Genomic DNA, 144,179 nt, shown 5'->3' on the forward strand with positions numbered 1-144,179 from the left:
GATAGCGGTCTTGTTATTTCACTCGATTTAAAGAAGCTGTTAAATTTGTCTTGATTTTGGTTATACATCCTGGACACCACACGTCTGGGTCATACTGCATTAACAGTGCATTAAAAACTAAACAAAACAAAACTCAGAACAGCTCTCGGAAGACCCTAGCGGTACTGACCGGTCGCCGTGTCATCCTCAGCCTCTAGGAGTCACTGGATGCGGATATGGAGGGGCATGTGGTCAACACACCGCTCTCCCGGCCGATGTCAGGTTTCGTGCCCGGAGCCGCTACTTCTCAATCAAGTATCTCCTCAATTTGCCTCACAATGGCTGAGTTCACCCCTCTTGCCAACAGCGCTCGACAGATCGGACGGTCACCCATACAAGTGCTAGCCAAGCCCTACAGCGCTTAACTTCGGTGATCTGATGGGAACCGGTGTTACCACTGCGGCAAGGCAGTTTGCTTAGTAATAAATTACTGCAAGCAAAAATATTTTTTAAACGAAAAGTTAAATGAAATGTCCTGTGGTGAGAGCCTTTCGTCGGGTAGACTAGTCGCCTGGCGCAAGATTTTGTGTCGATGATGATGATGATGATGACACAAAAGCCAGTCCACGAGCAGGGAAAATCTTCGACCCAGCCGGGAACAAACCTGGGCCACTTGCATTACATTCTGAAGCGCTGACTACTCAGCTATGGAGGCGAATGTAAACGAAAGAAACCAGAGTGCTTCAGTGTGTATGGCTGATCGTTTCTCGTAGGACAATAGACGGTCATTAGAGACATTGACTTCAACCAATTGCCCTTCATATATGAAGATGGTATCTGTTCATTCGGTCATTGACCTTCTTCTTCTGTGCTGGATGCACACGCATTGCCCGAACTCTTACGGGACTTGGTAAGAATGTCTTCCACGAGTAATGAGTGTGTTGGGTAGGGGCACTACGAATGTGGTGTGTGGACATTAAATTGGGAATGTGGGTCTCACGAGGAGTGTGCAATGGATAAATCCCTGCAGTCGCACTATGATCTGTGTTCTCGGTGGCTCAGATGGATAGAGCGTCTGCCATGTAAGCAGGAGATCCCGGGTCCGAGTCCCGGTCAGGACACACATTTTCAACTGTCCCCGTTGATATACCGGTTGATCAAAAAGTCAGTATAAATTTGAAAACTTAATAAACCACGAAATAATGTAGACAGACAGGTAAAAATTGACACACATGTTTGGAATGACGTGGGGTTTTATTAGAACCAAAAAAAAAAAAACAAAGTTCACAAAATGTCCGACAGATGGCGCTGAACATCAAAACGTCAGTGACTGCGCATGACAACCGTGTATAAAAGAAGCTGTAATGAGAGAGAAAATCAGATGTGTCAGCAGTCGCAGCATGTTGACGTTACCTCGAAAGGCGCTTTTAGTCAACTGTACTATCAGAATGGGGAATGTGCTAGTTCAGCGTAACGATCCTATCGCCATAGGAAGGGGATTCGAACGGGCAAATGCAGCTGTGGCGAGAATGATTTCGAAGTTCGAAGCCACGGGTTGTTTAGTCGATAGACCCCGTAGTGGCCGACCGAGCACAAGGCGTAATGCTGCTGAGACAGTTCAGGAAGAAATGGAGATTGTAGCGGGTTCGTCTACGCACGGGAAGTCAGCGCTCGTGCAGTCGCACGTCGCACCGGCATTCCATACAGTACTGTTTGGTTGGCACTTAGGCGTACCCTCCAATGCTATCCGTACAAAATCCATCGGCAGCATGAACTGTTACCTGGCGATTTAGTGAAGTGGAGGGTATTTGCGGTGTGGGCGTTTCAAAAGATGGCGGAAGATGACGATTGGTTGAGTAACGTGTTGTGGACCGACGAAGCTCATTTCACGCTCCGAGGGTCTGTCAACGCCCACAACTGCAGAATTTGGGCTACCGAAAATCCTAGAAGTGTCGTGGAAACTCCATTGCACGACGAGAAAGTCGCGGTATGGGTTGGATTTACCACATCTACCGTTATCGGGCCTCTTCGAGGAAATGCGTGATTCTGGTTTTGTAACCACTACCGTGACGGGTGAGAGGTACGCCGATATGTTACAGAATCGCATCATCCCCAGCCTGGCTGATAAACACCTGCTGGAACGTACGATGTTTATGCAGGATGGCGCTCCACCCCATATTGATAGACGCGTGAAAGATCTCTTGCGCGCGTCGTTTGGTGATGACCGTGTGCTCAGCCGCCACTTTCGTCATGCTTGGCCTTCCAAGTCTCCAGACCTCAGTCCGTGCGATTATTGGCTTTGGGGTTAAATGAAGTCGCAAGTGTATCGTGGTCGACCGACATCTCTAGGGATGCTGAAAAACAACATTCGACGCCAATGCCTCACCACAACTCCGGACATGCTTTACAGCGCCGTTCACAACATTATTCCTGGACTACAGTTATTGTTGAGGAATGATGGTGGACGTATTGAGCATTTCCTGTAATGAACATCAACTTTGCTTTGTCTTACTTGGTTATGCTAATTATTGCTGTTCTGATCAGATGAAGCGCCATCTGTCGGACATTTTTTAAACTTTTGTATTTTTTTTTTTTTTTTTTTGGTTCTAATAAAACCCCGTGTCATTCCAAGCATGTGTGTCAATTTGTACCACTCTATCTACATTATTCCATGATTTATTCAGTTTTCAAATTTATACTGACTTTTTCGACAGCTTAGGGTCTTGATTTAATTATCATTTCAATTGGCCTTCAAGTTTCGGACAGGTAGATGCCGCTGTAAGGAGGACACGCTGCAGTGGCAATGGTCGTTCTCACTCCTAGTACTCGTAAACAAACACAAACTCCAGTAAGCTCTTATTACCGCCGAAATATATATTTACAAAAGTAGTGTATCGTAGTAACTGAAGCATTAATGATCACTTTCGGAGGTGATAGAAACGACAGGTAATTAGCTATCTACCCATGGTATCTACAAGTGTTGGATGAGCACGTGGAAACACCGCAAGAAATTCAGACTTAAACATAGATGCAAATGCTAGCCAAGCCTACAGGTTGCGCTAGTGTATCTGATCACGAACGGCACCTGTACGATGTCCTCAATATGTTTCATGTGTCAAGCGCGGTCAGAAGAGTGTTCTGTGTAGTTATGAATGCATTATATCGGAGCTAAGTGACTTCGAACGAGGCCAACCTGGTGGTGGTCGTTTGGTGGTTGCCCTTGCAACCAAGATAGCAGAAGTGTTTGGTTTTTCCCGAGGCAGCGTATCAAAGATTTGTACTCCATACAGGGAAAACAGAACAACTTCTGGTAAATCACAATGCGGACGAAATTGTTTGTTGAGTAGTCTTGACGGAATGTCATTGAAGAGGACTGTGACGAGAAAGAAAAGAGGACGACAGCTGTAAAAGTGGCTGCAGAACCGAATGTAGCATTCACGAATGCTGTCAGTACCAAAACAACAGGAAGGGAACTCCAGAAGCAGGGAGTTCCAAGGCCCATCAGTGATGCAAGTGTCCTTAACAGGGAAACGAGGTGCCGAAGCCATTTGAGCTGGATCTGTGGAAGAATGTCATTTGATCGGAAGGGTCTGTTACGCACTGTTTCCAACTTCTGGCTGAGTTTCCGTCCCAAGAGTGAAACATGGCCGGGGTTCGGCGATGATTTGCGCATCCTTAGCGTGGTATTCCATGGGCCCCATGGCTCGCATGATCGCGTTTCTACCAAGGAGTATGTGACCATTTTGGGTGATCAGGTCCATCCCACGGTACAACGTTTGTTGCCCAATAGTGATACTGCGGTTCCAGGACGACAGGACACCTGCTCACACAGCGCGCAACGTCCAGGATTGGTTTTGTTGGCACAAGGATGAAATGTCACATCTCCCTGCACACCACGGACACCGGATCTCAGTAGCCTATGTAATCTACTTTGGAGAGAAGGGTGACTGATCGCTATCTATCTCCATCATCGTTACCTTACGTGAAATCGCCACTATTTTGCAGGAAGAATTGTACAGCCCTGAAACCAGATGTAAACTGTAATGAAATTCTAAACTCAGATTGGAATGTATACCGCAGAGACAGGCTGGACAGTGAAGGGGGAGGCGTGTTTATAGCGATAAAAAGTGCAATAGTATGGAAGGAAATTGACGGAGATCCGAAATGTAAAATAATTTGGGTGAAGGTCACGGTTAAAGCAGGCTCAAACATGGTAATTGGATGTCTCTATAGGCCCCCTGGCTCAACAGCTGTTGTGGCAGGGCACCTGAAGGAAAATTTGGAAAATTTGGAAAATATTTCGAGTAAATTTCCCGACTATGTTATAGTTGTGGGTGGAGATTTTAATTTACCAGATATAGACTGGGAGACTGAAACGTTTATAGCGGGTGGCAGGGACAAAGAATCCAGTGAAATTTTTTTAAGTCCATTATCTGAAAACTACCTTGACCAGTTAAACAGAAAACTGAATCGTGGCAATAACATATTAGACCTTCTGGTGACAAACAGATCTGAACTATTTGAAAGAGTGAACGCAGAACAGGGAATCAGCGATCATAAAGGGGTTACTGCATCGATGATTTCAGCCGTAAATAGAAATATTAAAAAAGGTAGGAAGATTTTTCTGTTTAGCAAAAGTGACAAAAAGCAGATTTCAGAGTACTTGACGACTCAACACAAAAGTTTTATCTCAAGTACAGATAGTGTTGAGGGTCAGTGGACAAAGTTCAAAACATCGTACAATATGCATTAGATAAGTATGTGCCAAGCAAGATCGTAAGAGATGGAAGAGAGCCACCGTGGTGCAACAACCGAGTTAGAAAACTGCTACAGAAGCAAAGGGAACTTCACATCAAACATAAACATAGCCAAAGGCTTGCAGACAAACAAAAATTACACGAAGCGAAATGTAGTGTGAGTAGGGCTATGCGAGAGGCGTTCAATGAATTCGAAACTAAATTTCTATGTACTGATTTGGCAGAAAATCCTAAGAAATGTTGGTCTAATGTCAAAGCGGTAGGTGGTTCAAAACAAAATCTTCACTCTGTGACCAAAATGGTACTGAAACAGAAGATGACAGACTAAAGGCCCAAATACTAAATGTCTTTTTCCAAAGCTGTTTCTCAGAGGAAGACTGCACTGTAGTTCCTTCTCTAGATTGTCGCACAGATTACAAAATGGTAGACATCGAAATAGATGACAGAGGGATACAAAAACAATTAAAATCGCTCAAAAGAGGAAAGGCCGCTGGACCTGATGGGATACCAGTTCGAGTACGCGCAGAAACTTGCCCCCGTTCTTGCAGCGGTATACCGTAGGTCTCTAGAGGAGTGTAGCATTCCAAAAGATTGGAAAAGGGCACAGGTCATTCCCATTTTCAAGAAGGGACGTCGAACAGATGTGTAGAACTATAGACCTATATCTCTAACGTCGATCAGTTGTAGAATTTTGGAAAACGTATTATGTTCGAGTATAATGACTTTTCTGGAGACTAGAAATCTACTCTGTAGGAATCAGCATGGGTTTCGAAAAAGACAATCGTGTGAAACGCAGCTCGCGCTATTCGTTCACGAGACTCAGAGGGCCATAGACACGGGTTCCCAGGTAGATGCCGTGTTCTTGACTTCCGCAAGGCGTTTCATACAGTTCCCCACAGTCGTTTAGTGAACAAAGTAAGAGCGAATGAACTATCAGACCAATTGTGTGATTGGATTGAAGAGTTCCTAGATAACAGAACGCAGCATGTCATTCTCAATGGAGAGAAGTCTTCCGAAGTAAGAGTGATTTCATGTGTGTCGCAGGGGAGTGTCGTAGAACCGTTGCTATTTACAATATATATAAATGACATTGTGGATAACATCGGAAGTTCACTGAGGCTTTTTGCGGATGATGCTGTAATGTATCGAGAGGTTGTAACAATGGAAAATTGTACTGAAATGCAGGAGGATCTGAACGAATTGACGCATGGTGCAGGGAATGGCAATTGAAACGCAATGTAGACAATTGTAATGTGTTGCGAATACACAGAAGGAAAGATCCTTTATCATTTAGCTACAATATAGCAGGTCAGACACTGGAAGCAGTTAATTCAATAAATTATCTGGGAGTAGGGATTATGAGTGATTTTAAATGGAATGACATATAAAATTAATCGTCGGTAAAGCAGATGCCAGACTGAGATTCATTGGAGGAATTCTAAGGAAATTCAGTCCGAAAACAAAGGAAGTAGGTTACTGTACACTTGTTCACCCACTGCTTGAATACTGCTCACCGGTGTGGGACCCGAACCAGATAGGGTTGATAGAAGAGATGGAGAAGATCCAACGGAGAGCAGCGCGCTTCGTTACAGGATCATTTAGTAATCGCGAAAGCGTTAAGGAGGTGATAGATAAACTCCAGTGGAAGACTCTGCAAGAGAGACGCTCAGTAGCTCGGTACGGGCTTTCGTTGAAGTTTCGAGAACATACCTTCATCGAGGAGTCAAGCAGTATATTGCTCTCGCGAAGAGACCATCAGGATAAAGTCAGAGAGATTAGAGACCACACAGAGGCATACCGACAGTCTTTCTTTCCACGAACAATACGAGACTGGAATAGAAGGGAGAACCGATAGAGGTACTCAAGCTACCCTCCGCCACACACCGTCAGGTGGCTTGCGGAGTATGGATGTAGATGTAGATGTATAACACTCACCTGAAAACCATGTAGGACCTGTATTTATCCACTACGAGACGACTGGGTCCTGTTTTGAAAGCCAACTGTTTTCCTATACATGATAATGTGTTACTTGTGTTTTCATATTCTTGTCCACCCCCTATATATAGGCTCGCTCACTGACGAAGAGATCGGGCGACAACGGTTTTGGCGTTTATGAAACTTATTTCGCTATTTTTGTATAGTTTGTCAATGATGCCCTCTATTGTCTTCTGTGAAGATACATGCAGTAAGTTTCGTTTGCAGCAGATCTTACGGTGACTTGTGTAGCTCAAGTACTGGAACTGATGTGATGTGAAGAGTGTCATTAAGGCAAAGAATATGCCAGCCTCGTAACGGGATGAAACCCGTGAACATACAGAGTATTCTCCACCGTACGGCTGCATTAATTTTATCACGTAGTGTACTTTCTGCGACGTTTTCCTTGGCTTCCTCGTAGCAATCCCTTGCAGTGGATCGGAGGTCACTTTCCTTGAAATCGAGAAAGAAGTTGTGCAGAGTGTGACCATGAGGCGTCTACGAGCTGTTTCAAGTACGAGCAACGAGATTTGTCTCTTCGCTTTTTTTAGTTTACTCATACTCGCACGTCACGCACACTAATGTCTTAACTAAGCGTCGTTCCCTGCTCAAGCTTTCAATGACGCAGCAGTTTCTTCCATGTCGTAGTTCGATGAGTAATTACTCGTTTTTTAGACGTCTGTCAAACCTGTTCAGTATTCATGAGCGATATCATTAATAATAAAATATATGCCGCGAATTACCCCATCGACGTGCTCCTTACTAATGTTAGTTTCTTTAATTTATTTTATTCTGTCCATACACTATCACAACCTTCATATTAACTGCGCGCTTAAACTACTACAGGCAGTAAGTGCCCACCCACGAAAACAATTCGCTGCAGGTACTATAGCGCGTATGTGAAACGCTTTTGAGATCCAGTCTACAAGAATTGCCGTTGAGAGAAAAATGTAAAGGGACATTTGTGAGTGTTGACTTTGCATAAAATAAGTAATAGGCAGGAAGCTTTTCTTTAGCGACTAGCGAAATTTCCCTAATTCTTCGATAACTTTTTTTTTGTAAAGAGTCTATTTTTATAACAAATCGAGCCGACAACATACCCTTTATTTTCAAATCTTGATGAATCGCAAATACCCAACACTCAGTGATATTTATCACTGTGACTTTTCACAAGTGTGCAGTACTTGTACTTGACACCCTACTGTCATTCCCTGTTAGTAGCTTCGCTACGCAGTGACACAGAGCTGACGTTTGCCGTAGTACAGTCAAACCTCAATATCAGCTTTGAACGTGCGAAAAAAACTACAGTTAACAGGCACTTGGCTTCAGATTCTTGTACCTTACGAAAGTAAGTAAACAACGTCGCAGATGAGGTATTGGACCTATCTGAAACACTTCACCGTTAAATTCATAATCGGTGGTTCTGGCAAACAGTTCAACCTTTCAACCCCACGATTTCTTTTTAGGTGTGGAGAGGACAGTTGGGGAAATCACGTAAAACGTGAAATAATAATCACGAGTTTATGATACACCCTTTTATATACATTTCCATGTCCCCAAAAATGTGTTTTGCATTCGGAATATTTGTACCTGTTCGAAAGACGGGTAGGGATCAAGGACTGTCAGAAGGGCCACACAATCCATAACTTTAACTCGACAAACATTTTCATTTACAGTAAGCACATTAGAGCGTAGTACCAATAAGTCAATCACAATTCAAGAAGGCAACGACAAATATATTCATTTTGAAAAGTCGACGTGTACAGTGAACAGAGATAATGGACTACCGCAGCGGTCATGTTTATTATATATTACAATTCTGTATACGAATTATCCAGTTAATAAGTACTTTAAAACAAACAAAATGGTATTTGCAGCAATATGATATGAGAAAGGAGTCCCTTATTCGTGAGTAATAACTTAGCTTCGTAAGATACAGGTGTGAAGCTGGGTGTCCATGATCCTCATGCCTATGATAGTTATGGGGCTCCTTTATATTAAAATTTTCCATAAATAGCAGGTTTTAGCGCAGAATCGGTTTTCAGAGTCAGGAGCCAGTTAAAATCCTTTCTAAGGAAACGTCATTCATCCCTGTACGATTAGCATGTGTCGAGAAAAGGGGATATTGACTTTAGAAATAATATGTATGGCCGGCCGTTGTGGCCGAGCGGTTCTAGGCGCTGGAACCGCGCTGCTGCAATGGTCGCAGGTTCGAATCCTACCTCGGGCATGGATGTGTGTGATGTCCTTAGGTCAGTTAGGTTTAAGTAGTTCTAAGTCTAGGGGGCTGATGACGTCAGATGTTAAGTCCCATAGTGCTCAGAGCTATTTGAACGATTTTAATATGTATGATTCCAAAGCAAATAGATTTAAATTACATATGTGTGTGTGCGCGCGTGCGCAATCGCAAGTGAAAGCGAAGGAGGAGATGAGTTTTGCATTTCACGTGTAATATTTTGTTATTTGGACAAACCACTTTCATGTACAAGAAATTTGTATCAATAATTCATTACATTAACATAAATATCGTATGTTCACTTTATTTTCAAGGACGTGAAATTTTAATTTGAATAAATACTATACATTCTGTGGTAGTCCTTGCAATTCTGCTCTTAAATTGCTCTAATTTATCGTTAAAACTAGTTCCAACAATATATCAACAGGCACAGATAAAATGATCTGCAATAAAAAGTAAAAATATAAAAACAATTCTTTGGAATGAAAATGTACACTGTTGTTGTCACCATAAATAAGTCAGTATAAATTTGAAAACTGAATAAATCACGGAATAATGTAGATAGAGAGGTACAAATTGACACACATGCTTGGAATGACATGGGGTTTTAGTAGAACCAAAAAAATACAAAAGTTCAAAAAGTGTCCGACAGATGGCGCTTCATCTGATCAGAATAGCAATAATTAGCATAACAAAGTAAGACAAAGCAAAGATGATGTTCTTTACAGGAAATGCTCAATATGTCCACCATCATTCCTCAACAATAGCTCTAGTCGAGGAATAATGTTGTGAACAGCACTGTGAAGCATGTCCGGAGTTATGGTGAGGCATTGGCGTCGGATGTTGTCTTCCAGCATCCCTAGAGATGTCGGTCGATCACGATACACTTGCGACTACAGGTAACCCCAAAGCCAATAATCGCACCGACTGAGGTCTGGGGACCTGGGAGGCCAAGTAAGACGAAAGTGGCGGTTGAGCACACGATCATCACCAAACGACGCGCACAAGAGATCTTTCACGCGTCTGTCGGACATTTCGTGAACTTTGTTTTCTTTTCGGCTCTAATAAAACCTCATGTCATTCCAAGCATGTGTGTCAATTTTTACCTCTATATCTACATTATTCCGTGGTTTATTACGTTTTCAAACTTATACTGACTTTTTGATCACCCAGTATATATGTTTGTTAAATTTCTTGCTTTGTGCAAATAATTTGAAGGACGTGTTGAGTTTCGCAGAAATATTTGCGCAGCTTTGTAGGTGACTATATTTTACAACATAAAAATTTATAGTGTTCGCCGCAACTGTGGCCGAAACATTGGTTTCTCAAGTAGTATAATTTTTTACATTATGCAGTTCGATGCTCAGAAAACTTTTATGTCAATTGAATCTGGCCGCAGAAGCCTACGCTATTATAAAAGCATTTTATTTAAAACAAGTAGCACAGTGAAGCTATGAGAACGGGGCATTAGTTGTGCATGGACAGCTCAGTCATTAAGAGCACTTCCCGCCGGAACATAAAGTTCCACGTTCGAGCTATGGTCCGTAACACAGTTGTGACATGACAGGAAATACAAAATGTGTAAATATTTCCGTGTTTTTTTTTTTTTTTTTAGTCAGATTACATCCAAAACCAGTTTTGTGTTTGTTGTAGGTACTCCCGATTTCTGAACAACAAAATAATTTACGTTAGTGTTACGTTTACGTGAAGAGAAGTGCCATACGTCACACCTGTTCCGCTGCGTAAAGTGCGTGTGGCGCGACGAGACGTGGCCAGCGCAGGGTCACGTCCCTAAAGGCCCCCCTGCCTTACGCGGGACGTTCGTGTTCGTCAGCGGGTGGAAGGGAATTCCGGCGCTGTGTGCAGCAGCCGCAGCCGGTTCCCCCACTCCTGCTACCGGGGGCAGGGCGCCTGCGCGCCGAGACACTCTATAGGCGGCGCCGCGGCGGCAGGCGGGTTAGTCTGTCGCCGGATCTCGTACCAAGAGGACGCAGCAGTAGCAGCCGCCATGACAGGTACTGCATCCGATGCCGCTAGCACGCGCTCGCTGGTAGTCGCCCACTGGCCGTAACTAGTTCAACAGCCTGTGCTGCAACGAACAGAACAAGCTGTAGTTAATGGCTCGGTCCGGTAGCGTTGCTAGCAGTTGTACTGGTCCCGCCATCTCCTGGTAAACAACCAGCTGGAGCCCTGCAGCTCGCTCGGAAAATTTGACTGCCCAGCCATGTTCACTGCTTCTCTTTGGAGATTGTGAATGGTTCTGTCAAAATTGAAGTCTTGTGTTTAACTTTCATTTAATTTTGTACACTCGCGTTCTCCATTCAGATCATCTGAGCCTCGTACGACTTGAGCATGATTAGTGTCTTAATTTCGGTAACGTGGTATCTTGCTTCTCCTCTCTAAGAGAATCGTTCCGTGCTTTATTCGTAGTACAAACAATGAGTAGTCTGCTATTAACGGTAAATTTCATCAAACCCCCAAGTAATTGAGCGGCTTAGCTTGAAAGCCGCTGAATGCACTTTGAGAACGATTTCGCGTCGTCGCATAGTTGCTGTTTAATTTATAGTGACTGCCCAGTCTTCGTATCGGCGTTCGTTACGACATTGACACCTATGCACGACTTTTCAATCAATGTTCAGTTAACGGTATAAATCTTCGAAATAATGTGATCAGGCTGAAAGGGTGGTTAGGTAAAATCAAGCATTTCATGACTTTATTTATAAGACTTCAGTTACAGGAAATCTCGAAAGGCTCACTTTTAATCAGTTACATTTGCAGACAAACATTTGTCAATTGTCGTGACGGGAGTGACTTCAGGTTCATGTTCAGAAGAGAACTGCGCAAGTCTGCCATAATTGCTTTTAGAGTGAAGCACAATTTTTCAAAACTAAGCATTCTGAATGTGTCATATGCAGCTGAGCTTTGATAGAAACAGGCAAAAACAAACATTTTGGCTGACTGCAAGTTTTTCTAGCCATCATTAAATATACTGTCATAGTGTTTAAGAAATGCGCATAGTGTATAAGCATAATTTAACGTATTGTTTACCTTTATCCGCTCTTATTTGCTGTTCTTTGTTTGAACTTGTGGTAAATATGGAGAAAGTGTAATTTGCGACAGTGTAGTGACGTGGCGGTCCTGTGCAGATTCTACTGACAGGATTATCTATTAAAATATCACCACTTTTATAATAGTCCATTCGCCGTTACACGACCGATGCTGATGACGGCAGGAAAGCTGATTTGGACAATATAATGAAAGTATCTAGGTTTCTTGTAAATTTCTTTCCTAGCTTATCTCCTTGCCAATCAAACTAGATTTGGAGTTAATAAAGTAACGAAAGACCTAAAGGAAAGGAGGCTTGAAGTTGCAGTACGTATAGAAGGAACAAGCGGACGGAAACTGAAATAAAAGGCATATGAGTATTCCATCCTCCCTGGATACACCCGCTTAGGCCACTGAACCTCGCACACACCATTTTCCGGATCAGTAATGCAAACCAAATGTCATTCGAATAAACACAGATAATAGGACGCATATCAGTCTTGAGAACGTACATACGAATGCGGCAAGAGTGAAGAGAGATGGGCCAATAATCGTAGAGTAAGCTCCGTACCACATAGTGAAGGTACTGCGAGAAATTAAATGTTAAACAGAAAGTTCTCTTATTTCGATACGTGTCCCATTATGCAGCCCACAATTGGTGTACTAAGGACACCAATTTTACAAAATAGCTTCGATGGTCGAAATGCTTAAGTTATAGCTCATAACTGCGAGCAAGTAGCATGTGATGGACCACAATTTCATGCGGTCGCTCGCGACCTCCTGGGACCTCCATTGTTCATACGACAGCCATTGTTCCTGTTTCCACGGTCATTCTCTCGCGTGTTTACAAACGTGACTATGACTGTGCTAACCCGATTTTGTGTATCATTGGATTGCGTCACAGTAAATGTAGCCTTTCAGCTGACTGTTCTTAGATCTGTGTTTTAGTCCGCTGAGTTTCATTTTCCGTCACGCGCAGCCTAGATTCTTTTAACGAAAATAAGTTTTTCCAGTTTTTCCGTTGATGTATTTTCAGACGATATTGTGGGAAGTTTCCAGGAATAGAGTTTTGCGAGTAGCCACACTAGGAGTATAACAATGTGCAGGAGCTCGAACTTCCCGATGGCAGTGGCTCGCGATTGTAAAATGTACTTCGTAGTTGTACATGCCGTTGTCAGAGCGCAGCGTCCAAGTCATGATGAAAGTAACGGCTGAGAGGAAACTTTGTGTGCACATTGTCATTTAGGAGGACTGCTTTTGATCAAGCAACTAGGGCAGCTTTTTCTGTAACATGAGCGACCACAGTAAGTGGCGCGGTGGCTCTTAGAACGTGAAGGAAAGACAAAAAGGTATAGTTTCGCTAAGGCTATGATTTGCAGTTACTAGAAATTCTTGAAAAATCGTAGTTTGCTCACTGCTGTACAGTCACTTTACTACACAACGATTTGTCATTAACAGACCATCTTCAGGTATATTGCGGCATCATCATCAGATGTATTACGACCTATAATCACTACCACAAAAACCCACGTAGAAGGTATGGATTGTCATACATCTCACTGTCACAATATACCGGAGAATCGCCTGTTTATGAATGAGACTGCTTGTGTAATAAAGTGACAGAATAGCCGTGTGCAAACGGTGATTTTTCAACATAGGTATAAGTTTTATAGCAGTACATATTTGGCATTAATTTTGTTTATAAAAGATAAGGCGATGTTGGAAGTTCTTATGATGCTGCAGTGGGTATGAGACAACAAATGCAAATATTCGGTTCGAAACGCAATTTAGCATATTATTCCTGCACTGTATTTCACCAACTGGCAATGCTTCGAACACGTGAAAAACGAATACCCACATTTCGTATATAGGTTGTTGGTAATTACGTGTAAGATACTTTATTCCATTTCAGTTCCTCATGATTATGTGAACATCCTAATGCCATGTACGGTCTGTCATTGTGATTTGCAGTGACGCCAAACTTACGGGCATACTTCACAGTAACAAAGTGTTAAAAATTGGCCGATAGTAGGTATGACAGGGATTAAGGTATTTCATTCTTAACAACAAATTATGGAAGAAAAACGTATTCTGTAAGTTTTATCATGGCTGTGGACGAGAAGTTGGGGGAAAGTACTACGCCAGGGATGCGAAGTTGTACCAAGCTTGCGATTCCACGATTCCTGTTTGGCTTCCTCTGTAACCAACCGGTTCTTATCCTGGTGTAGGTAACAGCACACCAACTCGAGTTAGATCATTCCGTCTAAGCCAGGCTAATGTAAAAAGCCAATTTCCTTTCAGTTGGCTGATTTACATTGACATGTTTCACATCTATTATCTCTAACTCCATGTTCGTATTTTGGACGTCTAATGTTTATCCGTGCGTCTAACTTAGAAGTGGAGAACGCGTTCTAGTCATAAAAACTGGATAAGTACAGTCAAACCCAAAAGTCTCTTTATTTCTCCTTAGTTATAACCGGCCATCAAAAATGTCGCTTTCGGAGGCCGCACAGCCCAAACACGGTTTTCCAACCAGGCAGAACAACAGTGAGCAGTCAGGTAATGATCCCATCGACGCACCAGGTTCAAGGTCCTTTTTAAGACACCGAAGGCGCGATAATCGCGTGAGATGAGAAACATAGGTCGGGTGCTAGAATATCTCCCTCTTAAGTTGGCGTAACTTCTGCGATATGGGGACGTCTGTTGTCACGAAGCATCCCGCAGTGGTGGTTTTCCGTCGGACACGCTGCCCCACACAAATTCTTCGTTCTCCTATCGATGTCTACCTGTGCTGGTTATTCCCCGGCCAAGAAACGAATAACAGCACGCTGGTCCTGTCTGGGCGCATTTGGTAATAATGTCGCCATATTTCACGTTCCCACATTTACCGCACGCACTACGGAAATACACGAATGCCACACTAATCCCTTGCGTACATGTCGATGCTTGTATACACGCACGAGAGTCACGTTACGTTGTATACACGCTGTAGCAGCGTCCTCAAACGGAAACTTTTCGATCACCCCTCATAGTTACATATCGAGACTTCTGTTTCGATGAGCCTTGCCTATTACTATTAACGCCGGTTCTGAGTGCAACACGAATAGCAAAGCTTGTGTAAGACTCATTAAAAGTTGTTCGGTAGATGGCAAAGTAAATGGAAATGCCGTGTGGGTAGGGCCTCCCGTCGGGTAGACCGTTCGGCTGGTGCAAGTCTTTCGAGTTGACGCCACTTCGGCGACTTGCGTGTCGTTGGGGATGAAATGATGATAAGGACAACACAACACCCAGTCCTTAAGCGGAGAAAATCTCAGACCCAGCCGGGAATCGAACCCGGACCGTTAGGTATGACATTCCGTCGCATTGACCACTCATCTACCAGGGGAGGACATGCCAAAGTAGACTGATCATTACAGTTACACCATGTTCTGCATTTCTGACGTTCGCGAGGTATTTTGTATATGTACAACGCGTGTGGAGAAACCGTATCTCACTTAAGCTGTGAATGAAGTCGTGAGGTGGAAAATTATTCCCAGTTCATGAGGAAAAACATTACTAATTTCTGGCTTGAAATAAATCCAGGAAATGTGTAAAACTCCACCAGGGTTGTTGCTAAGAAATGATTTAATTTCTATTACGGCTTTCGTTCACTGAACCCCCTCGGATGACGGATGTCGAAGACCTTGTTGAGTGATTCGGTAGACATGAAAACATTTCCAGTAGCATGTGGTTTATGCCAAGCCTTTTGAAAGAAAGTACAAACACTACTGCAACGTGAGTGAAAATTAAAGCATTTCTTAAAATTCCATACGTTGCTTAGGGTATTAACAGGTGTGGCAGCCAATGCAGAACCTGCATAAAATTATTTTATAATTTAACTGTAGCCTCCAGTGGGCATCTTGCTGTTTCTGATGTAACTGAAAAGTCAGTGCCTCAGCAGTGCCATTAAAGGAGGAACGTTTTGTCGGTATATCACATATTTAATAGGGTGTAACATACGTACAACCCTCACACAAAGAGGAGGTTGGTATGTCGCTCTGATAAGGTAGCTCTCTAACCACATGGTTTCATTCAAATCATGATCATGAAAGAAATTTCAAATGCGGAATTTAATCGACTTTAGGGAAAGCTAAGTTTCGTAAATAGTGGCACGAAAGCCATGAGTGACTAGACGAGGATCATAATTTGTGTAGATCGTTTTCCTGACAGCAAGACCCAAGACACTACCCCCCCCCCCACCTCTTTCCTCCCTGGAGCACACGCTGTCAGCTTTCGTCACAGCAGCCGTCGCTCATTAGGGATGTCTAACAGTGATTGCTGTTTTAATGGACCTATTGTGTTTGCTTGGACCCGGCAAGCATCTGTACTGAGCATAGGAATAACTGCCGCGTGGAGTATTCCGACACGTCTACTTGGGAACTAGCAGCAGTGCCTGGAAGACACGGTCTGTTTCCAGTTCCTTCAAGCTGGAGCACCTAGCGGAGTGCCGTTCTGAGTTCTCTCTTCGTGTCGCAATTGTCCTTACACGCCAACACTGGCATTTACGAGTCACATATCTGACGGTAAAGAGGTGGGAAGATTGCACTTCAGGGGTGAAGAACCCTTATGTGTTATGAGGTAATGCCGGAAGTACTCCACACAGCTACAGCAGCTTAAGTAACATCAGCAACTGTTATCCAGAGTAATCGTCAAAGATGTTTGACAACAACATAAGAGAGTGACACCATCCATTTCCACTTGTAATATGTCCCTCATAAATAGAGCAACGGTGCTGTAGCAGAGTGGATGTTTTCCGTCACTAAGAAAGTGGAATGTTTTGAAGTTACTTATTGTGCTGCCTAGTTGGGATAGAAGCTATTGAAGAAAAACGATGTTGATGGAGAAAGGAAGAAGGTTGGAACGAAAGATGTTAAATTACACCATTATCAACCAGGTAAATTTAGGTTAAAAAGGTGTAAAACAACAAAAACACATGACGCTGGAACAGTGTCAATATAGACCGCTGAGGAGCAGAATGTGACTCGCTCAAGACATGGATGCAACTAAACAGTACTTCAGTGCGAGAGGATGTATTAACCGATCTCTTTCTGGTTAATCAGCAGGCTGGGAGCAGGTGTTGACGACTCGTTCGTATTGTCTTACTAAGTTTCAGAGTCACAGGTAAGTTAAGAGCTTATACGATTCTTGCAGGAAAGCTGGCAATATTGGGGCACCTTGCGCGCGCGTATCGCTAAGCAGTAATTCCGTATCGTAACAAGGTGCGACCTCACCAGGGTAGTCAGTAAGTGTCACCACGCTCGATGTCCCCTCTAAAAGACCAAACGCAACAAATATGCTGTTGTCACGACAGCGCTGTCAGATAACTGAAAGAAAATACGCTGGCATCCTTATGGTTACCAAAAAGCTATATTTCTAATTCAGTCTAAATCAAAGGCGGTATATCTATCACAAACAGATGTTTTTGGCACAATAGACTCGATGTTATATCCAGGAAGATTGTCTATGCAGTTCAGAAATCTGTTTCCGTCCTTTCCATCTTGCCAGAGTATTACCCGTAATTTGTAATTTATTTTCCCTTTCCAAAAACAGTTAAAGTTTGGGCAAATTTCCTCTTTATGTTCACTTCTTACGAAATTTTAACGCCCAGCAGACGCAATAATCGTAGTTTTGAGAGCTGTGTGGTGCACATGGCGTATATTTTTAAATTTGCTGAAGTCTGCTGTTCAGCTATGTAATAAAAAATGAATATACTGATGATGCAAGGCAGTGTAACGTCTGTGCATACATGCAAGAAGTGCTGTGAAGTAAAATGTGTCTGCAACAAGCGGTTGTTAGGTTATATAAAAAAAAAACTATGTTGAAATTCGTTGTGATAAGCGTGTACAGATGCACTATTTTCGTAACTGTAAGTTCAGCCTACGTGTGGCAGTTTTTATCTTCATGGATATGGCAGTTGCAAGAGCGACGAGTTTCGTAAGGTATGTGGTAGCATTTTGTAACGGATACTGTGGTATGAAACCACAAAGTAGCTTAGTTTCTACATTTGCAGCGATTGAATTAAATCACCGACATTAGTTCAGCCATAAAAATTCCACGCGCCGAGGTGAAAAGTTGCTGAACGTTGTGTAGTTCATTTGGAAAAACTACGAACAGCTGATGCAATAAGAAGTGCATTTTGTTTGTAGATCAACTTTCCGATGGTACTGTTTCCAACGAGATAACAATTCTCTGCTACTAGTTTCGGTGCTGGTTGCTGTCCTGAATGTCTTACAAGCCTAAAAAATGATTAGAAACTGATCCTAATCTAACTCGTCCTAAATTTTCTTTTCCATTTTTCTGCATTTTATTCTTGTCAGTAAGCTGGATGCGTGAACTGTTCCGTTGATTGTACGATGGTTTTAGCACTTACCTGTCTCTGTTATCTTCCGAACTGTGTGGATGATGTTTTTCCGAAAGTGGAGTGGTACGTCGCCAGTCTCATAGATTCTACACGTCATATTGAGTAGCCGTTTGGTTCCCATTTCCTCCAATAATTTTAGAAATTACGATGGAGTATTACGTATCCATATTGTGTCATTTGATGTCCAGTCTCGAGTGCTCTCTTACTGGATCCTCTGTCATCCCTATCGAACCCATTTGTTCTTCCATCACGTTATGAGAGGCGTCCTCCCCCTCATAGAAGCATTCACTGTTATCTTCCCATGTAATTACTCTCATCTTCTCTTACAGTAGACTTCCCACTGCATTCGTAATATTGCCACACTTGCTTTTAATTTCACCGAGGGCTGTTTTGACTTTCCTATATTTTGAGTCAGTCCTTCCGACCATCACCTCTTCGTCGATTTCTCGCATCTTTCCTGCAGTCATTTCGTCTTTACTGCTCTGAACTTCCTACACATTTCATTCCTAAGGGGTTTACAATACAGTATTCCTGTTTTTCTCCTAAATATTTTTGTACTTCCTTCTTTCGTCAATCGATTGAAGCATTTCATGTCATCCAAAGTTTCTTACCAGTATCTTCCTTGTACCTATGTTCGACTGTGCTCTTTTTAGAGATGTTCAGGCATCTTCAGCTGAACTGCATTATCGCGGTATCAATATCCTTAACAAAGTTCAAACATGTCTCATCTTTCCTCAGTACTTGAGTATCCCACTTTCTTCGGCACTGATCTTTACACTTCAGTCTACTCTCCATCATTGAGTCTACATCTGCACGTGGGTACGCCTTACAGTCCAGTTTCTTGTTTCGGAATCTGGCTGAGCGTGACATCTGGGAACTTTCGTGTCACCATATACTTATATGGATATGTCCGAAAGAACAGACACCATATCCATATAAGTATATAGTTCTGGCAACACCGGCCGTGACCTTCCATGTGTGCGGATGCACACATAATCCCCGAACTCTTACGGGACTTGGTAATAATATCTTCCACGAGTAATAAGTGGGTTGGGGTGGGACACTACGAATGTAGTTTGTGGACATACAAGGTGAGAATGTGGGTCTCGCGGGAGGCGTGCGCGAAGTATTCCCCGCAGTAGTACTATCCTCTGTGCCCTCGGTGGCTCATATGGATAGAGCGTCTGCCATATGAAGAGGAGATCCAGCGTTCGAGTTCCGGTTGGAGCACACATTTTCACCTGTCCCCGTTGATGTATACCAAAGCCCGTCAGCAGCTGAAGGTATTAATATAATTCTAATTCCGTGTCACCAGGTGTTTTCCTGTTGTGAGTCTTACAGAGTATTCGTCATTACCATCTGAAATTTATTGCAGAACTGTCTTTGTCCTATGTCATTCCTACTGCCATGCCCAAATTCTTCCATAACTTTTCTTCTATTCCTCCCCCATGGTTATCATATTTTCGTCTCCCTTAAAATATTGAAATACCTGTTAAATATCCTCGTCTACTTTCTTTATCACTTCTACTGCTGCTCGCGATTTTGGTATATACTCGTGTACCGGAACTGTCGTTCTGGCGTTGGCTTGTTGTCGAATCTGATTCACAGTAGTTCACCCTCTGCCATACCTTTCTATTCATAATGAATTCCACCCCCATTATACCATTTTCTACTGCTATTGGTGGTACCCTACATTATTCTGACCTATAATCCTTCTTTCCATTTCATTTCACTGACTCCTGCTAAATCTAGACTGAGCCTTTTCCCTTTGCAGGTCTTCTACCTTTGCTGCTGCGAGCATACTTGTGACATTCCATGCTCCGATTTGTACAATGTTATCCCGTCGTTGGCCATTAATTTTCTTCACATGGTCACCTCCCCTTGGTAGTCCCCTCCCAGAGACCCGAATGGGGACTAATCCGGAATCTTTTACAATTGGAGAATTCATTGGCATTACAGGTAACATGTACTATTGATGAACTTTGAGTCTTTAATGCAGTGGTTTCTATTGCCTTGTGCATTGTAATGGCGTTGATCATTGCCTTTAGTGGCAGTTTCCCCACCCCAAAGGGCAAGAGAGGGCCCTGGATACTGTCCGCTCCTCCGCGCTCTTTGACAAAACCTTGGACAGAAAAAGTGTGACTTCTTCTGCCGTAAGTCTTTTTCCGCCGCTGCTGATGGCCGTTTTGATAGTAGTCACAGATGCTGCCCCCTAGACCAAGAGTGAACTAAAATCTCTAAATAAATACCTTAAGAAAGAACATCCTAACTGCTGCTTAAATGACGACTCGGACTCGACATTTATTTCTGGAGACCAATAAATGTCCATTCACTGTGCAGAACGACGAACAATGCGGTAACTTCAGATTCTGTGAGCAAAATCGAACGGCGCACTTCATATCCAGATGACGTTCTGTATTTTCAGCTGGGAGACTATTCATCCATATTCATAACTTAACGTGTCCTTAAAAGGTGGTTCAAAATGATTATGTCCTCGAAGATTGTATATCTTCAAACACACCAGATTTTTCCGTAAAAATGCAGTTAAGTGTAGTCATATCACTAAATCATACGTTTTTTGATATGCGATGTTCTCTCGGCCTGATTGCCGCCTTTGTGTAATGAAGTGACCACCCTAACTGATGCTTTTGTTTCTGTGAACAACATTTTGACGAATGCCGTAACCTGTATTACTAAATCGCTACCGAGCGAGGTGGCGCAGTGGTTAGCACACTGGACTCGCATTCGGGAGGACGACGGTTCAATCCCGCGTCCGGCCATCCTGATTTAAGTTTTCTGTGATTTCCCTAGATCACTCCAGGCAAATGCCGGGATGGTTCCTTTGAAAGGGCACGGCCGACTTCCTTCCCCATCCTTCCCTAATCCGAGCTTGTGCTCCGTCTCTAATGACCTCGTTGTCGACGGGACGTTAAACACCAATATCCCCCTCCACTAAATCGCTATCCCAGAACCCCATACCACTTGTTGGTTGCCTATCTAACGGCTTTCAGAGGCAACAAGAGTTTGGTTTACCATATTTCGGGTAATTATTTATCGAATTTAAAAATTTAACAGGCTGCCATAATCTACTCATTAAGAGGTACAATCTTATATTAAGGCTTAACACAAAAAGACAGATATTACAGTTAGAGAGTATGCTTTCGTCTTGAGGCAGCGTAATTTGATGGCTCACAAATACCAGGATTAAATTAATCCAGTATTTGAGAATGAGAGCACTTACCGACTTCCAACAAACTTTAAGCATAATTTCATATACTTCGTAAACTTTTCTTGTTTACGTGCTTAGTGTCAAATGTTTAACACATCAACTGATTTGAAAAGTAATCGGACGTTTGAATCTGTTTTAAATATGAGAATTCCTGTAAAGAATCAGCGTTTACTGGTATGCCAGGTTCTGCGGACATTGGTCTTGCATACATGGTCGCTGCTTCGACCGAAAAGGTTGTGCGGATGCACCTAAGCCCATCACTAGCAGCATCTAGTAAAAAGAAAAAGCGAGACTTCGTGGTGCCACGTATGCAAATAGAAAAGTCAGATTATGTAGACACCTGGAAACGCATAAGCTACCGAAATTTTAAAAAAAAAATCTTCGCCCAGTTCTTCACTGCAGGCGAAAATACATACTGCGCTACGTAGTGAAAAACACGCAAAGAAGCGATACACGTATTCAATTGATGTGTAGTGTCTAGTATAAATCATTCCGTTATCTTAAGTACTCACCTCTGTCCCGTTCACGACTCCCGTATTGAGGCCTTGGGTCATGAAAATCGCAACATTTCACCTGGAACTTTTCCTTTATTAGTGAACCATGCAATATTATCGACATGATTATCTCCCTTACCTGCCACCGGATTTTATTTAAACCATTCGTAATTCATATCTGGAAAAACACTGAGTGCGGTAGACTGCGTGCATTGAAACTGCAGCTGTATGAATTCGGGGAAGTGCGTGTCTAAAGATACTCATTTCACTATGGTACACACAGACAGGCAAACATTACAAGACCAAAGAGGAGTTCTGCGACTTCAATGAAAGTTAGTAGGCGTATTTCTAAATTTGACAGACATCAGTTCAAATTTTGCGCCAGTCGCATAGCAATGGCGCTAGTGGCGACCGAACTCTGGTCTGTTACGTGGCACTACCGAGAGGGTAGACCATAGAGTTCGGCGTAAGGCCCCGGAGCATCGTGCTGCATCTGCAGCAGGTATTTGAGCAGCAGTTGCCACCACAGTGACACAACGAACTGTTGCAAATCAGTTACTTCAAGGACAGCTCAGAGCCAGACGCCTATACATTCCACTGACCCCAAAACTACCGCCATTTGCAACTAAAGTGACATCAGGCGAGACCTCATGGGCATGGTGGAGGTCTGTTGTGTTTTTAATGAATATTTGTTCTGCCTCGGTGCCAGCGATGGTTGTGCGTCGTTTGGAAGGAGGCCACTGGAGGACCGGCAACCAAACTGTTTGCATGCTAATCAAATTGGACCAGTACCTGCAAGTACGGTCCAGGGTGCGATTTCTTATCACAGAAGGGGCACTCTCGTGGTTCTCATGCAACCTGACTGCAAAAATGTTCATCAACAAATAATGAAGAAATTGAGAGAAGTTCGGAAGCAGAATTAGGACAAATTACACTGGGAGAAATGGAAATAGCTGTGAAGAAGATGAATGTGGGGAAAGCCCCAGGACCCGATGAAGTATCAGTGGACATGATAAGAGCAGCAGGTCCAGTGGGAATGAAGTGGTTGTATAGAGTACTATCAAGTGTGTGGAGAAATAGTACAATACCTCACGATTGTAGAGACGGAGACATTGTCCCCATCTTCAAAAAAGGCAATAAAAGACTTTGCAGTTTTTACAAAGGAATAAGCCTCATGAATCATACAGCTTAGATTTTTGAAAGAATTTTACTGAATCGAATAAATGAAAAGATAGAAAAGGAGACGAGTAAAGAACAGAATGGGTTTAGGAAAAGAAGAAGCACGATCGACTTGATACTTTCCATCCGTCAACTGATGAAAAAAGTTGGGTGTATAACAGGGTGATTATGGTTTTTATAGACATAGAAAAGGCATATGACTCAGTTAACAGGGAAAGACTCTGGGAAGAAATGAAGAAGATAGATATAGAAGGTGGATACATTAATGTAATAAAGACAATGTACAGAGGACACAATTGTAGAATTAGAACACCATTGGGGAACTCTGAATACTTTGAAATAAGACAAGGACTTACGCAAGGAAGTATTCTATATCCTGCACCTTTTAATGTTGTGATGGAGAGAATGAATAGGTCAGTTAAAGATATAGTAAAAGAAAAAGACAAAAAGACGATTTTTGCAGATGATACGGTAATATGGAGTGGTAGAGGTAGATGTACAGTTTCAGCTTGATGCGTGGAAGGACATAATGGAAAGGTATGGATTAAAAATAAATAAAGATAAGAGTGAAGTAATGGTATTTGGAAGAGAGAAAGGGATCAATGGAAATATTACCTTGAATGGAGAACCCCTCAAAGTGGTAGAAAGTGTGGTGTCACCGCCAGACACCACACTTGCTAGGTGGTAGCCTTTAAATCGGCCGCGGTCCGTTAGTATACGTCTGACCCGCGTGTTGCCACTATCAGCGATTGCAGACCGAGCGCCGCCACACGGCAGGTCTAGTCTAGGTCCCTAGCACTCGCCCCAGTTGTACAGCCGACTTTCCTAGCGATGGTTCACTGTCTACATACGCTCTCATTTGCAGAGACGACAGTTTAGCATAGCCTTCAGCTACGTCATTTGCTACGACCTAGAAAGGCGCCATATTCAGTTACTATATGTCTTCTGAATAGATAATATTGTGAATCATGTACCGTCAAGAGCGACGTTCATCATTAATGGATTAAAGATAAGTATCAAACTAATTACGTCCGCTTTCTGAATTCTAATTCCTTGTCATGTTCCAGACCTCACGTCAGTATAGTCCTTCCCTCCTCACGCCAGCCTGCGTGAGCTAAAACGCGTGCATTTCGGCCTCCTCTAGTAACACGGTGTTGGCTCTTCTGCCAACACAACAGAAAGTTTCACTTATTTAGGGAGTGCAATATCTAGGGATGGAAGAATAACCAACGAAATTAATAGGTTACAGAAGGGAGGCAATTTCTACCATACAATAAAACACCTGATTTGGAATAAGGAAGTTTCAGAAAAAGGAAAACTCTTTATGTATAGTAATTATTACTTTCCTATTGTCACATATGGTGGGGAAACATGGACAATGACAGAAAGGGACTGGAGCAGACTGCAAGCAGGGAAAATGAAATTTCTCAGAGCAGTTAAGGGAAGAACAAGAATGGACAGAGTAAGGAATGTAGAGATTAGAAAGGACCTTAAACAAGCAAGTAAGAGAGAAGAAATTGAAAAACAGAGATTAATATGGTACGGGCATGTTAAGAGGATGGTCCGCAGCTCGTGGTCGTGCGGTAGCGTTCTCGCTTCCCACGCGGGTTCCCGGGTTCGATTCCCGGCGGGGTCAGGGATTTTCTCTGCCTCGTGATGACTGGGTGTTGTGTGATGTCCTTAGGTTAGTTAGGTTTAAGTAGTTCTAAGTTCTAGGGGACTGATGACCATAGATGACCATAGATGTTCAGTCCCATAGTGCTCAGAGCCATTTGAACCATTTTTTGTTAAGAGGATGCATGGGCATAGACTCCGCAGAATTAAGGAAGAACTAAAGATGGATGGAAAAGACCTAGAGGGCGCCCTAGAACACGATGGAAAATGGGAGTGAGAATATCTGTGGAAAGGAGAGGTGTGAGCTGGCAGGAAGTGGAGGAAGAATAGTGGTGGGAGGACCGAGCCAAATGGAGAAGACTCGTCAGCACCCAGACGCGGCAGTAGCTGGGGTCGGGATCCGGATATAGATAGATAGTCTGGTGATTCTACATGCTGTACTGCCATTCATGAACAGCATTCCACGGGGTGTTTTCAACCAGAATAACGCTCGCCCACATAACTCTGTTGTATCCGATCATCATCTGCATTGTATCGACGTGTTGTGTTCGCCTGCTCGATCACCAGATTTGACTCCAATGGAGCACATATGGAACATCATCGGACGACAGCTCCAGCGTCATCCATGAACAACACTAACCGTCCATGTATTGACCGACCAAGTGCAACAGGTTTGGAGCTCCATCCCACAAAGTGACATCCGGCAGCTGTACAACGCAATGCATACACGTTTGCATTCAACATTCTGGAGGCTACACTCGTTACTGATGTACCAGCATTTCACATTTGCAATTTTTATCTCTCGCTTACATTAACTTGGGGGTCTTGAATGTCAACCACTTAAATACTTACCTAGATAAATATGTTCCCGAAATTTTATTACTCTACATTATTTTTTGGTGTTGCAACTTTTGCATCAATGTATTTGTGACTGATGCTTAACAGTCGGTAAAATCTCTGAGGGTCTACTAACATTTCTGGTCTGATTCTTGGTTACTGCAGTTCGCTGGATGAATGAACCCGGAAGAGTTGTAACTTTTCCCATTACCGACAAGTTTCAAAACAAGACAGCTCTGGCTGTGACACCATTTCCTGCAAAACACAGGGCATGCCACCGTCAATTACGGGCCGAACAGTCGTAAATTGAAGAGTCAACTAATGACAAACTAGTTAATTACAGAACGCATAAATTTCTTCAGGTCGGCACTCTTTCTAAAGAATTGTGGAATGTAATTAAGTGTTAACACTGCTACCGTGCCCCTGGGTTGCCCAAGACGGTGCATTTTCTCTGAATTAACGCCGGCTGAGTTTTGTTCAGAGACTAGACTACTGGTTCCGTTAACAGAAGAAAAGGACCGTGGTGAAGTAGCTAGTCTTTAGGATTTGAGTAAACGACCAGATTTGAGAAAAAATACAACAAAATGTCAGTTCGTATCGTAGAAAACTGAGACATGGAGTAATATGATCATAAAAGAGGACTAAGGTGAGAGGGCTTTCACCGTAGCATGAATTGTACACGGTAGGCTTCTATGCAATATCTAAACAATATCTGATACGAAATCGAATGGTCTTTTGGATGGTTATCATTGTACGTAACGGCCGGCCGCTGTGTGGCTGAGCGGTTCTTGGCGCTTCAGTCTGGAACCGCGCGACCGCTAGGGTCGCAGGTTCGAATCCTGCCTCGGACATGGATGTGTGTGATGTCCTTAGGTTAGTTGGGTTTAAGTAGTTCTAAGTCTAGGGGACTGATGACCTCAGATGTTAAGTCCCATAGTGCTTAGAGCCATTTGAAAGCTGCATGCTTCAGAGATAAAAGCCTAAAGACACGCGTTGTCAATTGATACTGACTATTTACTTAAACAAAACCAACCGAAATGTATGGGTCACTTTCCGAATAGAGGAGGGAATATGAAAGACATGAGCAGTTTAGAGATGTCCTTGAATATAATCATCTGTCTTTCTAACACTGACATCAGAGGAAGAGACATAGGTAGGTGTAATGCCATATCAGTTCCATCCGTATCTACATCCCAATTTGTCACGTTCCAGACACGAAGTGCTCAAAAATACAGCGTCCCTTTATGAACGTTTCCCAGAATAGGGAAGCCGATGTCCTAAACAGGTAAATAAAGTACGTAGTCGTAGCTTCAGTAAGAGGATCCTTTACGAAGAGAAATATAAGCGCAATTACTTAAGTTAACAGCCTCCGACACTGAGACAACATTGTACTGTTTTCCTTATTCATTTTTTTTCTCTCTTCTCGAGACCCTAAAATCTCATAAAATGCCTCTGTGACTTAGAATGAATATCGGTTGCAACCATCTGGTCATCATCAAAAGTATTACACGAACATGATGATTGCGTCATGGAAGAAGAGTATTGTATAACAAACTTTATAAATTTTCTTGTCGAAAGTGCTTTACATGCTATGTGGAAAAAAATAGATATGTGGGTGACATGAGGTACAAGCCATGAAGAACCATTGCTGGACGTAAAACAAACCAGTAGCGGACATGCATGGACGACAGTTGGAGCTGCGGGTACAAGGTACCACATCCGGGAAGAGATAAAGCATCTTCGCTGTGGTAGCCTTAACGACAGCACGTGAGGCAAAAGCATTTAGCCCTAACGACCTGTCTTTAAAATACAAATTGCTCTCTCCTGGCGCCGTTGAAGAAAACTATGAAAACTTCCTGTAAAACAAGTACATGATATAATTCAGGAAAAAACAGTTACTTTTTTCTTTCGTGTGAATGATAGACATGGGATCGCGCCTTACGCTTTCATCTTGCATTACCGTGCTGAGAATGTTACCGCCTTAACAGTGTGTAGGCACAGTCCGGCAACGTTGAGCTCTTGCCATGACTGTGGTTCAGATATTGACACGTGGTTAGAGGGATATCCTTTTTATTGTGATAACGCTCCTTTCAAGTCTGCTGGTTACAGCTACAATAAATCACCTTAAGTATATTACTGTGTTGTGGATTGGCAGGAGACAACCCACGGGGTTTGGAGGAAGCCGAAAGGCACGCGTTTAAGCTCACGCAGGCTGGCGTGAGGTCTGGAACATGACAAGGTATTTAGACTTCAGAAAAAAGGTGGTACTTGGTGGAATACTTAACTTTAATCCATTAATGTTGAACGTAGCTCTTGTGTGTACATTATTTACAATATCCATAGCAACTGATAATGGCGCCTTGCTAGGTCGTAGCAAATGACGTAGCTGAAGGCTATGCTAACTATCGTCTCGGCAAATGAGAGCGTATTTTGTCAGTGAACCATCGCTAGCAAAGTCGGTTGTACAACTGGGGCGAGTGCTAGGAAGTCTTTCTAGACCTGCCGTGTGGTGGCGCTCGGTCTGCAATCACTGATAGTGGCGACACGCGGGTCCGACGTATACTAACGGACCGCGGCCGATTTAAAGGCTACCACCTAGCAAGTGTGGTGTCTGGCGGGGACACCACAACTGTGTCGACAAAATGTTCCTTTTCTGTTGGTGTAGCTGAGTAGCAAGATCTTAATGATTTGCACACGGAAGGATATTGTTATAATATATCTGAAGCAAAGATTCAGTAAGTTTAGTCCTCGGCTTATGAGCATTATTTCCCACCTCATAACCGCAGATCACTTGACGCAAGAGTTTCCTATTTAACTTACTTTACATACTCCAAGCACGAAAATTGCCGTATCTGCTGTTATGAAATTTTTTCTTAATGATACACTTGGCGTTGGCAATCTGTTTATGAACTTGGTGACGAGGTGGCGTAATGGTAAAGAAACTATATTCTTATTCGAGAGAGGTATTATTCAAATACACATAACACGATTGTTATTAAAGAGTTTTCGATAACAAATGGTTTTGGGCGAGTGCCAGGATTGTTATTTCAGAATTACAATGGCTCATTTACTGTCATGAAATCTCAGCACGTGCTTCGTCTGTAATGAACTCGACGAAGGAAGAAACTTTAAAGGCTAGAACTTGACTGGAACTATGTTTGCACGTGGGACCTTGGCTTACTGTCCAGCATCCATGGCCGGATGGTCAGAATGGGGGACTGGAGTAGTGGAGTGTTACCCACATGCCCTTCCAAAATTGCGTCCTCTCAGTGACGACTGACTACCGTATCAGCTCGGCAATCAGAGCACAACATTGAGAGCGGAACAAACAGGCGGTAGAGATTGCGCCTTGTAATAGTGTTGCCGGAAGCTGCCACGAGGAAGAATAGATAAGTGTAGCGCCGCACAGATAAAAATTGTTCTTTAAAGTCTTACATATTGCCATAACAGTAGTTTGCGACCTTATAAATGTTAACATAGTTTCTTACGTCCAGTACTGCTTTAAAATTACGCTGTTCACATTAGGGTTTCAGCACCTGCCTCCCATCTTCAGAAGAGATGAATCTGCCAACAGCTTCTTCAAGACATTACAGTTCCAGCTAAGCATTCTCAACATCATAAAATCATTATAAGGTATCTAAATGAATACATCACATCGTCACAATTAAGTTTCTTTTAATACGTGACTATATGATGTATTCATTGACAGATCTAGTGACTTCATGATGTTCAGAATGTTTAACTGCAATTATTTTTTGACGAAGCAGTTAGCATATTAATCATAAAAGAAGATGACAATCGAATGCTGAAACTGATAATGTGAATATTATAATTTTTAAGCTATCTTTGACGTAATAAATGACTATACGGAAATTGTTCGTTCAAGTGGCACCTGTAAGTTTACTCTTGCAACTTTGGTAGCTTTCTGCTGTTGTCAGTTTGCTGGCAGCTGCGTCGGCGATTTCTTTAAACACTCTTAACTACGCAAAATATGGTAGAATAAGTAATGATCGACGGATGGCTGTGTCAAAAATCTACGGATACTGGGCACTGAATGCCGGCCGCTGTTTTGACCAGACCAGACGTGGGATTCTTCCTACACTTCGGTCAGGGCCCCTGAAGATGGCCTAATGCAGCGCCGAAACGGGTTTGCTTAAACAAGATAACAACTGGAAACTTAGATGACTGAAAGATGTTTTGATTCGGCAGTTCATATTTAATTCAATTAATTTTCACAGCGAATGACAAATTAGTTTGGAGGTTTCACGACAAATAGCTCTGAGTGTACTTGCTTATCGTCAATATCCCTAATAATAATCCTTCAAAATATATATCGAATTTATAAGTCTCTTTTTCTCGCTGGATACGCCCATGGCCGTCGTAAATTATCACCGGCAAGCCGCAACTGGAGTTACGGTCGTCTGAGCCATGAAACTGTACTGTTGGAAGTATTTCGTAACACAGCCCTTGAAGGATGTGGAACCTCTCACGGAGACCGGCAGCTTGCGCCAAAGGTAGTATGTGTGGCGTGCAGCACGTTGTACTGAAGTTGACGGGGTCGAGGTCTGGGGACGTAGAACTCCGAAACAGCAGCCTGCGCTATACGAAGCGAAACTCTATTGCGTTATGCAATATCTAACCCTCAGCGAAGCGTGTCATATGCTCGGTACAGTGAAAAAGGCATATATGTGGGCAGCATGACAAGCTAATTGGGTTTCACTGGGGAATTTCTAACCTGAAAACCGTGGTTCCAGTGTTGCGGAGTATCGAATTCGGTCGTCTTGATGAATGCATGCCTGTTGTTCTTAATATGAAATGAAACAAGAGAAGCCCATTCTGCAGCAAATTCCTTTGGAGCGTATCTGCGTTGCGGACGTACACAAGATGCCAATTTGTGAGATTTTTCATCCTCTGCATGGATTCGTACGATATGTTCCTTGTCTTACGTTACTGGGGTAGCACCAGATTCTTCATACACCGCAGTAGGTGACCGCATGTAAAAAGTAGAGACCATGTTCCCTGTGGAACACTAGATCATCAAATGAAAATTTGAAGTATCGCTGTAGCAGTGAAACTATCACAGACTTTTCTTTTCCAGCAGCTTCTTGTATGACACTTTCTCTTGAAGAATCCCATTTAACTGGAATTCTTGTACATACCATTTAGTTGAGTCAAGGATCGAGTGTTGTACGTTTGAAGTCGCTTTCTTTATAGACCATTGCTCTTCTATAACGGTTCCATTAATTCGACTAATATTCAACAATGAAGCGTACGAATGTTTTGAATGCCGTTCCTTTCACGGAAGAACTATATTTATACAATCACTACAGCGAAACAGTTTCTTTATTTTAGATAATATCTGGTGATTGATTCTCGTAGATGTAGTATTGGGTCTTGTATATGAGCATTCTCGTCGCATATGCGAACCACCCCTAAGTCTTATGTAATAATAGGGTTTTCCAATAAGCAGGTTCACGCACCATTTCGTTCACGCTCTTTAGAAGTTAATACAGTGAGTTGTTTTTTCATTCATGTATACATAATGCATAACCCAATAATGTAAGTATCCCAAACTTTGTATCTACAAACTTACAACAACAATACTTCTGTAAATATCTGACCACCGATGTCGCGACGTTAAAGCCTTTCAAATTTTGTTTCACAAAATGTTTCTCACGAGGGAAAGTCATTCCTGTATCTGGTTGTGGGTGCATGAATACGAGTTTCTCTTGTGTGCAAATTACCTGGTGATATATGCCTATGCACTCAAATACTCTGCAAACACACGACAGACCGTGTTCCTGTGAGACAAGCAAACATGTTACCTGTACTTATTATTCTGAGAAGCTGGTAGCGGAAAGCGTTGCGTTTTTCTGTTAGTGTGTGCTTCCGAGAACATCAGCGGCAGCAAGAAACAGTGAAGTAAGATGTGCGAAAGAAGTTAAAGAAACTGAATGACAACTGCAAAGCCATCTCGTTTAATGTTTGTTTGTCATGAACCCCTCGATATGTGCAATACATTAACGATCCTGGACTGGAACAACTTATCGATAAATTTATTCTATTTAGGTCGTAAAACAAATGAGTTGCGAATTCGTGTTTCACGTATTTTTGACACAACGGACTGCCAACTTATTTCTGCTTCGGGTGGCAGCCTATATGTCTTTTCTGGTGGCTGATGCGGCGTTTGTCAAGATTTATGTATAAGATGCGGTTCTCAAACTTAAAATTAGAATCCTGTTACCATGAAGTTCCGACGGTAAAAGGCTTGTGGCTAATGTAGCCCGAAAGCAACCTTCTTTGGATTCGAGTTCTTATCTAAATGAGACAAAGTTGCATTGAATGGCTGGAGGGTGAGGGGATGAGGATGTAACAGAATGTTCACAGCGCACATATAAACAAAATATTGCCTCTGCCTCCTTTAAAATAGCACAGTTATCGCTTTGCAGCGCCACAGATAGTGTTGAACAAGTACGAAGGGAAAATGTTTTCCAACACATGGCAGGGTGGTATAGCAATCGGTAATATACGATGAAGAAAGAAACAGGTAGTCGTGGCTGCAGGGGTGTATTAATTATTTATTTACCATTGACGGTTTTCGTCTGGTTCAGGCATTTTCAGAGTGGCTGGATATTAGATGATGTTAGGGACATGGGATATCGAGCATACAGAACGTCCCAGCGTATAAATGTCCTCGTCAAATATTTTGATAGCTCGGTGTCCTTGTTGAGGCATGCGACGTAGTCCAACGAATGCGAAACACGGTCAAGCCTACATAGATCTGTCATCATATACTCGGCTCACTCCTCGTTGTCTTCCCCTGTCCAGTACTAAGTGCATATCGCGGATATGGGCAACTACACCTCCGACATGGCTGCGTGATTACAAGTCTATGTAGGCCTGAGCCGGCTGTGGTGGCCGAGCGGTTCTAGGCGCTTCAGTCTGGAACCGCGCGACCGCTACTGTCGCAGGTTCGAATCCTGGCTCGGGCATGGATGTGTGTGATGCCCTTAGGTTAGTTAGGTTTAAGTAGTTCTAGGGGCTGATGACCTCAGAAGTTGAGTCCCATAGTGCTCAGAGCCATTTGAACCATTTTATGTAGGCCTGATCCTTTTCTGTACTCGTTGGCCAACGTCGCATGCCTCAACAAAGACACAGCGCAATGTTTCCAAGTATTTGACGGGAGAAATTATTTGCTGAGACGTTCTGTATGCTCGGTACCCTATGTACCTGAAAAAATCTGATATCCAGCCTGTGTGAAGATGCCTGCATCGGACGCGTCATTGGTAAGTAAATAATGGAAGACATCCCTGCAATCAAACTGTCTGTTTCTTCAAAGTACCTTGGCGTATGGAATCACTGCAGTAAGACATTTTGCCCTGTAGACGCCACATAATGGCAGAAAGAAGGTACTGTGTTCGGACGTGTCCACGACACGGAGAATCAAACAGCCTATAATGTTGATCAGCGCGGGCTGGTCAACGTGTCTGCAAGCAGTGCACAAGAACAGTGGGCGTAAGACAATCCAAGGCGACATTGGCCGCAAACGGGTCTCACGTCTAGCCTGTGACAGTCGCTTTCAAACCAGACAGGAACGGCTGTTGTCAGAGAATAAGGGTCCACTTCAAGCAGTTTCGAGCGAACATGCGAACATTGCGAAGTGACCTGCATGCATTGGACGTATGGAGTCGGACACCTTGCAAACTGTCTTTCCTCTGGTCAGCACATAAAGCAGCAGGTCTCCAGTGAGTCAGAGACAGGCCTGGACAATAGATGCCTGGAAGCGTACAGTTCAGTCTGACAAGTCGTGGTTCTAAGTTTTTAAATTCTGCAAGAGGTAAAGAGCTCCGGCGTTTAACCGGCTGCAGGTAGTTCTGGGACGGTTTCAGGGTACTTTTCCTAACACCGGGGTCAACTCAATCAAGCGAACATCAACCAAGATATTAATTTCTCATACTCGAGTTCAGTCATACATAATTTTTTGAGAGAAATCATGGTCACCGTTGACTGTGGAAAAATTACGTATTTCACTTTTTTGTGTGCCGGTCTTTGGGACTTAATCATGTGGTACTGCAAGAGATTTTGCTTCAGCACATGTCAGACTTCATAAATCTTGCGACATACATACATGTAAGACTTCGCTTTGACGAAGCATGTATACGAGGTGTGTTCAAAAAGTATCGGGAATTCTGTAATTTTCACGTGGTGTATTAGTCAATTCGCGCGATTTTTCATTGTTATGTTGGTAAAAATGTCCGAAACGTATATGTGAAATGGTAGCCGTATTGGATATTTACTCTGTCGTCAGCTGTCAAGAAGGTTACATATTAGTTTACGATTGACGATTAATAATTTGTTTTTAAAAATGGATCAGAGAATTTTCGCTACATTTTGCTACAAAAATGGAATAAAATGTAATTATGATTTAGAAATGTTGAATAGTGCTTTTGGTGAGTCTGCTGTGAGCAAAACAATGGATTACGAGTGTTGTAAGCGTTTCCAAGGCGGCTATGAAGCAGTTGAAGATAACTAACGTTCACGTCCCAGCACATAAACAAGCGATGAAAACGCGAGGGAAATGTTCATGAACCATCGCCGAAGCACAATTGAAGAGGTTGATGATACTGGCATATCAATTGGCTCATGCCATGAAATCTTTTCGGATGTTTTTGGTATGAAAAACGAGTGACAGCAAAATTTTTGCCGAAGGTGATGAATTTCGAGCAAAAACAGCGGCGAATGGAAATTGCTCAGGAGTAGTTAAATGAAGTAAACAACGATGCAGACCTACTGGAAAGTGTCGTAACAGATGAAGAAGCACAAGTGTGTGGTTCAAATGACTCAAATGGCTCTGAGCACTATGGGACTTAACATCTGTGGTCATCAGTCCCCTAGAACTTAGAACCTCTTAAACCTAACTAACCTAAGGACATCACAGACATCACAGACATCAATGCCCGAGGCAGGATTCGAACCTGCGACCGTAGCGGTCACGCGGTTCCAAACTGAAGCGCTTAGAACCGCACGGCCACACCGGCCGGCCACAAGTGTGTGGCGTTGACGTTAAAACAAAGGTTCGGTCGTCCTAGTAGAGGCAGTCTGGATCGCCAAAACCGAAAAAAGATCGGCAAAAACGATGTGAAAGCTCTTCCCGCTGTTTTATTCGATTTTAATGGAGTAGTGCATTATGAGTTCTTGAAAAAAGTTCAATCTGTCAGTGAGTACTGCCTAAAAGTTCTTCCCCTTTCGGAAAGCAAAAAACGCCCGATTTGTAGCGGAAGAATCCATAGCTGTTCACCACTTGCTCACACTTCATTGCTTTTTCGTTAATTTTTGGCGAAAAACAACGCTATAATGATAACGCAGTCTCCGTATGCGCCAGATATGGTGGGCCGATGTGACTTTTTTTCTGTTTCCAAAAATAAAAAGAACCTGAAAGATTCATCGCTTTACAAGCTTAGAAGAGATAAAAAGCACATACCTGAAAGAGCTAAGCACTGCCCCAAAGAGCTCCAGAAGTGTTTCTGGAATTGGAAGAAATGCTGGCATAAGTGTAAATTATCGAATGGGGAAAACTCTGAAAGAGGTAACATTAAGATAGACGAATAAAGAAAATTGTTTTAAAAAATGAAAATTCGCAATACTTTCTGAACACACCTCGTAGAAGTCGGAAAATTTTAAAAGTATGACATGTGATGAAGCAAGATCTTTCTCATTGTCTTTCGAAAATGAACCAAGATGTTTTTCAGCATTTTCGGAGTCTGAGTATTGTCCATCCTTCCGTCTACATCATATGCTGTGGACACTCCTAAGATGAGAACAGTCACGTTGCACGCATACGTTTCTCGTTTGACCAACATCTTGGCTTGGCACTTCGACTGGCCCACCAAATCACCCGACACTAATTCCGTAGAAACAGACATCAACAGTTTTCACCGACCCGATATGTCGTGCAGGTGTACTGATATCGCAACTATTCCCGTACTGATCGGAAGGTCATCCATGACGCTGTTTATAAACATACACACAATTAAAACGAGTGTTACCTGTGGGTAAGATACCAGTCTTGTATGGACTCCAGAATTTCAGTTGAAAGTAAAGCATTAGACTCTTCGGCGTAACAGGAGAGTTAACATCCAACATGTCACGAAGGAAAATCTCGACACATCACCACGCTACCCCACAAGAGGTTTGTCAATCGAAGGTGTTCGACGAATGTACTAAATCCAAAGTGACATGATGCGGACATGGAATCGATTCCAGTTGACAGGTAGTGTCGAGGAATTAACCGGACAGGCCAACCACGTCAGACAGCTGCACAGATTGATCGATATCTGCGACTTTTGAGTCAAAGCAACTGTGGGCTGCAGGCTCCAGAAACGATTTCGGCTTGCGAAGAGGCTATTGGATGTCGTGTACCGCAGCAAACGGTTAGGAGACGATTACATGACGCTAATCTCCATTCTCAACGACCATGGCGAGCATCACGGCGTACACACCACCATTATGGACTCTGTTACAGCTCTTTGTACGCTGATAATTGCAGACAATGTGCTTGTGACCGAGCGAGGTGGCGCATGGTTAGCACACTGGAATCGCATTCGGGAGGATGACGGTTCAATCCCGCGTCCGGCCATACTGATTTAGGTTTTCCGTGGTTTTCCTAAATCGCTCCAGGTAAATGCCGGGATGGGTACTTTGAAAGAGCACGGCCGACTTCCTTTCCCGACCTTCCCTAATCCAATGAGACCGATGACCTAGCTGTCTGGTATCATCCCCCAAACAACCCAACCCAACCCGATGCGCTTGGAGGCAACCTTATAATTTCAGAAGCGTCCAACACTGTGTCCCTTAAGTGCAACAAGGTGGAAGTAAGGATGGGTTGATGCTCTGGGGTGGCGTTATAAGGGGTCTCTCGTGGTTGATGAGAGCAATTCTCACTGCCTTACGGCACAGCCATCAGTGTCTACAAACAATAGTGGGACCGTATCGCCGACATTCTGGTGACAATTTCATTTTGATGGCTGATAACTCATGTGCTCGTCGTGCTGTTCTCCTAAACTCGTTCGTCCATCATGCTAGGACCACCAGAATGGAGTGGGATGCCTGTTCCCTGGTCGTGAGCCCATTCCAGCATGTGTGGTGTAGACTGAAACGAGCTGTTTTTGGACTTAGACATTGACAACGACCACGCACTCTGTCCGACTTACGCATAATCGACATTGAAGAATGGCACAGTTTGGACCAGGGCTCGCTTGATGATCCCATCGGAGGAAGGGGACGTTCAAGCACCATTTGACGTTGCCCAGAATCACTGGGCATCGCTGTTCATTCCGTCCACCAGTCCTGCAATTGTTGTTCACTTCACCGACGAAAGCAATGTCGCCAGCGAATCTAATCATTGATATCGTTTCACCTTGAATTTTAATTCCACTCTTGAACCTTTCTTTTATTTCCGTAATTGCTTCTTCGATGTACAGATTTAACAGTAGGGGCGGAAAACTACGCCATGTCTTACCCCATTTTTAGTCCGGGCAATATGATCGGATTTTACAGCATTGAATACTGTGTGCAGTGGAGGAACAGTTCCAAGACGTTGATTGTATCAGCATGACGATGCACCCTGTCAAAGGAGCATCTAAAACGCAACGCTTTGTGGACAGTAATATTCTAGAAATGGTATTTCATTCATAGTTGTTATTTTCCAGCAACTGTAGCATATATTTCAGGATAAAATTCAGTCGTCAGTTGTAAATGTATTCTTATTAAGCTTTACAGTTTTCGACAAATTAATTTGTCATATTCAGAAGCTTAGTGTTGGTTTATCATATGTCAGTATCCTCTTCACAGAAGCATAACGCCCGATATATTCCTTGCTGCTGGCACAGCTGCTTGATGTGTGCATGTATGCGATTCAGTTACTGTAAATTATCAGTCTGTGTTTATAATGATCGCGCACAATACGTTCATGTTTCTCGGATATCATGGCGTTGTGCTTCCATGAAGAAAATACTTAAGCGCACTTCAGCAGTACTATGCTTTTGAAGATGAAACTTTATGGAAAGTGGTAAACTGAAATGACAATAAATCTGCAGTTGATGAGTCAATTTTGTTCTGAAATTCTTAAAATGGAGTGAATTGCCCAGTCTCAACCAGAACTCAATGGAAAATCTTTGGGATGAGGTAGAACGACGAATTCGCCCCAAACCTCAGCGCTCAGCATCCCTGCCTAATCTGATTTCTGCTGTCGAGGAATAAGGAACTACCCTCCCTCCACATTCAGATACCACATTGACAGTATCACCAGCAGAGATCAAGCCCTCATAAAGACGAAATGTGGACATGCCCCCTATTAAGAACCAATAGTAGCTGTCCGGATACGATGGATCAGATAGTGTTTTATGTCAGAATGCCAGATATCTCCTAATGTTGTTGTGGTTCGATAAAGGGCTCTCTGACGTACTGACAAGGGAACCTCCCCATCGCACCCCTATCAGATTTAGTTATAAGTTGGCACAGTGGATAGGCCTTGAAAAACTGAACACAGATCACTCGAGAAAACAGGAAGAAGTTGTGTGGAACTATGAAAAAAATAAGCAAAATATACAAACTGAGTAGTCCATGATTATCAAAGTTCAGGCACTCACACATAATCAACTTCGCTCTCCAAAATTCTAGGACATGTTCAGATTTGCTTGGACATATGCAGGATTTGACGGTCTACACACGGAAAAATTTGAAAACGTTAAAGCATATGTTTTGACAGAGCACAGGGAATACTGTGCGACTGTGAAACTGTTGCATTCATTTGTTGCAGTTTATGTGACAAACTCTCATGTTTTCATCACTTTTTTGGGAGTGATTATCACATCCACAAGAAAACCTAAATCGGGCAAGGTAGAAGAATCTTTTTACCCATTCGCCAAGTGTACAAGTTAGGTGGGTCGACAATATATTCCTGTCATGTGACGCACATGCCGTCACCAGTGTCGTATAGAATATATCAGACGTGTTTTCCTGTGGAGGAATCGGTTGACCTACGACCTTGCGATCAAATGTTTTCGGTTCCCATTGGAGAGGCACGTCCTTTCGTGTACCAATCGCACAGTTTTGCAGTGCGGTCGCAAAACACAAGACACTAAACTTATTACGGTGAACAGAGACGTCAATGAACGAACGGACAGATCATAACTATGCGAAAATAAAGAAAGTAAATTTTCACTCCAGGGAAGAGTTGAACCAAGGACACCTCGTTCCACAGCTGCTCACGGGACCACGGCGCTCCTGAGCTCACACGATATTGCCTATCTTGCGCATAGACTACTCAGTTTGTATATTTTGGTTATTTTTTTCATGTTGTTGTTGTTGTTGTCTTCAGACTGGTTTGATGCAGCTCTCCATGCTACTCTATCCTGTGCAAGCTTCATCATCTCCCAGTACTTACTGCAACCTACATCCTTCTGAATCTGCTTAGTGTCTTCATCTCTTGGTCTCCCTCTACGATTTTTACCCTCCACGCTGCCCTCCAACGCTAAATTTGTGATCCCGTGATGCCTCAGAAGATGTCCTACCAACCGGTCCCTTCTTCTTGTCAAGTTGTGCCACAAACTCCTCTTCTCCCCAATTCTATTCAATACCTCCTCATTAGTTATGTGATCTACCCAGCTAATTTTCAGCATTCTTCTGCAGCACCACATTTCGAAAGCTTCTATTCTCTTCTTGTCCAAACTATTTATCGTCCATGTTTCACTTCCATACATGGCTACACCCCATACAAATACTTTCAGAAGTGACTTCCTGACACTTAAATCTATACTCAATGTTAACAAATTTCTCTTCTTCAGAAACGCTTTCCTTGCCATTGCCAGTCTACATTTTATATCCTCTCTACTTCTACCATCATCAGTTATTTTACTCCCCAAATAGCAAAACTCCTTTACTACTTTCAGTGTCTCATTTCCTAATTTAATTCATTTCTTAGTTCCACACAACTTCTTCCTGTTTTCTCGATTGATCTGTGTTCAGTTTTTCAAGGCCCATCCACTGTGCCAGCTTATAACTAAATCTGAGGGGGGTGCGACGGGGAGGTTCCCTTGTGAGAAACGCCCCTGTAGACCCACCCTGCCTCACTGGTAGCGGTGAGCGGCCGTCACGGCAGAGGAGTCCCGGCCCAGCTGCGCCACGTGTGCGCCACGCTGGTGGGCTGTCACGCCCGCAGTGGCCAGACGCGGCGACTCGCATGACAGCAGCTGGTGGTCACGTGGCGGCTGAGCCACGGAGGACGCCGGCGAAAGAGAAAGTGTCGGCCACGGGGCCAGCGCCGCACTGCCCTCACTGTGTCGAGGTCGCGCCGCAGCCGCTCCTCCCTACACCTGCCTAGGCGGCCGTCTGGAGACCAGCCGATCTACAGGTCACCAGCACCAGCAGCGCTCTAGATGAAGTAAAGGAGCCATCTACTGCTGCCGACACCTACCACAAGATTTGTAGTTGGTTTTCGTTTGCTACTAGTTAAGTGGACTGATAAGGAACTACATTTTCCAGTCACCTTAATTTGACCACTTGCCAAAAGCCTGAAGAACCAACGTTCGCGGCGCTGACCACTGCGAGTCGTGCAGAAAGACAGTCCATTAAGTTCTACATCTACATCCATACTCCGCAAGCCACCTGACGGTGTGTGACGGAGGGTACCTTGAGTACCTCTATCGGTTCTCCCTTCTATTCCAGTCTCGTATTGTTCGTGGAAAGAAGGATTGTCGGTATGCCTCTGTGTGGGCTCTAATCTCTCTGATTTTATCCTCATGGTCTCCTCGGCGAAGGTATGTTCTCGAAACTTCAACAAAAGCCCGTACCGAGCTACTGAGCGTTTCTCCTGCAGAGTCTTCCACTGTAGTTTATCTATCACCTCCGTAACGCTTTCGCGATTACTAAATGATCCTGTAACGAAGCGCGCTGCTCTCCGTTGGATCTTCTCTATCTCTTGTATCAACCCTATCTGGTACGGATCCCACACCAGTGAGCAGTATTCAAGCAGTGGACGAACAAGTGTACTGTAACCTACTTCCTTTGTTTTCGGATTGCATTTCCTTAGGACTCTTCCAATGAATCTGTCTGGATTGTGCTTTACCGACGATCAACTTTATATGATCATTCCATTTTACATCACTCCTATTGCGTACTCCCAGATAATTTATGGAATTAACTGCTTCCAGTTGCTGACCTGCTATATTGTAGCTAAATGATTAAGGATCTTTCTTTCTATGTATTCGCAGCACATTACACTTGTCTACATTGAGATTCAATTGACATTCCCTGCAACATGCGTCAATTCGCTGCAGATCCTCCTGCATTTCAGTACAATTTTCCATTGTTACAACCTCTCGATATACCAACGCATCATCCGCAAAAAGCCTCAGTGAACTTCCGATGTCGTCCACAAGGTCATTTATGTATATTGTGAATAGCAACGGTCCTACGCCACTCCCCCGCGGCACACCTGAAATCACTCTTACTTCGGAAGACTTCTCTCCATTGAGAATGACATGCTGCGTCCTGTTATCTAGGAACTCTTCAATCCAATCACACAATTGGTATGATAGTTCATATGCTCTTACTTTGTTCATTAAATGACTGTGGGGAACTGTATCGAACACCTTGCGGAAGTCAAGAAACACAGCATCTACCAGCGAACCCGTGTCTATGGCCCTCTGAGTCTCGTGGACGAACAGCGCGAGCTGGGTTTCACACGATCGTCTTTTTCGAAACCCATGCTGATTCCTACAGAGTAGATTTCTAGTCTGCAGAAAAGTCGTTATACTCGAACATAATATGTCTTCAAAAATTCTACAACTGATCGACGTTAGAGATATAGGTCTATAGTTCTGCACATCTGTTCGGCGTCCCTTCTTGAAAACGGGGATGACCTGTGCCCTTTTCCAATCCTTTGGAACGCTACGCTCTTCTAGAGACCTACGGTACACCGCTGCAAGAAGGGGGGCAAGTTCCTTCGCGTACTCTGTGTAAAATCGAACTGGTATCACATCAGGTCCAGCGGCCTTTCCTCTTTTGAGCGATTTTTGTAATATATCGACAGGGATGTGGAACCATGCCGACTTCAGTGCCCTGGCCAGATGCGCCAGGTTTCTCGGTTGAAGATTCGTAGCGCGTACAGCAAGATCGGGGTGGTCTCATAGCTTCTCGATTGGGTTTAAATCCGGGGAGTGCAGTGGCCAGAGGAGTACAGTTCACATACCACCGTGTCCTTCAAACAGTGCGAGCGCGCTGCGAGTTGTGAGATACATTGCATTGTCCTGTTGTTATATGCCATCATGCTGAGAAATGTCCGCCCCCGGTAGCTGAATGGCCAGCGTGACGGATTGTCAATCCGCTGGGCCCGGGTTCGTTTCCTGGATGGGTCGGGGAATTTTCTCCGCCCAGGGACTGGGTGTTGTGATGTCCTCATTATCACCCTATCATCCTCATCGATTGCAGGTCGCCGAAGTGACGTCAAATTGAAAGACCCAGCAAATGGTCTGCCCGACTTAGGGGCCCTAGCCATACGATTGAATAAATAAATGTTGAGGAAAAGCAGAATGCATGTTGGGGGAAACATGGTCCTCAAGGATAGATGCTTGCTTGTGTTTATCCATGTACCTTCCACAACACGAGATCACCCACGAATTGCCATGAAAATGTTCCCCAGACCATAAGTCTTTCTCTTCCGACCTGGACCCTTCCGACGTTTCTTGCAGCGTGTTTGCTTTCAGACGTGTCATGTCGTGCAAGCCAACGGCCATCTGTCCAATTGAGCATAAAATGTGATTCACCTGAAAATGCCACCCGTCCCCACTCACTGGACGTCCAGTTGACGGTATTGGCATGCAGATTCCAGCCTTCGTCGCCAACGGCTATCAATCGCCATGGGTGCATGAAACAGGCTCCTGCTACGGAGGCCTAAACGCAGCAACGTTCGTTGCCCCTTGGTTCATCTGGACGGTCAATTTCTCAACAGTTGCGCGTTTATTCACCCGTACACGTCTTCCCTTCCGTCGTTCACCCTGTCATCTATGGCTCTTGGTGTCCACACTTGCCTCGGCGCAGATTTGGATAGCGCCATTTTGCTATGCACAGAATAGCCACGGCGACACGCGCAGTTCACAAACTTAGCCTTTTAGGAAATGCTTAGACCCTTGGCCCAAAAGCCAAGCCTTCTAGACGTCAGATAAGTCACTATAGTGCAGGAAGTGCAGCCCTGAGGCAACGACTGCCCGGTTTTTTGCATCCCCGACACGCTTCATATACCCTCCGGTGCTAGTGCTGCCACCAACCGTCTGTGCGTGGTTATTGCAAGTTGTCGTCGAACATGGGTAGTGGTCACATTAATATGATTAGACAGCGTAGATCCTTCGCAGAATCGTAGAGGACCGGAGTATGTCGATAACGGTAGAAGGAGCAGGCTGATGGCATATGTTTCGAGACAACAGGGAAAACTTTAACGGTACGTGTTGAAAACTACAGGGAAGGTAGAGATTGAAATATATACAACACATTATCCAGAGTGTTGGGTGCTGAGAGTGACAACTTGCTTCTAATGTGAAAAAATGTGAATTATTGCAAATCAGCAAGAAAATTCCTATAAGGGATCACAGTACCACATTAGTGGTCTTCTGCTTGACACAGTCACATCCATTAAATACTGAGGCGTAACTTTTCTAAAACATGAAATGGTACAAGCACATAATGTCAACTGAAGGGGAGGCGAATGTCTGACTTTGGTTTATTGGGAGAATTCTAGAAAAGTGGTCAACTGCAAAAGAGGCGGCGCATAGAACACTTGCGCGATTCGTCTTGGGTATTGCTCGAGGGTTTCGGATCCCCTCCTGGTTTAAAGGAAGACATTAAAACACTTTGGGGCCATGCTGCTTGATTTGTAAAGGGTAGATCCTAGAATATTACGGAAATCCCAGGAGGCAGCACGACGCCTTTCTCATTGAGTGTGAACCCTTTACTACCTTGGCTTCGTGTGGCCTTCATTCGCTTTCTTAAGACACTACTCCAGCCTCTCTCTATCGCCGTACGTTTCACAATCTTCGCACACAACTTGCCGATAGTACATTTGTGTATAATGATGGCTCTCGGACTGACCGTCGTATAGCTTGTGACTTCGTCATTCGCACCGACGATTTTCGGCATCGGCTTTCGGAACGCTGCTCGTTATTTACGGCAGAGCTACTCTTCCTGTACCAGGTCACGCAGTACATCCGGAGACAAGCTTTTCAATTGCGTCAGCTGCTCCGATTCCCTCAATGCCCTTCAGAGCGTCTGTGTGCTGTACACCGTCCATTCCGTAGTGCAAAGGGTCAAGGAAAGGTTCCACTTGCTCGATCATGATGGAGCCACTGTGTTTATGTACGTTCCTGGTCACGTCGGTCTGGCGGGAAAACTAGGCCGCTGACGCTGCTGCAAAGGCTGCAGTCCTCGTATCTCGGCCCGCTAGTTCTTACATTCTCCCCGATGATCTCTGTGTTGCCGTGTGTCAGAAGGTGGTGTCACTTTGGCAACACCACTGGTCCTCCGTTCATCGGAACAGCTGCGGGGAATTGAGCCTCTCCCAGCGGCTTGGACGACCTCCTCTCTGCCCTCTCGCCGCGAGACCATTTTAACTAGTTTGAGTATTGCACACAGTCTTTTTAGCCGTCGCTGCTTGTTAAATGGTGCTCCCCCACCACTTTGTGCTCATTGCGCTCAACCTTTGACGGTCCGGCATTTGCTGACGGAATGCCATTTTTAACTACTTACGTCCTCATCTATGTTTGCCGTGTGAGTTATCGGCCGTTTTAGCTAACGACGCGCGAGCTTTAGGATAAGTAAAGGCATCAGAGAGGCAGTTCTGACCAAGAAAGAAATGATCTTATTAAAAATGGTGTAAGACAGGCCTACATTCTTTCTCCCCTTCAGTCTGTACATCGAAGAACAAACGCCACAAATAAAAGAAAGTTTAAAGAGAGGGATTAAAATTCAGGTGAAAGCATATCAATGATAAGATTTGTTGACAACATTGCTGTCCTCACTTAAGGTGAAGATATACAGAATCGAAATAAATGGTTGTAGCTCCGTCGTAAGTTCGTTTGAGAACTAGCTCTTTTATTTCTTAGGAACGGCCTTGCCGCAGTGGATACGCCGGTTCCTGTCACATCACCGAAGTAGAGCGCTGTCGGGCGTGGCCGGCACTTGGATGGGTGACCACCCGGGCTGCCATGCGCTGTTGCCATTTCTCGGGGTGCACTCAGCCTCGTGATGCCAATTGAGGAGTTACTCGACCGAATAGTAGCGGCTCCGGTCAAATAAAACCACCATAGCGACCGGGAGATCTGAGGAGTTGAGGATGACACGGCGGTCGGATGGTCCCGATGGGCCACTTGTGGCCTGAAGACGGAGTGCTGCTGTGTCTTATTTCTTCACGGTGACTAGTTTCGGACACCTAAGTCCATTTTCAAACCATCTGTATCGTGTGAGAATACAGGCGAGGGCCTATGTACAAAAGCTGCCCCTGCAACGACGATCAAAGCGGTCGCAGGTTTTGAACATAGGCTTTCGCCTGCGTTGTCGCACAATAGGGATGGTTTGAAAATGGATATAGCTGTCCGAAACTAGTCACCATGAAGAAAAAAAAGATACTTCTTAATTGAAGTTATGACGGAGCTATAACCATTAATATCAATTAAAAAACAAATTGCGGATCTATTTTTTACCTGCAGCATTCTGTAGATTTGTAAATTACAGGAAAGGTCAAATGAGTACAGAATATGGCTTCAGAGTAAACCGAAGAAAGACGAAAGTGATGAGAAGTAGCAGAAATGAGAACAGCGAGACATTTAGCATCAGAATAGTGGATCACGAAGTAGACGCAGTTCCAGAATTCTGCTGTGTAGGTAGCCAAATAACCAGTGTTGGAGGGAGGAAGGAGCACATAAAAAGCAAATCAGCACTGGCAAAAAGAACATTTCTGGCCAAGCAAAGTCTGCTAGTATCAGACATAGACCTTGATTTGAGGAAAAAATTTCTGAGAACACGTTTGGAGCGCAGCAAAGTATGTTAGTGATACGTGGGCTGTGGGTAAAACCGGTGCACTATGCGATCGAAGCATTTGAGAGGTGCTGTGTCCACCAAACAAGACACAGCCAGGGCAAAAGCACCCATAGGCGAAATGGCGCCAGTGCCATAGAGACTCGCCACTTGCGCGAGTTCCACCGGCGCCACGGGCGGCGCTGAGGATGAAGATATCGACTTCGCCTCGGCCAATTGCCGGTCGAGTACAATCCGCCGATTACCGGACAACGGACGGAAGCCCATTCGGAAGATATAAGAGCAGCTCTCGCCCATTTGGTTATAGATAATCGTTCAGGGCTAACTTAGTGAACTCTTAGATGTATAGATGTGACTAGTTTCGGACACCTACGTCCATTTTCAAACCAATCCTATCAGTTGTAAATTACATTTGTTATGTACTGTGTTTACCTACGATTATTTGCGCTTAGCCATTGAGGGCCTTTTTTGTTATATATTAAAAGCAGTGTTGCAGACTTACAATTCAACAAGTCACAAAGATAAGTAAACCTTGTCAAGGCATTTGTGTGAGTTTGTTGGAGTGTTGTAGAACTTTCGCCCTCCTATCCTGTTTCTTGACCCCGGGACGAAGGTGTGTAATAGTGGCAAGGAGATATTATCTTAGAGGTGAACTGCACCAGAAGCCTTTTTACGAACTCAGAAACTCGACCTAACGTTAACTACAGTGGCAACTCGGTCTTCACAGCAGTAGCGACGAGGCCATTACAAAACTGGTGACAAGGGCTTACAAAATGATGTCGCAGAAGACTGTTGAAAGTAAGGTAGACTGATAAGGTAAGGAGTAAGATGATTCTCTTCAGAATCATCGAGGAAAGGAATATATGAAAAACACTGACAAGAAGGGACAGGATGATGGAACATCTCTTAAGATACCAGGGAATAACTACCATGGTAGTAGAGGAAGCTGTAGAGGATAAGAACTGCAGAGGAAGGGAGATACCGGAATACATCCAGCAAATAATTGAGGGAATAGGTTCTAATTCCTACTGTGAGATGAAAAGGTTGCCACGGGAGAGGAATTCGTGGCAGGTCGCAACAGCCCATTCAGAAGATCGAGGACTCAAAAACTTATGTTAAGAATAATCCACAGCTTTTTTCTTTTTTTTTTTACGATGAATGGTGAGCAAGCAGTAAAGGAAACAAAAGAAAAATTCGGAGTATGTATTAAAACCCATGTAGAAGAAATAAAAAGTTTGAGGTTCGCCGATGACATTGTAATTCTGTCAGAGACAGCAAAGGACTTTGAAGAGCAGTTGAACGAAATGGACAGTGTCTTGAAACGAGGATATAAGATGAACATCAACAAAAGCAAAACGAGGATAATAGAATGTAGTCGAATTAAGTCGGGTGATGCTGAGGGAATTAGATTAGGAAATGAGACACTTAAAGTAGTAAAGCAGTTCTGCAATTTGGGGAGCAAAATAACTGATGATGGTCGAAGTAGAGAGGATTTAAAATGTAGACTGGCAATGGCAAGGAAAGCGTTTCTGAAGAAGAGAAATTTGTTAACATCGAGTATAGATTTAAGTGTCAGGAAGTCGTTTCAGAAAGTATTTGAATGGAGTGTAGCCATGTATGGAAGTGAATCATGGACGATAAATAGTTTGGACAAGAAGAGAATACAAGCTTTCGAAATGTGGTGCTACAGAAGAATGCTGAAGATTAGATGGGTAGATCACATAACTAATGAGGGGGTATTGAATAGGATTGGGGCGAAGAGGAGTTTGTGGGACCACTTGACTAGAAGAAGGGACCGGTTGGTGGGACATGTTCTGAGGCATCAAGGTATCAAAAAATTTAGTATTGGAGGGCAGCGTGGAGGGTAAAAATCGTAGAGGGAGACCAAGAGATGAATACACTAAGCAGATTCAGAAGGATGTAGGTAATGGTTAGAGTTGTCGACTGCACTCTGGAGCCCTGGATCGCGCTCTGCAGAGGTTGGTGCGGCGCTAATCTGCAATGCTGCTGCGGAGACACGAGGCGAGTTGCCTCACGCTGGCGCGGCCCCCTGGCACGTGTTCGGGTTGGGAGAGTGCGCGCGCCACGGCTGCGAGGTAGCTGGCTGGCTAGCACCTTGAGGACCGGCGCGACCGCTCTCGAGCCGCGCGTGCCCGTGGGGCAGCCGCTCCTGCCAGAGGTTGCCGTCTCCAGCGGCAGTTACAACCTGCCGGGGACACGTTCTTACCAAGAAATGATGCAGGTGTACCCAGCAGCCGACTAGTGCCCATAGAATTTTCTTCGTTATACACTGCCCGAAAAAAAAAACTCTTTTACTGGTTTCCAGTTAAATCAAAATTCATTTTTTCAACAGCTGATATGGAGTACATGAAACGATTACATTTACATATCAATTGCACAAGCGATTCTGTGGTACCACGTAAATACCCATGCTTAAACACCCACATTAGTATTTGGTGTAGCCTCCACAGGCGGCAATGCACGCGGTGCCTCTGACATCCAGTCAGTCGTATAGAGGGCGATACTGTCCTGGGATACGTCATCCCTCGCCTGCTCGACCTGTTCACGTAGTCCTGTAAGAGTTTTTGGCTGACCCAGTCACACCAGTCACACTAGTCACTTCTCGTCTAATCATATCCCACACGTGCTTCATAGGAGAAACGTCGGGAGATCATGCTGGCCAGGGAAGTTGCTGCACGTAGAGTTGGAACAATGCATCACCTTCTGTAGCAAGAACGGCAAAGGAACGGGTCTAACAAGTTTCTGCACATACCGATTGCTGGTTAGCGTCCCCTACAGACACACGGAAGGTGAACTAGAGTTGTAGCTTATCGCACCTCAGACAAAAGGCAGTTCGTGTTGACATGTCTGGGAATACAAGCCCTTTTACCTGTCCTGTGGCAGCTGTACGATCTGCCACTGCTGCCCTTACAATACGACGACAGCAAGGCCAACGTGTATGGAAATTCTCCGAAAGGACCATCCAACCACTAGGAAAGCCAGAGTTTGACTCCTTTCAAACTCGCTCAGTTGGCTATAGGAAGCACGAGTGCGTCTCGGAGGCATGCATCACAGGTTTGCACCACGCTGAGCCTTCTGGCTGTGAGCATTCCCCAATAAACGAACGACACAGACGGCGTTCTGGTAGCTATGCCACTATGCTATCTGTTGGCAGACGACGTTGAAACTATTATCAGTACACGTACTGTCCCCCGGGCGTATGCCGTCATAGAATTAAAATCGACGTCTTCTTTCCAGGTGCACTAATATCTTTTTTTTCCAATAGTGTAGAATGACGTGAAAGACGTAGCACGTATCCAATAAGTTGCAACCTAAGGGTAAGTACTTCCTCTTGTACACTCCTAAACTACAATGAATTTCTTGCTACAAGGTACTTCGCATAGAACCGTATACTAGTATAAGGATTCCCTCGGGTCTGGGGTGCGGGAATAGTTGAAAAGGGGCAGCTAGTGGGGATCTGGAAGCGGTAAGGTGCAGGAAGTAAAAATTGGCATGTGCACCAGAAAAGATATTTATCTGAAGACGTAAGTTAAAATTACTTAACATAAAAATTCAGATGTACAACTTCGTTTCATATTACAAAAGGCTTGCTTACGGCAGCAGGATGAATGACTCTTACAGCTCAAACAATAAAAAAGCCTGAAAGATTGATAATGATAGTTAGTGAGTAATAATAATTTAGCAAGAAGACGTCTCTATTGAAACAGTATTTAAGCAAATAACAATTTTAAAAAATTTAAATATCAAGGCCATAATGACAGGGTCCGCCCCGATAGCTGAGTGGTCAGCGCGGCGGTCCGTCACGCCAAGGAGCCCGGGTTCGATTCCCGGCTGGGTCGGAGATTTTCTCCGCTCAGGGACTGGGTGTTGTGTTGTCCTCATTGTGATTTCATCATCATCAGTGGAAAGCCACGGGAAACCTCCACTGGAATCACTTCGCTAGACGCTCATGTAGTGTCCTATAATGAAATTCTGACGCAAGCTCGTTATGTACTCGCTTTCAGGTAGGATATATCGTCGTTTATTAATGGGATAATTATCCACCATATCGACACCTACTGCACTTGAAAATAGCCTGTAAGGCCGAAATTGCTCAATCGTGCATGATGTAATAAATTGAGTACTTGTGATAAACAGCCGAGAAGATTCCGGAATAGTCCCCCATTCGGATCTCCGGGAGGGGACTGCCAAGGGGGAGGTTACCATGAGGAAAAGATTGAATAATCAACGAAAGTATAACGTTCTACGAGTCGGGGCGTGGAATGTCATAAGCTTGAACGTGGTAGGGAAACTAGAAAATCTGAAACGGGAAATGCAAAGGCTCAATCTAGATATAGTAGGGGTCAGTGAAGTGAAGTGGAAGGAAGACAAGAATTTCTGGTCAGATGAGTATCGGGTAATATCAACAGCAGCAGAAAGTGGTATAACAGGTGTAGGATTCGTTATGAATAGGAAGGCAGGGCAGAGGGTGTGTTACATCTTTCCAATAATGATAAACGTCAAGCAAATGCCCATATTACACCAAACAAAATTTTTAAAATTGAAATTATTGGGGAAATAAAATTTACGCTGAAGAGTGTGCTTTTTCAGTTTAAACTATTTTGAAAATGTACAAAAGACTTTTTTTAAAAAAAGGCATCAATGACTTACAGCATGAAAAACACAACTGGATCATGCTTAACAAAACCACTTCACTTTGTCAGCACGCTTAAATATGACCAACACAGACCATTTCAGCGAGCTCAAAAATAAAAAAAATTCGGAAACTTGAGCTCACCATGCACTAAACAATGCGACACACTTGTTAAACACATACGCCCCAAAAGGAAAGTGTTGCACATTGCACGTCGACAGAGTACCCAATAACACCGCTACCAGTCCACCTCCACAAGCACGCTACAGGACTAGCAAGACGCTCGTCAAAATATTTATGCGTCCGCTGCTCCGCGCTGTCCTTACACCCACAGACCAAGCAGAAAATGTGAACCAAGGCCTTTTTGGAACTAGTGGCTCGTGTTTCTCAAAGAAGTGGGCTTAGCAATCGAAGACCGGCTTACAAGACAACACAATGCAGAGACATGATCCCTTGTTTACAGCCAACCCCTCGGAACGACCAATTATGGCTGCTTAGTAACTTCCTTCTCCAGCTAGCGGCCAGATAGAATTTACCAAGAGCCAAAGCAGTTCGGTGTGAAGTCACCCTAGGCCAGTCGTGAGCGCGTGCTCTTGCGAGACGTCAGGAAGAAGGTTGCTTAGCAACCGCTGAAGATGTAGCCTCGCGCTATCGATGAGGAATCTGTAGTGCCCACGGTTCAATAGGAACTGCTTAAATGCGTCTGTGTAGGGTGTAATTAGTCCAAACTTGGTTTCATATTCCTTAAGGAAGCGATAAGTAGGAGGCCGAAGCACATTCCTAAAGTCAACACTTAATACTGGTGCTTGAAACTCTATAATTAGACCTTTTTTTTTGGGGGGGGGGTGTATTTGGCGTGTATGAAGCTCCGCCAGTTCATAGTTTTACATATTACACCCATAAATGAAAATAAGCAAATTCAACAAGCTTTGTCATACGCCTCACTATCTGAGGCAAAATTTCAGTTGCCTAAATGCGTTCTTTGAAACTCTGATAGACGATGCCATCGTTAATAACACAATGTTCTAAGAACTGTAGATCTCACAGTAATGACAAGACGCCCTACAACGAGAAGATTGGAACACATGAGTCCTTGTCCCCTTCGGCGGGCTACTTTCTCCAGTCGTTGACCATGGGAGCCGCTCGCATCGTTTCGGCCTGCGTTGCTGTGGGGTCAAGTATGAGTCAGTGGTTAATTACGAGGTCATGTCAGCATTGTAGCGGCAGACTTTTGACGATGGTATTAACAGTGGAAGACCGAGAGAAAAAAGACGTAAATTTGGGAGGCCATCTTCATCTCCTACTGTTGAACAAGTGTATAAGAAGCAACGACGCAAATAAAATAAAGACTGGGGATAAGGATTGAAATTCAGAGCGAAATGATATCGATGATAAAATTCGCCGATGACATTGCTAACTCCTGTGAAAGTGAAGAATTTCAGGACCTATTCAACGGAAAGGAGTCGACAGTAAATCGGAGTGACTAGTAGCAGAAAAGAGATACGTAACTTAAGACTAAATTTAAGGACCACAAAGAGGAGATCGGTTACCACGGAAGCAAAATTGCGTATGACAGACGAAGAAAAGATACACGGAGCAGACCACTAGTGGCAAAGACTACATTCCTCGTTAAAAGAACTAGTATCAAATGTATGTCGTAATGTGAGGATTCTGAGTTCCGTCTTGAGCACAGCTAAGCATCATATGGGAAGGAAATCTGGGCTGTGAGGAAATGGGAAGATCATTGGTGCCCAAAGGCATGCTGAAAATTAAGTGCACTGATAAGGCAAGAAATATTATGGCTGTCCGCAGAAGCGGTGAGTATGTGTGAAAAACATCGAGGAGGAGGAGGACAGGATAGTAGGAAATGTGTTGAGATATCCGGAGTTACTTCATGGCACCGAGGGCAAAAATGTGGAGTAGGACAGTTTGGAATATATTCAACAAATGATTTTTGAGGACGTTGAGTAGAAGTGATGGTCTCAGATGGAGAAGTTGCAGTGGGTCTCTTCAAGGCAATCACCAGACTGGTGACTAAAAATTGTAGCTATGTTATCTTCTTGCAGTTGTAAATGGATGTTATTCAGAACGGATGGCACTCCAGTAGTGCCTTTTGCACCTTTAATGGTATTGTCGTTGGTCAATAATTTACAGTTTTCAGACCTACCTCCCCTACCCTTACCTTGAGCCACTAATGCCTTTCCTTTCACCAAAATATATTTAGGAATTGCGTTTGTCTGTACTTCTGTAACGGTTTAATACACAGCTTTCGCTCTTTAATAGACTCAATGTCATACTACGAAATTCCACAACTGCGACGGTTAAAAGCCGTTGAGAAAATGTTGCTGGTAAAAGCTTCGTGTTCGCAGCTCTAGCGGCCACGCGAGAGTTTAAGGAATTAAAAACTCGTCAGTGCCGATGGTTGCAGCGGTTCATAACATCAGTCTGAATTTCACAAAGTGTTGTTTGGACGACTGCATTTGATAAGCACTTCAAAAATACGTATTTTGAGCATAATACTTCGTGCGTCACATAATACTTACTTTCGAACCAAGTCAACAGTTCAACGTATAAGAGAGTAACCGTAAATCCGTAGGCGAGAACGCTGTGATAAGTTCAGATTAAACATAAATACTCTCGGTACACTATGGGGGCTAACGAATGTTTATTAAACTAGTAGTGTGTGTTCCTTCTCCGCACATAACAAGTTGGCCGCTAGCAGCGGCAGAGTAGACCTACGAAAACCGTCCTACTCCAGATCAGCTGACATGGTGTTTTCGCAGATGCACGTAAATGCAATTTACGAAATTCCCTTAAACATGAAAGTGGATAACCACTGACGTAAAACCACAATTTGTGTCTTACCCTGTTACGTCAAGTGGACTGCTCGGTTTGGAAATACTCGTACTAAATCATTTTCGTTATAACAGTTACTAAAAAGTCGGTGAAGTATGGATGTAAGCTTTAATATAGATTCAACAAAAGTGGGCGAAAAACATACGCTGTAAAAAAAGTGAGACGAGAAAATATTTGATGCGATGATTAAAAATCTTACTTCAATTTACGTGCAAACAGGTAATCTAGCCTAGAAGAGCAAGAAGTTTCTTGTTACGCTACGTCAAAGCACTTATAGATAGCCATCAGAGATGAGATACATAAAAACCATGTTAGACTACGTTTGTTGAAAGCAATTATATATCAGACTTTTTTTTTGCATGAAAATTTACCGTTGCGTGATGAAGGCGAAGATGTTAAGACAGAGAGAACTACAAAACGTGTAAATTGCCCTACGCGTTCGCCAGTAGCGGGAATAAACATTACTCTAGCGGTGACTTCTCGACAAACCAGTTTACTCATCTTCTGGCTGTTATATTCCGTGAAACTCTGCTCCTTATACTTTACTAAGGGCGAATAGAACTCATTAGCAAGGAACGTGTAATTTAATCACGAAAGTGACGGTAACACTTTTTTTTAACATTTCATATAATATACGTGATCGCTACTGAATATCGATTTCGTACTGGATTACTAAAGATAACGTAAAGTACCTTAGTGATCGTCTCAGTTCAATGTTATATTTGCACTACATTGTTAAAGACCTCTGTCCTGACATCAACAATTATTTTCGGATATTATTATTATTATTATGCAGCAAAAGCTCCATAACAAGTCCTCAGCTCTACGTGATCATACATCGAAGCGTTGTCATTTTGAAAGTTACGTGCGAAGTGAAATTTCTGTTACGAACGCATCTAGAATTGTTTGTACCTTATTTTCAAATAATTCTTTCGACCGTTGCCGGGTACTAATGGTATACTTAGTCAGATCTTACATCACTTAAAATTTAATATAAAAAGGAATTTTAATTCTTGCTCCGTTCTGTCCATTTTCCTTCAAAGCCATAAGTTATCAGAATAATTCAGTGGTAAGTATTGCTTCTTCAGAGTATTTTAACTGGCGCATATTCCATTCTCGGAAGCTCTTGTAGGCTTCAGTAATTTATGAATATAATAATAGTATTATTTTCATGTTGGTCAGGAACCTGGTGCAAGTCTTTAGATTGGACGCCACTTCGGCGACTTGAGTGCCCCTAATTAACCCCATTTACCTAACTGGGAAAAGGGGAACTACACTTTAAGGTGGAATGTAAACCATGTGCCGTACCTGGCGACTTATCACATCGTTGAAAGGTGAAGGCCGGCTTAAAGATAGGTTAAAATTTTCCGGGATTCGATCCCGCGACTTCGTTTGTCAGGCAAGCGATTTTCAACTAGATCCCTTGGCCCGACATGTCTGAATGTCCACTAGTGAGAAAAGGAAAGACGTTCAGGAAATGGATTCTTATCGTCGTTAAAGGAACCTCTTCAACATTCGTCTAGTTATCTTCAGAAATCGTGCAGTAAGTCAATCAAAAGGCTCAATACTGGATGTAAAACCAGTTTTCCCAAAAAGGAGTTTCATTGGGGGCGAACAGAACGACTTCCATAAGTCTCTGCAAACATAATCAAAACACCAGTCAGGAAAACACGGAGAGTAACCGTTAATATAATGTCGAACAGTATTCTGTACCTCGATTTTGAATTCCTTGTTTTCCCTTAGTGATATATAAGCCAAAGGTACACGCCAGTGCGTAGTAGACGGCTAGAGACCTGGTGGTGGATGTAACTTATCAAGTGAAAGCGCCGAACAGTGTTTTAGTTTCATGATGGGAAGTAAGGTATAGGTTAAGGAAATAAGTTCCGTCGGTTAATCTATGCTTTTGGTTAATGGAACATATTGTAATATGTCCTTCAAGCTCCAACGACACCAGAAACGGGGAACACTTTAAGCTGACAACACTTCTACGATGTTCAGAAACACGTATGATGCTTCTTGCATTCCCTCCTTAAGTGATCCCTAGAGACAAGGGACCGATGACCATAGCAGTCTGGTCCCTTCAATCCCACAAACCAACCAACCTAGAGGCATAACTTGGTTATGAATTGCACAATAGTCGACTTGTCCCTGTCACAACATATTTTAACCTCCAGAAGAACGAGAAAAATAAATACCAGATCCGACAACTCAAAAACCTGAAGGACGAGAAGTGAGAATTTGATATCACGGACAGGGTCTCCATTAATCATGAATTTGACTCTGAGGCTGTGCTGGCGCTGCGCCACTACTAGTTCTCACTCCACCACTTATCCTTGTCTCGAGCACACAAACACAGCACTCCCTACGAACACAGTGTTGCCGTGAGTTCTTACCGCGGAGTCACTGAAATTATTCAACGGTCGGAGCTGAATGGTGACAATGTACGTGATTTAAGAAAATCTTTTCGTTTACATGCTTGCATCATATCGCGTGATGTCCCACACGTTCATATTTTTACTCAGCTCATTTTAATTTTAACTCTAGACTTCAGAACGTAATGCATTAAAATGTGACACTGTAAACGTAGCTCAATTCAACACCAGTCGTTGACTGAGAACTGCTTCTCTTTACTGCTATATTGCATCGAACATTTGCACTGGCAGTTTTCCGCTTTATTCGGTGCATATCTTCGCTTCTCAAAAGTAACATAAACTAGCAGAAAAATACTACTCTCGCAGCACAATAATGGTAATATGCTCCTGTTTTAAGAGACTGAAAACTAAGATACCAGCTGCCTCATTCTGCCTTCCTCAGAACCTTCAAATGTTTTCCCAAAAATTTTGGGGGGTGAACAAATTCGCACTCTAATTGTAATTCGCTCACGTCAACTAGTCCATCGTCGTAAGTTACTCATATCCACATCTACTGCCACTTGCCAATTCTCACGCACTTGCCGCGCGGGGTAGCCATGCGGTGTAGCCGTCATGTCACGGTTCGCGCGGTCCCCCCCCCCCCCCCCCCCCCCCCGTCGGGGGCCCGAGTCCTCCCTCGGGCATGGGCGTGTGTGTTGTCATTAATGTAAGTTAGTTTAAGTTAGATTAAGTTGTGCGTAAGCCTAGGGACCGAAGACCTCAGTAGTTTGATCCCATAGCCCTTACCTCAAATATCCAATTTTTCTCACGCACACATTCAGCACAACTCATTCTCATTATATTTATTTATCTCTCCGTTACTATCTCCTGTGTCACAGCCAGAGTCTCTTCCATTCTTTCCTACTACTACAGTCTCCTCTCACTTCACTGTCTCGCTCTTGCACTCTCATTCATTCATCACCACTAACACTCACTCTCTCTCTCTCTCTCTCTCTCTCTCTCTCTCTCTCTCTCTCTTTCTTTCCTCGTTCTCCTTGTCACAGACTCTGTCTCTCATTATCACTGGCTCTTACCCACTCCCACTTTCTCCCTTTGTTTTTATTCCTCTTCAATTAGCACTGTCTCCTTCCCTATTTTCCTGGCACTGCTCTGTCACTGTCAACTACGTTCCCCTGCCACTGTGTTCATCATTTTCCGTCTCTTGCCCACTGCCACTCTCTCCTCTCTGCGTAAAAAGCCCGAATTTGTTCGCATGGCTAAATTTTTGTGAAAATTTTTGAATGTGCTGAGGAAGGGAGAAAGAGGCAGCTGATATCCCACCATTACGTCAGTGTGTTTAAACAGGAGCATATTCACCTTTTTTGTGCTCTGAAGAAGGGATCGTTTGGTAGGACACGATCTGAGGCAACATACCAATTCGGTAATGGAGAGAGGCGTAGAGGGTAAAATTTGTAGAGGGAGACATAAGCAAATTGAAATGGAAGTAGGTTGCAGTAGTTACACGGAGATGGAGGCTTGCACAGGTTAGAGTAGCATGGAGAGCTGCATCAAATCAGTTTCTGGACGGAAGACCACAACGCAACAAGAGCGTTTCCCCGTTGGTTCCCTTTTTCTTGCCACAGTAGAACGTGTCACTCACATCAAAAGAACTTTACGGGTCACTATAACTGTTATAATGCAGTTACGTCAAACTGAAATAACGTAAAATTAAGTTTACACCTCAGGCCGGGTATTATGTACACAAAAAACTTGCATTTGTTTCAGTACAACATAGGGTTCCTAGAACCATTCTAATGATAACTAAGGCAGTAGTATATTTCTCCGTGGTACTTCACTTTGTGTACTACGTTTTCGCCTCACACTGGATTTTACGTGTACAAGCTACCTGGGGGCGGTAGGGAAGCCGTTCTGTGTACAGTGTTCACTGACTTCAGTATTTATTCCGCAGGCCAGGAGGACAAGATGCTGAAGCTGGCCAAGGAGCCGCACCCCACGGTGATGCGCGGCTCCTTCGCGGTGGGCCTCGAGTTCAGCCAGGAGCTGTCGCCGCAGATCCAGGAGGTGGCCCGCACCGAGCTGCGGGAGAACCCCGACCAGATACGGGAGTCACTGGCCGCCTTCCGGGACATCCTCAGGGGTGAGTAGCGGCCGCAGGGCCATCGACACAAAGCTGCACGGGCCGCCGCCGCCGCCGTCACTTTTGCTGAAAGAAATTCCGCGTAGCCTCAGTGAGGCAGAGCAACACAACTCGCGTATTTCGCGAGTGAACACTCGCGCCTTCTTACGCTCTTGCCTGCGAGCAGAACAACTACGGCACAGAATGGGCCAACGGGCCTCAAAACCTGCACGTAATAGAAAAACGGATATAAAATTCTACAAAACTATGTTCTTTGGGATGGTAATTGGGAATCTGATGTTGGAATTAGAATATTCAGAACGGCGGACCCAATTACGTAGGTCAAAAATTGAGTAAAGCATGGGGTATAAAGGAATGAGAGGGTTCTGATAACGAATTAAGTCGGAATCGCCGTACTAAAAAGTTTTATTCGATATTTTAAATTTTTAAATCGAAATCAGTCACATTTTTGTCAGTAAAAAACGCCTCCTCTTGCTGCAATGTATTTTATAACTCCCGCACGCGTTTCGCCTTTTTTCACTTTGACTTCATCCCACTGATTTAAAGTGGAAAAAAAGGCGAAAAGCGTCTGGGACAAATAAAATACACTGCAGCAAAAGGACCCGCTTTTTATTGACAAAAATATTTCTGTGCTTGCTGCGGAGGTGCAAATGACTCTAAGCACTATGAGACTCAACATCTGAAGCCATCAGTCCCCTAGACTTAGAACTACTTAAACCTAACTGACCTAAAGACATCACACACATCCATTCCCGTGGCAGGATTCGAACCTGCGAGCCGGCCGGAGTGGCCGAGCTGTTCTAGGCGCTCCAGTCTGGAACCGCGCGACCGCTACGGTCGCAGGTTCGAATCCTGCCTCAGTCTTGGATATGTGTGATGTCCTTAGGTTAGTTAGGTTTAAGTAGTTCTAAGTTCTAGGGGACTGATGACCTTAGCAGTTAAGTCCCATAGTGCTCAGAGCCATTTGAACCATTTTTCGAACCTGCGACCGTAGCAGCAGCGCAGCTCTGAGCTGAAGTGTCTAGAACCGCGCGGCCATGCTATGGAGGATGGCCGCGCAAATCAAATAGAAATGAGTCACACTTGTCTCTTGTATCATTGCCTTCAGAAGGATCGCTGTGGCGCTGTCCACTGGAAGATGGTTCTAAAAGCAAATCTTTCACCTCGTATGGGACCCGTTTATCTTTAGTTGTCATTTTCTGGAATCTCGAGATGGATGAATCAGCAAGCGCCAGAAGCCGATTCAACACGACATGCATCGTTATCTTACTGGAATATTTGCGTGTAAATTCCTCTCGGTATACTTATTCCGATCTTCTTTCATCTTTATCTTCCTTCAACTTCAGATAGCCGACCAGTCGGCAACGGAGAAGTTTCGATTATGCCATATCCTTGCATCAAAACGACGCGAACTGATGTCAGCATCGGACATTGTTGCAAATATTGGCAGTCCGCTGAAACTGGCGCCCGACTTTCGAGAAACGTGCATTTTATCAGAGCTCTTGATAGGTATGTTTTAGTTTTAGACTGCTTTGCAAAAAGTTTGAATGGTTCTCCAGCATTTCGCAAGAAAAGGAAAAAGTTATTCGCCAATTTGAGAAAAAAACTAGGATCAAAAGGTAGCGTTATAGGCCCTTTGCTGTTCCTTATCTATATTAACGATTTGGGAGACAATCTGAGCAGCCGTCTTCGGTTGTTTGCAGTTGACGCTGTCGTTTATCGACTAATAAAGTCATCAGAAGGTCAAAACAAACAGCAAAAGGATTTAGAAAAGATATCTGAATGGTGCGGAAAGTGGCAGTTGACCCTAAATAGCGAAAAGTGTGAGGGCATCCACATGAGTGCTAAAAGGATCTCGACAACTTCGGTTACACGATAAATCAGTCTAATCTAAATGCCGCAAATTCAACTAAATACCTAGGTTTTGCAATTCAAAAAGTTCAAAGAAAGGCAGCACATTTTGTATTTTCGCGAAATATGGGGGAGAGTGTCACGGAAATGATACACGATTTGGGCTAGACATCATTAAAAGAAAGATGTTTTTCGTTGCGAAGGAATGTTCTCACGTAATTCCGATCACCAGCTTTCTCCTCCGAATGCGAAAATATTTTGTTGACCCCGACCTACAGAGGGAGGAACAATCACCACGATGAAATAAGAGAAATCAGAGGTCGTACGGAAAGATATAGGTGTTCGTTTCTTTCCGCGCACTATACGAGATTTCAGTAATATAGAATTGAGAAGGTGGTTCGAAGAACCCTGTGCCAGGCACTTAAATGTGATTTGCAGAGTATCCATGTAGATGTAGAAAATTCCGAACAGCTCTCCAACAATTCTACAGAAAACCCTAATGATACTTTTTGTTCAGATAATAGTTGGAGAAGTTCAATAATGAGGGACCCATTTTTACCGTGTGGCAGAAAAATGAGCTTTCACTAAAAATGTGCAATTATCTCCAGTCAAATACTTTCGAACTCGTTAAGTATACTGTCAAGTTAGTATGAGAGCTGCTTACAAAAGTGGAGCCACGCAGCCGAAATTTTGCACCTAACCGGTTTCGAGTAATACCGGTAGTATTAAAGTCGATACACGTCATTATGCGGGTTGAAAATGTCACAAACCCTCCTTCTGGAGTGCTACCAGTCTTATTTTATTCTGTCAATTAATCGCCACACACACACACACACACACACACACACACACACACACACACACTATCTGAAAAATGTGTCATTGCCCGATTCACTGTTTACCGTCAAGTCTCACGGCACATATCGTACCGACTTGAGCCGGGATGACACTGCACATTGCGCACGTATACGAAAGTGCAAACTCAAAAGATTTTCCTGTTTTGTCCAGGTTTTCAAGCGAGCTAGCCCAATGTGCGGTGTGGTATGGAGTGAGGATAATGGATGTGCACCATGTGGTCGCGAATACACGTGAGAAGCGCCAACTCTGAAATAAGGGAGGGCCAGTTTTGACAGCGGTACCATCTAATAGTATCATTAGTGTAGACATTCTGAAACACCGGCAATGTCTTTGCATTTCAATCCACAGTGCGAGGAAAGATGAGTTCGAAAAATCTTTAGTGTATCATAAGACACTCAGCACTTTCAGGAAGATCAGTTTACGAGGGCACTAAGTCTTAACACGTCAAATAATACAGAAACCGAAAATGTGAAAGACTTAAGCTTGTAAAAGAGGTTTTAAAACTTAGAAGCAGGTCACTGAAGAGGGTGGAGGAGAGGAGGAAAAATCATGTGAGTACGCTGTTCGGAACATATACATCTACATTTATACTCCGCAAGCCACCCAACGGTGTGTGGCGGAGGGCACTTTACGTGCCACTGTCATTACCTCCCTTTCCTGTTCCAGTCGCGTATCGTTCGCGGAGAGAACGACTGCCGGAAAGCCTCCGTGCGCCCTCGAATCTCTCTGATTTTACATTCGTGATCTCCTCGGGAGGTATAAGTAGGGGGAAGCAATATATTCGATACCTCATCCAGAAACGCACCCTCTCGAAACCTGGACAGCAAGCTACACCGCGATGCAGAGCGCCTCTCTGGCAGTCTGCCACTTGAGTTTGCTAAACATCTCCGTAACGCTATCACGGTTACCAAATAGCCCTGTGACGAAACGCGCCGCTCTTCTTTGGATCTTCTCTATCTCCTCCGTCAACCCGATGTGGTACGGATCCCGCACTGATGAGCAATACTCAAGTATAGGTCGAACGAGTGTTTTGTAAGCCACCTCCTTTGTTGACAGACTACATTTTCTAAGGACTCTCCCAATGAATCTCAACCTGGCACCCGCCTGACCAACAATTTTGTATGATCATTCCACTTCACATCGTTCCGTACGCATACTCCCAGATATTTTACAGAAGTAGCTGCAACCAGTGTTTGTTCTGCTATCATATAATCATACAATAAAGGATCCTTCTTTCTAAGTATTCGCAATACATTTGTCTATGTTAAGATTCAATTGACTCTGAGCACTATGGGATTAAACATCTGAGGTCATCAGTCCCCTGGAACTTAGAACTACTTAAACCTAACTAACCTAAGGACATCACACACATCCATGCCCGAGGCAGGAACCTGCGACCGTAGCGGTCGCGCGGTTCCAGGCTGATGCGCCTAGAACCGCTCGGCCACCCCCGCCGGCCTATGTTAAGGGTCAGTTGCCATTCCCTGCACCAAGTGCCTTTCCGCTGCAGATCTTCCTGCACAGTTACAAAATTGCAGTACTTTTAGCATGGATGTTGATTTAATGAAAGAATACTCGGTAGCTGCAGCTGAACATTTGCGTCCACTTCAGGATGAACACTGTCGCGTAGTGATGTTATGAAACATGACAATCACGCGTTGCACATATGTTATAATAGAAGACGTTCACAGCTACCTTGCATAATCTTTGTAAAGAGTTCGTTGCATATTCTTTACCGCTCGATGAAAGTGTAGGCACACAGTTGGATGTAACATTCTTAACAGCATACAAGAAAGTGTAAAAGATGTAGGTTTGACGTGGAATTTAGTAGTTTATGCGTCTACAGTCGGAGTATGTTGGGAAATGAATCAGGATCCTTAGCGCAACTGAAAATAAGAGCTTCCAGTACCCCAATCGCGATGATCTGCAGCTTACATTGCAATACGGAACGTAGTTCATATTTCTTCAAGAATATCTATCAGAATTGCTTTCCACTTCTATTAAGTCTCCAAAGGGTTCCTTATTTTGTCGCTGCTTGCAGGCCTGCTTTTACTATCCCCTTGCGGAGCACGCTTGCTGTGAAGCCATGCAGTAAGGGCATAACTGTAGGCAATGTCTGTATTGTGCTGTCAGAGCTAGTAACACTTCATAGTGTACAATGTGATTCAGAATTATGTTACCACTCATGTTTTAGGTACGTTCCTGGTCATTAAAGGTGTGTTTCAATGAACTAAATTTATTCGATTTGTAATTTACCTACTCGTCTCGACTTAATCGCCACCAGAAGCTATGCTATGCTATGCTATTGTATGCTAAAGATGAGTAACGTTTGGTCCGTGGTTACCAGTTATATACTTGAGTTGGAACGTTCGTAGCTTTGAAACACCCTGTATGTAAAACACCACCTTAGTTGTTCTTAATGCTTTAATTTACACTAGAAGTTATGTTCAAAGGAGGTTGTAGAGTGCTTTGCCACACATGAAATCGGTTTCAGTGGCGTGTGACAAGTGAGAGAAGTTAGTCTCCGTGTATGTAGCGGAGTTTTCCGCTACGTACACGAACATGAAGTGTTTTTTGTCGTTGTTTGTGGACAGTAAAGATGCACAGATGGCTCACTTCAGCTTGGCACATCCTCGTTACGGTGAAGTAACGTTTGCACTTGTTACTGTGCTGTCATAAGAACTGGCACAAAACAGCATGCTACGGGAAGTGTTTTCGTGTGTATCAAGGCACTCGACGAGGTCATAGGCACCTGTCATTTGAGTGTGTTCAGTGAGCGAAACAGTAGTGAAAATTAATCTAAAATATTTTTGCTGTATTATTTCATTTTCGAGTAGTGATCATTAATCAGTAGTCGTTTTCAAATTACTGTATCTGTGTTGATACATGCACTGCGTTCCATCTCAAGCTACACAACGCCGAAGAACTGGTTAAGAGATTCAGTACACAGGTTTCAAACATTCTTCAGCGATGCGGTGCTTCATTAATGTTATAGTACACTGCAGAAATAGACGTACAAAATGTTCGAATACCATCTGGACGACGTCTCATTAATCTAGCAGCAATCTGATTTTGAACGCAGAGTGCTATTATATTGGCGCTGAATTGTCTGACTAGTCTACGCGTTGATCACTAATGCCCAGATCATGTTTTTGACGTTATGGTTCAAATGGCTGCCGGCCGCGGTGGTCTCGCGGTTCTAGGCGCGCAGTCCGAAACCGTGCGACTGCTACGGTCGCAGGTTCGAATCCTGCCTCGGGCATGGATGTGTGTGATGTCCTTAGGTTAGTTAGGTTTAAGTAGTTCTAAGTTCTAGGGGACTGATGACCACAGCAGTTGAGTCCCATAGTGCTCAGAGCAATTTGAACCATTCAAATGGCTCTGAGCACTATGGGACTCAACATCTATGGTCATCAGTCCCCTAGAACTTAGAACTACTTAAACCTAACTAACCTAAGGACAGCACACAACACCCAGCCATCACGAGGCAGAGAAAATCCCTGACCCCGCCGGGAATCGAACCCGGGAACCCGGGCGTGGGAAGCGAGAACGCTACCGCACGACCACGAGATGCGGGCTTTGACGTTATGGAGAGTCAGATCAAACATCTTGTATACATGCACAAAGATGCTGTAATTGAAAAATCGTCTTGTATCCGATGACTTAGTAAAATCGAAAGTGGTAGCAATAACACCTTCATAGTAACTGTGTAAAACAAGGTTAGGTGATGCTTGAAGGCGGAAGTAAGAATAGTAAACTAGTGATGTGCAAACATGTTCACCACAGTATCGTCTGTCCGCACGTCTAGACAAAAAAAAAAAAAAAATATTAGTTCCCAGGGATCCGTACTGGACTACTGTTTGAACGTGTGGCAAACAAAGCCACGTGGTACTAAGAGCCGGCACCGAAAAGAGGCATCGGTGGGGCATATGGTCAAAGATATTCAGCGAGTGTGATATACGAACACTGGAAAAGTTAAAACGGGAAGGCGCTTATTATCATACTAAAATCCTCTCCAGGTGATAAAAGTCGTTTCGTGAATAATGAAATAATATTCAACAACTCCTTGAACGTCACTCTGTAGGGATAATGAATGTGAGATTAAACTCAACGCAGACCATTGCTCGCATTCCTGCTGTCGTGATTCGCATGGCGTCATCAGAGGATGGACGTGCCAGGACGTCGAATTTAGACATAAACAGCATCCATTTGTTTCCAGTAGCGCCGCTGTCGTTGCCGTACATCAGCGAAGGTACTGCTAGTTGTACTTCAGATACGGGAAGTACTCCTTTCCCGGCGAAAAAACCTAAACTTTGGTGTACTGGAGGTCGGCAACTGTGCAACCTGCTAAGTTTTGTGGACGTGAAGGGCAAGCGCGGCTGCCCTTGCGACATTGCGAAGGTTGCTTAGCCGTCTCAGGTTGTCAAGTCGCAGGACCGGTCTGCGTGCAAGCTCGTTCCGTCCTTGTTGGTGGCAGGTCGCGTACTCTGTGCTATCAAGATCGAAGGCGGGTACTTTCTACTATGAAAGAGACCACGGTCTGATGGCAATGCCCGTAGGGAGAGTTTAACGTATACTAGAAAAGTATATTCGCCTTTTAAGCCTGCTTCTCTCTTTTTATATTAAGATTAAATATAAATATGTATCCTGAAACCTTCCCTCAATAAAATACCCTTTTCTGTACACGGTTTACGCCAATCTACATCTAAAAAAAATAAACTCCTCCTGAGCAGGCCATGAAGGCCCAAAGGTACCGACCGGTCGCCCTGTCATTCTCAGCCCACTGACGTCACTGGATACGGATATGGAGGGGCAAGTGGTCAGCACACCGCACTCCCAGCCGTTTGTCAGTTTCCGAGACCGGAGCCGCTACTTCTCAATCAAGTAGCTCCTCAGTTTGCAGCACAAGGGCTGAGTGCCTGGTCAGCCATCCAGCTTCTAGCCCAGCCCGACAGCGCTTAACTTCGGTGATCTGACGGGAACTGGTGTTACCACTGCGTCAAGGCCGTTGGCCATCTACATCTGCATAGACACCCCGCAAGCCACCATGGGTGCCTGGTGGAGGGTACCCTGTACCACAACTTGTCATTTCCCATCCCGGTGGACTCGCAAAACAGAGCGAGTTGGTTCAAATGGCTCTAAGCATTATGGGACTTAACATCTATGGTCATCAGTCCCCTAGAACTTAGAACTACTTAAACCTAACGAACCTAAGGACAGCACACAACACCCAGTCATCACGAGGCAGAGAAAACCCCTGACCGCGCCGGGAATCGAACCCGGGCGTGGGAAGCGAGAACGCTGCCGCACGACCACGAGCTGCGGACACAGAGCGAGTGAAAAACGACCGTCGGTACCCCTCAGTTTCTCTTATCTTCGTGATCCTTAGGCATAATGTATGTTGGCGGCAATATAATCGTTCGGCCGTCACCTTCGAATCCCGGTCTTCTAAATTTTTCGCCTTCCCTCCAGGGATTTCCATTTGAGTAGCCGAAGCATCTCTGTAACACCTGTTGTTTGAACATACAGGTAACAAATCTAGCAGCCCACCTCTGAATTGCTTCGATGTCTTCCTTCAGTCCGGCCTGGTACGGATCCCGAATACTCGAGCAGTACACAAGAATATGTCGCACCAGCGCCCTATATGCGGTCTCCTTTACATGTGAAGCACTCTTTCCTAAAATTCTCCCAATAAACCGAAGTTGACCATTTGCTTTCTCTGCCACAGTTCTCGCATGCTCGTTCCACCCCATTTCGCTTTGCAACGCTACGCCCACACATTTCAACGACTTGACTGTGTCAAGCAGGACAGTAAATATCAGCCGCGCGGGATTAGCCGAGCGGTCTTAGGCGCTGCAGTTATGGACTGTGCGGCTGGTCCCGGCGGAGGTTAGTCCTCCCTCGGGCATGGGTGTGTGTATTTGTCCTCAGGATATTTTAGGTTAAGTAGTGTGTAAGCTTACGGACTGATGACCTTAGCAGTTAAGTCACATAAGATTTCACACACATTTGAACATTTTTAGTAAAGAGCACGTGACAACGCTGACTGCTGTTTCTTAAGGGAACAGAACAAGAACTGGAGTACTTACTTTTCGAAACATAGCAGTAATGAGCATAAATAAAGACTTACTGAATATATGAACGTACTAAGCTGCAATAAGCTCGTGTCCTGGCATCAGTAATGTGTAAGTAACCGAGCTCACAATGAAGCTATGTGCAGTGAATACGCTTGGCTCTATCTTATTAATCCTATTGCCGGTACAGTCTTGTTCTCTGCATTCCATGCTGAGGGCGGCTTTTACTATGGCTGTACTGCTCGCCAAATGATGGTGGCTGTGCTGAGAGACTTATCACGGGATTTTTCGAAAACCCTTAAATGAAAAATCTGATTTTTTGCACATCTTAAAGTTTATCTGCAATCGATAAAGAACTGAACGCCCTTCCGTTATGTCATACTTATTACACTGCAGCAAATTAAATGAAACCTGCATGAAATTTTAAAGCGTTTGCAGATGTAAAAACGCATTGTGCAAGCAATGTATATGATTGATTTTTAGCTCGTATATTGCAGTGAATAAAATGTAGAAAAGATAATGAATCTTATTTACAATTGAAAGCAGAACGATATCTCATTGCGTTCTCGAGTTATTGGATTTTACATCCGACGGACTGTCGGGCGCGACTTGTTCATTCAAGCCCTTGCGCAACGTTAATCGTGTGGCCATAACAATCGTCATATATCCTAAACGACTCAAGATAACGAACCGAGTGTTTTTTGTAAATGATAGCATGCAATGAGCAGAAGAAAAATGAAATTTGAAAGTTGTAACTGTGAGACACGTTTCAGCCTGTTGTGTATAGCACTGCCTGGCTTTAATGACAGTCCTCACATAAAGAACTCCTGCAGCCACTACTTTTCTAAGTGAGAATTGCTTACACAGTGGTCTTTCCCATGCTCCCTTCATAGCAAGTGTCGTCTGCTGCTGAGATGCAGTATTGCGGGCTACGTGCGAAACTCGCGGTGAGACAAAGCTAAGGACCTTACTGAGTTTGTTTCTTATGGGACTTTTGAACAAGTTTTGCAAGAACTGGAAAAAATGCGTTTTCGTTGGACAGCAGGTGACTGTCTAATTGCCTTATATTTTCTTGCTTCCTTTTCTTGTAGCGTCAACGTAAGTATGCTGACAACCCAAAGGGAACATTACGTCACCTCTTTCAGCACATACTGGCTGATCGAAACCGGTATCTGTATTTTGAGACTCTTTTGTGATAACTGTTGCAAGAGAAGAAAAGAGATTTGCAACGTGTTTCACGCCTCACTTTTGCCGAACAAAGTGGTGGGATAAGCAAAACACCATTTTAACTATAGTTTAAATGTTCCTTTTGGAAGCAGCGTAGGCTCGTTGTCATGACGTAATCTATGTGAACGTGTCGGTGTGATATACGAGGTGTGTGATAAAACTAATGATACTGATCTTTCATATACCAAAGTTTTTATTCTTTTCAAACAGTATTGTCTGTTTCAAAGTAGTTCCCATCGGCAGCTATACACCAGCGGAGTCGTTGTTCACTCTTGGCAGCCACACTGAAAGGCTCCAGCTGGTATGGCCTTTCACACGTCAGTCAAATTCATTTGAATGTTCTCCAAAGTCCCAAAATGACGTCCTTTTACGAATTTTTCAATTTCGGGAAAAGAAAAACGTTACAAGGATTCAGATCAGGGCCGGCCACTGGCCGAGCGGTTCTATGCGTTTCAGTCCGGAACCGCGCGACTGCTACAGTCGCAGGTTCGAATCCTGCCTCGGGCATGGACGTGTGTGATGTCCTTAGGTTAGTTAGGTTTAAGTAGTTCCTAGTTCTAGGGGACTGATGACCACAGATGTTAAGTCCCATAGTGCTCAGAGCCATTCAAATCAGGTGAATAGGAGGGCTGTGAAGCAGCGGGAATGCCTTTTGAAGAGAGAAATTCCCTGATGGAAGGGGCCGTGTGACATTGGGTGTTGTCATGATGCAGAATCCAATTGTATGCAATGTCCAGTCTCACTGAATTCACCCTTTTCCTGAGCCTTCCAAGGATATCTTTGTAAAGCACTTGGTTGCCAGTTTGTCCTGGAGCAATAAATTCTTTATGCATGACACCGCTGCTGTCAAAAGAGCATTGTTTTTGTGGTGTCACCGCCAGACACCACACTTGCTAGGTGGTAGCCTTTAAATCGGGCGCGGTCCGGTAGTATACGTCGGACCCGCGTGTCGCCACTATCAGTGATTGCAGACCGAGCGCCGCCACACGGCAGGTCTAGAGAGACTTCCTAGCACTCGCCCCAGTGGTACAACCGACTTTGCTAGCGATGGTTCACTGACAAAATACGCTCTCATTTGCCGAGACGATAGTTAGCATAGCCTTCAGCTACGTCATTTGCTACGACCTAGCAAGGCGCCATTATCATTTGCTATTTATCTTGTGATGCATGTACCGTCAGACCGATGTTCACCAATTATGGATTAAAGTTAAGTATTCCAGAAGCTACGTACTTTATTTGCTAGTCTCCATTACTTGTCCTATTCGAGACCTCACGCCATCCTGCGTGAGCTTAAACGCGTGCCTTTCGGCTTCCTCTCATTGTGGGTTGGCGCTCTGGCCAATCCACAACAGTTTTCATCTTCGATCTACTCATTTGAGCTTTTTTCGGTCGAGGAGATGTCACAGTGTGCCACTTCTGGCTACTCCGCTTTGTCTCAGGATCGTACTCAACAATCCACAATTCGTCACCTGCGATCACGCGACTAAACCGTTCATGGGCGTTGGCAACCCTCTCAAGCCCAACGCACATGTTTTTTTCGATTGGCCTCCTGCTCAGTTGTGAGGATTTTCGGCACTATTTTGGCATGTGCAAAATTGCGGTCAAAAATGTACGGTGACAGTGTTTAACAGATCATGTATCGTTCTTTTTGTTAAACGTCGGTCTTATCTCACAAAAGCACGCATACGTTCGACGTAACCTTCGGTTTTTGAAGTTGAAGGTCACCGTGATTGAAGTTCATCTTCAGCGTGTTTTCTGCTTTCCAAAAACGATTCCTGCCAGCAAGAAACTTGTGCTCTGGATAAGGAATGTTGTCCACTGGCCTATTGCAGTTGGTAAGAGGTCCATGACTAAGGAATTTTTTGCTAGCGCACTCGAGCAGATGTAATTTCGATGGATTGCTCACGCGCTGCCTGCGATACGTAAGCTAAAAGAGAATCTCAGACCAGAGAGCAGTGTTGACTGCAGTAGGAACTGTGTAGCTGTAGCAGTAAGTAGCAGCTAGAGTCTGGTGTATGGAGTTGGCTGGGCCGGTCGTGGGGAGCGTTGGCGGTGCCTGAGCGATGTAGTATAAGGTAAAAGGAGCCTCGCGCATATGTACTGTTGTTATATCAAGTCCCATGTAAATGTTTTAAAAATCTCTTAATAATAATCTTTCATATAAAAATTAACTTTTGACAAGCATTCATCTCAATTTAAAGAATTTATTAATTTCTCCAATCCATAGTCATCCCGACTATTGTAAAGAAAAATCAGTTGTTTGTTTTATGCATGACAAATCTATCGGCCAGCATTGCACTGGGCTGTGCCAGAAAAAAAATTCTTATAGGAGCAGATATATACGCGTTATCCGGCGACTTCATTGAGGTAACAATTTTCAATTTATTCAGAATGAACTTTCAGGGCCATGGCGCAGCACTGCTGACGTCCAAATTTACCAGTTTAAATTCACAGTCAATTACTGAAAGGTTATAAGGAAGCCACAATTTTATTGAGAGGTTAGTCACATTTTATTATTCCAAGGTTACGGAAGTAAACTGTTGGTAGGTTACGCTGAATGTGAATGTTATATATACACTCCTGGAAATGGAAAAAAGAACACATTGACACCGGTGTATCAGACCCACCATACTTGCTCCGGACACTGCGAGAGGGCTGTACAAGCAATGATCACACGCACGGCACAGCGGTCACACCAGGAACCGCGGTGTTGGCCGTCGAATGGCGCTAGCTGCGCAGCATTTGTGCACCGCCGCCGTCAGTGTCAGCCAGTTTGCCGTGGCATACGGAGCTCCATCGCAGTCTTTAACACTGGTAGCATGCCGCGACAGCGTGGACGTGAACCGTATGTGCAGTTGACGGACTTTGAGCGAGGGCGTATAGTGGGCATGCGGGAGGCCGGGTGGACGTACCGCCGAATTGCTCAACACGTGGGGCGTGAGGTCTCCACAGTACATCGATGTTGTCGCCAGTGGTCGGCGGAAGGTGCACGTGCCCGTCGACCTGGGACCGGACCGCAGCGACGCACGGATGCACGCCAAGACCGTAGGATCCTACGCAGTGCCGTAGGGGACCGCACCGCCACTTCCCAGCAAATTAGGGACACTGTTGCTCCTGGGGTATCGGCGAGGACCATTCGCAACCGTCTCCATGAAGCTGGGCTACGGTCCCGCACACCGTTAGGCCGTCTTCCGCTCACGCCCCAACATCGTGCAGCCCGCCTCCAGTGGTGTCGCGACAGGCGTGAATGGAGGGACGAATGGAGACGTGTCGTCTTCAGCGATGAGAGTCGCTTCTGCCTTGGTGCCAATGATGGTCGTATGCGTGTTTGGCGCCGTGCAGGTGAGCGCCACAATCAGGACTGCATACGACCGAGGCACACAGGGCCAACACCCGGCATCATGGTGTGGGGAGCGATCTCCTACACTGGCCGTACACCACTGGTGATCGTCGAGGGGACACTGAATAGTGCACGGTACATCCAAACCGTCATCGAACCCATCGTTCTACCATTCCTAGACCGGCAAGGGAACTTGCTGTTTCAACAGGACAATGCACGTCCGCATGTATCCCGTGCCACCCAACGTGCTCTAGAAGGTGTAAGTCAACTACCCTGGCCAGCAAGATCTCCGGATCTGTCCCCCATTGAGCATGTTTGGGACTGGATGAAGCGTCGTCTCACGCGATCTGCACGTCCAGCACGAACGCTGGTCCAACTGAGGCGCCAGGTGGAAATGGCATGGCAAGCCGTTCCACAGGACTACATCCAGCATCTCTACGATCGTCTCCATGGGAGAATAGCAGCCTGCATTGCTGCGAAAGGTGGATATACACTGTACTAGTGCCGACATTGTGCATGCTCTGTTGCCTGTGTCTATGTGCCTGTGGTTCTGTCAGTGTGATCATGTGATGTATCTGACCCCAGGAATGTGTCAATAAAGTTTCCCCTTCCTGGGACAATGAATTCACGGTGTTCTTATTTCAATTTCCAGGAGTGTATTTTTGTGTTGGGCGGTTACAAGCTTTTCCAAGATCATACTGGCTGGTTCTCCAAGCGTAACACAAAATCTGCCGGCATAACGTTGCTTTAAATTTCGCTGCTCCATTTTCGTGACACACTACAAAAACACAGCTTCACTGATGGCGCTCTCAAAAATCACGTGTTGGCTGTACGGAGCTGAAACTCGGACTGGGTATCTGGAAGGGACGAACACGCCGGTCAACACAAGTAGAACAACACAGCGTTGTCAGTCTCATTACCTTCCTCACACGCCTCTTAGTATTAAATCACCGGATGTGCAGAGCTGTATAGCACATGATATGAATAACTCTTTTTCTCGTAATAAGAAATGATGATGATGATGATGATGATGATGATGATGATGATGATGATGATGATAATCATCATCAGACTTCTCGAACAGTTACTTGTAATTATGGACTGGTATAAGTATATTCATATAAGTTTTCACTATATTGCAAAATATGCGAAAAATTGATGTGATCAGCAATAACAGTGTAATTGTATTTCAGCCTGGACAGTCAGTCATTGCAATTCTTTCACTTTGTGTGTATTTGTATAGACAATGAATCACGTAGCTGTCATATTATTGTGTGTCCAGGCTAAAGTTTGAAGTGTGATAAAAAGAAGCGGGCGGGAACTTGAAGTAGCTGACGGCGTTTACGGCAGCACGTAGCCGTCCAGTGCACTGCGGCGCGGGTGCGTCACGCAGTGCGTAGCAAGGCCACGTAGCCGGAACGCTGAGCCGGCGCTCACGCGGTGTTTTTCCTTTCCAGAGGAGACCGACTTCAAGCTGCCCCTGGACGACGACGCCTGGTGCATCCGCTTCCTCAGGCCCTGCAAGTACTACCCGGAGTCCGCAGCAGCACTGGTGAGTGCGCACGTGTTCGCCTCCCTTTAAAAGGTTCTGTCCACACGTGATGTGATATCAGTTGACCTTCAGCAAGTAAGGTGAGCCCTGGAAAAAGTCATGACGAGACATAACATTTTTTTGTAATTTCTTGTTCACACTATGTGCAAAGATTTTATTAACCACCGTCACCAACTCTAAAGTACGACAAATGCGAAGACTACACTTTCACGTAGTAAAGATATCCCTAAGGGGACCAAACTCTGCCTATCTAACCCATGTTAATTGAGGCAAGTATTTGACCCATTTCTGAAAAAAACTATTTGATGCTGGATCTTAATGTTTATACTGTATGTTACATGATGCTAATAGTCAACTGTACTAAAATCTACTTTATCCATTTTACAGTTTTTAACAAATACTTTTTTAAATTTCTTAACAAAAAATTTTAAGTTTTTTCTGGAGAAAATATTTTTTGTGAACTTCCTAATGGGGATATATCAATGAATGTAGTACCAGACGTGGCTTTTTATGTTATGCAGAGTCTCTGAAAATTTCATTAATTTATCTATGATAGTTTCTGATACAATGGGGCATATTTAATTAACTTTCAAATTCTGAAGGTGGCAGGGGTAAAATACAGGGAGTGAAAAGCTATTTACAATTTCTACAGAAAGCAGATGGCAGTTACAAGAGTCGAGGGACATCAAAGGGAAGCAGTGGTTGGGAAGGGAGTGAGACAGGGTTGTAGCCTCTCCCCGATGTTATTCAATCTCTATATTGAGCAAGCAGTGAAGGAAATAAAAGAAAAATTCGGAGTAGGTATTAAAATGCATGGAGAAAAAATAAAAACTTTGAGGTTCACCGATGACATTGTAATTCTGTCAGAGACAGCAAAGGACTTGGAAGAGCAGTTGAACGGAATGGACAGTGTCTTGAAAGGAGGATATAAGATGAACATCAACAAAAGCAAAACGAGGATAATGGAATGTAGTCGAATTAAATCGGGCGATGCTGCGGGAATTAGATTAGGAAATGAGACGCTTAAAGTAGTAAAGGAGTTTTGCTATTTGGGGAGCAAAATAACTGATGATGGTCGAAGTAGAGGATATAAAATGTAGACTGGCAATGGCAAGGAAAGCGTTTCTGAAGAAGAAAAATTTGTTAACATCGAGTATAGATTTAAGTGTCAGGAAGTCGTTTCTGAAAGTATTTGTATGGAGTGTAGCCATGTATGGAAGTGAAACATGGACGATGAATATTTTGGACAAGAAGAGAATAGAATCTGTCGAAATGTGGTGGTACACAAGAATGCTGAAGACTAAATGGATAGATCACATAACTAATGAGGAAGTATTGAATAGGATTGGGGAGAAGAGAAGTTTGTTGCACAACTTGACTAGAAGAAGGGATCGGTTGGTAGGACATGTTTTGAGGCATCGAGGGATCACCAATTTAGTATTGGAGGGCAGCGTGGAGGGTAAAAATCGTAGAGTGAAACCAAGAGATGAATACACTAAGCAGATTCAGAAGGATGTAGGTTGCAGTAGGTACTGGGAGATGAAGAAGCTTGCACAGGATAGAGTAGCATGGAGAGCTGAATCAAAGCAGTCTCAGGACTGAAGACCACAACAACAACATGTAATGAAAATTTTAGTTTGCGAGAATTGACTTTACAGAAAAAACTTTTGAAATTTGGTAGTTACAGTTAATTAAAACTGTTCCGCTACATATGATGGCCCTTCTTTGGCCTCTAGCAGGTCTTCCAGCCTCTTTTTCACTTTCCTGGAAGTTTGTCTTGCGTTCTTGGCCATATTAGATGCAGACCTGTCTGCATCGTCTATCTTCATTTTATCGCAATGTTGCAGCCCAGTGATCATATTTTCACCAGGATTAATTCCCAGCTTTTTCAGTACCCAACACTTTCAAATATTACCACAATTGAATGTAATAACAGCATCATGAACTCCTAGTTTCATTGTGTGCATGCCTACAAATACAGTTTTAGGAAGGTGGTTCCAAATTATGCTGTTGAAACATTCATTTGGGTTTTGTGTCTGCCCATGCAGACAGTTCCTTAGAACATCAGGATGAGCCAAATCTCTGAAAATAGGTTTAATTGCTGTAATAACAGCAGGAGGAAGAGAATGCTGGTAAGAATAAGATTCTCCGGTTCTATTTGCACCACGAATTTTCTCCTGATGGACACAATCCATGACATGGCTTATCATCAGTAGAGGATTTACGGAAGAATAGGGCCCAAACATCTCTCTTCATTGCCTCCAGATTTTCTTTTTCTCCTGATTGCCGACCCCATCGTATACTTGCACGTTTTCTATAACAACTACTCGAAATCACACCTGAACAAAACTAACCGCTTGTTTGAAAGCGTGTTGTTTACAAACAGCAGAAACAAAAGCATACCGACCGTTGCATTCCAAGGATAGCCAACACACTCGGGAGTAAAAAAGAATCCCTAACGTGCAAAGTAGGGGTTATAAAGATCTAAAATCTATGCAGAAAAGTGGGTGACAGAAAAGTGGTCGTGGCACATAAACACACGTGGCAAGAAAATGCTCTTTAAATGCTCGAAAAAATTTTCTTTCATCAAAATCCTTTTCAGAGTACTTAAATAAAACCTTAATTATCGAAATACGATGAAAAGCGAAAATTTAATTTTTTCGACCTGAACCAAGGTGTGGTCCCCTTCAACAGTCAAGACTGATCTACTTTAGCCCTGGTTCAGTGTCTAGAACTTACATTCAGAGGCACCTGTTTGTAATGGAAAATTTTTGCTTGATTTTGTAACTTTTAGGAACCTATTCCGTTACATTTTTCGGCGTATTTATATCGTTTCATCAATAATATCGCTAAATTACATTTCCACTTGTTCAACAATAAAAGGCCGACCGGTGTGGCCTTGCGGTTCTAGGCGCTTCAGTCTGGAACCGCGTGACCGCTACGGTCGCAGGTTCGAATCCTGCCTCGGGCATGGATGTGTGTGATGTCCTTAGGTTAGTTAGGTTTAAGTAGTTCTAAGTTCTAGGGGACCGATGACCACAGATGTTAAGTCCCATAGTGCTCAGAGCCATTTGAACCATTCAACAATAAAAGCTAAAGCAAAAATCATTCATTGCATATTATCAGTGAAACAGTTTTTTGTTTTTATATAATGAAAATGGTGCACTTAACGAAAACGCATACATCAAAGCATGCATGTTTCGAAATTATTTATCCCATCACTTTAATAAGTATGTCCTAGCCTATTTGAACAGTGTACAAATAAGTTTGAGGGAAACAGGGATACCATGACTTCCACGACTCTGGGAGTCAGAGCTTTCCTTCTGTCAGACATATTGTAATATCTTGAAAATGACCTCTCACTATCAACATTACTGACTAGGATCCACAAAGCCTTCACTGTAACTTCCACAAAATTCTAGTACTTCGATTTCAGGAAAACAAGAATAGCAATCACATAAATATCTTTACCTCCTCCTAAAACGACTAGCAACTAAATCCCTCTGCCTTCACGTCTGGGAGAGTATCTTGTCTTTAGACACCTGTTGTCGTTAGCGCATACTTCTTAAAGGAAGAACAGCTATCAATACAATAATTTAAAAAATCGCAGAACCAAAACATAACGTAGAGCAATGAAATTTCTGGAATACATTTGTCTACATATTTAAGTGATTAATATTTCAAGATCACAGGTCAATTGCAAATGCGAAATGCTTGTACACTAATCACCTGTGTAACCGCCAGAATGTTGAATGCAAGCAAAGCAAACGCACATGTATTGTGCTGTACACGTGCCGGATGCTAGTTTGTGGATGCATTTCCATGCCCGTTGCCTTTGGTCGGCCAATACATGGACACTTGCTGCAGTTTTCGGATGACGCTGGAGTTTTCATCCAATGAAGTCCCATATGTGCTCGATTGGAGTCGGATGTAGTTATCGAGCAGGCCAAGCCAACATATCGACACTCTGGTAGAGCATGTTGCGTTACAACAGCGTATGAGAGCGAATGTTACCCTGTTGGAAACACCCACTGGAATACTATTCACGAATGACAGCGCAAGAGGTCGAATCGTCAGATTAACGCACAAATTTGCAGTCAGGGTGCGTGGGGTAACCACGAGAGTGCTCTTGGTGTAATACGAAATCTCGCCACAGATCATAGCAACAGGTTCAGTCCTGAGTGTCTAGCACGCAGGTCGGTTGGCTTCAGAGCCTCAGCTGGCCTTATAACCAACACACGCCCATTGTAGCACCGAGGCAGAACCATATTTCATTACAAAACACAACAGACCTTCACCCTGTCCTCCAATGAACTCTTCATCCTTTCACGAAATTGGCGAGATTGGACTGATCAAAGGTTGGGATTTTGTACGGGTGCTGATCACCGCGTAGTTGAGCGCCCCACAAACCAGTCCATCATCATCATCCAATAAACTCTCGCTTGACATAGCTGAAGTCGCAACTGGCGGTGGTTTCTTGTCAGTGGAATGCACGCTGCAGGACGTCTGGTTCGGAGAATTCCTTGAAGTAAAAGATTTGTAACAGTTCGCTGTGTCACTGGTGACAAATGCTGTTCAAATCACTGCTGCAGATGCAGTATGATCCGGCAGAGCAATACGGCGAACACGATGGTCTTCCCCCTCGGTAGTGCCACGTGGCCGTCCGGAGCCTAGTATTTTTGCCACCGTACATTCTCATGACCACGGCTACCCGCAACCATGTGCAGCCGTACATTCCTGCCAAGTCTTTCTACAGTATGGCAGAAAGAACACCAGCATCTCGTAGCACTATTAAACGAGGTCGTTCAAAAACAGTTAAGAGTTAATAGTGGCGTCTTTGTCACCTTAGACGCATTCTTGACTAACATCAACTCACCATGGTGAATCTCAATGCTAACCAACGCTCACGACCGTTACGGCGCGTATTTAAAGCAAACCTGATCTGCATCCTATAGTGGCTCTTCTAGCGGCACACTCTTGCGACTGGCAGGAAATTTGAACAGACATAATCTTTCAGACGTAGAAACACCCATACCAACTTCAGTTTATGTCGCACAACTCTTTCTTGGTGTTGGGTTTTAGGCACGTCTCCTGTCTCTGCCAATCAATTCGCACGTCTTAGTATTTGTGCGTAAATATCTTTCTAGTTTTGTCAAATACGTAAAATCCTTTTGATGAAAATAATTTTTCTCGAGCAAAAACTTTCACTAACACATTAATAAAATACAAGACAAGAGCAAATCACAGAAAACACTACTGGCCATTAAAATTGCTACACTACGAAGATGATGTGCTCCAGACGCGAAATTTCACCGACAGGAAGAAGATGCTGGGATATGCAAATGATTAGCTTCTTACAGCATTCACACAAGGTTGGCGCCGGTGGAGACACCTACAACGTGCTGACATGAGGAAAGTTTCCAACCGATTTCTCATACACAAACAGCAGTTGTCTGGCGCTGCCTGGTGAAACGTCGTTGTGATGCCTCGTGTAAGGAAGAGAAATGCGTACCATCACGTTTCCGACTTTGATAAAGGTCGGATTGTAGCCTATCGTGATTGCGGTTTATCGTATCGCCACATTGCTCCTCATGTTGGTCTAGATCCAATGGCTGTTAGCAGAATATGGAATCGGTGGGTTCAGGATGGTAATACGGAACGCCGTACTGGATCCCAACGGCCTCGTATTACTAGCAGTCGAGATGACAGCCATCTTATCCGTATGGCTGTAACCGGTAGTGCAGCCACGTCTCGGTCCCTGAGTCAACAGATGGGGACGTTTGCAAGACAACAACCATCTGCACGAACAGTTCGACGGCGTTTGCAGCAGCATGGACTATCAGCTCGGAGACCATGGCTGCGGTTACCCTTGACGCTGCATCGCAGACAGGAGCGCCTGCGTTCGTGTACTCAACGACGAACCTGGGTGCACGAATGGAAAAACGTCATTTTTTCGGATCAATCCAGGTTCTGTTCACAGCATCATGATGGACGCATTCGTGTTTGGCGACATCGCGCTGAACGCACATTGGAAGCGTGTATTCGTCATCGTCATACTGGCGTATCACTCGGCGTGATGGTATGGGGTGCCATTGTTTACACGTCTCGGTCACCTCTTGTTCACATTGACGGCACTTTGAACAGTGGACGTTACATTTCAGATGTGTTACGACCCGTGGCTCTACCCTTCATTCGACCCCTGCGAAACCCTACATTTAAGCAGGATAATGCACGACCGCATGTTGCAGGTCCTGTACGGGTCTTTCTGGATACAGAAAATGTTCGACTGCTGCCCTGGCCAGCACATTCTCCAGATCTCTCACCAATTGAAAACGTCTGATCAATGGTGGCCCAGCAACTGGGTCGTCACAATATGCCAGTCACTACTCTTGATGAACTGTGGTATCGTGTTGAAGCTGCATGGGCAGGTGTACCTGTACACACCATCCAAGCTCTGCTTGACTCAATGTCCAGGCGTATCAAGCCCGTTATTACGGCCAGAGGTGATTGTTGTGGTTACTGATTTCTCAGGATCTATGCACCCAAATTGCGTGAAAATGTAATCACATGTCAGTTCTAGTATAATATATTTGTCCAATGAATACCCATTTATCATCTGTATTTGTTCTTGGTGTAGCAATTTTAATAGCCAGTAGTGTATAAAGCTGAATACACCGGCGATCAAGCAACAATTTCCAACACGCAATGCACCGCAAGACCAAAGAACGCGCCGCACTTTGTTGAATGCCTTACTTCCCTGTGCAGGAACCTGAAGTTAGTAATACTCGATACGATTTAAATCGATATGTATCAAAGGGAAGTGAAATCGAATGTCATAGATATCCTGATTTCATTTCCATAACTCGAATCGAATTTCTCCTGTAAGTTCAAGTTATGTAATTCCACACATTTTCGTCGATGATTTCGCAATTTTGCTTAAAAGTGAAAGAGTTTTGCGTAAACTTTCGTAAAAATTTAGCGATTTCGAGGTTCGTGAAAAAAACAGGTGCCTCCACTTATATCAACGCCAAGAGGGCAAATGCATAGAACTCCACAAAACTATCCTGTTTGTCGCATGCGTCAGAAGTACTGCTGTCAATAATTAAACAAAGCATTACAACAAATGTATTAGAATTCACCCAAACAGCAGTTTGGTTTCATATGAGGGAAATGAACGAGGGAAGCAAGACTGATACTAGGAACCGAGCGAGGTGGCGCAGTGGTAAGATACTGGACTCGCATTCGGGAGGACGACGGTTCAATCCCGCGTCCGGCCATCCTGATTTAGGTTTTCCGTGATTTCCCTAAATCACTCCAGGCAAATGCCGGGATGGTTCCTCTGAAAGGGCACGGCCGACTTCCTTCCCCATCCTTCCGTAATCCGATGAGACCGATGACCACGCTGTCTGGTCTCCTTCCCCAAAACCAACCAACCAACCAACTGATACTAGGTCACGTTTTGGAAAGAAAATTAGCAATACACGGAACAACATAATAAAACTTTTATTTACTTAGAAAAGGCATTTGATACGGTTGATTACAAATTATTACTTGAAGCAGGGCGCGAAGTAGGACTTCTCTGGAAGAGTAGGAAACTAATTTTGATTACATACATTACCGAATTGGATATTAATGGTAGCAAGAAAGAAGCAAAAATCAGAAGGGAAGTGTGACGCGTTACTTATTTAACATGCTCATAGAGGAGGCAATAACAACAATGAACGAAAAAACGACTGGGATCAAAATTAATGGTATGATTTTTGAAACCCCCAACTGATTTGTCGATGACGTTGTAATAGTCACAGAGCCAGAGAAGGAAATAAAATAATTAAGGTCAATAAATAACAAAACTAAAACTAAAAATAAATACCGAGAAGGCTGTAGTCATGGTTACAGACAAGAAAGGGGGTGAAGGAAAGACTGACATAGAAATAAGGCAGGAAGTAACCGGATTTAACCATCTCGGTAGCATTGTGAAGGAAAACAATACACGTCTAAGGAAAAAAAAAAAAAGAGAAGAATGGGACTGGCTAAGAGCGCTTGTCGGTTGAAAATGAACGTAGCACTTAACAAGTACATTAGCTTCCTCAACAAGAAAGATTTGTAAAGACCGTCGTATGGAGTGCCCTGCCGTATGGATGTGAAACCTGGACGCTTGAAAAGGAGAAAACTCGCCTCGAAACTGCGAAAGGTGGTTCCCGAGGAGAATAGCTAGAAGCAGCTGGGCTGAAAGAAAGACTAATGTGGTTTTAAGAGTGAAGAAAGAATTACTGAAACCTATTATCTAGCGTGAGACAAAACTCTTTAGACCCCTAATTAGACAGCTAAGGAGAGGCATCTGGAGTGTAGAGACAAGGCTTAGCATTTTGAAAGGAGAAGAATTATCGCCATGTCTTCGTAACAAGTAACACATTGACACTACAAATTCTCTGGTAATGTAACTCCTTTAAAAGTGCCGCAGCGCAGTTCTATTTGTTGACGTGACAGTCGCTTTTTTTCGTTGAAAGTTCCTAAAACAAATGCCACTGTACGAGTAGTGGTATCGGCAATTCAGAGGGAGCGGGGTTAGTATTCGTCCGGCCGCCCCGATACAGCTGCCCTTTCTTTTTCTAAGCCTATTGAGACAAATCCTAGTATGGTGTCTTTGAAAAGTAATAGATCTATTCCAATGTTTTCTATCCGCACTTATATTCTGTTTGTGGTGACATAGTTGTTGAGACGATAAGCCCTAAGCTTACTTCCATCCCCCCTTCCTTTTACAAACTGATAAGAAATTATCTACAGATAAGAAAATTCCAGAATCCGGGGGGAGCTTACGGCTGTGAGTGAGTGGTGCCGGTAGAGTCTGCTGAGCGTTATTTAAAGGCACTATCACCTTGCGCAGTTCTACAGTACAATCACTTGGCGCCTATCCCTATTATTTCGTTGTTGCGTCCTAGATCACAGACGATCTGTCTTACATAGTCATAGCTAGGTCCGCCACTGCGATTCTTTCATCATCCATAAAAATACATTTTTCAGTAGGAGCTCACGTATTAATATGCACCCAACATTCTCAATGCTCTATTTATCATTATCTTGCAGACATTCCTTCTCGTTCACTCGTTGCTTCATTGCCAACTCTGTCATCTAACATTTACATATCCAACATCATATGACGATAGCAGCTGTTGGTTTTTACAGAAAGCACTTCGTTCCGTACAAAACATTCTCGGACTTCTCGCCGCGTCAGTTCAGAGTAAAACCTCGAGCTTTCCCCCCATCGTCTTCGACAGTGGCGACTGACTGTAAGAACTGCTGCTCTAGTGGCCTTATACAGGCCAAAGAAGGCTTTCGATTGTTCGGTATTGCATAATGCTGTCGCAGGTTGTATCAACGTCTGTGCCAGTAGCAGCCCCGCTCCCATCGTAGCGTAAACATGGCGATGAGTATCTCTGGCTCTTTTCTGCGTCGAGAGCTCGCCTCCGTGCACCACTAAGATTACATCAGCTGTCACGGGGAACATTCTCTCTCTCACATTCTTATTTCTACAGCCTCTTTAATTATGGAATCCCAGTATGTAGCAGCCTGGGACAAAACATTCGTTCGTCAAGCAGTATTTTGTGAGGCTGTGCTCAGCGGCTGCGAATTTCCCTACTTCTCGATTTTTAATATGCCGTTGATGTTCTGTGCAGCGGTCGGATACTATGCGGATGGACTGACCGACTGGCGCGGCAGGTTGTCCGAGAATGTTTTAGACCACAGTGCCGTCGCGAAAGACCTCGTCCTCAATTCGTTCTGTGCAATTCATGCTACTATGCCTTGCCTGAATTTTCTCTCTGTATACTTTCTACCTTTAATGCATAAGAATTCATCCATTTCTTTTCCAAAGTCACCATTTAGCCACCCACCATGTCCATATGATGAGCAGATCACGATCCCAGTTGTCTTTCAGTTTGTGCATAGTACATCCGACAGATAGATAGTGTTATGTGTCAGCAGGGACCCGACTCCATTTCTGTCCACTTTGTGACCACTGCTGCGTCCTGTATTCTCACTGACAACCTTAGACATTGATAGGCCTGTGCTCCCCTGGTTGTCTCTTCAATAGACGATTCAAATATCGGTGATGATACCTGACCTTTTCCGTCCCCTCTTGTAATATTCAGTAATTTCTGACTATTCCAAGCTACTCCACATAATGGTAATCGATCGATCTCTACAGCGCTGCGCTGCCTAAGCATGTAAAGCGCAAAATTCCGTTCTTCTCAAAACCTACAAATTCATTCTCTGTATCGTTGTTTTTCATAAATCTACCTCTATTCTTAGGCACAGTCCTAAAATTGCTGCTTGAATGTCACTGCTTCTTCAAAAATGAAACTGACTTCGGTAAAGCACTCGTACTTTTAACGCATGTGATGCATTGATTGTGCCGTTATTTCCGTATCTATCCGCTCCTGCTTTTTAGAAGAATTTAACAGCATAAATTTGCTTGTCTTGAGCTTTATGATACACTGCTCTTGTCTTACGAAGGCTATAATTAAAGATTTAAGAAAAAAATAGTGATGTGGAAGGGAAGGTACCGTTAGGAGCTATAGTCATGAAACGACAACCAACCAATGATGAGCAGCGGGAGTTTGTGCATTCAAACTGCCTTGCTCCAGATAACATCTGTTGCGTTAAAGAGCGCAGCTATTGATTAAATTAGCTCAAGAGAATGGTTCCAACTGAACAAGGAAAGCTGGAAAAATTTGAAATACCTGTCCATGCTTGGTTGAGTTAGACGCGAATTTCCTGAGATATCTAGGGTGAAACGTCGCTATTAAATCAACTACGCTGAAAGTACCTTAACGCCTTTAGTCTGTTATGATGATTAGCAGTAGTGCAGAAACGGCACTGCAGTAAGATGTTAAACATGCGGTGCTTTTTGGTTGAAACGTTGTCAATAATAAAATCTAATGGCCCCTGTTTCAATTTTTGCTAGTGTACAGAGAAAATGAATTATTTTGTTCCATCAAGTACAAACATTACATCAGTAAGTGTGAAATGAGACAATGGTGAAAAATAAAACATTTTTTTCTCGAATTATATTTTTACAGCAAATGATGGAAATACTGTAACAGGGTGGAGCGGAAAAGCCACAGCATAAACAGTAGTAGTTTAGCCGGACAAAATGGATCTGCCACAGACGCCTACAAACTTCAGCGCGATCTTCGTTGAGATTTTGTCGTTCTGTGGACGTAGTTCCATATTGCTGCTTTGGTGATACGCAAATTTTGTTAGATCCTATGTTCCTTACTCTGTTCTGATATTATCAGGCTGTTTTCCACGACCCTATGCTCAAGAGGACGACGACCTCCACATCCATGTAAGGACTTGAAAACGGGCACGCGCTTGTAACTGGAGAGTATAGTCTATGAAAATACTAATTTAAACTAACAGCGTGAATATTACGAAAGTCACTGGAAGACGTGCAAGGAAACCCCCATTATCAGTTTTTAAGTAGTATCTCGTTCATGACCCTTATGTCTGACGTCAGCGATATTTTACATGACCAGTCGGGGAGCTTTTTATTTACTCGCCTGACACAAGAGCTCATGTTATTTTCCTATTTGACGCCACTTGAATGCAAAGTCTCTTACGGTTTTTGTTAAAGTTGTCACACACTGCGCACTAATGACTGCTTCTACTGTGCACGACGATTACTCTCTTCTGGGTCATATGTTGGCCAGTAATACGATCAGTGGAACAGCCAGCTGCAGACACAGTTACTTGGTCTGACGTGTGTCAGCCGCCGACGGTACATTTTCTCCGTTGTTAGGTCGGACTAGAAACACTTACTTCTTTGATAAATAAAAGAAAGTGGCTAATGAAAAGCATCGTGTAATGTTTGGTGCATCGACAGGCCTTCTGAGAGATTCTTTCTACTTTCAGGTGAAGCGGTACTATGAGTTCAAGGTGAAAAATGCAGAGCTGTACAACAGCTTGATACCTTCAAAGGAGAAGAACCTGTTCGACCATGACATCATGCAGGTGCTGCCCAGGAGGGACCAACATGGCCGTCGCATTCTCGTCATTGAGTTGGGCAGTGAGTATCTCAGGTCAACGATAACATTGTGTTATAATCTTGGAGGTAAAGAAAAGAAGTGAGGTGGCACTACAGACTTAACGCTGTACGTTGTTTTGACACCAGAGTGGGCGCCGTTTCATGTAGACCAAAACATTAGCAGACTACTGTTGACGAATGCTTCTTGTTCATTATTTCTGTCGTGTGCACGCAATTATTGAGCTTACATGAATAACATAGAATCAGGAAGGCAATTTCGAACGTTCTCCTTTCTTGAATGCTCTAGTAGTACGACACAGTCAGTCACGTCATGGGGAAGTGTCATCGCGGTGAACCTGATGTTTTGTGCTAGTTAAGATGGCGGAATCTGCTTAAGTTTTGACTTAATGTCACCTCCCCTCTATTTTTTACCTCCATAGCTATAACTGATTGTGGTTATATAAGAAACTCTGCTACAATTGTTCCATCTGTTGAAAAAAACTGCTATGAACTGTTGAGAAAGTTCAAATCTCAAGAGGATCTTATATTTGATTCTGTGAGTCTGGTAAACCCGACTTTAACTCGAAATTGGTGTGAAGACCGCAAAGCTACACTGGCTTGATCTTACTGGTTATGACAAACAAACATGCGTTCGTTAGACACGTGATAGGACACCACTAGGCAGTTATACGGCGACGTGAAGTTAAAAGTGTGAACAGAATCACGCGACTTGGACGTTATCACATACAAAAAGCTCTCCGAAACTGAGGCAAGTGAAAAAGGAAGAAAATATGTACTAGTATCACGCTGATATGGATGAAATGAATAATACGTCATGTGTTCAGGAATTTAATAAAACATGAGTACAGAATTAAGTGTTAACGCTACTCGACTGTCGTTTAAAACACTGAATTTGCCTCCATCCATTATGGAATTTATGGGGAATGTCCACAACTGCGTCTTCATAAAGTTAATTCTAATAGGAAATAAACCTTTCTAATGCAAACTGCCACAAAATTATTTTAATGCGCTAAGAAAGAAGCGTTTAGATAACTAAATTCCATTTCAAAGTTTAAGGTGTACTACTTTTCAAACGTACCTACAATGTGGGATTTCTCACACTTCTGTAGTCGTGGTACGTGCGAATTATAGTCCTGCAGCGCCACAGTCTTATACACGAAGTGGTGTCCACTACCGATACAATGAAGCGTTAACGACACAAACACAAAAATGGAGAAATGACTGGTACAATAAGTATGTGGTAATGACGTTAAACTTGAAACAAAATTAATTTTTTATGCTTGAAGAATTTCAAACCCGTACTCTGTCACAGGGACACTAGCTCCCAGAGTCGGGTACTCTGTTACACTATCGATTACTAAGTAATAATTTAATACGAAATCCATCTGTCTTTTCAACGCTGTTTCTCCAATGTACATTTTCAAACACAGATTTCTCATGGCTTCAGTCGTTATTGAGAGTATCTCCGTTAAAATGTCAACACGGCCGTAACGCTTACACGTTAATTTCGGCGATCGCTGTTGTGTAGGATATCGCTTTGAAATAACATACGTACATATGTTGTTTTCACTGTCCTTCGAGAAGAAGCTGTAGCACTCGTGCTGTTGCGGTGCGAAATGATGTACACTGGCGAAGTGAAACCGCTGTTTAAAAGGCAATAGTTGGACTTTGTTAAGATTTCCGTTCAGTTTTCTGCCTCGGTTTTGCCATGGGTCACCGCTATGGCTACAATGATATCGGTGCTGTGTCTTAAGAACACGCACGCTGAATGACTATGAACTGACTGCTTTCAGAAGTTGTTGGGAAAAGCTGACGAGTAATTACTACACTTAAGTGACTGGACGGACACACACACACACACACACACACACACACACACACACACACACAAGATGCTGTTTGAATGTGACATTTCGTATCTCCTGGATGATACGTCACTAATAATCGAAATTACGTGCTTTCTACACAAGAGGGAGCCAACATACTTTTCAAGCGACGTACGGTTTTGAAAGTTATCCAATGACAAGGACAGACACTGTAGATGGTCTGACAATGTACTCAGTTTACTATAGTTCAGTAGGCTCCTACATAGAATTTCGCAGCTGTAAAAGTTGTGCACTAGGCTCCTGGGATGCCGTATCGTGTACGACGGTCCAAATGTTCCATTTCACAGTCTGTCTTCAGAACATATCGCTTGACATTTCTAACAGCCAGCGCAAAGAACGAGTTATATATATATAGTAACATAATACATATTGGGTCTAACAGTAACAAAAGTTTTTCTTGTAGGTTGTTTCCTTACTCCCCTCATCGGGTAACCTTCGGATGCTGGTTTTAGTATCCTCTTACAGCGAAAAAATGCTCCTATTTGACAAAGAAAGACAAATTTGCTTCTGTTTTAAAAGATTCAGACTGAAAAGTGAGGTACCGGCTGCCTCATTCTGCCTTTCTCAGAAGCTTTAGAAATTTTCCTAAAAAAATATGGCCTGCGAACGCATTTGCGCTCTTTTTAACTCGTAAGTCGCGTCTCATTCTCTAATAGTAGCTCGCTCACACACACTAGTTCATCGCTGTAGATCGCTCGTGCACATTCACTCCCACTTGCCCCCTCCCCCCCCCCCTTCTCTCTCTCTCTCTCTCTCTCTCTCTCTCTCTCTCCCTCTCTCCCCCCCCCCCCCCGTCCCTCTTTGTCGTTGTCAGACTCTTCCACTATCATTGCCTCTCACCCATTTCCACTTTGTTTCTCCTTGTTTCTCTCCCGCTGGCACTGTCTCCTCCACTCTTTTCCTAGCACTGTTCTGTAAATGTCATCGATGTTCAACTGTCGCTGTGTCTCTCTCTTTTCTCACACTACCACTGTCTCCTTCGCTCTTTTTATACCACAACCACTGTCTGCCATCTGCCAGTATTTGTTACTTTTCCGTGTCTTTCCCACTGCCACTGTATCCTTCTCTCACAGAATAAAAAAAAAAAAAAATGTATGAACATGTTGGCATGCCAAAACCTTTGGGAGAACTTTGAAAGGTGCAGAGGAAGGTTGAATAAGGAAACTGGTGTCCCATTTTTCAGTGTGTCTTTTCAAACACGAGCGTATTAGCTTTTTTTTGTGCATTTTCCATGCAATAGCAGAGCATATAACTCATGTGAAAAGAACTCTATGGGTCAGTAAAATTTTAATGGTTTACTTATGTTAAAATGAAATAACGTAAAATTACGGATCGCATTTTACGTGCATAAAAATACTGCATGAGTTTCATTACTACAACATAGCGGTTTCCAAAACCCTTTGATGATCACGAAGACACTTTACAGCATGTTTCTTCGTGTTACGTCACTTTATGGACTACGTTTTTGCCTCACATCGGATATTCCGTGCGTATTTGATGTGTGCAGGCAGGGTAAGTTTGAACATTTGTATCTCGGAAACTAATAAAGATCCAAAAAAATATGCAAAGTTATTCGAGATAGGGATTTTTGAAAAATATCGTACAAAATACAGTGATTTGCTGTGCTTAGCCCTTGGGAATGTGGGGCTCGGTTTTTTCAGGAATCGCCCGTGAACTAAATGGTGTCTCCGTAAGTTCCTTAAGGCGCGCCGTAATACACATATAAGGCAAAAACCAATTTGCTCCATTTGCCTAAGATGGGAGAAGTTTTTAACACTCATAGTTTACCTGTGCTGCAGGGTAATGACACAAAGCCGATTCTTCTGATGCGAACACAAATAGACCCTACCCCAAGGGATATTGAAGGCACTTCACCCTACCGTTGTACCACCAGTAGAACCCAAGGGATAAGATCCGGGAAAGTCCCGTTTATATGCGCAGCTTTTCGGAACAAATTAGCAACGCATGCTGTCGCAGGCGTACAGATATTTTGCAGCCTGAAAAGGCGGCTGATATGTGAACGAAAGTCTTGCACGTTCTCAAAAATGAGACACTGAAAATTACAGGCTAGTTCTGCCTAACCATTCAGTATAAACTCAAGAACGTTTATCAGTAGACAGTACGTTAGGTATCATTGTAATATTACTTTTGAATACATTATATGACTGAGCAGTGATCAACGTGTTACAAATATTTACTATCATAAACAGTCTTGATCACAATTTATTTATTACGCTGCGTAGTGATTCCCCAGCTGAAGGAGGTTCTTACTCATTTCTCTGAAGATGACCACAGTAGTGGTCAAAACTGGTCACCGTAATAAATAAATTGTGATCAAGACTGTTGTTGATAGTAAAAATCATTGTAATAAATTAATGCCCATATTCAATGAATTATAATTTCGATCGTGTCAGCGCCGTGACTTGATTGTCTTAATTATTGCACACAATGTGTCTCTGGCATCTACAACCACTCACTGTTATCGTTGTCTTTCATTTTTCTTTTTCTTAGACGTCCAAGTTAAAGAAGTGTTGAAATTCTTTTTGTAATTTGTTGTACGGCCAGTGGCTTAAATCTGTCGAGCTTGTATTATGTCTTCACTCGTTGGTCGATCAGGCCTTTTCTTCTTTGATAGGACGTTCGTCTGTCAGCTATTTCTGCGTTTGGTATAAAAGACATTACTACCACCCAAACCGAAAGTCTTGGTTGTACAGTTAATTTTTCTATATTTTTAATGATATGTTTCCCTGAAATATTAGTTCACTGTCACGTTTCTGCTTCTATTTTACTTACCCACTGAGATTTGTTTCAACGGACACACAGTGTATGTTAACAAATGCTCAACAGTTGCTTTGTTTCTTCAATAGAGTGTGTGTTACGTCGAAAACATAAGGAAATACCAGGTATATCTAAGTTTATTGACAGTGGCGGAACTTCTTAGAAACGCAGTTTGATAAAGCTGAGACGAACGTTTTGCTTCATTAAGTATTTGTACATTCCTGCATTACATGCATTATGTTTGCGAGTAGTACCTAAAACGTCTTGCTAGCATAAAACAGGTGCGTATTTCTAGGGCTGTGTTTGAACACGACTCGAGCTGTTCGTACATGTTACGTAACAGTTCGGGAAATCTCGGGTTCCGGTCGATCTTACGAACGGCTTTGCTCTAGTGACTTTTGTTGATACTATCACGACGACTTGTCTTAGCGATTGTAGCGCGCTATGGTTTTTAATAATAAAAATAACTGAAACACGGACCGAAATTATTTCTGGGGCATAGGTTATACGCTATAATGGGAAATAATAAATAAATAAAAGATTGCAATTGTGATTCTGTCCTGTTCTCGAGCTTTCGCTCGTCGCGCGATCTATTGAGGTCTGTTGGTACCGTCGCAAGACGGGTCTTGGAGCTATAATTCATTTTCGCGATAAAAATTAGTCACTCTATTACGATCAATTTTGTGTGTTCGGCATTTAATTCTTGATTGACTGTCTTGATTGTTTCATATGAATGTTTCAGCTCTGAAACTGATTAAAATGTGGTAATGTTTATGTCTGTTATTCTGATATGTGAACAGGTATTGAATTGCTCGTCTGCAACCTGTTTGGTAAATCATTGCTGTGTCTCGTTAACAAATAAAATATTATAGAGAGTTCAGTTAAGTAACATTTTTTGGTGGACATTTTCGTCTTTGCCTGTTTCTTTTACTTAAAAATGGGCATAAATACGTATACATCCACACATACCATTACCGTATGAGAACTCGTAATTTTGTTTAAATACAGCAGGAGTTCGCGCAGTGGTATCATTTAATGCTATTTTCTCTAGTGTTCCACGAAACTGTCAAATTTTAAGCGGAGCTATAGCTTATTGTTGTGACTAGTTCGTCGTTTCCTGCGAACCCCTTCTATTCGCACCGCACGAGTCAAATATCACGTGACTGTTCGAACTAACTGTACACTGTATGCAGCATTGTGGATTATCAGGAATGTCAAACGCAAGTATAGTTTGCTCAGCCCTCCCTATTTCCCTAACAAAACAAAAGCGGACCACGAAGCACTCAGCTCGAGTGCTCGAGTACTGCAGCCGTGTCCCCGCCACCCGCCGCTGACCGCGTGCCTGTTGGTGGTTTCAGAGAAGTGGAAGCACAAGAAGGTGAGCCTGGAGGAGGTGTTCAAGGGCGCCGTGCTGTACCTGGAGGCGGCACTCTGGGAGCCAGAGACGCAGGTCGCCGGCGGCGTCGTCATCTTCGACATGGACGGCCTCTCGCTGCAGCAGGTCTCGCAGTTCACGCCGTCTTTCGCCAAGCGCATCATAGACTGGCTGCAGGTCAGTAACAACCGAGCTTGCTGCGTCTCACGACTTGGCGCTCAACTGCTTTAATTACCGAATGAGTTGGCGCCGTAGGACTACACTCTTGTACGAAAGGACGGCAGTTCATTTTCCAGATTCCGTTTTACTGTGGTTTCCTTATATCGCTTATGGCAAATAAAGGGGTAGTTTTTTTCGAAAGAACGTGACCGAGTTTCGTCCACGTACTTCCCGTCTGACCTTGGCCCTTGTCACAAATGAACTCTCGTATTGTACGTGAAGTCTAACCTTGTTTGGTTTTTCCCCTGCTAGCTTATTTTCTTCCCCTGCTAGCTTATTTTCTTCCCCTGCTAGCTTATTTTCTTCCCCTGCTAGCTTATTTTCTTCCCCTGCTAGCTTATTTTCTTCCCCTGCTAGCTTATTTTCTTCCCCTGCTAGCTTATTTTCTTCCCTTCTCGCTTATTTTCTTCCCTTCTCGCTTATTTTCTTCCCTTCTCGCTTATTTTCTTCCCTTCTCGCTTATTTTCTTCCCTTCTCGCTTATTTTCTTCCCTTCTCGCTTCTTTCTTTCTCGCTTCTTTCTTTCTCGCTTCTTTCTTTCTCGCTTCTTTCTTTCTCGCTTCTTTCTTTCTCGCTTCTTTCTTTCTCGCTTCTTTCTTTCTCGCTTCTTTCTTTCTCGCTTCTTTCTTTCTCGCTTCTTTCTTTCTCGCTTCTTTCTTTCTTTTTTTTCTCTTTCTCGCTTCTCTTTAATAATGCATGATGAACTTAAACTGTCCAAATATGATTCATGAACAGAATTTTGTGAAGAACATATTGTGATGGTGACACCAACCAGTGCCACTGCATAGATAGTTATCTTGGTGAAAATTCACCAGCAAAGATTAGGGTGGTGGTGGTGGTGGTGGTGGTGGTGGTGGTGGTGGTGGTGGTGGTGGTACTAGTTTTTTGTTGTTATAATTCTGTAACAAATCTTTCTTCATCTTGGCAATAACAAAAGACCCGTCTCCCGCCCTGTATTCCCTCTTTGAGCTCCATGCAGTTCATAGCTTCCTTCACAAGTCATCCATCTTGTAGGTGACTTCGCTCTCTTTTTCCCGTCTAGGTATATAATACCAGTTCCTCCTTTGGCACAGTTATCTATTCATTCTAATTGGTCGTAACATAGTATTCTTTTCCTTTTCAATTGCTTCCATTACGTTCCCTTCTTGGATAGCAGATGATCTTTACCCCTCTTTCTCATTTTCCGAACTTCTGGCCCATAATACAATTTTCGCTACTGTTATGTGCATAATTACAGAGACAGTATCTACATTGTTTAAAATTTGTTCTGTATTCCGTTCGAAGGACCATCTATTGTTTAGTATTACTGGTATTAACCTCGAATAGGGGTGATTTCAGACAGTAGTCAAATACTGTGTGTGTGTGTGTGTGTGTGTGTGTGTGTGTGTGTGTGTGTGTGTGTGTGTGTGTTTTACACCATTTTTAATCCGAGCAATTCGTTCTTGGTCTTTCAGGCTTATTGTTCCCTTTTGGTTCTTGTACATATCATATACTTGCGGAGAAACCCGGCGTTGCCAAGGTATTTATTTACAGTTGCTCTTCCACGCCCGAACTACACACCATCTGGCCTAGTGATTAATCTTTACGACGTCATATGTTCTGAAATATGTCATACAACGATATAGTTTTATAGGTACACTCAGCGGCATATGTGGATACCATGTGTTTTGTTTTTTCTCTGTCTCTTCTCACCATTTTGCTTCAGAACTGGCGAGATCTTCTCCTCTTTTACGTTTAGGCATTGTCTAAAACATAAATCAGATCAGCTTGTTATTACCAAATACACTAAGTACGCTTCACGCACTTTCCACACTTTATTTCCAATTTATATTCAGTCAGTGTATATCGTTCACTACACACACTTCACCGTTTGTTTTTACTCACTTACTGCACTATTTTTTCTGTTACTCCCTTCGTCACTGATAAGAAACTGACGTTAGAACCTATGACGGGTCTTATTTCATATACTGCTACCAATAGGTAGCCCCACAATGGCGATTTCCAGAACATTCCAAAAACGCTTCGAATGGTCAACGTTGTTCATGAACATTCCACAACTTTCGAGAGAGTTCTGGAATGTTCCACAATGATGTGGGATGTTCCGGAACATTCTGGAAATTTCCTGAATATTCCAGGCAATTTCCGAACATTCCCGAACACCCCGGATCATTGTCAAACATTCTCGAATGTTCTCGAATTTCTAGAGCATGAAACTCCCCAGCCCTCATATCTAGAAAAGCATGCCCTTCGCGTAAAAACGGGAACCTGCTTCATGGATGGGGGGATGGAGGGCTGCCGCACTATATAACTCCCTTGATCGTACAGGGATTCGTTTCTGAGTTTCAGCGTCAAGCACATTGTACACTTTTATAATATATATTGATTACCCATCTTTCCCTACAGGTTACTGCTGTTATTCTCAGAATTTCGAACATCTTGCACCATTTTACACTGTCGAACGCTTTTTTCAGGTCGACAAATCCTTTGAACGTGTCTTTATTTTTCTTCTGTCTTGATTCCACTATCAAACACACCGTGAGAACTACCTCTCTGGTGCCTTTACGTGTCACAAAGCCGAAATGATCGTCATCTAACAGATATTCATTTTTCTTTTCCAGTATTCTGTATATTATTCTTGTCATCTTATTTAGATGCGTGAGCTGTTAATCTGATTCTGCGATAATTCTCGCACTTGTCGTCTTTTGCTACCTTCAGAATAGTGTGTACGATATTTTCCCCAAAGTCTGATGGTATATCGCCAGTCTCATACATTCTACACGTCAACATAAATAATAGTTTTGTTGCCACATCCTCCCAAAGATTTTAGAAATTCCGATGAAATGTTATCTATCCTTCTGCCTTACTTCATCATAAATTGCCAAAGACTCTTCTAAATTCCGATTCTAATACTGGATCCCTTCTCTTCCCTATCGGCTTCCGTTTATTCTTCCATCATATCATAAACAAAGTTCTCCCGCTCATAGAGGCCTTCAGTGTACTCTTTCCACCTACACGCTCTCTCCTCCGCATTCAGCAGTGGAATTCCCGTTGCACTCTTAATGTTACCGCCATCGCTTTTAATTTCACGGTAGGTTGTTTTCACTTTCCTATATGCTGAGTCAGTCGTACCGACAGTCACGTCTCACTCGATTTCTTCACGTTTTTCACGTAGCCATTTTGTCTTAGGTTCCCTGCACTTTCTGTTTACTTCCTTCCTAAGTGACTTGTGTTTCTGTATTCCTGAATCTCCGTCTACATTTTTGTGCTTCATTCTTTCGTCGATGTCATTTAAGGGAGAGTTATCAGCGGCTGTGGTCTTATGTACGTGCAGTCCCAGTTGAGCCTACATTCCCAGGCAAGTGGCTATGCAGATGGCGTTATTGTATGCAAACGGCCAACACCGCTGTGACGCGCGAGCGGTGACCCCGTGCTGGAGTCTCGATGACTGGCGGGTGACACGTTGCCCTCTGTTGACAGGACGCGGTGCCCATACGAGTCAAGGGCTTCCACGTGGTCAACCAGCCCTACATCTTCAACATGGTCTTCGCGCTCTTCAAGCCGTTCCTCAGGGAGAAACTGCGCAATAGGGTGAGTATATTTAGCGAGTAATCCGGTTGCGTTGCAACTGTGCTTGTTAAATTTCATTATTAATTCTCCTGGTCTCGAACTCATGGAAATACGCAATTTGTTTTCTAAATAGTTGTTTCACTGATTCTTGCATTTAAGTTTAGCTCATAGGTGTTTGACGTTCTTCGATGTTTTTGTTTCTAATTATGTAAAGGTTACGTTGATAATCGTTTTCATATGTAACAGTAGATGTTTTTCAACATACTGAATGTAAGTGAGGCTTTTGGTGCCGCGAAATCTTTGCCTTTTTTAGCCTGGCTTCATGCTATTCATCACTGGGCTGAGATATTGATGGCTGACGGAAGATTTCAGGTCGACCCTGAGGGAAACAAAAGCTAGCAGGGGCCAAGCGACTGTCTTCAGACCCGGGACGTGAATAACCCGATTCTTTCTTGTCAGAAATGATAGTCGTGTAGGCTGCCGATTCCGTAGACGTAAAGTGGTGCACTCACTATTTTTCTTTCTGGGTCAGCTTCTGTAGCCTGTATGGTTGTAGCACCGGTAGTACAGGGTTTTGTTAAGTTCACAAACTTTCAGCGACACCTTCAACACCAAAGAGCGTCAGTAACATTTCAGAACGCCTTCCACCCTCTTCCCGTTACCCATTTCCCTCCTTAGAATTAAAAGTGAGATACGAATGGGGCAGTGAATTCACACACCTGGAGCATAATCCGCAATGTTCTTCATAAAACTTGCAAACGCCCAAAAAACTCCACATTGCGATTATTAGACCTAAGTATCCGAAACTGCTTCAACTGCAATGGGGCCAATCTTGAAAGAGGGTGAGAAAGTAAGCAACATTTTCATCAATCAAAATTTTACATTGCTGAAACAGACCGTGGCTCTTCTCACATGAGCTGGTTGCAGAAAGTACTTTTCTAGCGTATTACAGGAATTTGTTTCCAATCAAGCCTACTTTGATGGTCAACTTCGTCAGCTCTACCTGCAGCTGTTCAGGTGATGACTTAACGCAATTGCTTTAGTTACTGATAGATCAAAGTGTCCACCGAAACTACGGAACCATTCATAGCCGGCCGCTGTGGCCGAGCAGTTCTAGGCGCTACAGTCCGGAACCGAGCTGCTGCTACGGTCGCAGGTTCGAATCCTGCCACGGGCATGGACGTGTGTGATGTCCTTAGGTTAATTAGGTTTAAGTAGTTCTCGAAGACTGATGACCTCAGATATTAAGCCCCATAGTGCTTAGAGCCATTTGAACCATTTAAACCATTCATAGCCAATGGCTTATGCGTAGTTTATATGTACGTAGGGTTACTGGATTCAATGTAGAGATTGGTAGATCTCTGTCTTTCGCAACAGTCGAACCGTGGGGTTACCTACTGTCTCTCAGAGATATTCACTGGGAACGTTTCTCAAAGGACGACCTTGATTAGAAGCTGAGAAGAGACGTCGTTTTTCATACTCAACAGTCGCGCAGCGTAGGCAACCCACGCTAATGATGGACAGGTTCTTTAAATAGCACTGTGCAGTGCAGCTCACTAAAACTTCTGTTGCTTTAACAGGAACGCTGCCTGGTCCATTATCGGACGTTTTCTTTTAATTGGGACTGCACCTGGCCAGTGAGGCGGCTGTCCAGCTTCATTGTTCGAAAGCGATAACCGATGACACTCGCGCGATTTTCACAATAAAATGTCACGCACAGAAAGGGAAGTGATCTCATAAAATATCTCAAGGGGATTCTGACTTACTATTGTAAGGCAGTTGCCCAAAGATAACGAATAGTGTTCGGTCGACCGCCTCCGAAAAATCTGCTGAGAGCCTCTACTTTTTGAAAGAAGCACATTCAAAAGATACAGTATAAATTTAATCAAATGATAATGAGATAGGATGGTTGTCCTTTTGAAATAATAAGCCCATTTAATTATGGTGAGATAGATAATTATTAAGCCAGCAAAATCACACTTAACGTAAATCTCTTCTGTACAAGATACCATCAAGGAAAAACAAAATGAAAATGCAAAGACAATTGAAATAATCTCTGTCTTTTGCTCTCAGCGAGGTTGCTTTAACTTGGGTCACAGTTCTGGAAGATTCTCACAGTGTAAATTTTCACTGGACTTACAAAAGTGTTCACTGGTTTATAGATAATGACTTTTTCATGAGTTACATTTAGTGGTACTTTAAACGTCTATGGACATGCTTCAGAGATGATGATGATGATGATGATGATGATGATGTATTAAAGCAATCGACGCCTGAGAGGAGAGCAATGCCGTCACAAACTTGCCGACAAGTGTATGTTCAATGAACATCTCGCAGCACATTGCATCAGATTTCTTCTCATTTTTCCGTATTGCTGGTAACGGTAAAAGTAAAGAAATACAAAGAAACTGTTTCCTCCAATGCCCTAAATAAACATACTTACGAGAGGTCATGGTGTTTCTTGAGTTTCTTTATTGTAGTGTTATTTAAAGAAATTTAGGACAATAGCAGGTTCGCGAAGTCCAAGGCTGAAATACTGTACGACGACAACCGAGGCAATAACTCAGCTATCCAGTATTAACGTGAAATAAAATCAACATTATGTACCTAGTTGCCCTGTAGTGCATGTTCGATTTTGCCAGAAGCAGCATGGAGTGGACTGGGGTAAGTGTGTTATGGATGTTTGTGCTATGACAGTGCAGGTTGTTACCTCACGTCCTTTTATGTTCCCTAAATATTTATTTTTGATTCATACTCTTGTGGGATCATTCACATACAGCTGGACGTAGATAACTGCACGTTTGGCGAAAATGGCAGCAAAACTATTTGCCATCTATGTTCTCGCAGAGAACGAATGGAAAACATTAAAAATAAAACGTTTCAGGCGTATTGTACCCGAAATAACTCCAAAATGAGCCGTATTTCTTCAAGGCAGACATCTTATGGTCGGAGGATAACGTTTACAGGCACTGGAATAGGCGGGGTTACTGCCGTGTCCCTGCAGAGGTTTCCTGCATACATGGCGTTTCCTTGTTGACTTAACGCGCCGGCGCGCGCGAACCTAGTGTCAACGTAGCGGCTCTGTATTAACAACACATCGTGACTCGAACGGGGGCGGAAATGACATATAGGTTTGTTTTCACTAAGCAGTGTATGGAAGCGGCGAAGAGAAAACAACACGAGGGAAGCTTCAGCATTGAGTCCACAACAGTGGTCTGTGCTCTGGACATACCTGAAATTAATTTTAATGAAAATACGTACACTCAGTCGCAAAAGTATTCGCACAGTAAGTAGTTTCACAATGAGTACTCGAGAAACACTGACTATGAAACCCAAACATATTTATTAGCAATATATATGCGTAACAACATTAATTACAAAAGAATTATTGTATTATTTCGTTTCCAAAACATAAATAACAGAAAAATTAACAACAAAAATGGAACCTCCTGCACACCCTGCTGCTACAAAAGTATTCGGACACTGTCCAACAAATGTTCATAAGTTGCACGACGAAAATGTCAATACCTTGTGGGTCCACCTTTCATTTTCAATACCTCCTCCAATCTACTAGGCATACTTTCCACGAATTTTCTCGTGAAATCTGGGCCTATATTTGCCCATTCTTGGCGCAGTTTCTCTTTCAAGGTCTCCTTCGTATAGATGGTGTCCGCGCGGAGGGTCCGTTTCAATTTATCCCCCAAATGTTCGATCGGGTTAAGGTCTGGTGATTGGGGAGGGGGGTGCAATGCTTTCGGGCAATTGAAGATCAACCACATTTGCAAAATATGCGCGGTATGCTTGGGATCATTATCCTGATAAAAATGAAAGTTGTTCGCAATATCTAGATGTCGTGCAGTCTGCTTCAAATGTCCTCGCAGTATATTCAAATACTCTTCCTTGTTCATAGTATCATCAATGAACAATAAATCACCCACACCATTGCCGGACATGCATCCCCACACCATGATGCTCCCACCTCCAAACTCTACTGTTGGTTTGAGGTTCCTAGGATTCAGCTCTTCATTGGTCTTTCGCCACACGTTTGCCTTTCCGTCGCTTTGCCATAATGTAAATTTACATTCGTCGCAAAATATCACCCGATTCCACCAAGCCTGATCGTATTCGGCGTATTCCCTCGCAAACTGCATACGTTTCTTCTGGTTCACTGCTTTTATGAATGGCTTTCGCCGTGCCACTCGACCATGGTACTGCGATCGTCGTAGCACTCTCTGCACGGTTTCGGGATGAACTTTTATACCAAGGTCTCCCTCCACCTCACTTGCAGTTCGTGTGGCAGATATTTTCGGATTCTGTTGTACCTTTCATCCCAGATCACATAAGAAACATGATCTGGGCTTTCGCACAATCACACGTTCATCTCTCTGTGAAAATGTCCGTGGCCGTCCTGTACTGCCACGTAATTCCAATCGGTCTTCTTTCTCGAACCGTTTAATAATGTCGTGAACAGTACTTTTCTTCATGTTCACTATTGCGGCAATTTCCCTGCCGGTTTTCCTCTTCGCGTGGTGATAAACGACAAGTTGCCTTTGCTCGAACGTAGAACACTTCCCTCTGCGTCCCATCGTCGACCTGCACAGGCTCGCGATACGTGTTTACTAATCATCGCTATCGTCTCGCGGAAATGTCGGACACACTGCAGTCGCTTCACCCTCTGTGCGTCTCGGAATGAACTATTCTCTCACGGTGTGCGCCTTTGTCCGAATACTTTTGTTGCACCTTCCCATGCCGTTTTCAGGAAATACTACGCAACAGACACAATTCTTCGTATTTGACGCGTGTTTCAAGTTGCGACATCGTACCCAGAGTCCCAAATACATCACAAAGTGCTATTTCTGTATTTGTTCATGCGGCAAACTGCAAAATTATGCGCCGTTATGTGCTGTCCGAATACTTTTGCGACTGAGTGTATCTCTGTATAACCACATAATGCAACATCAGTATCCACAAACGCGATCATTGATTTGACGTCGGAACATATGACAAGGTATAAGAAGATACCGCTAAGGGGAAATAAGATTGAAGAACATGTAGCTACCTTCAGAAAAAAATGCGGTACTATCTAACGGAGTATGAGGGTAATAATACGTAATAAGAACACTGCGCTGCGCGGGAACAGCCGAGCTGTCTCAGGCGGTGCAGTCATGCATTGTGCGGCTGGTCCCGGCGGAGGTTCGAGTCCTCCCTCGGGCATCGGTGTGTGTGTTTGTCCTTAGGGTAATTTAGGTTAAGTAGTGAGTAAGCTTAGGGACTCATGACCTTAGCAGTTAAGTCCCATAAGATTTCACACACATTTGAACATTTTTTTTAAGAACACTGCTTACATCATCTTCCTACGCCGTGAAGTTGCGCTCACTGGGGTCTTTACGTCTGGAAAGTCCGAACAGTAACAGTTAGGTAACGCGGCGAACCCTTAACGGTGTATGAATCATCGGAGTCTCCTATAATGCCGGATAAGCACTGAGTCTGCGAGTGTGCAGTGCCAGAAAGAGCACTGCACCCGGCTGCTTGGTAGAAATGTCATTGCAAGGGATAATGGGGAGCCTTTACAGATACACTACACTGTAGACACGCTACAAGAGGTTGTAAAAGACCCTAACGTCACAACTTTTCTTGGCGCGTATCCTTCGTTTAACTTGTTAGTGTTAGATTCGCCTCTCATTATTACTTCGTCTGAACAATTTCTTCCTTTCTCTAGTTTCAAGAAGCAAGACAACCACTTCTCTTCTTAAAATGTACTTTTCTTTGAAATAACATTGCCATTAAAATGCTCATATTACTTAAACGAAGTGCCTCGTAGCTAATATTCATTACAGTTTTCGTAAGTACAAAGCTAATGGAAATTTCGTGGCCCTACACCTCTAAGAAGATTATAAACAAGCAGTTACGTTTGGATATAGTAAGTTACTAGAGTATTCTGTCGCAGCAGATACACATCTCGGAGTTTTATATGCAGTTCAGACTTCCCAAAAGATAGCCTGGTGATAAGACAGTGACGAAAATTATATCTTCGGGACGTATTTTTCATCAGTTCACTTAAACAGGACACTTTACACTTAACCATTTGAGTTCCACTAACATAACATAAAATAAAATAAATTTTTCCACAAAATTGGCCTTCATCATCATACTAAGCAACGCATACAAGAAGAAATTGATAAAAAAATAATAAATTGTTTTCAAAGTGGTTTCACTTTGAATCTCTGGGACATGGTTTTCAACCACCCATCATTTCACGCTATACATTTAAAAGCAATTTCACATTTTTCCAAGACGCAATCCCACCTCTAAAGACTACCTTGAACTCATAATGTCTAAAATAAGTTATAGTAATAAATCAAAAGCAAAAGCAGGCCTACAGTTTAATAAATTTATATCAACAGTACATACTGCTCCATTGATTTCATTTCAAAACCACTCAGAAAAGCAGTACTACAAAGTAAAATTTACGTTAAAACTAACTTGAGATGCATTTACTTGGGCTGTCAATGCTCTCCTCAATGTGATCACTACAAAAAGAAGTCAGCCTTCTTTAGTCACGTAGCGTGCTCTCTACATGCCGACTGTTGTTCGAACGCTGTGACTGCTGCAGTACACCACATTCGTAGAAGTACGTTAATGTATCAGTAGATGTGTCTGTCTTGAGCCGGCCGGAGTGGCCGAGCGGTTAAAGGCGCTACAGTCTGGAACCGCACGACCGCTACGGTCGCAGGTTCGAATCCTGCCTCGGGCATGGATGTGTGTGATGTCCTTAGGTTAGTTAGGTTTAAGTAGTTCTAAGTTCTAGGGGACTTATGACCACAGCAGTTGAGTCCCATAGTGCTCAGAGCCATTTGTCTGTCTTGCAGTGGCGTTGGTGGTTTCACGTGAAAGGTACCGGTAAAAGAAATAGAAGGAACGGTAGTTTCAGGCACAAACCACTGGTATTCAAAGGGTTAAGTTTCTTGTCACACATGCAATTCGACGTCCCGATTACGTTTCCTCGCTAGAATAGCAGTCACTCACAAACCTGGCCGATTTTGAATACTGACTCATTCTGAAAAATATTGTAGATTGGGGATGAGGCAATTTTTACGACATTCTTTCTACAGGAAGTTCTAGGCCAGCCGGTTATGTACGAGGGCCTCTCTGGAGCATGTAAGTGAGGTAGAGGTACTAGCAGAGAGATAGGTTATAGTTCGTCAGACTCAACACATTACATTCAGCCAGTAGCGATCAAATTAATTGGAGCTTAAAGTAGTCAAGCACAACGAGTTCTTTTATATTTGGAATCATTGATGCAGTTCTCCATGCTAGTCTATCCTGTGCACGTCTCACATCTCCTCAAAGCTGCTGTAAACCATGCTGTATATCTGCCAGTTCTACTTAGTGTTGTGTAGCCCTGCTCTCTTTCTACAGTTCTCGAGCCCCGTTACTCCACCCGTAACAAAAATAACTATTCGTTCGTGTCTCGGAAGGTTTCCTATCAACCTAGACCTTTATTAAAGTTCTTCCATAATCATACAGCTTTTTTTGTCTCCAAATTGGCGCAGTATCTTTGGTTTAGTTTTTCGTTTTACCCATCTAATCTTCGGCATTCTGCTGTAAGAGTACATTCCGAAACTTTCCATTCTAGATTTGTTTGAATTTTTAATCGTCCCCTTTACACTTCCGTTCAAGGCTACACTCAAAAGAAATACCTGGAGATAAAACTCCCTAACCTGCAAATCTGTACAGGGTGTCCCAAGAGCAGTGGTCAACATTCAGGGATAAGATAGGCATGATCATTCGAAGCAAAAACACTCTTGTAAACTTGGGCTCTAAAATGCATGCCTTACGAGCTATTAGCACTTCATCTTCGATACTATGAAACACATGTCTTGTACTGAACAAGACCTCGTAGCTCGTAAGGTATGCACCTTAAAGCCCGTGTTTACTGGACTTTCTTGCTTCTAATCACATCCCTGAATATTGAACATTCCTCCCGGGATACCCTGTATTAGATGTTAAGAAACTTCTCTTTTTCTGAAACGCTTTTCCATTTATTGTCAGCCTGAGATTTACATCTTCTCCACTTTTTCCATCGTTACTTACTTCGCTCCCCAAGCAGGAAAACTCGTCTACTACTTCTAGTGCCTCAGTTTCTAATCTAATACAATCAGCATAGTCTGATTTTAACTCGACTAAGTTCAGTTACCCTTGTTCCACTTGATGTTGATTTACTATCTCTATTCGCTCTTCAAAGTCCTTTTCTGTCTATGCCTGAGTTACAATGTCATAGCAAATATCAAGACTTTTATTTCCTTCCTGAATTACATTTCATTTTGCTTCCCATTATATCTCATTTTGCTTTCCTTTATTACTGCCTCTGTGTTTCGACTGTATAACGTGGGAAACACTCACTTTCATTTGTTCCGAGCAGTTTCTCTTCCGTGAAAATTGCAGATAATCTTTCGCTTCCTATACTTTTACCGCTGATAACTTCACAGTTTGAAAGAGAGTGTTCCAGTGTACATGGAAGAAAGTTTTAACAAACTCTACAAATACTGTAAATCTACGTTTGCTTTTCTTCAGTATGTCTTCTGAGGTACAGGGAAGGATCAGTATTGGTTAGTGTTTTCCTAGATTTCACCAGATCCAAAGCAATCTTCCCTTAGGAACGCTTTGCTTGTACAGTACTGGCCATTAAAATTGCTACACCAAGGAGAAATGCAGATGATAAACGGGTATTCATTGGACAAATATAATGTACTAGAACTGACATGTGATTACATTTTCACGCAGTTTGGGTGCATAGATCTAGAGAAATCAGTACCCAGAACAACCACTTCTGGCCGTAATAACGGCCTTGATACGGCTGCGCGTTGAGTCAAACAGAGCTTCGATGGCGTGTACAGGTACAGCTGCCCATGCAGCTTCCACACGATACCACAGTTCATCAAGAGTAGGGACGCGTATTGTGACGAGCCAGTTTCTCGGCCACCATTGACCAGACGTTTTCAGTTGGTGAGAGATCTGGACAATGTGCTGGCCAGGGCAGCAGTCGAACATTTCCTGTACCCAGAAAGGACCGTACAGGACCTGCAACATGCGGTCGGGCATTATCCTGCTGAAATGTAGGGTTTCGCAGGGATCGAATGAAGGGCAGAGCCACGGGTCGTAACACATCTGAAATTTAACGTCCACTGTTCAAAGTACCGTCTATGCGAACAAGAGGCGACCGAGACGTGTAACCAATGGCACCCCATACCATCACGCTGGTGATACGCCAGTATGGCGATGACGAATTCACGCTTCCAATGTGCATTCACCGCGATGTTGCCAAACACGCATGCGACCATCATGATGCTGTAAACAGAACCTGGATTCATCCGAAAAAATGACGTTTTGCCATTCGTGCTCCCAGGTTCGTCGTTGAGTACACGAACGCAGGCGCTCCTGTCTGTGATGGAGCGTCAAGGGTAACCGCAGCCACGGTCTCCGAGCTGATAGTCCATGCCGCTGCAAACGTCGTCAAAATGTTCGTGCAGATGGTTGTTGTCTTGCAAACGTCCCCATCTGTTGACCCAGAGATCGAGACAGCTATGCGGATAAGATGGCTGTCATCTCGACTGCTAGTGATACGAGGCCATTGGGATCCAGCACGGCGTTCCGTATTGCCCTCCTGAACCTACCGATTCCATATTCTACTAACAGTCATTCGATCTCGACCAACGCGAGCAGCAATGTCGCGATACGATAAACCGCAATCGCGATAGGCTACAATCCGACCTTTATCAAAGTTCGAAACGTGATGGTACGCATTCCTCCTACTTACACGAGGCATCACAACAACGTGTCACCAGGCAGCGCCGGTCAGCTGTTGTTTGTGTATGAGAAATCGGTTGGAAACTTTCATATTAGCACGTTGTAGGTGTCGCCACCGGCGCCAACTTTGTGTGAATGCTCTGAAAAGCTAATCATTTGCATATCACAGCATCTTCTTCCTGTCGGTTAAATTTCACGTCTGTAGCACGTCATCTTCGTGGTGTAGCAATTTTAATGGCCAGTAGTGTAATTAGATTCTTCCGTAAGTAATTCAGTGTGTAGAAACCATGACTTCCTAAACCACGGTTCGGTAATGTTCACACCCGTCAGTAACTGTCTACTTGGGAATAGGATTTATTACATTCTTCTTGTAGCCTGACGGTATTTCACCTGTCTCATGCTCCCTACATGGCAGGTGGAACAGTTGGTAATTTTTATTTCCTTCTTCATTTTGGGGAACTAGAGACCACGTCAATTCAAGTCTTTACGAGATTTAGCTGCCTCTCAGCTCTCCTGACTTCGTTTCCGACGTTGTTCTGCTCTCTCTTTGTTCCTCGTCTTCCCTGTCTTCAGCTTCAGCTTTTCCAGGAAACCTTTGCGTGTTCGTAGTATTTTCTTAAGCGGATCACGCTCCTGGATATCTCCAGGAAAATTTCCATTTCTCATAGATGTTTTACAGTTTCTGTGAACCATACGCCTTTGGTTTTCTTACCATGAAAGTAGCTTAATATCCTTTTATATATCCTTCCTGGGCTAATTCTTATCACGTGGCCATAAAAGGCAATCCTTTTTCGAATCGGGTGCCTCTTCATGTGCTCGGAAATGGCAAACCACCTCCACAAGGACCTTGCCTAGCCAGCCGTGGGCGTCTGTCGCATCGTCCTCTAGGATGATGGGACATCATCATGATGATGATGATGATGATGATGATGATGATGATGATGATGATGATGATGATGATCATCATCATCATCGTGGTCATATGACGCCTTCTGTACTTGCTGTTTTCTTTGACGAGGCCCAGGAGTTTTCATGGAATCTTTCTTTCTTTCTTTCTTTCTTTCTTTCATTCTTTCTTTCATTCTTTCTTTCTTTGCAGTCAAGTTTCTCCGTTAGGCTTTTCCTTTTAATCGTAAGAGTCTCTGCCGTCAGCAGTTTCTCCTGCCGAATGAGAGCGCAGTAGTATCTAATTTTGGCGTTTGAGGGTATCGATCTTACGGTAGATGCCTTCAGTTAGCTTATAGGCCATTTCCATTTTGTTACTGCAAAACACGAAGACTTCTTTCTCTGACACATTAGGCACACTCTTCTCACACACATAAATATTTCTCTCTGCTAAATTTTTCCCAGTCAGACGCCCAGCTCTGTGGGCATAACTTTCATGTCTGTCATAAAGCGCGTCTTCCTAACGGCGATTTGAATCCCAGTCTACGACGCCTGTCTCTTTAGTTGGTTATTTTGCTGCCGTATCTAAGGCATCTGAAAAGATCGCTAGATTTGCCGAGGCCATACAGTCGATTGTAAGATCAACGCGCCTGAATCCTAGCCTTAACCCATTTTCTGCCCCTGAATTGTTCTTTTCTTTCCGCCACCCTCGGATGATTTTTTCTGAAACAAAATTGAAGAACAGAGGCGATAGTCCATCTCCTTAGCCTCAGAAATCTCTCCTCTGAAGTTCACTTTGGAGGTGGTGGTGGTGGTGGTGGTGGTGGAGGTTGGCAGAAATACCACTTTTGTCTTGGTATCCAAGCCAAACTTTTCAAGGATTTGCAGTAGGGTGGTTCGGTCGATTCAGTTGTGCACTTTCCTGAAATGGTCGGATGTCACCACGAATCCCCTGTCGTTGAGCTACAGAAACGAAAAGATGGACGTGAGATTCATAATCTGCTCAGCATTGATAGTCTCCCAATTGTGGATCAACTTGTTGATCCCTCCACTCTCTAGAGCTTTAGAGAGGATCTCATAAGTTGCTAGCAGGAGACAGATGCCACGGTAGTAGTTCACAATTTTTCTCCCCAGTTTCTTGTGTAGTAGACGAATTACAATAGAAATCTATCCACTTCGAATTTTTTCGCTTTTCCAAATGTCTTGAATTATTAAACCAGATTTATCGATTGCCTCATACCTGAGTGCTTCCACAGCAGTTGTCAGTAATTCCTAATGTTAATATTTTGGCGGCGACCAGTAATACTCGACTGTGCCGAGGCTGTGTGACGCTCGGGGCTGACGTGTGGTGGCGCCTGTGTTGCAGATCGTGTTCCACGGCACGGACCGCGACTCCCTGCACAACTACATCAGCCCCAAGGTGCTGCCGGAGTGCTACGGCGGCACCCTAGACATCGACAGGGTGACCGGAGCCGAGTGGTTCAAGCTGCTCGTCCACTACGACCCCGTCTACGAGGGTAAGGCTGCTGGCCACCAAGCTACTAAAGTCGCCTGCGACTCCTTTTACTTTAATGCAGTTCGGACATTCTCTAGAGATACTTTGCGGTAGTTTTCATCTGGGAGAATCGCAAATCAGTGTTAAGTGGTAGGTTTGCAGCAATTACCAAACGGTCGAATAAACACATACTTATCTCCGGTAATCCACAGATTTTGTAAGGAAGTCGCTGTCAGACGTCTGCAAATAGATCATTAGATATTTGTTAAGTTTGGATTCCGTAGAAATGTTGGAACACGTGAGGCAATACTGACTCTAGGAGTTATATTACAAAAAAGATTAAGGAGAGGCAAACCTACGTTTCTAACATTTGTAGACGTAGAGAAAGCTTTTGATAATGTTGACTGGAATACTCTTTTCAAATTCTGAAGGTGGCAGGGGTCAAATACAGGGAGCGAAATGCTATTTACAATTTGTACAGAAACCAGATGGCAGTTATAAGAGTCGAGGGACATGAAAGGGAAGCAGTGGTTGGGAAGGGAGTGAGACAGGGTTGTACCCTCTCCCCGATGTTATTCAATCTGTATATTGAGCAAGCAGTAAAGGAAACAAAAGAAAAATTTGGAGTAGGTATTAAAATCCATGGAGAAGAAATAAAAACTTTGAGGTTCGCCGATGACATTGTAATTCTGTCAGAGACAGCAAAGGACCTGGACGAGCAGTTGAACGGAATGGGCAGTGTCTTGAAAGGAGGGTATAAGATGAACATCAACAAAAGCAAAACGACGATAATGGAATGTAGTTGGATAAAGTCGGCTGATGCTGCGAGAATTAGATTAGGAAATGACACTTAAAGTAGTAAAGGAGTTTTGCTATTTGGGGAGCAAAATAACTGATGAGGGTTGAAGTAGAGAGGATATAAAATGTAGACTGGCAATGGCAAGGAAAGCGTTTTTGAAGAAGAGAAATTTGTTAACATCGAGTATAGATTTAAGTGTCAGGAAGTCGTTTCTGAAAGTATTTGTATGGAGCGTAGCCATGTATGGAAGTGAAACATGGACGATAAATAGTTTGGACAAGAATAGAAGCCTTAGAAATGTGGTGCTACAGAAGAATGCTGAAGATTAGATGGGTAGATCACGTAACTAATGAGGAGATATTGAATAGAATTGGGGAGAAGAGGAGTTTGTGGCACAACTTGACTAGAAGAAGGGATCGGTTGGTAGGACATGTTCTGAGGCATCAAGGGATCACCAATTTAGTATTGGAGGGCAGCGTGGAGGGTAAAAATCGTAGAGGGAGACCAAGAGATCAATACACTAAGCAGATTCAGAAGGATGTAGGCTGCAGCGGGTACTGGGAGATAAAGAAGTTTGCACAGGCTAGAGTAGCATGGAGAGCTGCATCAAACCAGTCTCAGGACTGAAGACGACAACAACAACAATTTTTTTACTACTGGATCATCAGCAACAATAAATTTTTCCACATTTGACACCATTAAAATTTACTGTGGTGCATTCCACATTTGATGTTTGACACCTGATATAACGCCTTTGTGTATGATATCTAATAACGTGGTAGACTTCTTAGGATTAGGAGGTGTGTGGGAAAAGTAATGAAACTGATAACACTGTGATCTATCTGCAACATTGTGTTGTTTTACTTGTGTTCGTCCCTTCCAGATGCTCAGAGTTTTAGCTCCTACTGCTGTCAGGTGATTTTTGAGAGCGTCTTCGGTAGAGTTGTTTTTGTTGTGCGTTATGAAAATATAAGAGGGGAATTTACAGCAAATTTATACCTTCAAATTCTGTGTAAAACTTGGGTAATCTTAGAGTGTGAGCTTTGAAAAGCTGAAACAAGTCTATTGGGAACATTCCTTATCTAGAGCACAAGTTTGTTGCGGGCACAAATAATTTTTGGAAGGCCAAGGTCACGTTGAAGATGAACCTCACGCATGGAGACCTTCACGTTCAAAAACTGACGAAAACGCTGTGTGCCCGTCAGAGATCAGATCTACGTTTAACAATAAGGATGATGGGTGACCTGTTGAAAACTTTAACCATGTATCACAATTTGAGCGAAGGTTTTCATATACGAAAGGTTTGTACCAAAATAATGCCGAAAAACCTTACAACTGAGTAGGACAACAATGTGCGTTGATCTTCCTGAGAGGATTGTCAGTGACCATGAATGGTTCAGTGGTGTGATCACAGGTGATGAATCCTAGATTTTTGAGTACGATGCTGAGACAAAGCGGCAAAGTGAGGAGTGGCACCCTGAGACATCTTCTAGACTGAAAAATTGGCGAATGAGCAAATTAAAATAATGATGATTTGCTTTTTTGACTGTAGGGTCAACGTGCATAAAGCATTTGTTTGTGCATGGCAAACTGTCAGCCGATTGTTTACAAAGATGTCTTCTTGAAAGGCTCATGAATAGGGTGAATCGAGACACTGGACACTGAGAAGAGGAGGATGTTGCGTCATGATAATGCCCTATGTCACGCTGCCACTTCCATCTCAGAATTTTTACCTCAAAAGGCGTTCCTGTTCCACGGTCCATCTGTTCACCTGATCTGATCCCATCCCTTGTGATTTTTTTGCCAAAATTGAAAAATGTAGTAAAAAGTCGTCGTCCTGAGACCCTGGAGAACGTTCAAAAGAATGTGACATACATTAAAGGCCCTACCACCTGAAGACTTTCAGCACTGCTAACAAGACTAGCACCAACGACTCCTCCTTCGTATACCTGCTGAAGGAAACGATTTTGAAATAGACAATATTGTGGTTTGAAAAAAAAAAGAAAACTTTTGTCGATAAAAGTCCGTCTTATTATTCTTCCTCACACACCTCATACACCACTGTAATTATACACTATATTCTCGAACGTTAAAGGAAGCGTGAGCAGAATAACAGTTTGTATCATAGCTCATGTCTAAAAATATTCCCACTGTCTAAACTGGTTAGTAATTTAATGGTAAAAGACGTATACTTGTGTGTACTTAATAAATGTCACGTTTGGATTCATAGCTGTATCAAGTGCTAAAAACAAGGGTTTATACAAAATTAACATCTCAATAATAACTCCAATAGCTTCAACAGTGACTTGCTTTCTGTGACGCACAATATTATTGTAATTATAGAAATATTCCATACACAACTGCGCTACACTTAATAACAAAGCATTATCTTGCTTTGATACCTGTAACTGTCTACTTTGTAAACGTCGTGTGAATATCGCTGCTATATGTTCATTGTGCAAATGATCCTGAGTATCAAATTTGTCACATACAGGTCTTTGACTTTCTGGGTACTTATTTTACAATAACAAAATTTTACGTTGACGGTAATTTTCTCTTAAAGTAGCTGATAGAAATGAAATTAGAGGGAAATATTGTAGCAGATGACACTTACGAACTGTGATTGTGTGTGTCATTAAAATACCAACTTGCCTAGTATAACAGGTGTTTGAAGAACACTTGCTTCCCGTACAGATGTGGCACCCTTAAATCATGTGAGAGTGATCGAAACCAGACACACTTAAATAGTTTTGAGTGGACCAGTACTCCTGTTGGAATCAGCTCTATTAACTAGAATGAAGTTTCCACTCTGCATCGGAATGTACTGGCGGAAGTAAAGCTGTGAGGACAGGGTGTGAGTTGTGCTTGGGTTGTTCAGTCAGTGCAGCACATGCCCGTGAAAGGAAAAGATCCCGAGTTAGAGTCTCGGTCCGGCACACAGTTATAATCTACCAGGAAGTTTCAGCTGTACTGCCATTAAAAAAAAATCCGAGTGTTGACCTTACATTACGAAATAATCGAAGAAGTTTTGTTCGAGCCAAGTGTTGCTCCAGTATTGTCTTATCTCTTTTATTCTTCAAAAATTTTAAATGTGTCCCATGTATAGTAACTTACTGATGATGTATTGAGCATGCATTTTTCGAACACTTTAGTTAGGGTTTCTATGACCCTATATTTTTTGTTTGAAAAAATGCAAGATACTTGTAAAGTAAACAACCTTTCCCCACCCTGTATAAGTTTACAACATATTTTTATAGAAGAAAGAAAAGGGCATGAACCTTCTTAGTTTGGTTGAGGTAATCTCTCATTTTCTAAGAACTATATTACACTAGACCTATAAAATGTTTTTTTTAAGTTATAATATTGACAGCCATATTTCTGTGCTACTATCATATAAGGGTAAGTTATAAATTTGTAGATATTCTACAGTTCCACTCAGCATAGAAATATCACACTATAGTACCATAACTCAGCATTATAAGATCTAACATAAAATGGTGTAACCTGTCTTTCTCTCCATCAATCAACTCTACTATTGAGTTCTGGCACCTTTGCTGGTGTGCTACGGTACTTTGATGTCAGATTTCACTGTGTTTACCTAGAAATAAAAAATTAATTACAAAACTTTATTTTTTCTAAGCAGTAATTGGAAACTTTTACTCCATGTGTGATGCACGCTAAAATGGATCCATACTCTATCCTTCCCATGATTTGTCTTTAGCAATTCAGCTTTGTTTGCTTTGTCAAAGAGTAGAACAGTTGTATATTACAGTCTGTCTATCATAATGGCCTAGTACTACCAGAAAACCAGCAGTTAGAGTATTTAACTATTATTAAATCAACTCAAAATGATAAAGGTTTGTCCTAAACTTAGTAAGTGTAATTCGCCAGTAAAATGCCTCATTGAAAGAACACTTTGAAATACGTTTCTATAATTTTTGTGTTCTCTTTCTGACCAAAAGAGTTACATTATTATATTGTTTGTTTCAGCTGTTAATTCCTATGGCTACAAGAAGCAGTAGATGAGTCATTGCTGATGGTTCATTGAAGTTCCACGCTGTGATAATGATGCAGAAACGCATATGGTGGGAAAAGTCAGTGCTTCCAAAGTCGTCTGTAGAGCAGACGTCGCACAGTATTAATTAAAGTTTTTTCAGGCCAGCAGTTAATTAAAAGTGATTGGAGGGGGATCAGTTGTTGCCATCTTTCTAAAATGTGCACTCTGTGTGGGTGCGACTTTCCTATAGATAAAGACACAAGTTTTCACACGAGTGAAAAGAGGGCATTATTATGTGTCAGAGACCCTAATAAATGTGTAAATAACGTAATATGTTAGCAGTTACTTTTATTTTATGTATCAGGTACAATAGCCTCCATTGTTGAATTTTTGTTGGGGTTAGTTAATTGTTATAAAGTACTAATGTTTGTAAATATCTATTTTATAGCATTGTGGCACATGGAAGCATGAATATAATATCATATTATGTATGTTTTTATACTGTAAGTAGAAAAATTCAGATGGCCTCTATTCACTGTTCATATTGGCCGTTATTTTTTACGGCGCTACCCTTGCCATTTTGTTTATACTATATGCTCTCAGATGGTAAATGTAATTTACTGTAATAATTGTTAAATTTTATAACAAATTTACATTGTCAAATGTTTTTATACTCTTCATCCTGAAAATATACTTGCCCTCTAATTTTGTCAAAACAAAATCTTTCTTATGTAACAAAACCCTTTATACTCCTGAAATGAAGTTTTGCATACTGGCAATAAAGAAATACCATTTACCTAAATGTAGAGTACATAAAGCTATAGGCAATGAATACTAGATTAGAAATGTGAACTTGCAAGTGCAAAATCCTATGAGAGAAAAACTGTAAATCAAAGAAACAGTGAATGCAAGAATTCGCTAATTCCTGTTCTACTTTCTGAGGAATACAGCATCAAGGAAAAATATCACAAAATATTTTCATTCACTACTAAATTTGTCCACCTTTCTAGTCTGATCATCATTATTTGCATGAAGTGGACGCACACATGGCACTTACAAACAAATGAAAAATGAATCAGTATACCAATTGTAAGAACAATAACTAAAGTCAGTTTTCTTCTTGTGAGATTCCTGAAATTACAAGTTAATGCTTATGACAGTCAATATATGAATATATCAGCTTCATAATATGGAACTCCAAAGTTGTCATCACAGTTGAAGACATTGAGACCTGTTTCCTTGCATAATTAACACACCTCCTTCATCTCCACATTTTTAATATGTTCCTCACTATAAATCACACGACCATCAAATGTCTTACATCTCTTATGAACAGTGCTAAAATATCCTCAGTGTCCATGGAAATATTGACAGAAGAGATGGCTTAAGAGGAAATACTTCATTTCATTAATTTTATTCATTCATAATTGGCAAGGGCACTGATAACCATGCCATTGATCAAAATAAAACAAACACCATCATTACCTTAAAGGTTCTTATGACATCTTGTACCTATTATTAAACTTAGGGGTCCTCCAAAATGTGATGTATTCTATTGCACTCGATGTTTGTCTCTTGTTTATGTAAGAAATATGAGCTACATATAAAACATTCGTGTAGCTAGCAACAGAAATAAAGTGACTGTATACTACCCCTTATAACATGATGTGACTGAGGAAGTTCAGGGAACCAGAATTGCAATAGACAGTTGAACGTTCCTGTTGCCTTGAACATTATTGTTTAATAATGACCATAGGGACATATTTTTTTTTAAGTCATCAGTCTTCTGAGTGGTCTGAAGCAGACAGCCATGAATTCTTCTCCTGTGCCAGCCTTCTCATCTTAGAGCACCAGTTGCAACCTACATCCCCAATTGTTTACTGGATATATTCCAGTCTGTCTTCCTCTACAGTTTTTACCATCTACAGCTCAGTGTAGTACTATTGCTATTTCCTAATGTCTTAACAGATGTTCTGTAATCTTGTCCTTTCTTCTTGCCAATCTTTTCCATACATTTCCTTTCCTCGACAATTCTGTGGAGAACCACCTCATTCCTTACCTTATCAGTCTGGATAATTTTCAACATTCTTCTGTAGCACCATGTATTGAATGTTTTGATTCTCTTCTGTTTCAGAATTCCCCACAGCCCATGTTACACTACCGTACAATGCTATGTTCCAAATGTACATTCTCAGAAACATGGATTGTTTTGGTGCCTAGGTAGCAGAACTCCTTAACTATATCAACTTTCTGATTCTCAGTTCAGATGTTAAGCTTCTCACTGTTCTCATTTCTGCTGCTTCTCATTACTTTCATCTTTCTTCTATTTACCCTAAATTCATATTCTGTACTCATTAGACAGGTTATTCCATTCAACACATCTTGTAATTCTGTCTCACTTCCGCTGCAGGTAGCAAAGTCATCAGCAAATCTGATCTTTCACCTTGAATTTTAATCTCACTCTTGAACCTTCCTTTCATTCTCATCTTTGGTTCTTTGATCTATAGATTGTGCAGTAGAGGCTAAAGACTACATCCCTGTCTTACACCCATTTTAATACAATCAGTTAGTTCTTGGTCATCCACTTTTATTGTTCCCTCCTGGTTCTTGAATGTATTGTGTATTACCTGACTTACACTATACCTTCCCCGTTTTTCTCAGAATTTCGAATACTTTGATCCATCTTACATTATCGAACACCTTTTTTTTTTTTTTTTTTTTTTTTTTTTTTTCAGGGTGACAGTTCCTATCAACCTCAATATTCTTCAGTCTTGCTTCCATTATCAACCCTCAACATTAGAATTGCCTCTCTGGTGCTCTTACCTTTACTAAAGCCAAACTGATCATTGTTTAACAGAACCTCAGTTTTCTTTTTCATTCTTCTGTATATTATTCTTCTCAGCAGCTTGGGTGCATGAGTTGTTAAGCTGCTTGTGTGATGACTCGTGTATTTGTCAGCTCTTGCTATCTTGAGAACTGTGTGGATGATTTTTTTTTTTTTTTGAAAGTGTGATGGTGTATCACCAGTTGTAGACACCAACGTGAATAGTCATTTTGTATGAATGCATAGTGTCTGTTCTTTCGGACATATCTACATGATAACCCAATGCAGCTGACATCAGTTATCCTTTACCTTTCTTTTTCTTTCTTTGACTTCCCATCCAGTTCACATATGTCATTTTGTTGCTACTTCCTCCAATGATTTTTGAATTTCTGGTGGTATGTTATTTATCCCTTCTGCTTTATTTCATCCTAAGTCATCAAAAACTCTTCGAAATTTTGATTCTAATACTGGATCCCCTATCTCTTCTATACTGATTTATTTCTTCTTCTGTCACATCATCAAATGAGTTCTCCTCCTCCTCATAGAGGCCTTCAATGTACTTTTTTCATCCATACATTCTCTCCTTTACATTTAAATTTGGAATTCTCATTGCACTCTTAATGTTACAGCACTTGATTTTAATTTCAACAAAGGTTATTTTGATTTTTCTATATGCTGAGTCAGTCATTTCGAGAATCATTTCTGTTTAAATTTTTTCACGTTCTTCATGCAGCCATTTCACTTCATCATCCCTGAACTTCATTTCATTCCTTAGTGACTTGTACATCTGTATTCCTAAATCTCCCAGAATATTTTGTACTTCCTTTGTTCGTTGATTAATTGATATATATCTTGTGTTATCTATGTTTTCTTTTCAAATTTCTGTGATTTCTCTTTTTAGATGTGTCCTCTCTCTTCAGCTGAAATGCCTACTGAACTACTCATTATCACAGTACATATAGCCTCAGAGAACCTCATTCTTCAATACTTCCATGCCCTTCTTCTTTGTGCATTTATTCTTCCTGACTAGTCTCTTAAGCTTTAGCCTACTCCTCATCATTATCAACTTGTGATCTGAGTCTATATTTGCCCATGGGTATGCCATAAATCTAATATCTGATTCTGGAATGTCTGCCTGATCATAATGTAATCCAACTGGAATCTTTCCACACTTCCCAGCCTTTTCCAGGTACATCTCCTCCTCTATAAGAGAGTATTCTTTATTAGTAACTGAAATGTTTTGCAGAACTCAATCGATCACCTCTCTCATTCCTACTACCAAGTCCATAGTCTCCCCTAAACCTTTCTTATGTCCCCCCCCCCATACAACCATATTCCGATCCCATATGACTATTAGAGTTTCATCTCCTTCTATGTACTGAATTACCCATTCAATGTCCTCATATACATTGTCTATTTCTTCATTTTCTGCTTGCGACATCATGTATACCAGAACTATTGGTGTCAGTGTTGGTTAGCTGAACTGTTGGCAATAGCTCACTATTTGCCCTTCCTTCCTATTCATAGCGAATCCTACTTCTGTTATACCATTTTCGGCTGCTACTGCTGCTGCTGCTATGACGTTCATACTTCTAAAATATTCGAAGTCAAGCAAGTACAGGGAACAAATAACAACAGGTCCTTTCTGAACATTTTTACATGTCATCCCCACACCCACCTCTAGGGGAGCATGGGATTCTTATTGCCATAATATTTTTATTCAAATAATGTCATTATACATGAAGTTTGGTAGAAATTGCTCTAGATGTTCCTGAGTGTAGATTTTATGCACCTTCATCCCTATCGAGAGGTTTGTCATCTTTCTTGCATCATCAGTCTTCTGACTGGTTTGATGCAATCCACCACGAATTCCTCTCCTGTGTCATCCTTTTCATCTCTGAGTAGCACTTGCAGTCTACACTCCTAATTATTTGTTGGTTTTATCCCAATCTCTGTCTCCCTTGTAGTTTTCACTCTCTACAGCTCCCTCTAGTACCATGGATCTCTGATGTCTCAACAGATGTCCTATCGTCCTGGCCCTTCTTCTTGACAGTGTTTTCCACATATTCCTTTCCTCCCCGATTCTGCAGAGAACCTCCTCATTCCTTAGCTGATCAGTCCACCTAATTTTCAGGCACAGTAATTTTTTCCAGACAGCAAGTGCTACATATGACAAGTTTCATAAAAATTACATTAGGCATTATGGAGATGTCAGTCTTTCCCTATACCCCCACCACAGTCCCAACACTAGATGTGAAACTTTATCAGCACTATTAGAGATTACCCTAGTGACTCTGAAACCTGTTATCGCCTGCTTTTCTCTCCCTCACACCATCTTCTTGCATCCTCGTTCTCTTCAGTCTCCACCTCACATGCTTCTCCTTTACCTCTCACCACCATCCTCTTACATTTATCTCCTCCTCTCCCTTCCCCCCTCCCTCTGTTTGTCCATCTCCTCCTCGCTATCACTGTCCACCTTCTGTCACAGTGACCCCATGGGTGCTAGGTGTTTCTTATCCTCAAAGTACTTCTTCCCAGACAATAACTGTTACGTGTACCATGTTTTGTTGAAACTAATCCAGTGGTTTAGGATGGACACACACACACACACACACACACACACACACACACACACACACACACACACACACCTCTCTCTCTCTCTCTCTCTTTTATATGTTTATGTGTATTATGTAGATTACAGAGCTTTTGGTTGACAAATAGTTAACACATAACATATGATTAATAGTTATTACTGTTATTTATACAGAAGTGTGCAGGTAATGGGAAAGCTATATTACAATTTACCACGCACTCTATGGTATTTTTGGATATTGGGACCCTATTCCTCCTCTGTGAATATCCAGCTTCCATGCACTTGGTCTAGTGTAAGAGTGAAGGGATCATACGAATTTCTGAGAAAAGCTCGATATATTTACACTTTACTGGGTGTGTAAATAATACCAACTAACAGGTAATTCTACTGTGTAATGTGAGAAACCAACAAAGTGACGAAAATCCGTTGGTAATGATCTTCCTTTCTTCATTTTCTACACTAATCGCAAATTTACTTTCATTCATAAACATTATTTGTCAGCCTCAAAACGGTCCTAACTTCCCTGTCCTCTGATTGATTAACTACCTTGACTCATTTTAGAAAGGTTCAGGTAGTTTTGTAAAATTTGTGGAGGTTGTAACGATTTGGCGTGCTCTACAGTAGCACCGCCTGTAATTAACAACTATGAGCAAAAATCAATGTTCTTCCCTCTCCACATATTTAAATTCTGATAGCAGGAGTGTATTATGTCGTCGTAAATACGTAATGACTCCGTATTCAATGTGTCCACCACAGAACCTTGATGACTAGCAAGGGGACCACACGACAATAAGATTTTTGTAACATTACGTCCGTAAACATAAAGAAAGTCAGAACTCAAATACCAATCTTGCAAAGTAGTTCGATGCAACTCTGAAAAATAGAAAAGACTTTGAAGCTTGCTGACCATTTTTAATATCCTAAACCGAGGTGGAGGTGTTTCCGACTGGCATTGTGGCTACATGGTGGAGTATTTGTTTGATGGATGGGGGTTTGGGTTCGAATCTTGGGGTAATCAGAAACTTAAACAAAGGTGCATGTTCTATGAGCATTTACGTGAAGCGTAAAATACAAGAAGATGGAACAAATTCATTTGTAATTTTTAAATTGTACATCCTTTTTTAACAATTTCTTATAAAAATCAGTAATTAATGAGTTATCTTAAAATTACCTCAAGAAAGTACACGCAATTCTGTAGCGGAAGGTAACAAGCGCACATAAATAAAGATGCACATCATCTCAGAATTTTATTTTGCCTAGTAACTCCAAGGAAAACTATCAACTTAGAAATCTGGCCATCGTAACTGAATACTATTTCTCTTAAACACGTACAGTTTAAACATGAAATTCGACAATAATTCCTTAATGGATGCAACGTTTTCCTGCATCTTCTACAGAGTAACTTCTATGTCGAGTATTCCGAAGGCGTTCCTTCCTCAAACAGTTAAGTTATTATACAGAGGGGCTCACGCTCTTTAGTCATATAAAACGTGCATAAAAACAATTATAATAAATGTCTTAATGCAGAATAAGCAATTAAAACCTATAACATTCTCAAATAAAGGAAAACCTTACAGAAAATCCACTTAATAAAAGACAGTGAAACATTTTCGATAATGTAATTCGAAAACAAAAATTAACAGTGTTAAAACAAATCTTATATCAGAGGGACCTTAATCGGTAAAAATTTAACCCCTGAGTCTGGCTTAAATAACAAAGATTTTACAAATACTTGGCCAAAATACTAGAGATAAAAAATAAGAAACCGTTCCCAATATAAAATATCTGAAAACACTGTCAATAATACCAGAGTGAGTAATCGAAATGTTTAACGGCACTCAGCAAAGTTAAATACTGAAGAGATCAGTGAAGAGAGTGCCAACACAATGTACCATCCGCAGTATACAACTTTAACATAAACGCTCTCAAACACCATCAAAGTATTAAAGTTAATCAGTGTCATACATTAATACCAGAAGCCGACAGTTTTAGCGTATTGAACTGTAAATCTTATCGTGTATTGGTCTGCATTCTCCCTTCTTTCATGCTACGAAACTCCACAAGCAATACGGCGGAATTCGGCGAAATTAGCAAATGACGCGTGCTGAAATTTGTTTTAGATCATACAGACAGCACATTCAGCAGTGCACAAACAGCACGTAATCTCGATGGAAAACTAGCTGGCCCACTAAGTAGTATAACACTTTCACACAAATGTAGGGTTTAGTCTCAAGACTTAAACTGAAACTCCTCTTTACTTTAAGGCGACACTGCGAACATATATATCTTAAATGGTGTCACCGAACTTCCGTCGAAGGTAACAGCATGCTCCAAATGTCAACAATCCTCGCTGTCTGGCAACACTCAATCTCTCGAGGTGGCAATACCATGAGCCGGTCCGCGTATGGCGGTTTATAGCCTCATAGCACCACTCAGCTGCCATCTAGCGAGACCCCGACGAAACCGTCGTCTAGAGACACGATCTCGGTATCTTTGATATCGGTGGCTAACCAGCTTAACAAATAATCTTTGTTTTCAATGAAAACAAGATTTTTGTGTGCAATATTAATTAGAATTAAGAATACCGTACAAACATTTTTCATAAAAATTAGAAATATTTTAACTAGCAAATATTCGATGAATTTTGTATTAAAATGACGTAGATACTCAAACTAAATGGAAAAATGGAAAAGAATCACAAAAACGAGACTCGATCCAGCTGTTACCAGTCTCATGTGCTTTGTTTTTAACGCTTTGCGGAAATGCTCGTAGAACATGCACTTCTGTTTAAAAATTTCATTCCAACTGGAATCGAACCCAAGCGCCGCACACAGCGAGCAAGCATTCTACCACAGAAAATAGGTATCTAATTTTAACGCATTAGACATGGTTGCAGAACCTCAAAGTACATTTTCTCGAGAGTTTCTGAGAGATGTATAGAACTGCTTTGTGATAGGTATATTTGAGTTCAACCTCACGTACCATAAATATACAAAAAAAAATTACAAAAAATTCTATTGCCGTGTGGTGTCCCTGTAACTTAAACCTGAGGCGCCATGTCCCTTCTGTCAGATTCAGTTTAATGCGGAAAGCTTCCATTCTGAATGAAAGTATATACGAAAAAATCTGGCAGTTTTTACTGAAATGGTCGGTGCGGCATAGACACACTCACAATAACACAAAACAAGGAATAAAATGAAACACACATTAATATAAATACACAACTGTTACAGATACTGTTCTAATGACAACTGCTGTCAGTCAACTCTTAGGTATAAAAAGTAGATGTGGGAGCAAGAATCTCAAATATTCTTTACAGAATGCTTGTGCGCAGAGTAATAGAATACGGTACTTTTGATGACATGAATTAACAGTTCAGTGTAGCAAAAGTTCAAGTTGGTCGTAGTAACGAAATGTTAACTACTGTGTAGGATACAAGCATTTAGCAACGTGGACCCCTGTTGGAATTAAATGATTTGTAATACTGATTAAATCTTGAGTGCATTGCTTATCAATACAACTACTGCACGAAGACACAACGGAATGTAGCTGTCAGCTGAATGATATCTACTGTTCTGTTTAACAACAGTATGACCCCATACTATTCTACACTCGTAAGTTCTAGTGAATTAATATCATCTTTAATCTTTTTTACAAATTAATCAAAAAATTCTGTAATTGGTAGAATCTTTTTTACAAATTAATCAAAAAATTCTGTAATTGGTTAGAGCAGAGTTTTAATTAAAAGTGATGGTTTACCTTTCATAACCTTTAATGTTAACAGCTGTACGTTATATCGACTGAATACAAAGTTCTGGCAGTGACTGAAATCTGCTAGGCTGCAAAAGTAATTAGTGAATTCTGGAATAAAGTTAGTTACCACATGGGTGTGGAGGTGAGAGGTGGGGGGGGGAGGATATGAACAACTTTTTACTGTATAATTCAGTGTAATATGACGTTAGGTAAGTAGTTTGGTTTTCGTGTGGCGCAGCGGCATAAATGGCCTCGGATTAATGAGAGCTGATATGTGGATGTAGCCTCAGATACTTCCTACTTCTTGATGACTGCAGCGTAGTCTCTGAAATCGACACTCTGCTGTGTTTTATAACGTATCTTTTGATAAGACGCAGAGGTGAACTTTTATGTCTGACTAAATGGTCCTTAAGGGACATTATAATAACAACAAGTGACATTTCCGCTTGTGGATTGTCTCATGTCAACTTCTAATATTATTTCAGTTAAAATTGTGATGTTACTACTCCATTTACATTGAATTAACAGTAAAAGTATTTATTTTGATTTTAGTTAAGAAAAAGCAAGCCAACGGCCTTGCCGCAGTGGTAACACCGGTTGCCGTCAGATCACCCAAGTTAAGCGCTGTCGGGCTGGGCTAGTACTTGGATGGGTGACCATCCGGTCTACCGAGCACTGTTGGCAAGCGGGGTGCACTCAGCCCTTGTGAGGTAAACTGAGGAGCTACTTGGTTGAAAAGTAGCGGTTCCGGTCTCGTAAACTGACATACGGCCGTGAGAGCGGTGTGCTGACCACATGCCCCTCCACATCCGCATCCAGTGACGCCTATGTGCTGAGGATGACACGGCAACCGGTCGGTACCGTTGGGCCTTCATGGTCTGCTCGGGAGGAGTTTGGTTTTAGTTTAAGAAAAAGCAAACTCTTGGAAAAAATTAATATTTTTAACACACTGATATTATATTAGTCTTTGTTCTCGGATAATTGCAATCGTTCTATATCAGAAAGATGTGACACAAGGATTTTTCCTCTCTTCTTGTTCTGGCATGTGTATGATAGAAATGGAAGTATACTCGATGTATCTCTTACCCTATAATAATTGGACCATTGCACTTCAGACTTGTTTTCATTTTGTAAAGCGACAAACCTCAGTTTTCCTATTTTAATTGCCATGTACAATTAATTTCTGGTCACTTAAATTAAGTTGGAAGCTACTTGTTTGATGATGCAATGGTCGAGAGCCTTGAGTGCTCTGTCACTAGTTATTTTATTAATCTCGAAAAGTCGAGCCAGCACGAAGACAAAACAAGAGAAATTAGGGCCCCTGCAGAGGCATACAGAAGAAGTCGTTCCTCCCTTTCTCCATCTGTGAGAGGAACAGGAAACGGAATGACTAGTAATGGTACAAGATACCCTCCACCACGCACCATAATGGGCCTTGTGGAGTATTTATGGATATGTAGACGTGTCGCAGAAAAACGAAACATACGACATATCAGCGGAAGATTTAAAAGAATTATTACTGCTTCAGTGTGATGTGGTCAACACAAAAATTACGAGGCTTCATTTTCGGAATGACCCTCGTGATTTTCGATTATGTTCCGTGGTAAGCAGCGATGTACCGAACGCATGATAGCAGTGGGATTCTACATCTACACCTACGTGGATACTCTGCAAATCACATTTAAGTGCCTGGCAGAGTCTTAATCGAACCACCTTCACAATTCTCTATTATTCCAATCTCGTATAGCGCGCGGAAAGAATGAACGCCTATATCTTTCCGTACGAGCTCTGATTTCCCTTATTTTATCGTGGTAATCGTTCCGCCCTATGTAGGTCGGTGTCAACAAAATATTTTCGCAGTCGTAGGAGGAAGTTGGCGATTGGAATTTCGTGAGAAGATTCCGTCGCAACGAAAAACGCATTTCTTTTAACGATTTCCAGCCCAAATCCTGTATCATTTCTGTGACACTCTCTCCCATATTTCGCAATAATACAAAACGTGCTGCCTTTCTTTGAACTTTTTCGATGTACTCCGTCAGTCCTACCTGGTAAGGATCCCACTCCGCGCAGCAGTATTCTAAAAGAGGACGGACAAGCGTGGTGCAGGCAGTCTCCTCAATACGTCTATTACATTTTCTAAGTGTCCTGCCAATAAAACGCAGCATTTGGTTAGCATTCCCCACAACATTTTCTGTGTGTTCTTTCCAATTTAAGATGTTCGTAATTGTAATACCTAGGTATTTAGTTGAATTTACGGCTTTTAGATTAGACTGATTTATCGTTCAACCGAAGTTTAACGAGTTTCTTTTCGCACTCATGTTGATGACCTCACAATTTTCGTTATTTAGGGTCAATTGCCACTTTTCGCACCATTCATATACTATTTCTAAGTCGTTTTGCAGTTTGTTTTGATCTTCTGATGACTTTATTAGGCGATAAACGACAGCGTCATCTGCAAACAACCGAAGACGGCTGCTCAGATTGTCTCCCAAATCTTTTATATAGATAAGGAACAGCAAAGGGCCTGTAACACTACCTTGGGGAACGCCTGAAATCACTTCTGTTTTACTCGATGACTCCGTTAATTACTACGAACTGTAACCTCTCTGACAGGAAATTGGCGGTTATATAACGGGAAGTGTCAGTATTCTGGGGCACAGAAAAATTTTGATTCGCAGTGCATCGATGTTAAGGAAAATATTTTTTTTATTATTGTTACGTATTTGCTATCTAGCGTCGCCAGCACCTGGAGAGCGGAATGCTCAGAGTTGCGAGCACTGGGGAAGGGAACAACCTGCAGCTGACAGCAGGGACGAAGCCAGAAAGAACAGGACACGTCTGCTTTTCGAACTGACACTCCTATTTCATACTACTGCCTTACAGGGAGATCCCTGTGTACTTTTTGCTTGCCTCTGCAGACCTTTTATTTGCGAGAAGGCTGCAGACGACAGGAATGTAATGGAAGGCAAGAAATGTCAAATGGGGCGCTCAGCGTCTGCTGTCTGCTACCTCCATAACACAAAATCTGTCAGAGCATAATCGCTAGTGAAAACGTTTATCGAAACAATTTTTCTCGTCAAAGCCGCCTTATGAGTGTACTGATACTGAGGAAAGGGTCTACGAAGTAGTCAGAAGTATATTGTGGCCTGGTAATCACACGTTAATCAATCTACGGCCTCATTCCGGGTCCATCATCCGGTGGTACAGGTGCCTAGGGTCTCAAGGCTTGTTATTACTCCTCACAGGTGTAACGTCTGATATTTCTCTGAATAGGTGAAAAAAACTGCACAGGTGTGTGGCTAATTGTCCACATTTATTGAACCAGTAACATAACAGCAGATTTTGTTCTCGAAAATTTTATAATAATATTATTGTTATTACTCATCATTGCCACCATTACTAGTACATTCTCTTTTTATTCCATTTATCTTGCTCTCAGTACTATTGCGCACAGATTACTCTAGCTCTGTTTAGAGACTTTCTTTTCCTTTCACAATTCGGCTTTTTAAGGGGGGAGGTTCATGAAAAACAAACACTATTTAAAATATGCACCAAATCCTCAATTCTGAAGATGCAACGACGAAACTGCCGGTCATGCTTCACATTAAATTAACACATCTACTGTTGAGTTCCTTGGACTATGTATATTTAAATTTTTTGTTCAATTTAAAAATATATTTTCAAAAAATAACATATTCACCTTTTCTTAGAAACTATTCAAGAGCTTTCTATAAAATGCTCTCTGTTTAATCTCTTTACACAAAATAAGCTTCTATCATGTGGTTTTTTTAATATATAGATTAGGAGAATTTTTTGACTTTTTAAATTTATAATTCTGTAAATATAATATAAAATTAATGCAAAATTCCAAGTATTTTTCCCTTTATATCTGCCTACACTCAGAATTTCAAATTTTGATCTTGTAACAACATTTACTGCGTCTATATAAATAAGTTTACAACATTTCATAATTCTGGCTTTCATAGGTCCTAAGAAAAAATATAAAAACTGTAAGAAACATAATTTTCAGGATACTCAATATTTACATAGAAGCCTTGAGAGGAAAGAAGACCCTGAGTACAAATCTGGGGCCTTCTGAAAAGATGACATAAGACAAAAGGTTAGGTGGATCTATAAATTATTTAAAGTTCAACCTAACGTTTTCCTTGTCACCTCTTCAGAGGGCCCCAGACTTGTACTCAGGATCCTCTTTCATCTCAAGGCTTCTCTTCTGTTTTCTTTCTTTGTGCCTTCTTTCCTTTAGCAGGTCTTCAACTGACTTTTCAGCTGCAGAGAGGCGCTGTAAATCTATTTGTCTCAAGAGGTCTTGAGAGAAATTTCCTACCTTAAGGCCCATTCTTTCTAATACTTTCATCCACTCTACGCTCCCATCATTAATTACAGTAACTGCATGATAAATCGCAATTCTGACGCATCTAGCATTTAAAATTTGGCAAAACTAGAACTGCTTCTTCTTAAACAAAGCTGCTGTTTTGCCATTGTTTCTCAGATACAGAACGAAGTCACTGATGATCTATAAAACCAAAGAGTATATATATATATATATATATATATATATATATATATATATATATATATATATATATATATATTGTTCGTGAGTTATACTAATAAAAAAAGAAACTGAAAATTGACATTTTCTGTCAGTTTCATGAACGACTCCCCTTAACGATTTCTGCAGACTCTGCTGGCCTTGGTCACAAAACCTCCCTCCTACCTACAGATATCTGCCGCTTTCACTTCCGAGAACCTGCACCTCCCCCACTACAGCGCCTTTCGTTACGATTTTTTCCCTTGACAGTGTTGACCCAGAGTCGCAAGTGTCCAACAGTGTCAACTTGGCACACTCCTCACTTGAACACACCAAGCTCTAGGTTGCAAATGCCAATGTCCAGTCTCTGCCAGCTCATCTCCATATTTTCCATCATATATATCAAGACATAGAAACACGTCCATGTACTGCTTCCGTCAGAGACCTGGCTCAAACAAAGCATTCCCACAAATTTGGTAAATCTATGCGGCTACATCTTTCTGAGACAGACATGTGTAACAGATGAGAGGGTTCGTTATTAGCGTACATACAGTCTCATTTATCACCTACTGTGCTACACAATCCAAAAACAATGAAGGCAAACAAACGAAATACATGTTCGTAGAGGTGAAATCCATTAAGAGAAAGTGCCTCATATGTCTCCTCTACAAACACTTGTAGTAGATAGGTTTGCCTCCTTCTAAACTCTCTTTCAAGTCTCTAATGGAGATACGAACATATAATTATAGCTGCTGATACTAACATAAACTGTCTACATAAAAGTCCCTTCAGTGTGAAACTGATGCAGATACTTTTTCTTCAAACATTTCGCTACTTCAGCTTGCTCCTGCTCATCATATAAACAGTACTTAATCTGTCATATATACAACGAATTCGCCAAACAGAGTGCCGGCCGGGGTGGCCGAGCGGTTCTAGGCGCTACAAGCTGGAACCACGCGACTGCTACGGTCGCAGGTTCGAATCCTGCCTCGGGCATGGATGTGTGTGATGTCCTTAGGTTAGTTAGGTTTAAGTAGTTCTAAGTTCTAGGGGACTGATGACCTCAGAAATTAAGTCCCATAGTGCTCAGAGCCAGAGTAATTCATATTTCTCAAATATCTGCACCTGGCATGTCTGCACATGACATAATTTTCATGACGTACTTGCTAGAATGTCCCAGAAAGAAACCACAACTGACCGTGTACCGAGACTTCAAATGCATGAGTTTATCTGAACGTGCAACTGAGACGCAAGAAATAGGGGGCGTCTTCTATTCCCTTATCGGACATAAACGAAAAACTTTATGCATTTACTAACAAACTTATTCAAATGTGTGACAAATATGCTCCCCAAAAGAAAGAAGGAAACCTGCACCTTAGTTAACTGAATGTATGTTTGCAGATGGGGATATTCAGCCGAAACATAATTGTTAAAATTCAGGATGAAATCTTCAGCTGTCATTTATTTTGCACAATTCACTACTGGTTTCAGTCAATGACCATTATCAATGCTTTTCCTTTTTTCTGTCATTCCTTAGTTGCTTCAAAATTCGTGGAGGTATGTTCTGTCCATGTAACTAATTGAAGGCAGCTGGTTTATTGCAATAAGCTTTTCTCTTCTTTTATTTGTGAAACATCTTCAGTGGCCTATATAATACATGTTTCTTTTCATACATACTCGTATGGTAAATGGATTATGTGGTAGTTACAATATGTTACTATGCTACATTTTGTCATGATTTGCTCTTGTTTTTTAGTTTAGAATCAACTTCTGTAGCAGAAATTTCATGATGTGAAATTATCGTTCGGTGTTACTTACGATTTACAGCGTTGTTAGCCCATTTGTGTGGTCTTGCAGATGTGTTCATTAGTCCCCATGCCCCAGTTGGCCGATTTCCGGCGTTCTTTTACCCACATTTGATTCAACATATCGTATACATCATTGCACTTTATATTTTGCGTTCAGCAATTGTGTGTTTTCAGTGTGTAGTGTTACCAACTGTCTCTGTCTATCTCTCGTCTTTTGTTTGTGTCGTGTGTGTGGTTTGAAATTTTCATTTGTTTTGTGTGTGTGTGTGTGTGTGTGTGTGTGTGTGTGTGTGCACGAGCGTGCGCGGGTGTGTATTTCGTTATGTGTAAATGTGTCGTTCTTTGTGAGGGTATCGTTTTTATTTTTTTAATTTCTTTTCTAAATTAAATGGATATCATGTGTGTGTTATGTTGTATGTGTGTGTGTGTGTGTGTGTGTGTGTGTGTGTGTGTGTGTGTGTGTATGTGTGTCTTTCCCTCTCTCTCTCTCTCTCACTCACTCACACACACACACACACACACACACACACACACACACCACACACAATATCCATTTAATTTAAAAAATAAAATAGAAAATAAAAACGACACTCTCACAAAGAACGACACATTTACACACAACAAAATACACACACACACACATACACACACACACACACACAAATGCAAATTTCAAACCACACACACGACACAAACAAAAGACGAGAGATGAACACGCAGACAGTTGGCAACACTACACACCGAAATCACATTCATGTTGAACACAAAATGTAAAGTGCAAGTGATGTATGTGATGTGTTGAATCAAATGAGGGTGAAAGAACGCTGGAAATCGGCTAACTGGAGCATGGAGAAATCGTAAGTAATACCGAACGATAGTTTCACATCAAGAAATTTGTGCTACAAAAGTGGATACTAACCTAAAAAACAAGAGAACAACATGACAAAATGTAACATTGTAAAATATTGTAACTACCACATTTAGTATATGTGTAAAAAGAAAGCCGGCTGGTGTGGCAGAGCGCTTCAAGGCGCTTCAGTCTGGAACCACGCGACCGCTACGGTCGCAGGTCCGAATCCTGCCTCAGGCATGGATGTGTGTGATGTCCTTAGGTTAGTTATGTTTAAGTAGTTCTAAGTTCTAGGGGACTGATGACCTCAGATGTCAAGTCCCATAGTGCTCAGAATCATTTGTAAAAAGAAACATGTATTACAGGCCACTGAAGAGGCTTCACAAATGAAAGAAGCGAAACGCGTTTGGCAATAAACAAACTGCCTTCAATTAGTTGCATAGTGATTATTATCAAGCACAGCTGACAAAAGCGGCAGGAAGGTTATATCACAATTTGAACAAAAGTAATTTGGTCTTTTAAGCCCACCATAGTGTGTAAAAACTTTCTTACAAAAATAGCTGTGTACGATAATTCTCGTCAACAAGGACGTCCACATCGACAGCTAGGTGCCTTCTTGACGAAAATTATCGTACACAATTATTTTTGTGAGAAATATTTTATGTATTTTGGTAGGATTAAAAGAGCAAATCACTTTTTTCAACTTATGGTATAACTTTCCTGCCGTTTATTCCAGCTAACCTTCATAGTGGTAATTAACCGAAACTAATAGCGAATTGTGCAAAATAAATGACAGCTGAAGGTTTCACCATAAATTTTAAGAATTAACTAACTGAAGAACTAAAACAGCTCATGTCAGAGACGCTGCACATCGGACATACAAACTGCTCCCTCTGCCTGAAAATCATATTGCTTACAGGAAGATGCGGAACAGAGTTTGTCAAGCTGTGAGCAATGCTAAACTCAGGCATATCCATACATTAACGAACAACAGAAATAGACGAGCTGTCCTATGGAAACACCTGCGTGGCCTTGCTATACGCCAAGTTAAAGCTACCTGATTCCATTGTCCTAGCCCAAGAATGGAACCGGTACTTCACATTATCTACAACACAACTGAACCGCTAATGACAGCGAGACTCACTGATTACTTCATGGGGCTAAACGAGTGTAGCCACGAAAAATTCTGTCTAAAGCTGGTTACTTGTAATACCGTCGGAAAAGCCTTCATGCTTATCAGATCAGCACCTAATAGACAATCTGAAATACACTGCCGAATAACTGGCACCACACAGGAAAGCCGTACCGTACACTGCATGCAAACAAGCCCCACACATCCCCCACACAGTGAGATGATCTATGGCCGATCTCCCACTACTGTATAACGATCTTGTTGTTCCAGGAATGTAGCAGCTGCAGCAAGTGGGACACATCGCCATCGCTTGTCACGGTAATGATGCATGATACCTATACTAACAAATACAACCTTGCATGAGCTATCGCAGCTAGTAAGCCACTACTGCTCTTACTACCCATCCCACTGTCGCAGAGGTTTTTTTCCCACGGCACGAGCCATGGCACTTTTTTCCCTCTGCTCTTCAAATCGCTACCCTCACTCGCGTTTCGTCCACTATCTATCACCTGATGGACCGTGTTAATGCGTAGCCTTACCCAGACGCACGGACAACATCACAGCCCAGCATCCTGTGATCCACTTACTAGATAACTAACATGTTTACGGAGGTGACAGTAGAACTTTTGGTTTGGTCACCACGTTGGTGCGGGCGTGGAGGGGCCCCATCTCTTACAGTCCAAATGATGAAGCTTATTGCTTACCCACTACTGTCCACTATAACGGATATCGTCAACCACTCCTCAACCACGAGTGATTTCCCTGAGGTCTGGAAACAGGGACTGGTTAAGCCATATCTTAAGACGGACGTTGCCACAGCATCCTCTGATTACTGACCTACTGCAGGCTTGCTGCGCTGTCTGAGGTCGTAGAATACACAGTTCACGCCCAGCTAACAAAACACCTAGCTACAAACAACCTACTTGACGAATATCGATTAGATCTCCATAAATATCGCAGCAGACATCTGCCTTAATGAAGGAAATGAAGGCCTGAAGCTTGCCATGGAAGCACAAGAAGCGACTATCATATGATTCTTAGACTTCAGCAAAGCCTCTGACATTTTACATGCCAATCGTAGCCTAAATTTCTGGCAGTTCAATGATTTCGCTCGTACCTGACGTCTCGGCAGCATTGCGTCTAGTCTGGCACCATAAAGTCTGTAAGTAGGCTGTTTAGATTTTTTTATTGGTAACGCCACCTCTGTATGAAAATCACTGGCTGTGCTGTGTGCAGTCTGTGGCTGCTTTGCATTGTTGTAATACTCGCCATTGTAGTGTTAGGCAGCTGGCTGTGAACAGCGCGTAGCGTTGCGCAGTTGGAGGTGAGCCGCCAGCAGTGGTGGATGTGGGGAGAGAGATGGCGGAGTTTTGAAATTTGTCATGAACTGCTATATTTATATATGATGATATCAAGGTAAATACATTGTTTGTTCTCTATTAATATCTTTCATTTGCTAACTATCCCTATCAGTAGTTAGTGCCTTCCATAGTTTGAATCTTTTATTTAGCTGGCAGTAGTGGCGCTCGCTGTATTGCAGTAGCTTGAGTAGCGAAGATTTTTGTAAGTCATTTGTGAAAGGTATAGTTTAATGTTAGTCAGGGCCATTCTTTTGTAGGGATTATTGAAAGTCAGATTGCGTTGCGCTAACAAAATATTGTGTGTCAGTTTAAGCACAGTCTTGTGTTTAATTGTTCAAAGGGGACATTTCAAGTCACATTAGAGGCAGGTAGTACCAGACACCCCCGGTTTCGGTACTATACTATTTTAATTATATGTGAATGATATGTCCTCAGCTTTGTCCTACTCTAAATGCTGCTTGTATGCTGATGACCTCTAGTTGTACCTAAGAGCAAAACCAACAAACTTGAAGACACTGTCGAGAATCTTAGTACCGGCCTGTGTGCACTATCGAAATGGGCACAGGATATAAATCCCTACCACCTTCAACCCTAAATAGGACAAATAGCAATTTCCCTCCCTCAGAAAGTGTCTTTGAGTAGTAACAGATGAAAATCTAACTTCGAGTGAGCCCCATAAAAATATAAAAAGCTCTTCCCTCTTGACCTGAAAAAGAAATTTGTACAAACACTTATATTTTCGATTATTGACTACAGTGATTTTATCCTGCTAGGTATTTCTCAGGACAGCTCAGCTGGAACCTTTTATGAATGTCTGTGTTTGTTTATCTGTGATGCTCAACTCTTTGATCATATTTCGCCATCATATACACTGCTATCCTTGCTATGCGCAGACAAAAGCAGAGATTTCCATAGCCACTTCCATTTAGTCTGAAAATCTGAACCGCGCGACCGCTACGGTCGCAGGTCCGAATCCTGCCTCGGGCATGGATGTGTGTGATGTCCTTAGGTTAGTTAGGTTTAAGTAGTTCTAAGTTCTAGGGGACTGATGACCTCTGAAGTTAAGTCCCATAGTGCTCAGAGCCATTTGAACCATTTGAAAATCTGAAGTTAGCGAGACCTTCCCCATTTATTTTAATTCGGTTTCTTTCCGAAACATTTTGAAGGTAAAGACTGCTGTAAGTAGTTTGGGGAATATAGAGTCATCCTGCTTTTCTCGTCTTCCAATGGAAAATCCCCTCGTATGTTTTCCTATACTGACAGAAGCTGTCGAGGTGTCATAGTTGTTACGCAATGAGTTTATGTGCTTGTTCGGTAAGTAGCGCCTACACAGTAGAACTGGAGTGTGGCCGACAGAATCGAAAGAATTTTAAAAACCTATAAAAGCTACACATAGTGGCATTTCATATTCTTTGACTCAACTAATTACTTCACACATGGCGTGTATATAGCTAGTTGGGCTATAACCACTACGGAATCCAGCTTGTTCTACGTATTGTGCATTTTCCGAAATATAATTGATGAAATTTGTCAAAACTTTAGTGAAAACTTTGAAATCACTGGGAGTAAACTGATGAGACGGTAATTCTTCAAGTCGTGATTACTCCCGTTTTATGTATAAGAATTATCTTTGAATAGTCCCAGGAAGCAGGGATACTACTTTTCTTTTTTTTTTGTACAAGCAGTGAAGATTCAGCCAGATGTTTTTCTGTTCCTTGACCAGTAAAGTTAAGTATATAAATCGCCAGATTATCATTATCATTGTTTTGTCGACCTGCGTTTCATTTGTAACTTTCTTTATTTCTTTAGAAAGGATATCTGAGACTTCGTCATTTTTATTTGTGTGAGTGTCCTCAGTAATTCATGGATTCTTTCATAGAGTTTGCTGTAGAAATGCCTTATATTTTCTTGTTTTTATTCCTTATCTGTTATGCATCAATTGCTGTTACTTCCATTTTTTACCAATCAGAACCTCTTTTGTAACTTTCTTACAGCTCTCTTTATTTTCTAGTGCTAATTTTATGGCAATTTAATATCTGTTTATATCCGCTTTTATATACTTCGTTATATGATTACATAGTTCTGAATAGCCTACCAGTTGTTTTAATTTTCATTTCTCCTCTCTTTAACAGTAACTTCCGTTGGTCCCCTAAGTTCTTTTTTTTATAGCTTTCATTGTCGTTTCCGGCAGTTTTTCTTCTGTTGAGTGTTCAAATCTTATTCGAAGAGTCCTCTGGAACTCTCTTTCTTTTTCACTTAAGTTATCCATGTTGACAGTTTTTGCTGGAAGTGGTCCAGGCCTTCGATAGGTGTTTTCTTCCTTGAACTGCAGGGGTGTCAAGTATTGCATGAGCAGGCTGATGTGACATATTCCCATAGAGCCGCCGTTTAGAGTAGTATTCTTCTGGAAATGGAAGTGTTTTGAGTTGTTTCTCTCGGCTGTCAGATTTTATTATTATTGTTATTTCGTATGGCTTTAAACACAGCATCGGATTACATATGGTAAATTTTGAGATAAAAGATATATGTAGAGTACATACTGGTTATAAAATAAAATACTGATAACGGCAAATGTACACTCCTGGAAATGGAAAAAAGAACACATTGACACCGGTGTGTCAGACCCACCATACTTGCTCCGGACACTGCGAGAGGGCTGTACAAGCAATGATCACACGCACGGCACAGCGGACACACCAGGAACCGCGGTGTTGGCCGTCGAATGGCGCTAGCTGCGCAGCATTTGTGCACCGCCGCCGTCAGTGTCAGCCAGTTTGCCGTGGCATACGGAGCTCCATCGCAGTCTTTAACACTGGTAGCATGCCGCGACAGCGTGGACGTGAACCGTATGTGCAGTTGACGGACTTTGAGCGAGGGCGTATAGTGGGCATGCGGGAGGCCGGGTGGACGTACCGCCGAATTGCTCAACACGTGGGGCGTGAGGTCTCCACAGTACATCGATGTTGTCGCCAGTGGTCGGCGGAAGGTGCACGTGCCCGTCGACCTGGGACCGGACCGCAGCGACGCACGGATGCACGCCCAGACCGTAGGATCCTACGCAGTGCCGTAGGGGACCGCACCGCCACTTCCCAGCAAATTCGGGACACTGTTGCTCCTGGGGTATCGGCGAGGACCATTCGCAACCGTCTCCATGAAGCTGGGCTACGGTCCCGCACACCGTTAGGCCGTCTTCCGCTCACGCCCCAACATCGTGCAGCCCGCCTCCAGTGGTGTCGCGACAGGCGTGAATGGAGGGACGAATGGAGACGTGTCGTCTTCAGCGATGAGAGTCGCTTCTGCCTTGGTGCCAATGATGGTCGTATGCGTGTTTGGCGCCGTGCAGGTGAGCGCCACAATCAGGACTGCATACGACCGAGGCACACAGGGCCAACACCCGGCATCATGGTGTGGGGAGTGATCTCCTACACTGGCCGTACACCACTGGTGATCGTCGAGGGGACACTGAATAGTGCACGGTACATCCAAACCGTCATCGAACCCATCGTTCTACCATTCCTAGACTGGCAAGGGAACTTGCTGTTCCAACAGGACAATGCACGTCCGCATGTATCCCGTGCCACCCAACGTGCTCTAGAAGGCGTTAGTCAACTTCCCTGGCCAGCAAGATCTCCGGATCTGTCCCCCATTGAGCATGTTTGGGACTGGATGAAGCGTCGTCTCACGCGGTCTGCACGTCCAGCACGAACGCTGGTCCAACTGAGGCGCCAGGTGGAAATGGCATGGCAAGCCGTTCCACAGGACTACATCCAGCATCTCTACGATCGTCTCCATGGGAGAATAGCAGCCTGCATTGCTGTGAAAGGTGGATATACACTGTACTAGTGCCGACATTGTGCATGCTTTGTTGCCTGTGTCTATGTGCCTGTGGTTCTGTCAGTGTGATCATGTGATGTATCTGACCCCAGGAATGTGTCAATAAAGTTTCCCCTTCCTGGGACAATGAATTCACGGTGTTCTTATTTCAATTTCCAGGAGTGTAAATAATATCAAGTCACATAGAATAAAATAATAAGTGATGTATAATTCCATAAGGTGACCATGTATTTGGCATTTCTGCGCTGCTCAATGATGGATATACAGTTCTTTCAGCCAGGCGGTAGCTTCTCCCTTAAGCAAACGAAGGTCCTAGAAGTTGCCATGGAATTTCCTTAAAGGGCATTCAGTGGCGATATGCTGTAGTGTCTGTTTGTTGTGTCCACAGTTTCAGTCAGGTCTATCAAACACGCCCCATTTATGCCTCCACTAGTGACAATTTCCATGCCCGGTTCGGAACCGGTTGAGTGATGTCCAGGACCTTTTTTGGTAGCTCAAACCCGACAGGGCGTTGGCTCGGATCTTTGATTAGATTGTTTGAGTCTGGGTTGGACGAGGACTATTCTCGGCGCCAAGCATCATCAATGTCAGATGGCTTGGCCACTCACTGGTGAACTGTGAAACTATCGGCTAGTGTCGGTCATGTTCTACCAGCTCTGGTTTAGTGTTTGCTTTCTGCTGCAGGCATCGACGATCTGAGCTCAGAGTGGTTTTGCTGTGAAGTTGTTTAGCGTATGTCTTCCTGGTTGATTATGGTGTCGCCCTCTAGAGAAACTGATTCTGGATCGCTTTGCGAGTTTTCCGCAACGACGTGTGGTTGGTGATATGGGACGCTTCAGTTTTGTATGCGAACTGGTGGAGGATGAGTCGGCAATAGTTTATCTATTTGGTACTTTGAACCGTCGGCAATCTATTTAGATCTTTGAGTTTGTGTAGTCTGCTTCAATTCCTGTACTGGTTTCGTATATTAAAAATTGTATGACTCGATTAGTGAGTTTATTGATGCTGAAATGAATTTTACACGTCGTCGGGAGGAAACGACCAGAAAGTCTCTGTTATGTACTGTGTGGAATCTTGAGCAACTATCCTGAGCTGTTAACAGTAAAACCTACAGTGAGAGTCGTTCTGATTCTACCTATGACAAATCAGTGTTGATGTGTTGACTACTAGCAACGCTATTGGCTTATGCTTCTGTTTTATTGTTAGCATTGGCCAGATTAAAGCCTGTGTCGTTATAAAGAGGTTATTCGCCACTGTTTACGGGAAACGTAGATAAGCAATGTGTAGTGTCGTATAGCACAAGCTGTGTAAGTAGCCTGTTTATATGTTTGTACTGTGGCAGCGCTGTAGACTTCTATTAATATCGCTGACAGCGCTCTGCGCCCTCGGTAAGAGACTCTTTGGTTAGACGGACTAGCAATTAGTAGTTAGGGAGCGGACGGCTTGGACATATGTCTTTCGTGGAGACTCAGTGTTGGTAGAACATGCATTGTAAAATGAGGATGGATGTAGCTGGTAATGTTTAGGTAGTGGAATTATTGACAAATATACAATTTTTGGAACTGGATGTAACATGAGTAATGTAAAAGTTGCTAAATACATTGTTTGCTCTTCAACAAAATCATTCTTTTGCTGACCATATGCTTCCTAGTAGTTAGAGTCTATAATAGTTAGAATCTTTTTATTTAGCTGGCTGTAGTTGCTGCTTGCTGTAATTGCTGTAGTTGATGTTATGAAGATTTTCTGTGAGGTAAGTGACTTATGCAAAATATGGGTTAATGTTAGGATTTCTTCCAATTCAGGGCCATTCTTTTGTGTTAATTATTTGAAGCCACGTTGTCATTGTATAGCAGTCAGATTGCGTTGGGCTTGTATATTGTCAGTAATAAATGAATAGGTTAAGTTTGAGTTGTCTTTGCAGGGAAAATTCTGTAGGTCAGTGTTTGAAATGATAAATATAAGTCAACAATAAGAAGTTTCAGTTGGTTACTGTCAGTCGGGTGGTGCTGAGGGAATTAGATTAGGTATTGAGACACTTAAAGTAGTAAAGGAGTTTTGCTATTTGGGGAGCAAAATAACTGATGATGGTCGAAGTAGAGAGGATATAAAATGTAGACTGGCAATGGCAAGGAAAGCGTTTCTGAAGAAGAGAAATTTGTTAACATCGAGTATAGATTTAAGTGTCAGGAAGTCGTTTCTGAAAGTATTTGTATGGAGTGTAGCCATGTATGGAAGTGAAACATGGACGATAACTAGTTTGGACAAGAAGAGAATAGAAGCTTTCGAAATGTGGTGCTACAGAAGAATGCTGAAGATTAGATGGGTAGATCACATAACTAATGAGGAAGTATTGAATAGGATTGGGGAGAAGAGAAGTTTGTGGCACAACTTGACCAGAAGAAGGGATCGGTTGGTAGGACATGTTCTGAGGCATCAAGGGATCACCAATTTAGTACTGGAGGGCAGCGTGGAGGGTAAAAATCGTAGAGGGAGACCAAGAGATGAATACACTAAGCAGATTCAGAAGGATGTAGGTTGCAGTAGGTACTGGGAGATGAAAAAGCTTGCACAGGATAGAGTAGCATGGAGAGCTGCATCAAACCAGTCTCAGGACTGAAGACCACAACAACAACAACAACTGTCCCGTAAGTCTAAGTGACATCCTACGACAAACGGCTACTGCCTTAGTTGTGACACTACTGCCGCTTATGTTAATGAACATCAATTAAGAGTTAGCGGCCTCAAATATGTATACTAATTCATAGTAACCATTACTAATAACCGGGTGCTTTGTAATACCTGTGTTATGTACGTTACTAAAGCTGTAATGGGTGTGGTCTAAGTGAACCCCGTTGTGAGTAATTAGTCTGTGCGTTAATCATTGCTAATGTTTGTGCGAAGTTGCATGCACTTGTTATCAACTGTATAACGGATTGAACTGCGCTTATGCCTTGACATTTAATATTCTTTGAGTTCAGAATTTATTTTCTTGAAATTTTTAAATTACGTTTATCATTATATGCATTTCTGCTCAAATATTTAAATCTTTGTTCAATTGAGTGCCAGTCAGTTGTGCTGTTTGTTGATGTGAGAAGGAAGTTAAAGCGTGCAACAGATCACATAAGTCATTTACATCTGTGTTTCAGTACAATCGTTTGCTCCTTCCCATTTGCCTTCCATCCTCAGTAATATCGAGATCCGCACTTTCGCTAGTCCAGCTGGGTCACGTTCTAGCGTCTGGGACCGGATTCACTCGCAAGATGTTGGAGTGTCGAAACTTTAGGAAGATTCCGAAGATTGAAAATTGTGTACTTAGTATTGGAAACTGAATAAAAAAAGAAAGATTATTTTTACCCATACGACATTCAGCCGCAAAACCCAGTGCTGCAGTCACCAATCACATCCTCCGTCACACATTTTTCATCAGCACTTTCCTCCTTTCTTATTGGATGTTTATCTCTACTTTCACTCTTGCCAATCTATGCTAGCATACTTATTGATCACGAAGTAGCACCAGAAACAAATGTTTACTACTTTACAAAAAAAAAAAAATGGTTCAAATGGCTCTGAACACTATGGGACTTAACATCTATGATCATCACTCCCCTAGAACTTAGAACTACTTAAACCTAACTAACCTAAGGACAGCACACAACACCCAGCCATCACGAGGCAGAGAAAATCCCTGACCCCGCCGGGAATCGAACCCGGGAACCCGGGCGTGGGAAGCGAGAACGCTACCGCACGACCACGAGATGCGGGCACTACTTTACAAAATATAATGTATTTATGAACCATAGTAAATCAAAGATCCCTTACTTTTTGCAAAATACTGAAGTTCACCCATGCCACATGCACAAGCATGTGGAATATGGAGAGTTGTCCCTTCACCATCGACCGACGTTTGTTGAAGAGTGAGCGGAAGTATTTTGATGCAGGGAATATCGGAACGACTCGCCATTTTGTTATTACAGAATTTGCCATTAACAATCTGTCTTTTAGGAACGAAACCTCTGAATGATGCCGTGGAGAAACTTGAGAAGGATCGGTTTCATCTCCAGTGATTTCTCGATGTTCGGTTACGATTCTTTAGGCTTATCCATCCAATGATTTGGACTGGTGATAATCAAGTAATTATAATCAGCGATTGCTATGAATTTACGCAATGCCTTCCGACCTTTGTTAAATAAACAAAGTGCAAATTTTGCTCGTAGTTTCCAGTTTCCTAACAAGGGAACCTCCCCATCGCAGCCCCCTCAAATTTAGTTAAAAGTTGGCACAGTGGATAGACCTTGAAAACTGAACACAGATCAATCGAGAAAACAGGAAGAAGTTGTGTGGAACTATGAAAAAAATTAGTAAAATACTCAAACTTAGTAGTCCATGCGAAGATAGGCAACATCAAGGACACTGGGAGTCTAGGTGCGCCGTGGTCCCGTGGTTAGCGAGAGCAGCTACGCAACGACAAGTCCTAGGTTCAAGTCTTCCTTCGCGTGAAACGTTTAATTTTATTTTCAGTTTATGTGACAAACTCTTATCTTTTCATCACTATTTTGGGAGTGATTATCACATCTACAAGAAAACCTAAATCGGGCAAGGTAGAAGAATCTCTTTACCAATTCGCTAAGTGTACAAGTTAGGTGGGTCGACAACATATTCCTGTCATGTGACGCACATGCCGTCACCAGTGTCGTATAGAATATATCAGACGTGTTTTCCCGTGGAGGAATCGGTTGACCTATGACCTTGCGATCAAATGTTTTCGGCTCCCATTGGAGAGGCACGTCCTTTCGTCTACTAATCGCACGGTTTTGCGGTGCGGTCGCAAAACACAGACACTAAACTTATCGCAGTGAACAGAAACGTCAATGAACGAACGGACAGACCATAACTTTGCGAAAATAAAGAAAGTAAAATTTTCAGTGGAGGGAAGACTTGAACCAAGGACCTCTCGTTCTTCAGTTACTCACGCTAACCACGGGACCACGGCGCTGCTGAGCTCGCATTTTCCTTGATGTTGCCTATCTTGCACATGGACTAATCAGTTTGTATATTTTACTAATTTTTTTCACGGTTCCACCTAACTTCTTCCTGTTTTCTCGATTGATGTGTGTTCATTTTTTCAAGGCCTATCCACTGTGCCAACTTATAACTAAATCTGGGGGGGGGGGGGGGGGTGCGATGGGGAGGTTCCCTTGTAAGAATTAGTATGTAACGCTGCGAATTAAGTTTTCTAATCTACCCGTCATTCAAGATTTCAATCATCGGGCGTTCAAACGAACTTCCCACATACTTTGTACACACTTGTCGGCGTTTCTCGTAAAAGGATATCCACTCCTTTTCTCGTCCTTCAACGACTATCGCCCCTCCCGAAAGCTCCTGCTTCACTCGTACAGAATCATCAGCAGTAACGTTCACTTCATCATTTATAAAGTCCTCGTTTTCCCATTGTCAGGTAAAACTGGATTGAATTGGTGATGGTGTAACAGAGTGTAAGAGGTCCTATGTAAGAGGTCCAAGCAGATGTAATTTCGATGTATTGCTCATGCGCTGCCTGCGATATGCAAGGTCTCAGACCAGAGAGCAGTGTTGACTGCAGTAGGAACTGTGTAGCTGTAGCAGTAAGTTGTTGCTAGACTGCAGTCTGCTCTGGTCTGGTCTAGTGTATCGTGTTGGCTGGCCCGATCGCGGTGCAGCGATGCCGGAGCCTGAGTATTATTGTATAAGGTAAAAAGCAGCCTCGCGCATATGTAGTAATGTTGTCTCAAGCCCCATGTAAATGTTTTAAAATAATGTCCTAATAATAATCCTTTTCATATAAAGTAATTTTTAACAACCACTCATTTCAATTTAAAGAATTTCTAATTTCTTCAATCCATGATCATCCCGATTGTTGCAAAAGAAAAAAAATCTGTTGCTTGCTTTCATAAATGACAGATCTATCGGCCAGCATTGCACAGGGCTGTGCCAGAAAAATTTATTGTAAGAGCAGATATATATGCGTTATCCGGCGACTTCATTGAGGTAAGACTTATTTCACTTTTTTTATTCAGAATGATCTTTCAGGGCCATGACGCAGCACTGCTGTCGTCCAAAATTTACCAGGTTAAATTCACAGTGAATTACTGAAAAGTCATAAGTGAGCGACAATTTAATTGAGAGGTTAGTTACATTGTATTACTACCAGGTTACTGAATTTATTTTTTTATTGGGACGTTACACTGAATGTGAACGACATAATTATAATTTTTACTGTTGAGAGGTTTAGGAATTTTTCTGTTTTGAGCTTAGATTAAATGAGAAAGAATTTAATGCGGAGGTTACAAGAGCAAGGCGGGCTTATACCACACCAGACGTCAACTTTTTTTTCTGAGTTATTTCATCAGTAACGCTGATATGAAAGTTACATGAAATAAATTATTGTTTAATTCAAGCAGTATTTGCTAAACTTCATTATTCACTGTACAATTTAGCGGTTACTGATGACAATAGAATATTTAGTTCTTATGGAAATATTTTGTTTGAAGAAATATTCATGGTTACTACACCTGCAAACCCTGTGAGTGTCAAAATTCAGTGATGCTAAAAACAGTTTGTTTATGAATTGAAATACTCCAGCCACGCGGGATTAGCCGAGCGGTCTGAGGCGCGGTAGTCATGGACTGTGCGGCTGGTCCCGGCGGATGTTCGAGTCCTCTCTCAGGCATGGGTGTGTGTGTTTGTCCTTAGGATAATTTAGGTTAAGCAGTGTGTAAGCTTAGGGACTGATGACCTTAGCAGTTAAGTCCCATAAGATTTCAAACACGTTTGAACATTTTTTGAAATACCCCATTTGAAAGCGCTTAATCTCCTCTTTAAGGAAACATTTTACTTTTCCTGAAAACTTGATATTTTAAAAGTTATTCAAATTTTCGTGTTCCAGAATGTTCCAGTCTTAAACTATAATTCTTCCCCAAATGTAGTGCCATAGCTTTGTAGGCACGATTTTTCGATTTCCAAAAATATATAGCTTCACTAAAATAATATAACACATAAAAATTTTTCACACACTTTGGGAAGCCCCAAGCAGATAAAAACTTCATTTTCAAAAGTAGTACCTAACTATACAGCTGTTAGTTAAACAAAGTTACTTCACTACCTATTATATCTAAAATGGTACAGCTTAGTATTCCGCCAGTTTATAGTTCCAGTAATATGCTCGTTTCTGAATTGTTGCTGGGCTCCAGTTTCATTCATGTGTCAATTTTGTGTTAGAATTCAATCCTTTTAGATAATAAGTTATTCGTTTTATTCAGTGCTCGTTATTCAAAATGTAAAGTTGTGATTGGACGGTCAAAGTGTATACTTATTATGTGACAATCTGGTCTGAGCCTCAAACAGGTACAGTTATTTTGTTAATTGTTGCCACTTGAGAAATTTTTGAAACTTTTCGAGCAGATGTTGCTTTCTGACCTGTGCTAAAATATTGAGGCTCATATATTTTGCGAACCTGGGCATCGGAATAAACTGCGTGTTAATAAATGTGAAGAGAAATTCTACAGTGTTGTGTACTTCATTTAATAACAGTGCACCACCATCAATAATCACAGGAAGATAATCCAGTGAGGCGTAGGCATAAGGAGCAGGTCGGTTAGTTACAGCAGGAAGCGTAGCGCCAAAAGAGAGTCCTGTTGAGAGAGATCCGTTACCGCTCACATCAGGCGAATTACGTTGTATGTTTAAAAGATGTATCATAATTAAATTGAAATTTGTAGTGTTATTTTCTTTTCCTTCTAAAATAGATTTCTTAATTTCAGAATGAACGACGTATTTTGTTAATACAAGCGGCCTCCTCCTCGTGCAAAACGACGGCGTCTACTCCACACTTTCTCTACGCAACTGTCGGGTCGCTACGTCTGTCACTTGCAGACGTACTGCTAGCCAACCACAGCGCTGTCACACAACTCACGGCCTTTTCCCGCTTACTTGAGGTCGCCGGATTTTGCGACCCGCTTTTCCGCTCGCGCTCTGTGCTTCCGCCCAGATGGTAGTAGATAAACTGGTGATTCCTTGTTGTGTTTCGTTACTAGTTTTCGTTCACAGTTCACATTCGGAAACAATGCCGGCGACTTCACGCACATATTTAGGTGTCACAGTGGTGTATACCATATACAAAGACCAACCCATCAGAAGGATAGTGAAATCATCCAGACTGAGATGGGCGGGACATGTGGCTCGCATGAATGATACAGAAGTACCAAAAAGAATATTACATGGAAAGCCAGGAGGGCAGAGGGGACGTGGTCGACCAAAAGCCAGATGGGAAGATGGAGTAATCTAAGATCTAAGGAAGATGGGCTATAGAAACTGGAGAGTATTGGCAAAGGACCGAGAGAAATGGAAGGAAATTGTAGAAGAGGCCAGGGCTCATCATGAGCTGAACTGTGGAGCCAAGAAAGAAGAAGAAGTGGTAAATAACTGGGTTTGTACGTGGGGAGGAGTGAGTTTTAAGTTCTTATCCGAGCCTTTACGTCTACCTATATCAAAAGTGACGAGTATGAGAATGTCACCAGACAGAACTGATTCTGTACTTTTCCTGTTCTTTTTTTTGTTTGGTCATCAGTCTACTGACTGGTTTGATGCGGCCCGCCACGAATTCCTTTCCTGTGCTAACCTCTTCATCTCAGAGTAGCACTTGCAACCTGCGTCCTCAATTATTTGCTTGACGTATTCCAATCTCTGTCTTCCTCTACAGTTTTTGCCCTCTACAGCTCCCTCTAGTACCATGGAAGTCATTCCCTCATGTCGTAGCAGATGTCCTATCATCCTGTCCCTTCTCCTTATCAGTGTTTTCCACATATCCCTTTCCTCTTCGATTCTGCGTAGAACCTCCTCATTCCTTACCTTATCAGTCCACCTAATTTTCAACATTCGTCTATAGCACCACATCTCAAATGCTTCGACGGGCGCTGATAACCTCGCTGTTGTGCGCCCTAAAACACTAATAATCATCATCATAATCAAATGCTTCGATTCTCTTCTGTTCCGGTTTTCCCACAGTCCATGTTTCACTACCATACAATACTGTACTCCAGACGTACATCCTCAGAACTTTCTTCCTCAAATTAAGGCCGGTATTTGATATTAGTAGACTTCTATTGGCCAGAAATGCCTTTTTTGCCATAGCGAGTCTGCTTTTGATGTCCTCCTTGCTCCGTCCGTCATTGGTTATTTTACTGCCTAGGTAGCACAATTCCTTAACTTCATTGACTTCGTGACCATCAATCCTGATGTTAAGTTTCTCGCTGTTCTCATTTCTACTACTTCTCATTACCTTCGTCTTTCTCCGATTTACTCTCAAACCATACTGTGTACTCATTAGACTGTTCATTCCGTTCAGCAGATCATTTAATTCTTCTTCACTTTCACTCAGGATAGCAATGTCATCAGCGAATCGTATCATTGATTTCCTTTCACCTTGCATTTTAATTCCACTCCTGAACCTTTCTTTTATTAAAATCATTGCTGCCTCGATGTACAGATTGAAGAGTAGGGGCGAAAGACTCCAGCCTTGTCTTACACCCTTCTTAATACGAGCACTTCGTTCTTGATCGTCCACTCTTATTATTCCCTCTTGGTTGTTGTACATATTGTATATGACCCGTCTCTCCCTATAGCTTACCCCTACTTTTTTCAGAATCTCGAACAGCTTGCACCATTTTATATTGTCGAACGCTTTTTCCAGGTCGATAAATCCTATGTAAGTGTCCTGATTTTTCTTTAGTCTTGCTTCCATTATTAGCCGTAACGTCAGAATTGCCTCTCTCGTCCCTTTACTTTTCCTAAAGCCAAACTGATCGTCACCTAGCGCATTCTCAATTTTCTTTTCC

The 144,179-nt window shown here is 42.6% G+C and overlaps 1 protein-coding gene and 2 pseudogenes across 1 annotated transcript; 2 read left to right on the forward strand and 1 right to left on the reverse strand.

The window, feature by feature from the left end:
• Positions 1-337: 337 nt before the first annotated feature.
• Positions 338-455, reverse strand: LOC126237889 (5S ribosomal RNA; annotated as a pseudogene).
• A 10,435-nt stretch (positions 456-10,890) lies between these two features.
• On the forward strand, positions 10,891-112,249 carry LOC126235781 (clavesin-1). The gene is made up of 8 exons (XM_049944588.1): positions 10,891-10,961; positions 57,657-57,845; positions 72,653-72,747; positions 84,661-84,814; positions 90,816-91,009; positions 94,528-94,638; positions 106,676-106,826; positions 111,594-112,249. The coding sequence occupies exons 1-8, from the start codon at positions 10,955-10,957 to the stop codon at positions 111,623-111,625; spliced, it is 933 nt and encodes a 310-aa protein (XP_049800545.1). The 5' UTR covers positions 10,891-10,954; the 3' UTR covers positions 111,626-112,249.
• A 9,090-nt stretch (positions 112,250-121,339) lies between these two features.
• Positions 121,340-121,457, forward strand: LOC126238159 (5S ribosomal RNA; annotated as a pseudogene).
• The last annotated feature ends 22,722 nt before the right edge of the window (positions 121,458-144,179 follow it).

This window comes from Schistocerca nitens, chromosome 2 (genome assembly GCF_023898315.1).
Source record: "Schistocerca nitens isolate TAMUIC-IGC-003100 chromosome 2, iqSchNite1.1, whole genome shotgun sequence".
In the NCBI taxonomy this organism is placed as follows: Eukaryota; Metazoa; Arthropoda; class Insecta; order Orthoptera; family Acrididae; genus Schistocerca; species Schistocerca nitens.

Excerpts from the sequence above, each read along its gene's own strand:
- LOC126235781 (XM_049944588.1), top strand. Across the intron at positions 94,639-106,675 it reads GGGAGAAACTGCGCAATAGG|ATCGTGTTCCACGGCACGGA; the intron begins GTGAGTATATTT and ends CCTGTGTTGCAG. Across the intron at positions 106,827-111,593 it reads CTACGACCCCGTCTACGAGG|CTGTTAATTCCTATGGCTAC; the intron begins GTAAGGCTGCTG and ends TGTTTGTTTCAG.